Genomic DNA, 139,108 nt, shown 5'->3' with positions numbered 1-139,108 from the left:
ACTCACATTTCGAATCGGGGAGGGTTAACACTGGAGCAGTAGTCAACTTCTCTTTAAAGTCTAGAAAACCCTCAAATATCCAGAATTCACACTTTGAAGGCTTTGCATACAACTTTTTATCCTTTAATATCTGCAATGCAGTCCTCAGATGCTCCGTATGCTCTTCTTCACTTTTAGAATGAAATAAAATATCATCGATGAACACAATTACAAACTAATCCAAATACGATTTAAAAATACGATTCATATAATCCATGAACACTGTCGAGGCATTAGTAAGCCCAAAAGGAATCACTTGATACTCATAGTGTCCGTATCTAGAACGGAATGCCATTTTAGGCACATCCTCCGGCATAATCCGAATCTGATGGTATCCGGACCGGAGATCAATCTTAGAAAACACACAGGCACCCCTCAACTGATCCAACAAATCATCAATACGCGGCAATGGGTACCTGTTCTTAATCGTAACTTTATTCAATTGTCGGTAGTCAGTACACAGTCTCATGCTTCCATCCTTATTTTTCACAAATATTACTGGTGCTCCCCAAGGAGACACACTTGGTCTTATAAAATCCTTTGCAGACAGCTCCTCAATATGTTTCTTCAACTTAGCCAACTCCAGCGGAGACATCCGGTATGGAGCCAAAGAAATGGGCCCCACACCAGGCAACAACTCAATTGAGAACTCAATCTCTCTCTCAGGTGGAAATTCTGGTATCTCATCAGGGAATACATCCACAAACTCATTAACCACCGAAATACTAGAAATCTCAATCTCCTTACCACCCACCAATCCACCCAAGAAAATATAACCCTGATCCCCAGCCCTCAAGGCTTTAACAGCTTGACACATAGACAGAAATGGAGACGGAGTAACCGAGGGCTACTCATGAGATAATATGTAACACCCTCTCTTGTAGGCCTCCAAGAGAGTTGTTTGCTAAGCGGAATTAGAGTTCTTTAATAGTATTTTAGAGACTGAAAAAAAAATATCGCTTTTACATTGCCAATTAAAACTAAAGCGGGGATCTGGTTAATTACAAAAATCAGAGTACACAAAATTCCTTAAACTTATTAAAAATATAAATTTGCTGATAGACCTTGCTGTCTTTAAAAATTCGTATAAAATCCAGTTCAACGATTCAAAAATATATTCTTTGTAATCTGGAAACTAGACATCTGGGACTTCACGGTCATATAAAATAATAGTGATTTGGAGTTCGTTTTCCCCTCGAAACATAACTCGCAAAATAAGAGAGAAAATAGTGGAAATATCACAAATGTCCTGGCTGGTAAAATTCATAATAAATCGATCTTTCAGAATTTCATTGCAAGGTTTGTATATAATGAAACTAGACACCTGGGGCTACGCGTGCATATAAATTATAAGAAAATCGGAGGTCCGTAGCCCCAGTACGACAACTTACAAAGTGCTCGCAAAGACTTTTCAAAACTCAGCATTTAGATAACATGTCAAAATCCTTTTCGCAAACGTTTCAACATCTGTTTCCAAAATACTTGCTGGTCATAAAATCGTAATGCAATAATAAAATCATAGTTCACAATAATAAAAGCTTCTCAATTTCATACAGTCATCCATAAAATATCACATCAATAGCAGCATGCCCAAACAGTAAAAGCCAACAGCAAATATCCAAGTCCTCAAAAGCTTTTACGTCCTCCTGCCATTTTGTAAAAATAGCAGCCCCAAAGGGGTGAGAGAAAATCCCAGTAGTGTGGCAACAAAACCATAATGCAACAATATTAACTAGGCACAAAATCATAAATAGTCACTTCAAACATTTAGTCCTTTTCATCATATATCATAACGCGTATATAACGCCCTTTTTCCTTTACGCTCATAGCACCGTCGTGCGCGTAGCATCACAGTGGGTATTCCTAATGGCTCCCATGAAGGTGAATCCCACTGTGGAACCTATGCGGACTGAAGCCAAGTGTCCCCTCTCCTGGTACCAGGCATGCCTATATGATGCATGCTCAGTCACATGTCCTCAATACAAATATATATATATTCAAGATGTCATGAATCACGTATACATGCCATGTTATGCAATCACACCCAACAGAAAAATGTATTATGATGTAAAATGCATGCATATATCATATCATCCTTTCATATTCTTACCATTGGCTCATCATCATCATAACATACATAGAACAAATGTGAGCAACACATCACAATTCCATACACTAGCCAATAGTCACATTAGGTAATATCGCCTACACATACCTTGGCACTTTAGCTATTTAAATCAAGCATTCCACAATTATCCAAACAATAGTGCATAAGCCCAACGTTTCAAGAATGTTGTGCACCTAATTTAGAGGCATAATAAATCAGCATACGTTTCACTTTATTTCAATAATTAGCAACAAGACCTCAAGCCTACATGTCCTTATACCACTCGGCCATAAGGGTTCTTTTTCTAAAATTATTTTTGAATCTCATTTAACCTTTATAAATTTTTATCAATGAGAAATTCTTTTAATATTTCCAATATGGCAGAATCGATTTTCATGCTTCTCCTATGGAAAATTCCTAACTTTAATTTTTATAAAATACAGCAGCCCCATCCTACATTAATCAGTGAAAATCCTAGCACCCACATCCTATATAGGTTCGGTTTAGGTTGACATTATATATTTGTCATTTAATTAATTACACAGCCATTACCTACAAGGACAAGGATGTGCTCAAGAGGCATAAAACATGCTATTAAATTTATTTAATTCATGTAAGGTTGATACTGAAATATATTCCTAAACCCCCATTAAATTCAGATTTGGTTTCTTAGACTAAAAAGTGCTCATGATCTATTTATATTTTTGTCACATAATCATCCCTATTAAACCATGGGTGTGCTATAGATACCTATAAACAGGTTGTCCATCTAGTTAAAAAAAAAACTTAAAACACAACCAAGCTCACTAAAACAGAATCGGTTTAATCATACTAAAGCTCAAGACATTAATTCAAAATTTCAGCTAAACAAAGCCAAGGGTGCGTGAAGGGAAACCTATTTATCATGCTGTCTAATTAGTTTAAAACCAGACTTAGCATACCCCCAAAATTACCAAACAGAATCGGTCCAAAAATGTTAATGACAATATATTCTAAAGCTCACTAATCCTTAATAGGTGCGTTAAAACAGAGGGTTTTAGGCATGCTGTTTTATTATTTTGATTTACCAAGAATATTTGATGCACTAACCTATAATCAAACAGCCCCCAAAGTTCATCAAGAGATCATTTCAAAGCTTTTTTTTTTATGCTTTCAATTATGGTCCAAGAGCATAGCATGGCAGAATCAAAGAATATAAAATAACTAAGAGGGTTATTTCCTAAGTATGCCTTACAATTTGATCAGAGGAAAGAATAGAATGTTTTGGTGCCTACCTCTTGTGAGTTCACTAGGAAATCGAATGGAACAGCACACTCAGCTCTTCAACGATGGTTGTGCGCACCAAGGGAAAGAAGGATGTTCTAGAGTTCAATCCTCTTTACTAATGGACCTTCGACTGAATTGGGGAGGAGAGGAAGGAATGTAGCTTAAGCTCCAAAACTTCTTGCTTGTTGTTGCACGGTTAAGTAAGATTAGAGGAGAGAAGATATGCTCAAGTGTCTTGCTATTTTTCTTTCCTATGGAGTTCACGTCCTGTGGAGGAGATGTGAGAAGGAACATGCAAGCTTTGGTCCCCTCCTTTAATATGTCACGGTCTTTGTGTGGGAGGTGCGGATGAGATGGAGTTTTATGTTTCTCTCTAATGTTTCTCATGGTCAAGAGAGGTGGGAAAGAAATGGAACGAGTCAAGTTTGTTTCTGATTCAATGAGATAAACATTTTGCTTGCTGCTCACTCATTCAGCGCCCAAGGAGAGGAAGTGTGAAAGTTTGAAGGCTGATGGAGGGTGGATAAGTTATCTAGCCTTAGAGGATGAGTTGTGGGTCACAAAAAGGGGCCTTGGCCTATGCATGAAAAGGGAGCTTCCAAGTGTCCTCCTTGAGCCAAGGTGTCGTGCATGCAAAGGGTGGAAGAGACTTTGTACACACAATAATCATGCATTGGCTGATTTGGTTGTGATAAGGTAGCCAACCAATCAGAATTTTCCTACACATCCTAGGCGTACATTTAGAGGAAATAAGGATGGGTTTTGGCCATGTGGAGATCACTAACCAATTAGGAGTTGCCTTGTGAGATTCTTAAGATGAGGTTAGGATAGATAAAAATATTGGGCTGAACCTAAAATGTTCCTTAAGGCCCTTGGCCATTCGGCAATCACATAAAAAGAAGCCAAAAATTATAAGCCCAATGGTGTTACTAATTTATGTATTAGCTCATAAAATTATAAGTTCCCAAATTTTTTAAGTATTTTTTTTTAATTTTTGCTATATGTTATCATTAATTTATTCCTTCACCTCTTAACTAAAATTTCACAGGGCTAAAATAATTACTCACTTACCATGGTGATTCAAATAATTCCCTAACTTGAATTAATTCCTTTCTTGGAGAAAGTAGCTATATAATCCGCAAACCATCCATGTATCAACACATAAGTCAAATTCCACATGTATCCATATTCCTCATGGCAATATATGTATATACACATATTTTCCTAATTTAGTGGGATGTTACAAAATGTCTCATTTTTAAAATTAAATATTTATTTTCCATTGGAACATGAATTGGTTCCATAATCTAATTCAATTCCATCCTAGCCTATACAAGAGCATCATTTTGAAATAAATGTCCTACACGTTCCTAATCGTACTTTAAATAAGGTTCTAGTTAGACGGGATGTTACATAATATTAATCTCTTGCCGCAGCAATCAATCATTGCGCAGTTTTGCGACAACCAATCCATGCCCAATATCAAATTAACAGAGGCCAGGGGCAAGATAATCAAATCAATAGTGTAGCCCCTGCCTTCGTAGATAAACCCGACTTCTTTACAAATGAAGGAGGAATCACTAACCTCTCCTGTAGCCGTAGTAATACGCATAGGAGGGATCATCTGTGATACTCTTAGCCCCAATCCTTTTGCAACATATTCAGCCACGAACGAATGTGTAGCTCCCGAATCAAATAATACAGACAAATCAATATTCGAGATAAAAATTGTACCTTTAACCAGATTAGGCGCTTTCTCTGTTTGCTGCACATTTGTAGTATAAACACGCCCAACCGTAGGAGCAGATGGCAAGGCCTGCAGATTCGCAACCTGCCCAGTATTACTGTAACAATTGTTTGCATAATGCCCAACCTTACCACATTTAAAACAAGAATTTGGAGCTGCAGTACAAGGGCCCTGATGAAACCTCTTACACTTGTCACATCTAGGATTAGAATTCCTGCCATTGAACCCACTTCTCTGACCACCACCCCTCTTAAACTGACCCGGAGACTGCCTCACCTGCAACCCCCTACCTCTATTATTATTCTGATGGTAGCCACCCTTGTTACTATTACCTGGAGGACCGGATGTCCTCAAAGAACCAGACTTCGGATATCTATTATAAACACTTTTAACCCGTTTGCACTGGGTCACAAGATCTGCAAAATTCCTCACAGCAGTATTAGACATTCTTTTTGCAATCTTCTCATTCAAACCTCTCTGAAACTTAGCAGACAGAAACTCAGGAGTCGGCAGCACACCCTCATAATTAGCAAATTTCACTAGCTCATTGAACTTCGCCACATAGGCATCAACAGCCATGGTACCTTGTACCAATTTCTCAAACTCACCTTGTTTAGCTTCCCGAACATCCCTGGGAAGTACTCTTCATGAAATAATCTTTCAAATAAAGCCCAGGTAATTTCTTTCCCCTGAATAACAAAAGGATGAGTGTAGTATACCACCACTCGTGGGCATCTCCCTCGAGAATATAAACAGAATACAAAAATCTCTGGGGATCCTGACACCCCATAACCTGAAATATCTTCTTCATACCCATCAACCAAGTAGTCACTACCTTCGGGTCCCTTAACCCCTGAAATGCTGGCGGTTTATGCTTTCTGAAAGAAATGAGCCTTTGCTCGTCACTACCAACAAATACTTGCCCAGCAACTCTAGCAGACTGAGCAACCACAGAAGGATCCACAGAAGGCTCTGGGATATAAGTAGGATCAGTAGTGTGACGACTAGCCTCCCCAAAATGACGATTAGCCCCACTCCCCTCCTGCTGAGGTGTAACAGATGACGTACGGGTATGAGTCTCTGTAGCCGTATGTGGAAGAGAATCATCCCTCCTGTTACGAGCCCTCTCTGCCCTTATCTCATTCAGAAAGGCATGCATCATATCCTGATTATTTTTCATCAGGGTCTCGGTCATATTTCTATTCGCAGCAGTCTCTTCCTACAGAGCATTCAAAACTGCAGTAATAGGATCTGGTGCTACTAGACGACCTGTACCTCGGGTTCCACGGCGACCTCGTGCCCTACTCATGATATCTGTACATGTAACACAAAGGAATGAGTCAAAGGAATGAATTGATTAGACCCACACTGAGGAATCACATATGCAGTAATCATAAACAGTTCACAGATAGCTATGCAACACAAAATACAGTTATGCATTATCAGAGTTCCCTAACAAAACTGCTCTGATACCATAAAATGTAACAGCCTGTTGTACACCGATATTGTTAACATTAATTATGATATTAAGCGCAGTTACAATCACAGCAATTCATTGATAAAAATGCGAATAAACTTTTTCCGATTATTATGCGAGCATTTAAAACCATAAAAAGCGTAATAATTAAAATTGTGACTGTAACAGTAAACTCTTTGCGGAATACTTATTTAAACTATTCTTCTAACTTATTTTACTTGTTAAAAGCCACTAAGGGGTTCCCCTAAACCCACTTAGTTAATTTCTCAATTTTACGTTTTCTGCCTATCCGAACATGATTCGGTATATTTATTTATATCGTCACAGTTGTCTTCGAGTTCGTCTCATCTTTAGTATCTTTTACGGGACTTAATTACCTTTCTAATGAACCATCACACGAGATATTTCGATCTCGTTTGCTCCGGATATCGTCGTATGAAGTTGGACGAGCAAAGCTGCCAGCCAACCCCAAAACAGCTCCAAACATCCCTCACTAAATGAATTACAGCAGATAAACCAATCACTCAAATACTCTCAAAGTAACTAAGCATTTTAGGGACAAGAAAATACTCACAAGCTCCTCTTCACACCCTTGGGTTGCTACGGTTTTAGAAGAAGAATTGAGCTACTTAATGTCTCCTTCGGTTGGAAGTGGAAATTGAGCTGCTTAACATCAAACAAAAAAAACCAACCGACTAGAATCACACGGTCATGTGCTATGCTTTGAACCAAGTGAGGACCGATTGATGTCTTAAAACAAATTGAATTTCTCTAGGCCGTGTGAAAGGAAAGGAAAGGAGAAGCTAGGGCGGTCATGTGCTTTGAATGGGAAGAAAAGGACCGACTTGGTGTTTTGAGACAAGCAAGGAACCGACTTGGATTTCTTAACAGTCAGAATTCTCCTTGACACCACTTCTTGCTTAATTTTCCAACTTGTAAGCATGACAAGGCTGCACCTTTGGTTTATTAATTCCACCGCTTGGAGTTGCTTCCTTTCTTTTCTTTTCTTTTTTGATTTAATCCACTTACCTTCCAAGGAAGGAAAGCCAACGGACATCACCCACAAGAAACCGACTTGCATCTCACCTTCTTTGGTTCAATAGACTATTAATTTCCCTTTTTCATTTGCCTTTGTTCCACCGCCAAGCCACTTGATTTCTCTGCTTATTTAATTCCTTTGATTGTTTTATGTTTCCTTGGCCGTAGGAAGAAAGAAGGAAAGCTATAAGTGGTCATATGTTTAAGCATGACAATGATTCCCAAGCACGACAAGGATTAAGCACGACAAGCACCTCACTTCTTTTATTTTTATTTTTTCTTTGATTAACATCTTAATATTTAAACTTAAAAATGTGAGGTGTTATACTTGATGGGGCAGTATTTGTTGATGATTATCCGTTTTGTGCAGTCCTCCCATACCTTGCTTTCTTCTGGGCCAATGAGAACTCTTGATTCTCTGCTCTTCACGTTTCCTGGTGCTTAATGGTTCATCGCCTCTGCTTTTAGAAGACTTCGTTTCCATGTTTCCTGCAAAAGGGAAAGAGACATTAAATGAGTGGAGCGGGTGCATTAAATGCTTCTCAGTCTGTTCCCCTTTTAATATATTTTAAAGGAATACATCACCATACGTTCCCCCACTGTGTTTTTGTCACAAATGTGTAAAACAAGTGATTTTCATGCTGAAGTTGCTCATCAGATGAGGGAACGTAAGGTATTTTGCCATCAAAATGGGCTTAGATGGGAACAAATTTACGTTCCATCAACATGCAAATGCAAGTAATAATCTAATAGCTTCTAATTTAGCAACGGGAGCATAAGTTTCATCATAATCAATACCTTCCTCTTGATTATAACCTTTAGCAACAAGTCTAGCTTTATTTCTAGTAATTATGCCATTTTCGTCAAGCTTATTCCTGAAGACCCATTTGGTTCCAATTATTGGATAATCATTTGGTTTTGGCACAAGTTCCCAAACTTGATTTCTTTCAAATTGATTTAGTTCTTCTTGCATTGCCAAGAACCAATGTTCATCAATAATTGCTTCATTCATGGTCTTAGGCTCAATTTGAGAAACAAATGCTAAGTGATTACAAATATTTCTAATTGAGTTTCTAATAGTTACCCCTTTGGATATATCACCAATTACCACATCAATGGTATGTTCTCTAGCTACTCTCCAATCTTGTGGTAGATTGTTTTCGTCATTGCTTTGTTGACTTGGTGTTTCTTCATTATTTGCTTCATCTTCTTTTTATCTTTCATCCTTTTCTTTGTCATCCAAGTTTATGTTTTCCATGCTTTCTATAAGATCATCATCACAAGGTTCCTTTCTAGGCAAGACATTGTTAGTCTCATTAAATACAACATGAATAGACTCTTCAATGACCATTGTTCTTTTGTTATAGACTCTATAAACTCTACTTGTGAGTGAATAGCCTAGAAATATGCCTTCATCGGCTTTGGAGTCAAATTTGCCAAGGTTTTCTTTTCCATTGTTTAAAACAAAACATTTGTAACCAAAGACATGAAAATATGAAATATTGGGTTTTCTTCCTTTGTAAAGTTCATAGGGAGTTTTCTTCAAAATAGGTCTAATTAAAGCACGGTTCATAACATAACACGCGGTGCCAACGGCTTCCGCCCAAAAATATTTTGGAAGATCATTTTCATTTAACATGGTTCTAGCAAGTTCTTCCAATACACGATTTTTCTTTTCTACAACTCCATTTTGTTGTGGAGTCCTAGGAACGGAAAAATTATGTTCAATGCCATTTTTTTCACAAAAGGTTTCAAAATCTTGATTTTCAAATTCTCCACCATGATCGGTTCTAATTGAAATAATATTTCAAGATTGTTCATTTTGAATAAACTTGGCTAGTCTCTTGAATGATTTAAAAGAATCGCTTTTATATGTAAGAAATAAGATCCAAGTATAGCGAGAATAATCGTCTAGAATGACCAATGCATAGTAATTGCCACCAAAGCTCATGGTTCTAGTTGGTCCAAAAAGATCCATATGCAAAAGTTGTAAAGGCTTTGTGGTAGAAACAATATTTTTTGATTTAAAAGAAGCCTTTACTTGTTTTTCCATTTGACAAGCATCACAAACTTTATCTTTTTCAAATTTGAGCTTTGGTAATCCAATTACTAGGTCTAAGGAAATCAATTTTCTTAATTGACTCATGCCAATGTATGTTATTCTTCTATGCCATAACCAAGAGTCATCTTCCTTACTAATCAAACATTTATCGTCATTTGAAGGCATACCATCTAAGTCTATCATATAAATATTATCCACTCTATGACCAAGAAACTTAACTTGCCCATCAATTAGACTTTCGATTTTACAAGAGGTTGAGTCAAAAATAACTCTATAATTTTTATCACATAATTGACTAATGCTAAGCAAGTTATGTCTAAGACCCTCAACAAGTAAAACATTTTCTATAGAGACGGAGGAGGAATTACCAACCTTTCCAATACCGAGTATCTTTCCTTTGTTGTTATCTCCATAGGAAACATGTCCATGCTCTTTCTTTGTGAAAGATTGGAATTTAGTTACATCTCTCGTTATATGACTTGAGCAACCACTATCCAAGTACCACTTAGAGCTTTTAGCCTTCAAACAAACCTACATCACAAAGTCAAGATTTAATCTTTGGTACCCACACCTTGTTGGGTCCTTGTGTGTTAGTCTTGGGCTTAGTTCCCTTAGGAACCCACACTTTCTTTTGCCCAATAATACCATTCTTTCTAACTTTACATGTGGAAGCACTATGACCTTTTCCACCACAATGAAAACATTTAATGAATGGACTACTTGTCATGTAGGATGGAGAGATGAAAAAGTTTTTATATAATTTTTCTTGTGTGATTGTGTCAAAGCCTAAGCCGGATTTGTTAAACATGCATCTTTGTTTACCAAGCAACACATTTAAGTTATCTCTACCACATGTGAATTTGCTTAGAGTTTCATTTAAATCATCAATTTCTTTGTTTAGATCTTTACATGATGTACATGATGATGAAGATGCATGATCACTTGAAGATAGACATTTGATACAACTTGTGCTAGCATCAAGTAATTTGAGAGTTTCATTTTCATCTTTTAGATCTTTCACTTCCTTTTCTAAAGATGTAATTTTCTTTTCCAAATAAGTAATAGTTTTTCTTGATGCTCTAAGAGTTTTAACATATTCTAGTGTTTCATTATGCATTTCTTGAAACATTTCAGACAACTCATCATATGAAGGCAAAATAGTAGAGCAAGATGAGTTTACCTCGGTATCGGATTCATTTTTGTCTTCATTTTCCATTAGACATATATGTTGAGTTCCTTTACTTGATTTCTCCGGTGGTCTCCCATTTTGCATGAAATATAGGTTTTCTTATTCCTTGGAGCCATCATCGGAGGAACTAGATTCGTCATCCCAAGAAAGATAAGCCTTCTTGAAATTCTTTCTATCCTTGCCTTGCTTCTTTTCATATTTGTCTTTCTTTTGAATGTTTGGACAATCCGATTTGTAGTGACCGGTTTTTCCGCATTCATAGCAAGTGATGGTGAGTTGTGAGGATCCTTCGTCTTTAGATCTTCTTCTAGGAGGAAATGCGGGTCTCCTTGAAAAAATTTTCTTAAAAATTTTCCATACTTCTTCACGAAGAGGCTCATCTCATCTTCATCAAGATCACTTTCGGAATCTCCATTTTCTTTTTCCTTATTCTTCTCTTTGCTTGGTGTTGAGGCTTTTAAGGAAATTCCCTTACTTTTCTTGATGGCATGTTCCTTCAATGTTATCCTACTTAGCTCCATTTCATACTCTTAAAGTTTGCCGAACAAGGTTGCAAGATCCATGGTTTTCAAATCTTTTGATTCTGTTATAGCCGTCAACTTGGGTTGCCATTCCCTATTGTGCACACTTCTCATCACCTTAGCAAACAACTCAAGGTTAGTAAAAGATTTATCTAAAGCATTTAGATGAGTTACAAGGTGTGTGAATCTCTTTTGCATACTTTGAATACTTTCATTTTCATGATTCTCAAACATTTCAAATTCTCTAGTGAGTGCATTTAATTTTGTAAATTTAACATCACTAGTTCCTTCATGGGTTATTTGAAGAATATCTCACATTTCCTTAGCATTCTTAGAATTTGAAACACGAAAGTATTCATCACGACCTAAGGCATTTGTGATCAAGTTTTGAGCTCTAGCATTCCAATTTCCTTTCTTAATTTCATCTTCGGTGTAATTATCTATATCTTTAGGAACATCTTCATCTTTCGCATTTTTTATAGTAGGTGGTGTGTATCCTTTTTCAACTACATTCAGAATTCTTAAATCATTATATTGAAGAAATATTTTCATCCGAGTCTTCCAATAAGAATAATCGACGCCATTGAAAAATGGAGGTCTAGTACTAGACGATCCCTCAAGGGGTATATCATGGTTCAAAGGAGCCATCCCTTCTCTTGAAGCGGTTAAGCTCTTTACACAAGAGTTCAAGCTCAGATACTACTTGTTGGACAAGTGGCTTCAATACTCAAGAGAGGAGTGAATTGAGTTTTACAAAATCTTTTCGCAAAGTACCTCCTTTGATATCTTAAAGATTATTTCTTCAATAAAGTGATTTAATAAGGAAAAATCTAAGTCTAAGAGCAAGTGTAATGATTAACAAAGTAAGCAAGCGAATATATAAAGACAATCTAAAATGCAATTTTAGTACTTAAATAAAGAGATTAAGGCTAGAGAAATTGCAAACTAGATGTATCCTGGTTCGGTCACCACCACCATGACCTATGTCCAGACTGAAGTCGTTCGATCAATTCTTTTTACTAACTATCAAGCTTGAGGGTGCTTGACAAACCACTACAACCTTTCAAGACTTCGGGCTCTTGATGCCTCACAAATTTTCACTCCAAATTTTCTTAGGAATTTGGTGACCTTACAAGTGTATAGGGTTCACTCCCTTAACTACTCAAGAAATCAAAGGAAGGTGTTTAACAATGGCTAAGTACTCTCAAAGTACAAATAACACAAGTTGAAGAACAATGATTGTTGACACTCTCACAAGAATAAAGCTCAAAGTGAATTTATGATCAAGAAGACAAGAATAATGCAAATAGAATGAGAATTAATGAGTAATAATGACCAAGAAGTGTGTCACATCAAGGGGAACAATATTCTCTATTTATAGAGGGCCCCTATGGCCTTTTTCACACTCATTTTTGCAAACTAGCCGTTTTATAGCCATTATTTTGTCTTCTACACAGTAGGTAATCGATTACCATTGAGTGGGTAATCGATTACCATTGTTGGGTAATCGATTACCAACCTGTTGAAAGGTTGGATTTCACCCTAAAATGGTTTTCTCTTGATTCACATCAGTTTCAAATATTGTTTAAACATTTTATGAACATTGAAAACTATATTTTCATGCTAGGAATGTATTTGAATGTCAAACGATGATTTAATGCATGTATTTGAAAAATACTTTGAGCTTCGTTCACGTAAGGAATCAATTACCTTTTCAAATGATCCTAAGTCCTATACTATATTACTTGGAGATTGCTTGGACTTAGAGACTTATCTTGAAGCTTGAGTCTTGATCTTGTTTAGATTTCTTTTTTATGGTTGCACCTTGAAGCTTTCTTTCCATGCTTTGTTTGTTATCATCAAAATCGTTGAACCTTTATATTTTTTACGTAGAGTGCATGGGTTCCACATCATTCATAACCTTGAACATTAATTGACATTAGGATCCTAAGACTTAAGTTCACAACTTAAGACAATTCCAAGAATCACAATCCAATTCTCTAATATTATTCACTTTTAAGCCTTTCTAACTAAATTAATTAAACTCTAAGCCACTAACTCAAAGATCAACCAAATCAAGGTCGTATTACCTTACTTGGCCGTGGCATATACTAAGGTCTCACATAATGGAAAACCAACTCACACTTTAATCCACAAGTGGAATTAATCATTAATTACACAATCAAACCCTAATTCATCATCCTTTACCATTTTGCAACCTAACACCCTAATTTAATGGACATGGCCGAAATGTACATAGGGGTATTCCTTGTGATTTTTCATCATTTAATTATACAATTAAGTGGTTTTCATCTCACCTTAAGCTTAAGTTAGCAATTGACCCCTTAATTAGGTTTAATTAGCAAATCCTAATTAGGTTTAGTTGGAAACCCTAAGTGAACATAAATTTAGGGTTTTTCATTTATTTATATCCCTTATATAATTCCACATCATCACTTATGCATTAGTTCATTTACTTCACTAATTACATGATTAGTGGTTCTAAACCCTAATTAGGTTAAATTTTAGGATTTAACAGTTAATTAATCAATTATGCTTAATCCTCCTCACTTGGTCCCTCCATTAGTGTCCTAATTAAGTCTTAGAATCATTTTTAAAATATCAAACCGAAGGATACATCATATGGTCGAAATGCATAGTGATCGAATTTAGGGTTTTTACATATTTTTCTACACACTTTCTTTATTTAATTAAATCCCTCTAGCCATTTGTCCACAAAGGTATCATCTTTATAATTTTTAACCAAACCCTAATATTAGTGAAGAGGGAAGAATTATAGCACGGTGTTTTTAGGGTTCTAAGTTCATCCACATCAAGAACAACTCACACATCCACCAAAGGTAACACTTTTAGTTATTATCATCAAGACTTCATTTTTAAGAAAATACAGCATCATTATCATCATAAACTCATTATGGCCGAAATTAAAAATGGAGGAAAGGAGGGTTTTTGCTCATTTTTTCATGGATTCAAGTCTTACTTCTCCAAGATGGCTCCTTTAGTTCAAGCTCCAACCTTTACTTACCAAGAATGCTTCTTTTTCACCAAGAACACACCTTCATGAAATATTCAAGAATTTAGAACCAAGAACATAAATTTAAAAGAGTAAATGTAGAGTTTTTTAAGAAGAAAATGCAAGGAACTTACACTAGAAACTCATAGAATGACCAAAGGAAGTGTGTTCTTCAAAAAAAAGCTTCAACCACCATTTTTTGCCATAAGAGGAAAGAATATGCAGCTGCTGTTTAGAGGAAGTGCAGCCACGAAAATGAAGGTCCAAGGGTCAAGAACACAAGTTTTCACAAGTTCAAGAGCTAAGGAACAAGATTGGTGAAGGGTGTTTTGAATTTTAATGAAATTTAAGTGGTGGAATCTTAGAGAGAATGTGGAGAAAATTTGAAAACTCAAACTTAGAGAGAAAGGGTGGCTGTTGGGAGCTGATGGGCTGTAAGAAAGAGAATCTCCTTATATTTTTAGGGTTTTGCTATGTCATTAAGTGGCTTTCTGTCATTTAGTAACACTTGGTGTAATTTCTCTTTGAACTGTTATTAAATTTTTACTCAGAAACCCCCAAGATCCCAACTTTAAGTAATTAATATTAAGTTTGTTTAATTAACATGTATTAACTCAAAAATCTAGTTAGTATATTACATATACGCTTATTGTTGTTTAACTACACTGTAGTCCTTACGAGTATTGTTAATTGTACCCGGACTTCATAACTTTTTTAACTTTACATCATTGGTCTAATTATGACTTGTTTGGCATCTATTGGACTTATATTCCCTATTCTCATCTTTTTCTCATTTCAGAACTATACCGGCTGCTGTCATAGTAGTACAAAATACCCGATAATAGTGATTTTATCAAAATACCTCTATGGGTATCAGGATTTACTGAATCAAATCCTCTTATTATTTATGATAATTATATCCTTAGAATAGTCCTCTAACTTAAATCCACTGATTAGGATTAATCAGATACCTGTGACTGCCTCATCAGTACAAATTATTAGGTAAAAACTCAATTTCTCAGAATTCCCATAATATGGGTGTCAATCTTTACAGAATTGAATTCTAAACTTATCTATGATACTAGTAACATTAGAATAAATCTCTAACTCAGATTCACCTAGTTAGGGTTATTCTACTATCTGTTGCTGCATCAGCAGTTAAAAATAACAGGCAGAAACTCACCTGTTTAGAATACCCTCAATATGAATATCAAAATTCATTTAATTTCTTCCTCATCTCATTAATATGACCATTAGATCCTCATAATAACTCTCTAATTTTGAGTTATCCACATTAGGGTTATTATATTGTGCAACATAAGTTTATTGCCTTAATTTTGACCTTGTGGTCGTTTGTTGTAGTCCTAAAAATAACCTCTTTGTTCCTGTGGGACATCTGATGCTGCTCGGAAGAACCCACAATGGAAGGTTTGTACATTAGAATGCCTTTTTAGTTCTGCTCATTCATTTATAATGACTGAATTCATATTATGCACCATAAAAAGGATATATATTTTATCCAATTTAGTTCACCAAAATTTATCCAACAATGTCAGACACAAACACCTCATTTTTATATTTGTTCATTGATATCATTTGATTATGATTGAGCTCATCTGGTTTTCTGCTTACTCATACTGTAATTCTGTCACGTTTACAAGATGTGGGCTATGTGACAATATGAGTGGTGCAATTAGAATTTTTCTAATTTATCTAATTATGATTTTAGATTGATTTGTCTTGGGGTGTTGCACAAGCCACAATTAAGATCGACTAGCTCACAACATTTTCTAGTCATTCCAACTTTGGTTAATACCAAAGCGTCTTGCACAGTGAAGTAAAGGAGATAATCTCACTCGGAACATCAAACACATATAACAACAATCAGGTTTGGTTGGTCTTACTGTTGAGAAATTCCTATTTACATCTTGTTTAAGTCTTTGATTGTTGCATGAGTTTAAATTCAAATAAATCGTTGTGTTTTATGTGACAAAATTCATGGTATCTCGAAGTCTAATTATTGTATATTACACACGAGTAGTTAATCCTATAACTAAAAAAAAATTCTTTCTCTTTTCCCCTCAATCTTTCTTCTCTTATTTATTTGTTCATGTATTTTTTTAATCTCTATTTTTTTCTTCTATGTATCTTTATTTTTTACTTATAATGTTTATATATATATATATATATATATATATATATATATATATATATATATATAATTTTTATCCTTTTTTATTTCTTTGTATTTTTCTTTGGATTCGTCTCTTACGTTTGAGATAAATATATTCTTGATGTTGATGTTGATTTAATGAAAAGTGGAATCGAATGGGAAAGAATGAAATAAAATTTTATCGTATTATTATTTAAATAGTTAATAAATGAAATGAAGGAAAAAATTTATTTCATTGTTTGGGAAGTGAACGTAATGATAAGAATTTTAATAAACAATATTCCATACTATGGAAAGGATTAAAGAAGAGGTATTGGAATATATTTTATAAGTTCTATGTGTATTTTAAATAATTCGAGCTTTATTTCTTTTCACTTTATTCTTGTCTACTAATCTAAACATAGTTTTAGCAGCATATATGCTTTAAAGTAATTTAAAGAGTCTTGCTTGATAATAAATATTGGATCCCTAAACTAGTTTGAGATAAATAGTTTTACATGATTCTAGGGACATATATAACAATTATTTGACATTAGTTCTAGTTTACAATAAAATTAGCGTTTGACTGAAGGACAAAAAAAAGTATTGACACACATTCTTTACCACCTTGAAAATAGTTTAGAACAAGAAGATATCCTAGAAGAATATAGCCAAACTTTTTTTTTTTTTTTGTATATCAATATAGCCAAACTTCTACTCATCCTAAAAGTATATTATTTATGTTTTATATGGACCACTACAAGAAAACCGCAATATAGAGTCGGTGTCTTGGTGTCCGTTTTAAAAACCGACCTTAAAAATCTCTCTCTCTCTCGACGCTAAGTATTCCTTCCGCGTATCTCATTTTTACTTTTATTTTCCTTTTTCACAACACAATTTCATTTTTTTTTTCTCTCTATTTCTGAACGGCCACTTTTTATTTCTCTTCCTCTCCTTCTCCTCCCTTACCCTAACCCTAATCCTACCTTTTTCCCCTATCAATTCCAAATCTTCAATTTCCATTCCACAATGATTCCCCAATTTCAAACTCAAACTCCTTCACCGGAACCTCCCCGTCGCTCCTCCGAATCTCATTCAACCAAAACCATGGCGGCGGCTTCCGCGTCTACAGCTGCGACCCCTTTCGGGAGCCACTGCTACTTCGCTGGCGGCGGAATCGGTCAGGTCGAGATGCTCTTCCACGACAACATAATGGCGCTCGTCGGTGGCTGATCTTTACCTCAGTTCCCTCCAAACAAGGTCATGGTCTGGGATGACCACCAGGGAAGGTGCTCGGCGAGCTCTCATTCTGAACCGTCCTTCGCGGTGTTCATCTCTGCCGGGACCGGTGCGTTTATTGTTTTAAGGTTTAAAAAGTGAAGTATTAAATTTCCTTTCGTGGTATTAAACTAATATAAAATAAAATAGAATTATAAGTTTAGGATTTCGCCCCAGAAACCCTAGGTTTGGATCTTGCTTCGGAGTTGAAATTCGGAGTTTTTCCCCCCGCATTAGGTTTTCGCAATTATATGTTAAACCCCATGTGGATAGCTTGCATTTGATATTGAGCTGAGAATTTTAGACGATTAAGCTGGTGGGTTGTCTTCAAGTTTGTCTCTTGCATCCGAAGAAGTTTCATTTGGTGCCCTAGTTGGTTTAGAGGGTAATATGAGCTACTAGGTATTTCATTTTGAGTTGGGAGGGAACATGTTACAAATAAAGGGGCTTTTTTATTTTTATCTTTTAACTGTTGTCTATCATTTTTGGATTGTATTTGTGGATCCAAAGTGATTTGATTAAATTTTGCAACTTTCTGTTGTCTCTTGTAATTTGCTAGGTGGGCCATCTGCTAGGTACACTGGAAGATCTGATTCATCTCCTTTGCCATTTGCTTACAATAGGTGTTGTTGCTATTTGAGCAGGAAGTCTCTCGCTTGATTTGTGTAATCAGCTTCTTGTTAATGCAAGGTAAGGATGCGTACTATAGACCCACACAATGAGTTTCACCCTTTACTGGACCCCTTGCATTGCCAGAGTTTTATAGTATCAGGTTGTCTTTTTTTTTAATTGATTTATGACATTGGTGTTGTCGTGTTGGCGGTAGTATAGCAGAGAAGATGCTTTTGAGGTATATATTTAAAATTTTATAACTGTTTGGTTATGTTTGCCTTTTTTAGAAGTTAATGGTTTTATATGGGGGTATGAATTGTCAACTTCGGTTTCTGATTATAACTATCTAGTTGTTTAAATTTTCTTTCCTCCAGCAGCCGGACTGGGTTTTATATTGTGAAAACTGGACTCAGTGTGGACTAGAGTATAGGATTTTGTATTCTTTTATTTTCCTAAATATATCTTATGTCTAGCATTCCAAAAGTAGTCTGTAGACTAAAGTTTGATATCACGATTTATTTGGGGCACTGTATATTTTTAATTGCTATCCATTTGTATCCTTACAAGTCAGAATATAAGAATCAGCCTTGCATGTTTGGGGTCCACCAATGGGTCTAAATTTGGGATATATAGTTTTTGGTGTATTAGGATTTCAGTGCATATCCTTTTGTGGTTGAAGGAAGTCCAATAATGCTTAGCCATATGCGCTAATCCTTTTTTCAATTATACATCCTGTTTCCTTCACTTTTTTTTTAAACGATATGAGTCATGTGATAATACTATTTAATATTTTTTGGTTTTCTTTCTTCAAGTGTTGATGAGTTGAAGAATAAGTAAGGATTGTGGTGAGAGAACTTGTTTTAGTTAATTTTTTATTGGTGGGGTTGAATGGTTTTGATGTCGTCTTGTATCTATTATTTTTGCTAAATTGAGATTTCTTACTTTCAAAGTTTTTGCTGAACCTGATACTTATTGTAACTTCCCCCCTTTTACTCAAATAAGATATGCTTTATATACATGTTTTGGCATCATACTCTGCGAGGAGATATTGAACTTTTAACAACATCTTATTCATCTTGTCTTGATCAGGAAAAAGAAACAATTTATTTATTCAATGCCAACTACCTTGCTATGTTTCTGTCTAACTCTTTCGGGGTTTATTCTAGGCAAGTTTATGGTGGAACCCACAGGTATTTGTTATGGCTTTTTTTTGCTTCTAGTTTCTGGTTGCTACTTACAAGACTTCAATGCTCATCTACATTTTAATATTAGTGTAAGAGAATGTCAGCTGCATGCATTGCGATGGTAACAACTGTATGATTTGCCTCTATTTATGTCTGTTGTCATCAATGTTGTTTGTAGGCAAAAATAAGATCCAAAATACAACTATTTGGGATGATCTGGAATCTCTTGTTTATGTGCTCATGTACTTCTTAAGAGGAAGGTTGGATACTTGATAGACACATTTACTTTACCCCCTACTAAATTTGGATATCTTACAATATATATATATATATATTTGCAGTCTTCCTTGGCAGGGACTGAAGGCTGGCTCCAAAAAGCAAAAATATCACTCACGCCCCTCCGACTCCGACAAAGATCGATCCCTCCGCATCTCCTCCCTCAGGTACTCTCATTGCGTCTCTATTTTCAAGTTTTGTTGAATTGTATTGCTTGGAAAAAAATAAAAAATTGGTTGTTGTGATTTGAAATAATAGGTCAGCTTCGGTTAGGCTTATTGATGCGAATCAGAACATGGTTAGTTACTTCATCGTTTCCTTTGTTAGGAGTACTTAATGTTCCAATTCCATCATGAATCATTTTCGATTTGTAGGTCGGAGTTGTGTCTAAGATTCAGGCACTTCAAATGGCTCAAGATGCTGAACTTGACTTGGTATAATTTTATTTTAATTTTTTTTTTGTTTCCTAAAGGCGTGGTTAGGTTGCACACTGTGTTTGAATAATGCACATGACGGATTCTATATATTTTTGCGGTTATCTGATTCCCTCTTCGGTGGATTTTCTGGGAGGATGGGGGAGCTCTTCTCTACTGGCATTTTTTTCAAACAGTTAAACTTGAATAATAGGCATGAATTTCTGTGGCCTTGTGTGTCCAGTGGTTACTGCCATTGAATTCCCGGAGTCCATTGGTGATATGAAGTTGAGAAATATTTAGGGAAAGAATTTCCTGACAATTTAGTTAGACTAATTGTCTTCATAATCAACCATATCGCTTATGCCTCATGTTCGAACTCTAGACACATCATTATTTGTATCTTCAACATTTTCACTATTTTTTAACATTTTTTGGTAAATCAGAACAGCTGAGAACGCCGCTTGTTTGTTTTGGATTTTGTCTTTGACTGATCATCTTGGAATGCGTAAAAATCCACCAGTACTGGCCGTGTCTTGCAACTGAGAACTGCAAATCAACTTCTGACAAATCTCAGTGATCTCCCCTATTATGCTTCTTCCTTGGTAAAGTTCCCTTTTACCTACTTTCATTTATTGAAGACTTAGAATGATATCTATGCTTCGATTTCCGGTACGTCTTTTTTATTTATTTGGCCTAAAATTTCAATTGTTTTCCATTTTGAAGAGGGTCTGGCCGGTCTGCATTTCAGGGTGTTAATGTTATTCTGTTTTTACTAGCTTACTGTAGTGTCATGTATAACTTAATGATGCTTTCCATTAGAATATTGTGATAATCTTAATAAAACTTTTTTTGTAAATAAAAGTGTAGAGAATTGTGGATGTAAATATTATTAACTTTATGATGGATGTAAATATTATTAACTTTATGATTTTATTTAAGAGTTATAATTTTTAAAAAATAATTATAAAATAATAATAGTAATAATAATTAAGCGTGATTCTTTCAAGTCAACTATTTTTATCACAATTCTATTTTATTATTATTTTCATCTAAACAAATACATGGATTTCAATTTAGGTAGGTGTACTATTTTGTCTTATTGTTATTAGTTATTACCTCACCACTTTAATTTTGATATGAATTGTCACGACTTTCACTGTTGATTGTCCATTTATTAGCTTTTAATGCTTATCACAGGGGCATGCTTTTAACTTATATTATTACAAATATATGGGATTTGGATGGTGCTGCAGCTGAGTGTGGCACAAAACTCTATATATCTAACTTGGATTATGGGGTTTCCAACCAAGATATTAATGTATTATTAATTTTAGTAATGATAATAATAATAATTATAGTTATTTTCAGAGTTTACTTTAAATGTGTTATGATCCATTTCTCTTTGTCGGTGGGCTTATAAGAGCTTTTTTTAGTGAGGAATGTTCAATTGGTTTCATTAACTTTATTAAATTAAATATCATTTCTGATCACAACCCCGTCGATCTGGTTTTTTTAATTTGGGCCACATCTCAGTTTTTTTTCCCCTTGTTTGGGGTACATCAAGGAGACATTAATATAATTTGAAACTAACATGTACCCAAGTCCCATCTCACCCCAACCACTAATGTTACACATCCAAAAAAAATAAAAATATGTAACCTTATTCTTTGTCAGTCCAATAATGTAAAGAGTTGAATCCTCTTGCCTGCCTTTCTCAGCTGCTGTTCTCGGAAGAGGGTGAGTTGAAAAGGTACTCCATTCATTAAGACAAGAGTGGGAGATCAAAGGGAACAATAGAAATTTTTTTGGAAACAGTTTAATCATCAAATCACAACAAAGATGCAAAGGCGCATCTATGGCCATGCAACTGATGTTGAGATTCGCCCTTTGAACGAGGAAAAAGCAGTTCAATCTGCTGTGGACCTTATTGGAGAACTCTTTGTCTTCACGGTAATATGGATTTAGATGTGCAATTTTCTAAAGCTGTCAATGAGACCAGTCCCAATAAAGACATCACATTCTAACTCTGGAAGCTATATCTTGGTGAATGGCAACACCCTCATGGAAATCTAAAGCACCAGTACAAGCCTTCAAAACGAAGGTAAATGTGTACTTGTCTGGTTCAAGTCCCATTTCTAACATTATATGATAAAATTTTATTGCTTTCTGGAATCGGTGAAGTCTAGAATAAGCTCTAATCATAGAATTCCACAGAATCAGAGATGGGTTAGTGATAGAATTGAATGTTGATTGAGCCAAGCTACATTGGTGGAAGAAAGAGTACGAATTGATGAGATGGGCAGTGATGGAATGATGATGTTGTTGGAGTCCTGAGACAATCAAACGGGCATGGATTTGAAGCAGAGGGTTCAAGTGTTTGCATGAACGAAGAAGGTGATGGTAATAGCTGTGGTGGTGGCAATGTTGTGGAATATTATTGGGGGATGAAGATGGAGTTTGAGAAATTGCAGAGGCATGGGCATGGTGAGTGTGGAGGAACCTATGGTTGTGAAGTGAAATTCTCTATGAACACCCAGCAGAAATTTTACTTGTATAGTTCACTAATTGTTTCTTTTTAAGAAAGATTCTGTCTATAGAATCATTGGTAATGATAATAGAGCATTTTTGTCATATGCAGAGGAATAGTGCAAGCAGGAGAACCTTTAATGGCTAGCAAAGTTGAAAACAAAGAAGGAAGTAACACATTCATGCCTGAATTTAGAGGGAGCAGGTCTACCCCACGTGGAAAGTTTTTTGGTTTATCTTGAGGATTTCATGTTAAACAAACAGCAACAGTTTTTTTTTTATTATTAATTATTTATTTTTGTATAGGAACTACCTCTGATGTTGGAGTTCCATCTCACATAGTTTTATACAAATTTTTGAGGTCTTGAGGTTAATTTGTGCGACCATTCTCTTGTATTTAAGCATGCTTTGTAATTTAGAACTTCTTTTATCAATATATATTTCTTCAGTCATTGAGTTTTCTAGTGAACACTTTTTTATTGAGAAGGTATTTACCATATTTTCCAAAGAAGTTGCCAGTTAAAAAGTTATATTAATTGAAATCACCAAAAAATTTAATTAAAAAAAAAATGGGCTATCAAAAACAAATAAATAAACAAAAAAACAGAATTACATGATTTAGCGGCGGTTCTAAACCGTCGCTATTAATAAAAAAAATTTATAATTTTTTGTAATTGGTGGCGGTTTCTATGCATTCAGCGTCGGTTTTATATTTAGCGTCGGTTTTATATTTCGGTGGTTGCATTAAACCGTCGCTAAATTATTCTACGTCGCCAGTTTCTGAGTCGGTTTTTAATTGGCCACCGAATATTTTAGTGGCGGTTTGAACCGCCGCTAAATCCAAAAAAAACCGCCGCTAAACCCCGCTTTTGGTGTAGTGGACAGTGATTATTCCGTAACAAAGTCACATATTAATATGCTTCGACGGTTTCGTTTTTTCTTGAAATACAACCTCTAAAATCCAAAGGCAACACATGACTCACATTCAATAGAAAATCCACGGACATGAGCTGTCTTGTTCTTCTTTCAAGAAAACCAAGACGAGTAAACTCTCACCATCTCTTCAACTACAAGGGTCAAGTTTATGAATGCTTGATCTATTATTGTCTAAGGCAATAAGGTTGGATTCCCCACTCTATCTATGTCTCATAGGCTTACAAACCCATTTGATCAGACCAAATCTTTACAACTGGGTCGATCATGTGATCTTTCTCTACACAAGCCTGGAACCGTCTTGGGTCAGAGCATCTTACAGTTGAGCCGCTTTATCCCATGGGTCTTCGATGGAACGCGATAAGGGGTGTACCTGCAAGACACTCTGACTCTCAATTCAGATATGGTTCAAGCAGGTTTAATTATGTAGGAGAAGATATGTATCTTAGTGTTAATAGGTATGTATTTATAGTGGAGAGATGAGCAGCTTGGGGAGATGTTACTTAGTGATCAGGTTTGCTTTGTCTTGGAGGCAAAGTAATAGAGCTGCCATGTTTAATGTTGAGGAGCTTGCTGTCATGGAGTCTTTAAGGTTGTGCTGCTTCCTGTGATAGCCTTTAATATTGTGTAGCTAGATGGCTGTCATGGAGCTTTTAATATTATGGAGCTTGCAGCCTTCTTGGACTAAGGCTTTGCTTCATTGTAAAGGTTTTAATTCTGGGCCTTGTATTTGTATAATATTTATCCAGATCAGAATCCCCCCAGCTCGGTGCTTATTGCCGAAGGCATGAGGAGCGAGATGTAAAAATGCATTGCGCTTGTTCCTTTATCTAGGACTATGGTCTGTACTTTGTATGAATACTTGAGAGTTTCATAGTTGTATCCTGCAGTTTTATACAGTTCATAATTCATAATGCATATATTTTGCGTACCTTTGTTATTGGCATGTTGTCGAGATGTAATGACGTATGCCAGATGTATCGCGCTTTTAGGAAGGAGTTTGACCCTAGGTGGGGTTCATCCTGCCTTGTATCGCGCTTGATCATGGAGGATCACGATAAGACTTGGAGGATCGCGAAGTGGATAGTTCTGATCCGTTGAAAGGATCCTTGAGAGGAGTCCTGTTGCTTAGAGGATTCGTGAGAGAATCCTTTTATCTGATAGGATCCATGGGAGGATTCATGTTATTTGGAGGATTCGTGAGAGAATCCTTTTAGCTGATAGGATCCATGGGAGGATTCCTGTTATTTGGAGGATTCGTGAGAGAATCCTTTTAGCTGATAGGATCCATGAGAGGTATCCTATTAATTGGAGGATTCGTGAGAGAATCCTGTTACTTGATAGGATCCATGAGAGGTATCCTGTGAATTGGAGGATTCGTGAGAGAATCATGTTACTTGATAGGATCCATAAGAGGTATCCTGGGAATTGGAGGATTCATGAGAGAATCTTGTTTGTTGATAGGATCCATAAGAGGAATCCTGTTACTTGGAGGATTCGTGGGAGAATACTGTTATTTGATAGGATCCGTGAGAGGAATCATGTTACTTGGAGGATCCTTTGGCGGAATCCTGTTATGTTCTTCATTGCGCTTTGGCTTGGAGGACTTTTCTTCTGTTTGGTGAAACCTGTAATTTCCATTGATCTCACAGAATAATAACATTATATCATGGAGATGATAATTGTAATAAAATCATGTTAATGTTGGAAATAATCAAGTGTGAGTGAGTAGTGGTGAAGTAAGTTCCATATAGGTTAGACATAGACCAAGTGATGACCATATAAGTGCAAAAAGACCCATAAACCTATAGCCTTAAGGTTTTGGGTTGAGATGTGGTGTCGGCCCACTTATTATGGTTTGTCATTTGGCTCATTGGTGCATGTACACCCTTTGCAAAGGGTTTTGGGCTCCCTCGTTCCATTCCCAACAGTTAAATCAGTTCAAAATAATAACGTTGTTGATAGGAAATGTAGCATTTGATTTTGAGTTTGTCTGCGTTGCACGCGAGATTTTGTCTTCGCCAGTCATGGAGCCCGTTGTGCACCAAGTATGGCCCCTTGGTCTGGTACTTGATAAAAACTGCGGTTGACTGCAAACGTGGTATTTTCACAGTGGGATTGTAAAAGTAACTTCCAGTGCGCGATGTCTGGCTTCCATGGCGGGATAGATAACTTCTTATTGCGCGATTTATAAGTAATATTAGATACATGTATAAGCCTATCATGAGATAAATACACAACTGTACCCAAGTTAATCCTCGATACTGACGCGATCAGCAGCACTAGAGTTTGTATATCACTTGATAAAAGATAACTTAATGCTGGTGCTGTAATTTTGATAACCATGATCTTTAATATCCTAGTGTGGATAAAACTTACCAAATCTGGGAGATGTATTTTGGGCCTGTTGGAGCTATGTGCACCAGGTCATGAGATAAATATCATGTCCATCATGTTGTAGATAAAGCTATGTTGGAGTTTTCTATGTACACTAGAGTTTGTATTTCTCTCTGGGAGATAACTATGTCCATCATGTTGGAGCTATGTACATCAGCTCCTTTTGGTAAAATTTTCGCGCAATGGTCATCGTAAGCTTACATATATATAAGAGAGCATGTCGCTGTAATTGGAAGGTGTGTCCTTAACTCGGTTGAACTTGAAACCGTAGGCTGTACATAGAGGTTACTGGTACAGGGAACTTTCCTCCTAAATACACGTGTACTGTACCTTCAGTTACCAGCTTCGTTAGAAGGCTTTCACATGCCTAAATGGTTTGAGAACCAGGTGTAGAAAATAATAAACCTCCAATATGACCTGCAACTTTCATGGTACAACATTCTAATTCACAAAAGTCCGATATCTTCTAGCCTTCGCCTTAATCGTGCTTCATAAAATAATAATATGCAAGTGTCCATCGTGATCAGAAGGAAGATCACTGCAAACCGGTTTTGCTAAGTATATTATGTATCATCGTAATCGAAGATAAAGTATATCCCACACACCTTGCTATGTATAATATTCGATTTCTGTTTACTGCATACAGTGCAGCGTTATGTAGCATCATGAATGTGCGCAATGCTAAAGCATGGTGTTATAATACCCTTAACCGTTTTCATATCCTGAGTACAAAACCTCACTGCACGATGTGAACTTAACCTCTCGTGCAGTATAATGGCAAATGATACTCCTATATGTTGGGTATGACAGCAACCAACATGATGTTTTATCAACATGTGAGAGTGTGAGACACATATGTATGGGTGGATTATATCAAGCTGCGCCATGTACGATTGCGCCATGGTAAAACCTCGAAGATCCAATGAAAACTTTAACCAATATATAAATCTGCTCAGTAGTTTGAGTGGTTCACAGTGAAAAAGTTTTATCAAGCCCAGTAACTTTTATATCTGAGGCGGCTCTTCACTTTGCTCCAACACAGTGGATCCATAGTGGTAGTCGATATATACTCATTTGGCAGCTTATCGCGCTAAACAACTATAGTGAAACCTTGATTTTTATCGCGCTCTTCCTATCTATAATCAACTATACGTGTATAAGGCATGCTGATGCCATGCGTACCAAAGCTTTTTATGAAGCTACCAATATGTGGAGTAAAAGCTATTAAAAGCTTTATTCAATATTGTGAATTCCAATACCACATTGCGCCATTCAGTACCCCATCCGTTCTGGTTTGCAGCAGAATTCCAGTATCCCATCCTTTTTTCTGCGCGATACTTTGTAATAGTCTCGTTCCAAAGGGTATTATGTCAAAATGGCCCTTCGGTAGTTGTATAGTCATCTTGCCAGTAAAAAAGTTTGAAAATCATTTTGCGCAATATCTCTATAAAGATGATATTCACTGCCTACACTGATAAGAAATATCAGTGTATAAACGTCTCTATCAGTTTATCGAATATTCTAATCCGCTTGAGATGTCCTTACGTTCTCTATTTCTTTTAATCAAATAGGAACTAGGTCTGAAGAGCTAAAGTTCTTAATGCCCTTAAATGATGGGAGTGGATCCTCTCATGTGGAAAAGTGGTCATGTGGTCATCTTATTTGATCACAACCACTCATTTAAAAATTATATACTTTTCTCTCTCTTATTTCATCATCAATGAACGATTATGATCAAATAACATGATCACTTTTTCACATAAGAGGATCCACTCCCTTAAATGATAGGTAGCGCCTTTAAAGGATACTGGGCGTCATGATTGTGGTTTTGTCTTTAGTGGATGTTGTACCCACCTCGGATAGCATGTAATGAAACACCAATCTACATATATCATAGCGCATACGTTGATGTAATGGATTGAAAGTTGCTTTAGCATCGCGCTGTAGCACCGCGAGGTTTAACTGAAAGATCTCATAGTAAATATAACTATGGATTGAAAATAGGTTTAACTTTTGAAGCATCCAGACCTATTGGTAGCACGGCGCACTTTTGAAGCATCGCGCTATGATATGGGAAAGGAATAGCTATTGTGGTATAATTGTAATATAGGCTTGTGTCTTGGTCCTATATACATCGCGCATGTGCCACTTTCTATTAAGTAATACTACTTTCTAATAGAAGTACTAATGGAGTGTCGTGTATTTATATCTTAACTCCAAGAAAACAAAGAGTCCTACATGTTGAATCGTGTGCATCGGGATACGTGCATCATTTTATTTGTATAGATTTACAGCATAGTAAGATTTATTCTTGGCTGGTTACGACTTTTATCCAACAAACTTTTATTATGTAGACTTGTATAGACTTTTATAACTTATCCAAACAATGGGACAAGCATCGCGCAAGGGTCTTTTCATTCACAAGCCACGTACTAGCATCGCGCTATGATACTCTGGATGAGTTTTATCATTAATTACGGGATGACTAACATATTTACGTGATGAATGAAATTCAATAACTACTGGTAAATAAATAGCTCAAGACTGATAGCATGTACCTTTTTTGGTGTAGGAGTTGAAGTTTACCTATTTCCCACATACGACGTCAATGATCAGACCAAATCTTTACAACTGAGTCGATTATGTGATCTTTCTCTACACAGGCCTGGAACCATCTTGGGTCAGAGCATCTTACAGTTGGGCCGCTTTATCCCATGGGTCTTCAATGGAACGCGATGGGGGGTGTACCTGCAAGACACTCCGACGCTCAAGTCAGATATGGTTCAAGCAGGTTTAATTATGTTGGAGAAGATATGTACCTTAGTGTTAATAGGTATGTATTTACAGTGGAGAGATGAGCAGCTTGGAGAGATATTACTTAGTGATCAGGTTTGCTTTTTCTTGGAGGCAAAGTAATAGAGCTGCCATGTTTAATGTTGAGGAGCTTGATGTCATGAAGTCTTTAAGGTTGTGCTGCTTGCTGTGATAGCCTTTAATATTGTGCAGCTTGGATGAGCTTTTAATATTATGGAGTTTGCAGCCTTCTTGGACTAAAGCTTTGTTTCATTGTGAAGGCTTTAATTCTGGGCCTTGTATTTGTATAGTATTTATCCAGATGACCATTATTTTCTCACAGTAATATTCTCCAAATTCACCTCATCTCCTTGCGTTGAAACGCTCTAAAAATCCACCCTGCAACAGCTTCATAACATATTAGTCATACTTGTAGCAAAACAAGATTATTCAAAGATAAATTCATGTAAATAACTGTATCCATTAAACTAACATGACTTTAACCCTTATTCTAAAACATTGTTGTTCTGAACTCATATAAGGGTCCAACGGGTTTCAGAAGATAAGAGCATAAACCAATCCTAATTCAAAATACAAATTACAAATAAGGGTACTATTTTGTTCATGTTACAGAAAAAATAAATATTGTCTTCTACTAAAACAAAAATAAAAATTGGGACCATTGAATAATAAAAAAAGCCAATGGAAATTTTTATCCGCAACAAGAAAAAAAATATACCCAAAAATAATGAGGATAAAGAGTTTGAGTCCCATCCAATTTCTCCTATCTAACCCTAGTTTTTTGACCCATTTTGAACACACCGTACTCCTTTGGTTTTTAGATTCTTGTTTGTACACAATAATCTATTATCTATCACCTCTTTTGCAGCTATCTATACCGTCAATCATTATATTTCATATTAACTATGATATTCACGATATACTTACATGAAATCCACAACTTAAACACGCAATTATTTATTAGAACGTCACATGGCCGACCATTGTGGGTAAAGTCAGTTTATTTAAAAAAATATTTATGATGTTGGGGTTATATGGAACCGTGTCATGTCTTTCCATTTATAACGCGCCACCTAAAATGATATCATCCATTTGAAAACACAAACACAACTATCACGTAGTGGGCAAACATGCTAGAGCTAGTGTATCTGGCGCTTTATAAGACGCCAGGTGTACTAATGATTTTTGTCAACACTAGCCATCAAAGCCATAGCCATAGCCCACAGGAGTTGAACTTTTATTATTTTAAAATCAACTTATTTTATAACCATATCAATTTATTGGAAAAAATTATATTTATAATTTTTTTTTTATAAATTCATACCAACTATATTATGTATTCTAAAAAGTACATTTTTAAATAAATATATATTTCAAAATACATAATATAATTTATAAATAAAAAATTTATAAATATAACCATATCTCAGTTTATTAGTTTAACTTTTCGATGTGTTAATAAATAATAACTGCTTGTGTCAAACATTCAATTTATTTCTGCTAATGAATTGATTAGTTTGAAACTTTTGAATCGTACCCACTAGGTGAGCAGTAAATTATAGTATCAAAAACTAAAAACTGACAGCTCTATGTACGGTTCTAAACAAAAAGTATAAAACAGATCTCACTACAAGAAAAGCGGCCCTTAACTACATGTGTTTTGTCACATTTACGAAATAATCATAGAATTACAAAAATACCCATAATTTTACCACAATGACATTCAACGTCCCAAATTATCGCAGGAAAAAAAATGCCTTCCCTTGATTTAAAACAAATAAAAAATTGCTTTTAAAATTAGAAAAACAAACTTCATTCACAGCAATTACAACTTCAGCTTTTCTCGTCTTTTTATTGTAGGTTAACATTTCTTCACCTTTATCCTTAAAGCTTTTTCGATGAAGGATTGATAAACCCTAGGACAAATTAGGTGCCTTATGGTTCAATTTGAAGTCAAATCAAATTAGGTATCATATGTCATTGCTCTTCTATTTGAAGTTCTGCCAAATGTTACGTGTAATGGCTGGTGAGATTTTCTTTCCTTTTCTATTTTCTCGAAAAATCGTTTCCGATTGATTTGAAAATGAGGAAGGGCGTGTGTGGTGATTTTGGGCGATATTGGATGCAACCCTCGAATGCAGTATCACGCTCTTTCACTCGCCAAACAGGTTTGCAATTGAGAATTTGAATTGCTATTGAAATTTTGCTCTGCTTCTTAAGATTTGGTTTACATTATAATTTAAACATGATACTATAAGATCGGTGTATAGTTTGTCTTCTCTAGTGATAATATTTTAAGCTTGCAATATTATTTGTAACCACAGAAGAAGTTTGATATAGCCTACTCAAAATCACATATTTTGGTTTTAAGTTTTCTAGTATTAAATTGTTTTGAATGATAGTGAATTTTGGATTCATGACTGTTATGCTAGTACCAAACAGTACAAGTATTTTAAAAACAAGGCTTCTCCTTATTCATTAGAAGGAAAGGGTCCAAGGAACCTGCATATTTATTCGGGGACTTGTGTTTTCTTATGTTTCGGATGCTATAAATGTTAATAATCCATATAAACATAGCAGGTCTTTCCATGTGAAGCAGAATTTTTATGTACGAGATATGTGAGTTGAGCATCTTTTGTTCATCTAGCATTTATCCCACTTTTCCCAACTTCCGACCCGTAATCAGAGGGAAATATCAACAATCTAAATCAAATCGACACTTTGGTTATTTTCCTTTTGCTTTTTGGTTTAATGTTTAAAAATCTCTCTAGGTAGCCAATATAGGCAATGCAAGTAGCTATGTGCTCAGTCCCTACTCATCACATGAGCTAATTCTACATGTAGAAAGAATTTGCTTGATCTCATTATTTAATTAGTTTAATATCTTGAACTTTTAGTTTTCTTTCAACTTTGTAATTATTTATGCAAATTACTAAAAACCTTATTTTTTGTAGTAATTATGGAGAGAATACCACATTGATCAGGTCAATTTTATTAATCATGTAGAGAATGTCTTTGCACTATCTAGATGGTTAGCAGCTAAGCTGTCAGTTGAGATTTTTGAATTCACAGGGCATTTGCAAAATGACCATACCCTATTTTTCTGTGCCATGGAAAGCTGGATGTATGAACCTATTCATGGTAGGCTCTAGCCTTTTTGGGAGCTCTAATTGCTTCACTAAAGCTTTAGCAACAATTACTTTAGTTAACTGATAATAACTTAATCCATACCCTCCTTTTTAATTTTGATATTTTGTTTGATTTTCTCTGTCCTTTTTTTTACCTGCTTTCAGGTCTCGTGAGAGTGGGAAAAATAGTACATCTAGTTGAGGTGGTGGTAGAGCTGGCACAGATCATCATGGTGGACGTGGGGGCACCAACCAATTCAGCAGTAGTGGTATAAAAAGTTAGTCTAATATATTATATCGTTCATACGGAAAAGAAAAGTCAGCTATCATGAAGCTGCTAAATAACCACAAGTGCTTATTTGAAGCTGAAGATGTATGCTTTCTTGATTTATGAAATGGTGAAGCTGATTTGTAATTCTAATTATGTCAATATCTTACAAATAACATTTGACATCATGCATTGATCAGGAAGTTGGAGATGGCAACAATGCTTCAGAAGAACAAGCTCTGATTGGAATTAATAGGTACCAGTTACTATAAGAATGAAAAAAAAAACTGAATTGTATTGATATTGTGATATTTTGGAAATTCCATATTACAATTCATGAGACAGTATAACAGAAAAACAGAAAGATAAAGCTGACACTTAGAGAGGCCAGTCACTATCCCAAAACATCAAGTAATAGAATTGGAGTTCCTAAGAAAACATCAATTTAGGATATATAATCCTAAATTGGTTCCTAATTGATTCTTACCTCATTGAGGAGTGAAGATCTCTTCACCTTCACCTTCCCGGTTAGATCTTTGTCACCTTCTCTTATTATTCCTCTGTTCTCAATTATCTTTCAATACACAAGATATAAATCTCCATAGCTGACAAGTTTTTTGGGGCTCGTAGGGAATGACTCTTTTATATCAACAAAAACATAGTCATGGCTACCTTGACAACAATTGGTAATGTTGCATCTGCAATGGGACAAGTTGTCGAGAAGTTGAGCAAGGTGAGATGATTTTGTTCTACTTTTGTATTTTTTTTTTCCAGTTGGTAGTGTTGCGTTGCCTTTTCAAAGTCGAACTTTCTAGAAATAGTTTGTTGCAGGGTATTCTATCTAATATATTAATAGTTTTTTTGACTAACACATCCCTTTAACAAGATATAGAATAAACCGCCTTCTAATCCTGTAAAGATAAACGTGATATCACTTTAGTTTTTTTTTTTTTAAAATTAATACCAATTTAATTGATTACTTAATCATGAAAAATAACATAAAAATCGTCCTTTTGTACATGGTTACAAGCCTTGTGAAATACTAAATTAATATAACTTATTAAGATTAAGAAACTATATTAATGGTAAATTTCTATAAAGAACTAAAGTCTCGACCCTTTGAATGATCAAACAGGAGCTTACTGTAATGTAAATTATGATTCATTAACTTTTAATTACTATATTTCTTTTATAGTTGATAATTCCTTTTAATTAAATGACACAACCCAAACTTATATATAATATCATGTTGGAAGACTTATTTAAGGTTAATTCGTATAAATTTGTCAAGTTACGTAGATTGACAATGTCTTGATACAATAAAGACGAATAGACGACAATGGTGCAAAACAGAAAAATAATCATAAATAAAGAGTTGGGTATATAGTTATTGTAACTGAACAGTACACAGTAGACTTGTATGCTTGATATTTTGGAACTATGTGAAACGAGAGATTGATGTATGCATATACAAAGATATATTATATACAAAGATATAATATTCACAATGTTTCTTCTATTTCCATGAAACCAATATTCATCTGCTGCCAAAATATAGCAGCTTCCTTTTGGCTTGCTAACTAGAATTTGGAGGATCCAGTTCCAGCTGCTTCAGAATTGGAAGAGAAGAATGCCTTGGTTTTAGCCATCGTTCCCATTGGTAATTTGTTTTTCCTTTTCCTCCATTTTATTTAATTCATTGAATAAAAAGCTTGTGAATCTGCAGATGTGAACCTTAAAAATCAACAATAACAATTGGTTCATAGAAGTGAACTTTGGTGGCAGTTAAGATTAGAATGTTCCATTTAATATTTAGAATGGATGTAGGCAAATCTCTTGGTGTCTAGTCATATGATGTCTTGTTAATGATGGTTTCAGGAGATCAACAAACTTTTGTTGTTTTAAATCAAGCAAGCAAATGAAACTACAGGATGGGAATTGGCACTTGTCTCTGCTCCTAGTTCAAATGAAAGTGCTACAGCAGCTAGCAAACTGGTATGCTTTCTTCTACAGTAGTAAACTCAATTTACCATTCTATTAAGCTCACATAATTTATGAATAAAAAGTCTATCTCTCAACATGTGTGTATGCATCTGCGTAAAGACAAACTAAGCCCTTTGCATGCATGCATGCCTTTTTGTTATTCTGATTTGTTAGGTAACACATTTGCTTGTTGCTTGTCATGTGTGCTGTGTAACAAGTGATGTTTCCTTTTTTATTTGCTATTTTTTTTTGTGAGATGTGATTTCTAAATTGGCTATTAATTGGCAGCTTAGGTCTTCTTTTTGGGAGCATGTCAAGGAAATATTGAATCTTGAAACTTTTGTTACTGCAGAGCCGTGGGTCTACTATTGCATATATGATTTTTTAGTCTTTCTGTTCAATATATTTGATATTGGAAGTTTCTTTTTGCTGCTGTTATATTATTGTACAGTCTACTTGGTAGAAGGAATTTCCAGTATGTATGTTAAGGAGTTTCATTTTGGTATAAGCTATTAGTTTTACAAAAATCTATGAAAAGATAGTAGAAGGATTCAACAGAAGGCTGCAGCAATTTTTTATGTAGTGGTTAGAATTATCGATTAGATACATGATTGATGGAAACACAGTGAATCATGTAAATGTGATTTTTCCCATTGGTCTCTGTTTAGAATCCTGAATTATTGATTATTATTCTTTGTAATTCAATGGCAGAAAATTTAAAAATATAGCTACAATTTATTGTGGCTATATTTAAAATAAAAATAAAAAAACATTTAGCCACATTTGAACCGTGCTAAATATAATTATGGTCGTGGCTAAATAATTGCTACCACACTCCAACAGAATGTGGCAAAATACAACAATAAATGTGGTTAAAAGATTGCAACGCCATGATTAGCCACATTCATAAAAAGTGTGGTTGCTTATATTAGCCACATTTTATGGGCAATTTAGCCACGTTTTTAGATGTGGCTAATCGCCAAGTTTTTTGTAGTGATCTCTATCAAGCTTTGGTGGGGCATCAGGTGTGATCCCATGTTGATGGCACATTTTATACTTTTTTAAAAGGGATTTCTGTTCATATGAACCGCGTGAAAGAAGTCATGTATATGTGGTGAATTTTCCATTTTTTTTTATGTGAAGTGAATCATGACAAACACGATGGATGTCTTTGATTCGATATCAATTCTCCTAATCTCCTCTAAACAATTTTTGGAGTATGAGTCGATAAACCATTTTTATTTATATTTAGTGTTCGGGATTAATTCCATACTTTATATATATATATATATATATATATATATATCCCTTTATTTATTTATTTTTTGGATTGCAAAAATATTCGAAGAACTTAATTAGCTCGTTTCAAAGAAATAATTAAAATTATAGACAAAAAAATAAGATGCAACTGTGCAAGTATTTTAATTACTATTGTAAAATATTTATGGGTAACTTGAATTTTGAACTTTGAACTTTGTAATCATTGCACTAATAATGCAATTATTCTCCATTTATGATTTTGAAACCACCATACTAATGGAGAATTTTTTTTTTTTTGTAAATTACTAATACTAATAGAGAATTAACTCCCTAATTCATGATTATACTCTTATATATTGACATTGCTTGTATTATAAATGATTGCTGAATGGGAATTAAGACTTTATCCTACTTTTTGTCTTCTCCATTCTTCCTTGTTTTCTCAACTCTTCTTTTTCTTTTCTGTTATTTCTCTTACTTTCTCTTGTAATATGATTTTTCCTCAAAAAATAAAATAAAATTCTTGCAATAATTTTTGAAAAACCTCTTTAAAAAAAAAGGAAACAATCATTTGTCACGAATAACACTACCATCTATGGTTAAAATGGTTTTACATAAATAATTCTTGTCTACAAGGTAAGTATTTGGTAGATATTCATTTGTGTGTTATTTTATCAATTTCTAATATTTCTCCTTCTACTAATTTTATTTTTTTTCATTTTTGTTTATGCACCCGAAGTGGTATTTGGTATTTGACAACATGTACCATCATACTCCTGAAGTAACAATGATAAAGTGGTGTTGTGTAGTTCACAACATATATCCTCTTGCTCTGCTCCTACAATAGCAATGAGTGTTTAAAAAAAAAAATTCCTTATTTGGTATTTGATTGCCTATATCCTCCTACTCCTAAAGTAGTGTATTATTAATTTTAGGATTTAAGGATTTTTTGAATATATTATGGAAAATATTGAAAAGTCAAAATTCCACATCGAAGTAAGTGAAAATAATTATAATTTTAGACTCGTTGGTCAAAAGTAAATCAATGAACCGCCACCAAAATATCATTATTGTAGACTTGTTGATTCAAAAGCACTATGACTTTTGAATATGCTCCAAAAGGAGTGACATCGAGAAAAAAAAGCTCTAAAGTTTGGCCAATAAATTAAATTTTATTGCGTGAAGCGAATGTTCCAAACTATAATTTTAGGCATGATAAAAATTATGGTCGTAACTAATGATTACCGATAGCTAACACTAAGAAAAGTGCTACAAAATTGAGTAAAGGCTCTAGAAGAACTAGTTTATGTTATCTTGATAAAAAAAATCAAAGAAGGTAATAAGGCCTCCTAGTAGGAACTGTTGATGCAATAATATTTATTATGATGACCTTAAAGTCACATATTTAAATGATAAAAGATTCTGCAACATTTTAAAAAATATATTTTATGTTATTGTATCTCAAATTTTTTCCTAGCAATATTGAGAGCGTGACTTTAAAAAAAATTTAAGTTAATTTTGTGCCTTTCATTGTTATACAAACTTGTTGATTACAAATCGCTAACCATGATCAATTGGTTCTATATCATTCCTGAAGTGAATGCAATACCATTACATAATTGTAAATGTAATTATGGGCATAACTACTATCGTAAACATTTTCCCAAACATATTTGGCATTTTGACTAGTTATTTATTTAGCAAATCAATTTAATTGATATTATTTTCTCTCATCATTATGGGAAGAAAAAGGTGAAAGGTAAAAAAAAACACAAGAAATTTGTTGAAACTTTGTCTATCTAGTGACATGCCCGGATTATTGTGAACTTGAAGTTCAAACAATAATCTTTTCCCATAATTGTAAATGTAATTATGGGCATAACTACTATCGTAAACATTTTCCCAAACATATTTGGCATTTTGACTAGTTATTTATTTAGCAAATCAATTTAATTGATATTATTTTCTCTCATCATTATGGGAAGAAAAAGGTGAAAGGTAAAAAAAAACACAAGAAATTTGTTGAAACTTTGTCTATCTAGTGACATGCCCGGATTATTGTGAACTTGAAGTTCAAACAATAATCTTTTGCAGAATATTGCAAACCATTACAAATATTCTTATGTGATTAATTGTCTCAGAAGGACATCATGTAGATATAATGCCTAATGGATCTGAAGTAAACAAATGATAATGTTCCTTGACGAAAGTGAAAGATAGAAATGGCCTTGAAGGCCGATGCATGCTGGAGGGAAAAACAAAACTTTTTCATTGCGGAACACACATGCATTCAAGATCATGCTTTAGGAAAGCATGATGTTACCTTGTTCGTGAAAACTCGTGATGAGTGTTATCAAAAAAAAAAAAAAAAACTCGTGATGATCAAGGTAGGTCTGAAGGGTTCAGACCCTCTAACGTTGATCCACACCACCCACTGCGTCTAGGTGCAAGAACTCCTTCTTGTGAAACCGTCAAGTGATCACTACAATGAGGCTTTCTAAGCGCACACTGTGTGAAGAGAAAGGCTAGGTAAAAGTGTTTGAAAGAGTGAAGCCTTCAATGTGAAAACTTCACAAAAGCGGCGCAGGAGAGGAGAAGAGAATGGCTTGGTTGGTTTTTTAAAAACCCTAGAAGAAACATATATATAGAGGCGCACAAGAGGAGCCTATTTGTTAAAAACAAATCAGATTTTTAATCAATAAAATCCCTTCCAAAAGGGCGCTCCATCAAAGAGAGAGAGAGAATAGGATTTGTTGCAAATCAAATCTCATCAAATCTTGCCAACAACATCCTATCATATCTTTATGATATATTAGGTTCAAAACCTAATCAAATATCTGATCATAAATCATCATATAATCAGTTATATGGTGCGCCCCATATAGCCTAAATAATGACCAGATACATTTGAGTTGTTGCATTCAAACTTGAATCAAATCACTCAAATATTCTCCCAACAGATCGTATCTTCTGGAGCTGATTCTGATGACTAACCAACAGTCAAATCAGCACCCCAAATCTTCTTAGATTATGTCCAAAAGATTTCCTCTTGATATGTTCCAACAAGATCTCATCTTATCCTTTTGTTATGAAACAACTTTTCATAGTCAATTCAAATTCGAATTTCAAACATTTGAATTCAAACTTTCAAACACTTAAATTTTAAATTCAAATTCAAATTTAAATTTCAAAATTCAAAATTCAAATTTCAAATTTCAAATTCAAAATTCAAAATTCAAAATTCGAATTTCAAATTCAAAATTCAAAATTCAAAATTCAAATTCAAAATTCAAAATTTAAACATTTGATAATTAAATTAACTAATTAAATTAATTAGTAATGTCTTGGACTATCCAAGCTCATTACTTAGATCCATGCGCCCTCCACCCTATCTGTGGAGTTCCAAACTACTTCTTGGGCTAATAACAATTGTTAGGCCCAATACCATTAATGCTAGAGCATCTAGACAATTAGGTGTTAGTGTGTGACCCATTAGGTCCAACATAGCCACTGACATAAATGGGCTTGGGCCCAATAAGCCCACAACCCATCTAATGACAACACAGAGCACTAGCAATGCTTTGTTGCCCCAGAACTAGTTAGATTAGTGACTTGATCATCCTATTGCACATATTTGGTTGCCGTATATATTTCATTTCGTCTCGGTTACCTTCCCATAAAACCTAGGGTAAGGAAGCGTATCAACCCCTGCGGTTTAGGATAAGCTTTATTCGAAATAGGGAATCTTCAATTTACAGACTCTAAAGGCAGATCATCTCATGATCTCTTTTACTATGCATAGATTCCCGAGTCCCTGTAAATGTCATCCCGATTTCTCCGATTTACAGATAACCTAATCTCTCACAGAGATTTGACGAATTCCTTCAGCTTATCACCCTAGCCCTGTGTTCTTTCAGGACAAGCCCAACAGTATACCTATGAGTCTCCATGTTTCAGGCAGACGAGGTGCACAATCAAAGCATGCCTTCTAGAACACAGTCTAGGTAATAACTTCTGGTCTTAGGAAAGACATACCCAAATATAAAGAGACTACTCTAATGATAATCTCTGTGAGAGTTCCTCATAGAGTCTCTTTGTGGGTCTGTTCAGTGCGAGCTATACCCTTATAGGTCCACCCACGACTTTAGCTAAGACATCTCCATATCTGTAGCACATGAGGTCTATACCTTGTATCCATATACAAGTAGATAAGTCGTGTTAGTCTTACCCGAGATTACTGACCCCATTCTCAGTATCTCTAGACTAGGAACATAAAATTAGGAATAAACATCTGGTACTCTTGAATCCTCATGATTGTGATCTCATCACAGATACTCAAGAGATACCTATTTTATTCCACGGGATTTATCAAGTTATTCATAATATATTAACATTAATATCGAGACAGAATTATGAAACAAGATAAAGAGTGCTTTTATTTATTTCCGACAATATTAAAAATGTCTACATCTATGTCCTTATTTAATCATAAGATTGTCTCTAGGACACCCAAATACTAACAAGCTCCCACTTGGCCTAGAGCCAATCAGACCTAAGTCGTATACCCAAAGCCTCATAATGACAATCATGTTTTCTCTGAGAAACAACCTTTGTCAGAGAATCGGCCTTGTTATCATCTGTGGGAACATAATCCATCTTTACATCCATTCTATCAATGATTTCTCTAATCAGGTGATATCTGCGGAGCACGTGCTTAGATCTTTGATGAGACCTAGGTTCCTTTGACTGCGCAATGGCTCCAGTGTTGTCGCATAGCAACTGTATGGGCTCATCCACGCTTGGAACCACCCTAAGTTTAGATATGAACTTCTTGATCCACACGGCCTCCTTAGCCGCTTCTGAAGCAGCTATATATTCAGCTTCTTTCGTTGAATCTGTTGTTGTCTCCTGCTTGGAACTCTTCCAAGATATTGCCCCACCATTTAAGGTGAATACGAACCCTGACTGTGACTTGCAGTCATCTTTGTCACTCTGAAAGCTGGCATCAGTGAACCCTTTCATTGTAAGCTCATTAACCCCACCATAGACCAAAAACGCATCCTTAGTTCTTCTCAAGTATTTAAGGATGGTCTTGACTACCGTCCAGTGACCCTCTCCAGTGTCAGACTGGTATCTGCTCGTAATGCTTAAAGCATATGAGACATCTGGTCTCGTACATATCATGGTATACATGATGGACCCAATAGTCGAAGCGTATGGAATTCCACTCATGCGATCCTTCTCAGGTTGTGACTTAGGACACATAGCGTTTGAAAGATGTATCCCATGACTGACAGGTAGAAAACCCCTTTTCGACCCTTCCATGCTAAACCTTTTTAGCATCTTGTCAATATACGTGGATTGAGATAAACCCAGCAGCCTGTTTGATCTATCTCTATAGATCTTTATACCAAGTATAAAGGCCGCCTCTCCCAAATCCTTCATGGTGAAGCTTTTTGAAAGCCACTCTTTCGTCGTTTGTAATGTGGGGATCTCATTTCCTAGTAACAATATGTCATCTACATAAAGTACTAGGAAGACGACATTACTCCCACTAACCTTCTTGTAAACACAAGGTTCATCCTCGTTCTTGATAAAACCGTTACTCTTTACGACTTCATCAAAACGAATATTCCAACTCCTTGATGCTTGCTTTAGCCCATATATCGACCTTTGAAGTTTGCAAACCATATGCTCCTGATCTTTGATTTCAAAGCCTTCAGGTTATGTCATGTACACATCCTCCTTCAAGAACCCATTCAAGAAGGCGGTCTTGACATCCATTTGCCAAATTTCATAGTCGTGATATGCTGCTATCGCAAGCATGATCCTTATAGATTTGATCATGGCAACTGGTGAGAAAGTTTCATCATAGTCAACTCCTTGTCTTTAACGATATCCTTTCGCCACCAACCTAGCTTTGTAGGTTTGAACGTTGCCATTTGCATCAGTCTTTCTTTTAAAGACCCATTTGTTACCGATAGGAACTATTCCTTGCGGTTTAGGAACCAAGGTCCATACCTTGTTCTGATACATCGAATCCATTTCAGATTCCATGGCTTCAAGCCAACTGGAAGAGTCAACATCCTTGACTGCCTCCTCGTAGTTACTCGGTTCATTATCCTCAACGGTTTGTTGATTCTCAATCACAAATACATACCTCTCAGGTGGATGGATGACCCTCGTAGACCTACGGAGTTGTATGTTTACTTCTCCATCGGAGAACGTCGCCTGCTGAGCAGACTTGGGTTCCTCAATCTGTTCATGTGGTTCTTGAACTTCTTCAAGATCAATCTTACTCCCACTGGCTCCTTGAGAGATCAAATCCTTCTCAAGGAACTCAGCATTCTTGGATACAAACACTTTGTGTTCATCCATAGAGTAAAAGTAGTATCCTTTAGTACCTTTAGGATACCCCACAAAAAGACATTTAGTACTTTTAGCACTAAGCTTGTCTGATGCCAATGTCTTGACATAAGCTGGCGATCCCCAAACCCTGAGATAACTCAGGTTGGGTCTCTTACCATTCCATATCTCATATGGTGTGGTCTGAACAGATTTAGACGGTACCCTATTTAGAAGGTATGCCGCTGTGTCTAAGGCATATCCCCAAAACGATTTTGGAAGTTGAGTCTCACTCATCATAGACCTAACCATGTCTAACAAGGTCTTGTTTCTCCTTTCGGAGACACCATTTTGGTGTGGTGTGTAAGGAGCAGTAAACTGCGAGAGAATTCCATTCTCTCTTTGATAATCCTGAAACTCATGGCTCAAATATACACCACCACGATCTGATCGTAATGTCTTAATTATCTTGCCACGCTGTTTCTCTACCTCATTCCTAAACTCTTTGAACTTTTCAAAAGCTTCGGATTTATATCTTATCAGGTACACATACCCAAATCTTGATTTGTTATCCGTAAAGGTAATGAAATAGGAGTATCCTCCTCTAGCCTCAATAGACATTGGCCTACAAACATCAGTGTGAATGAGTTCTAATAACTCACTAGCCCTATAACTCTCAAGCCCCTTGGGCTTGTGACAAGTCATTTTCCCAGCTAGACAAGACTCACATTGTCCATAGGATTCCAAATCCATGGAATCTAGGTATCCATCTGCATGCATCCTAGACAATCTTGTTTCGTTTATGTGCCCTAGTCTACAATGCCAAAGATAAGATTGATTATCTATCCTAGGTCGTTTCACAGCTACATTGAGCACTTCAGTTTCCATTTCCAGAACATACAATCCATTTATTAATGAAGCAGTACCATAAACAATATCATTCAAAATGATAGAAAATGTACCATTCTTAATACTAAAAGTAAAACCATCTTGTTCTAAACAAGAAATACAAATAATGTTTCTAGAAATGTTCGAAACATAAAGACAATTATTCAAATGCAATAAAAGGCTCGTAGGCAAAATAAGGTCGGCATCTCCAACAGAATGAGCAGCAACCCTTGCTCCATTGCCAACGCGAAGATCCACCTCGTTTCTCTCCAATCTCCTTGGGCTCCTAAGCACCTGCAACATATTGCAGATATGAGAACCACAACCGGTATCCAATACCCATGAAGTCGGATTAGCACAAGAATAATTTATCTCAATCATGAAATTACCTGAGGCAGAAGCATCACCATGCTTCTTGTCCTTCACACTCTTCAGGTAGTCTGGACAATTCCTCTTCCAATGGTCTTTCTTGCCACAATGGAAGCACTCAGCATTGCCTTTGTCCTTGGATGCTTTCTTACCCTTCTTGTTGCCCTTCTTCTTCTTGGATTTTCCTTTGGGCTTAAGGGAGTCAACTTTAGCAGGCCCCTTACCCTTACCCTTACCCTTGGCCTTGCTAGGCCCACCAATCAGAAGAGCTTGTGTCCTATCCTTCTTGATAGACACTTCAGCAGTTGTTAACATACTTAACAACTCAGGCAAGCTCACCTGCATCCCATGCATGTGGTAATTCATGATGAATTGACTAAAGGAAGGTGGAAGTGAGGTGAGCACTAAGTCATTACTTAGTTCGGCATCCATGATAAAGCCTAGATTTCCTAGCTTCTCAATCAGACCGATCATCTTAAGAACATGACTGCCAACAGACATGCTCTCAGACATCCTGCAAGAGAACATATCTCTTGAGGCCTCATACCTCTCATGCCTGCCTTTAATGTCATACAACTCCTTGAGATGTATGACAATAGAGGGAGCATCCATATGCTCATGCAGATTTTGCAGTTCAGGCGACATGGATGCCAACATGATGCAGACAGCCAACACATTGTCATCCATGTGCTGTTTGTGGGCCTCGAAATCAAATTCCGCGAATCCATCTTCCCTTTCCTTAGGAGCTACGGGTAATTCAGCATCTAGGACGTAAGCAATCTTTTCAGCCCTTAGAACAATTCTTAGGTTCCGATACCAGTCCATAAAATTTGGACCGGTCAGTTTGTTCGTATCAAATATGGAGCGCAGTGACAGTGTATTAATCATACTAATTAACTGAAAATGTAAAGATAAAAATTAATTAATATTTGGACATGTAGTAAAAACAAAATATTAAAGACTTTTATAAATTTGCCCCTCCCACTATTTTATCTAAGTCAATGACCCTTCCTTTTGACTTAGGGTTATTCTACTTTTAGAATTTACCTTAGTGGGATTAAGAATGCGATTATTTATTTTAACCCCCGTCTGAGACCGCAAGATTAATTTAAATAATGGATTGATCTTTATCAATGGTATCTTATACCCTTTCTTAACATTAGGTTGACAACTCTTTGTTACTTAGTGGTGCATCTCATGCAACCAACCTAGCACTATTACCCTAAGCACATAAGTCCGGCTGGGCCTGCAGCTTATGTCTCAGTTAAGCACTAACCAGCACTCCAAGTGTCTTACACTTCTAATACTACTCTTACTCAACGAAACAGTGGGTCCCAACTGGGTTGTAGAGCACCACTATTTAGAGGAGGTTTGAGTAATATTGGTGGTGGGAGGTAATCATGCGCTTAATAATTTTATTCCTTTTAAGGGTTCATTTTATTAAGGGTTTATTAAGTCTCATCAAACGCATTAATATATTATCATGCTAGTCGTAACCTATGTCATTCTTTTTTTTTTATTTAAGGCTCCAGGACCAGATAGGAAAGCATTGAGCTAGGATGACTTCACTACCTTAGTCTATTCACCCTCGGATCAATTCACTGGCTGGCTTGCTTACTTGCTTGGTGCACACTGACTTGACTGCCCATGATATAGTAAGACCGGAATGGACCAATGCGAGATTGACTAAACTAAAGAAGGGCGCCAAGGAAAAGGCAAAGACGAGAAAAAGCCAAGCTGACTGAATGAAATGCCGCAGCTTACTCTGACTCCGGTTTGGTACCTATTCCATATCTGAAGATTGACCACAGCCTAATAAATGCCTTACCGCTTTCAACTTTGCTTGGAGTTCGATCCGCCTATGAACTCTTCTTCATACGCTTACTCTCTTACCGGAAAGGCAACCCAACGAAAAGAGTCTTAGTCCACCACAGCTTCGTCCCAAAGCTTCGATGGAGATGCCAGGGGCTGAGAAAGTGGGAGTTACAGTATGTTCTTCTCAAGCCAAACCTTCCGAATGGAGGCGCTGGGTTTCTCTGGACTACTATTCTGCCATTACCCTTGACATGAGAGGTATATCGTTACCTTTGATCTCATTTCCATTTTCTTTTTGCAGAGTCTCAGCTTTCTAGCCGATGTAGACTATATCCATAGCCTTTCATATTAGGGTTGTGTCCTTAACGAATTTGTGTTTGAAACTCGTTTAGGCGAATCGATCAATAAAGATAAGGGCTTATAAACCTACCTTTGAAAGAAGTGTTGATTGTATGCCTGGAAAAGAGAAACAGAAAGAGTGACTTCCGGCGGTCTGACGATTGATTGCATTTGGTTCAATTTCTCTTGCTTGAGAGGGCAAAGGCAGGAAATAGAGTATGGAGTTAGGGGCTTGCTTAATGGCTGCTTTCCTTCCGGCTTCAATGCTCAAGGCATTGATTTTTGATTGGATTATGCTCTAGTGTTTGAATCATTTTTCTATCTATTCGTCTTTCTATTGATCTATTTGTTTTGCTATCATTCAGTATCAGTAAGATTGATTAGTATGTGGATTACGTGGCTCGCTCTCGCTCTTTGAGTTCTTGGTCTGAAGGTGAACGAGCTCTTGGTGTCGTAATTCCTACTCGCTTTCCTTGTATTAGCTACAGCCACCGAAGCATTCTTTCGTCAACACGAGTTAGCTATTCTCTGATCTTTCAAAGCCTTATTCTTCCTTTTCGTATGTATTTTCAACCGCACAACTGGAACCAAAAATTTCATTGCCTTGAAGAGCCTTCCATTCTTAAGCCAGCCAATCCAGTCAATAAAGGGGCGAAGCGGTGTGAACATGGCCTCATTCTATGACGAGTTGGAGGAGATAGCAGGCTACGGCGAGGAGCCGCCCTACGAGGAAGACCAAAGGGACACTGAGGTCCGAGGACCGGAGGCCCACGTATATGCACTCATGAATACTTATCAATTCAAAAAATTCTTTGATCGTAGAGCAGGCACGTTTCGCCGCTAAAAGGCTATTATATTATGGATCACACGTCCAATTCTCTGGCTCAGAAAGGCGGCTTTCGATGTTTTGATCCTTCTTCTCGTTTTCGCCGTCCCGGCATGTTACCTTCCATGAGCACGAGTTATTAAACTCCCCCTTTTTTTAGTAGGCGCCTACTAAATGGATCAGCATCTTTTGGATCTTCTTCACCAGTGGTTTTTCCTGCGTCTCCCGTGCATCAGGGAGAGTCAGAGTCTCAAGGGAATCAGGGTCGCAGCCCTCTATTGAGCAGCCAGCCCAGCACTTGCACCTCGCTCTTCTAATAAGAAAGAGCAGCCTGCAGCTTTATCATCTTCTAGTAACGACCAGTTGCCTACGGATTCTTCTTCATCCTCTATCGCAGCAGAGCCATCTCCATCTCTGCGCTTGAATGGTTCTCCCGGGCCCGATTTAGGGAAAGAACTTTCAGTGGCTGGATGGTTGGTTGACAGGTGTCTGGCTAGCAAAGAACCCGACAAAAACTAGTAAAGTAGCGCCCTAGGCTATTTGATATAGTATAGCCGCGGAGACGACTTGCGTCAGGCTAAAGCCCACTTGCTTGCTGACCCGAAATTGACCAATACGAACTCGGGCTAGGCTGTGTTGCTTGATGAAAGAAGCTTATCTGGGTGGTTCAGCTGAACTCGTTGTATCAGTTTATTCCTTATATTGTACCTCTTTCTTCGGATAAAGGTGAGTGGCAAAGTCTGGTTCCACTAAGGAGTAGGTTGTCCTATCTGATTGAGCGGGTCCAGACTTTTTCCGGCAAAGCTAGGAACGTGCGTCAAACCTTTCGGCCCCGTGTTAACCACATAAAAGAGACGATTCATTCTATTCCGTCGGTTCTATTGGACTAAGACCCAGAGGATATCCTCCAGTGGGCATTCGGGCTCCTCCCTCCCTTCACGGTCGCAGTAGTCTTCTTAGCCATAGGGTTTCCTTGCTCGCCCGTAACTCCTCTGTTGTTGGCATTGGTTCCTTTTCGGTATGGCTACTGAGAATGAACCCGACACATCGGTCGAACATTTGATTTTACCAGAGGATGCTGGATTAGATGACGCTTTCGACAGCAGGATTGGATATGATTGATTGGGGATACCGAAAACTTACCTATGGTTTTAGATGCCTTAAGAGATCTTTATTTCAATGGACCCAAAAGTGAATGCTACATCCAGGCCGTAGCAGTCTACGTCAATCTTTTGGGAGGGACATAGTCACCCGGGGGCTAGATCCTAATCTATATTCTTTCTTAATCAGGGAACAATTTGAGATCCAAGGGTGCCGTTTCTCTACGCAGAAACTCTACAAGAGCCCTTTTAGGTACGGGTTGAGCGGCCTACCACGGCCAAGCCATAATTCAAACATTGACCGCTTCTGAAACATCGCAAGTAGCCTACCAATGCGAGGCGCCACCTACTTCGAAAGCGATGAGGGAGGCTGGAAATGGTTCTATACCCAAAACCACCTATCCTACATACAAAGTCTTGAGAAACGTTTGATAGGATATATGTCATTGCCATCAATCCATAAGGATGGTAAGGGTTAAGCAAACATCTCATTGACACTTGAGATAAATCCACAGTTAATGAGCGTGCATAGAACCGTTTCGCAAATTCCGCACACCCATTACATTATCTGAGATGAGTTATTTTTGATAAGATATTGATACACCCATCTGAGAGAATGCATGTTCGTAATATAATACTTCCTTCTCCTTTCTCCTGGCCAGTTCGTTTGAAAGAAGTTCACTTGATGTTCCTTAAGGCAAGCCAGGTACAGATTAAAGACAGACAGTTATCAAACTTTTAAGCTAGTTTTCGAGCCAACAGATCAAACAAGAGAAAGCAAGACAGTTGTCGTTCCGTTTGCTGTGGGGCGAGTTGCTTTCCATTCTATATGCCTTTTCCCGAGCAAGTTTTAATTGGATCCTTATAGAGAGTTATAAAAAGCAGGAGAAAGCGGGTTTTGTGGTCATTGAGCTGCCGCGTGCTCTGAGTGCGCATGAAGATCAATCTCTCTGGCTTCAGGCGTATCCCCCCCCGAATCATAAGTGAGAGAATAGGCATCCACCTCCTTTCTCCTTTTGAGAAGTGACTGTTTACTCATCTTTTCCGAAGTGAGCATATACTGAATCTCCCCTAGTGTAAGAAAGTGGATTTCTATTTCTAAAACTTGCCTCTTGTAAGTGAGTGTATAAAATAGCATATCTAAGTGAGTTTGAAAGCCGGGTTATTTAAATCCCAATGCCCTCTCTCTTTGGACATTGTTCGAGTTCTCTAGCGCCTGAGTCTGTTACGGTGAGTGAGGAAGCCTTTAAAGCAGGCCTTTCTTTTATTAAAGTAGGAATTATAGGCAAGCTAGCAATTCTTCAAGTGAGAGTGTCCTTACATCCAGTGCTACATTTAGAGTTCCAGTTGCAGGAAAGGGAAAGAGACTTAGGAGAGCCAGCAGGCGCCAGCAAGCTAGGTTTTAAGTGAGCAATCTTGTGATTTCCTTGCCATCCAATTACAATGACAGTTGCTATCTAGTTTCAGTGCCAGTGAGTAAACCAGTTCAAGCAAGGGAAAAAGCATATTACGATTCCGACTAGCTGATTATAGAGTCATATGCTAGGCCAGTTTCCAATCATCCTGTTTTAGTTTGTCGTGCCAGGCGAGCAAATGGGTTCCCTAGGCAGTAATAGATTGGTTGCAGGGCATTTTCCTTGGATGTCTTTTCTGTCCAATAGATATAGAACAACAGGTAAAGCCTTAATTAAATAAACGGGTGATAAAAGAAGAGAATCAAGGCTACTCGCCCCCTATTACTAATGGATTAGGGCCCGTGCTATCACTGAGTGGCAGGCCCCGCCCGGTAATAAGTAGGATACCCGTGGTTCCTTGTCATACAAGTCGTAAGCGCATCTAGTATCATTTTGAAGCTAAACCATTTCATCAACAGATACCACTTTTTTTTTTACGCTTTTTTTTAGAATATCACCTCTCTACAAGGGAAAGGGTTGGTTGGTCTCTCTTGAACACAGACCACCTCCTTTTTATCCGTGTACATTTTTTAACGTTTGCCACCTCTTTTAAAGAGAAAAGGGTAGTCATTCGTCAACACCGCCTCTCTCTCACATCTCTTTGGAAAGTTTGCATGTCCTCTCTGGCCACCTCTCAGCTGGGCCTTGTAATGAAGGAAGAATTGTGGATGTGGAAGGTAGAATTGAGCCAATGTGTGGAACAGCATTCCCAGTATGACTTGCCTAGCTAGTGCTTCCTAGCTGACTGTACTAGATGCATTGATGTTGTCCAAGCAGCACTGCATTCAATCTTGCATAGGTAGGGGTAGGGTTTCCATCTCTATATGCTGAACGAGGAGCTTTACCCATCCTCCACCCGAAAGGAGGCTTTTTTGCATGTTAGCGCCTCTCTATAGTGCCCATTTATCAAAGTCCTAAGCTTGGGAAATCACCCTACTTCGTTGTCTTTCTCTTTCTTTGAAGCTAGAAAGATGCAGTGCTTCACCGAGGGTTTGTCTCACAAGATCTGTTGGGAATGCAGATTGATCGGCAATTTGAGCGAAAGATTGAGCATTGGATCAAGAGAGTGCATTAGCCTATCAAGGCTAAGTCGAAGCGTATCAATCCCAAGGTCGGCCTACAGATATCACTATTTTTGAGGTCTCCTTCTTTCCAGCTGAGGGAGCAAGGCCATTCTGAGGCTCAACCCCTTAAAGAAAGTACTGCTACACGGAATAAGCCAATCTATCTACATGATTCTCACATCTTGATCTTTCTACATTCGTATCATTGGGTAAAGCTTTTTTTCTGCATTATTGCCAGTTGGCTCAGCGTCTCTCTTTCTAGGTGCTAATTCCTTTGATCTGACAGCGAAAGGGTTCTTCACTAGTGACTGATCCGCACATGGTACTACAATTGAACTGCTTTTGATTCTTCCTTCCTTACATATCATATGTGGATATTGACATTGAAAAGCCTGTCTGTCTCCGCTCTATCTTATCTGGAAAGTGGGAAAAACACTCCCCTGTTGGTGAAAACTCCTATGCCTATTATGTATGATGCGGGGGGATCACCCACCTCTTTCTGTTCAAGATTCCTTTCTTTACACGGCCCTCGAGTTTAAACTTACCCAATTCACTGGAAGAAAGATCATCTTCTGGAAGAGGACTTCCGAGAAAAACAGAGTCTGTATCAGTGTAGTAGCAATCAGTTCTAGATATGTATTTGTACATATGAATACGAGCACAAGCTGTAATAGCTGCAGACAAATGAACTGCTGACATCTTAGGGGGTAGATCTCTGTTACTAAACTTTCCGGATTTAGTCCAACGGTTTAAACTAGTCGCAATTGGACTTGCATAATAATCATACAAACGTGATTTAGTCCAACTCATGCATACTAGACGTCATAAGCCATAAAGCATACATATCGCGATACTCTATCTCATGCATACTAGTCGTATAATAACATACATGCAAATAAAACAGTTTTATTTTGAGATAGTCATGGTGCTCGCTCTTTTGTCCATCTTGCTTCTCAAGCCTCGGCTTCTTGTCGTCTATACGCCACTAGCCTAATTTCTCTAATTACAATTAAAGAAACTCCAAAACATCTTGGAGGGACAAAATTTAAATTACAAAAATTTGAAATTTAAATTACATCTCTTGTAAAAGAGCCCAAAATTACAAATTAATTTAAAATTTAAAAATTTCAAATTCCGGGCACCATGACCATCCCCTTCCTCTTTTGCACCTGAAATGTTAGATAACTCACAAGTACAAAAATATTATCATGTAATATATTTTTCACGTATGTCTTGATATTTAACCATTAAATATTAAAACATAATTAAAATTCTAAATTTTCCTTAATTCTTCAATTGGTCGAATTAAACAACAATTTATTTAATTCAAATTTTATTGATTCTTTCTCAAAGAACATAAAATTAAACCATGCATGTAGGCATAAATCTCAATATGGCCGAACCATATACAAGAGTATATGATTCAAATTTTCAAAAAATTTCATGCCATGTTTCTGAAACAATTCATGAAGAAAAATAAGAAAACAATCAAGGTGTTCAAAACATCTTTCATGGTTGAACTACACCTTTCAAAAAGGTGTTTCCTTTTTAAAACTTTCACAAAGTAAAAACAACCATGTATACATATGGATTCATGAACATAGCATTCGAAATAGCATGTTCATAAAAACAAAAAGTTTAACCGTTTAAAGTATTGTAAATTAAAATCCATACGTAAAAATTGAATCTTTAACTTTTAAAGAAATTTTAACCGTGAAAAATATGATCACAAACAAGGTACCATCACCAGTCTATGGTAAAGCAACCGGGCTCTGATACCACTTGAAAGTTGAAAATGGCCTTGAAGGCCGATGCATGCTGGAGGGAAAAACAAAACTTTTTCATTGCGGAACACACATGCATTCAAGATCATGCTTTAGGAAAGCATGATGTTACCTTGTTTATTGAAAACTCGTGATGATCAAGGTAGGTCTGAAGGGTTCAGACCCTCTAACGTTGATCCACACCACCCACTGCGTCTAGGTGCAAGAACTCCTTCTTGTGAAACCGTCAAGTGATCACTACAATGAGGCTTTCTAAGCACATACTGTGTGAAGAGAAAGGCTAGGTAAAAGTGTTTGAAAGAGTGAAGCTTTCAATGTGAAAACTTCACAAAAGTGGCGCAAGAGAGGAGAAGAGAATGACTTGGTTGGTTTTTTAAAAACCCTAGAAGGAACATATATATAGAGGCGCACAAGAGGAGCCTATTTGTTAAAAACAAATCAGATTTTTATTCAATAAAATCCCTTCCAAAAGGGCGCTCCATCAAAGAGAGAGAGAATAGGATTTGTTGCAAATCAAATCTCATCAAATCTTGCCAACAACATCCTATCATATCTTTATGATATATTAGGTTCAAAACCTAATCAAATATCTGATCATAAATCATCATATAATCAGTTATATGGTGCGCCCCATATAGCCTAAATAATGACCAGATACATTTGAGTTGTTGCATTCAAACTTGAATCAAATCACTCAAATATTCTCCCAACAGATCGTATCTTCTGGAGCTGATTCTGATGACTAACCAACAGTCAAATCAGCACCCCAAATCTTCTTAGATTATGTCCAAAAGATTTCCTCTTGATATGTTCCAACAAGATCTCATCTTATCCTTTTGTTATGAAACAACTTTTCATAGCCAATTCAAATTCGAATTTCAAACATTTGAATTTAAACTTGCAAACACTTAAATTTTAAATTTAAATTCAAATTCAAATTTCAAAATTCAAAATTCAAAATTCAAAATTCAAAATTCAAAATTCAAAATTCAAAATTCAAAATTCAAATTTCAAATTCAAAATTCAAAATTCGAATTTCAAAATTCAAATTCAAATTTCAAATTTCAAATTTCAAATTCAAAATTCAAAATTTAAACATTTGATAATTAAATTAACTAATTAAATTAATTAGTAATGTCTTGGACTATCCAAGCTCATTACTTAGATCCATGCGCCCTTCACCCTATCTGTGGAGTTCCAAACTACTTCTTGGGCTAATAACAATTGTTAGGCCCAATACCATTAATGCTAGAGCATCTAGACAATTATGTGTTAGTGTGTGACCCATTAGGTCCAACATAGCCACTGACATAAATGGGCTTGGGCCCAATAAGCCCACAACCCATCTAATGACAACACAGAGCACTAGCAATGCTTTGTTGCCCCAGAACTAGTTAGATTAGTGACTTGATCATCCTATTGCACATATTTGGTTGCCGTATATATTTCATTTCGTCTCGGTTACCTTCCCATAAAACCTAGGGTAAGGAAGCGTATCAACCCCTGCGGTTTAGAGTAAGCTTTATTCGAAATAAGGAATCTTCAATTTACAGACTCTAAAGGCAGATCATCTCATGATCTCTTTTACTATGCATAGATTCCCGAGTCCTTGTAAATGTCATCCCGATTTCTCCGATTTACAGATAACCTAATCTCTCACAGAGATTTGACGAATTCCTTCAGCTTATCACCCTAGCCCTATGTTCTTTCAGGACAAGCCCAACAGTATACCTATGAGTCTCCATGTTTCAGGCAGACGAGGTGCACAATCAAAGCATGCCTTCTAGAACACAATCTAGGCAATAACTTCTGGTCTTAGGAAAGACATACCCAAATATAAAGAGACTACTCTAATGATACTCTCTGTGAGAGTTCCTCATAGAGTCTCTTTGTGGGTCTGTTCAGTGCGAGCTATACCCTTATAGGTCTACCCACGACTTTAGCTAAGACATCTCCATATCTGTAGCACATGAGGTCTATACCTTGTATCCATATACAAGTAGATAAGTCGTGCTAGTCTTACTCGAGATTACTGACCCCATTCTCAGTATCTCTAGACTAGGAACATAAAATTAGGAATAAACATCCGGTATTCTTGAATCCTCATGAGTGTGATCTCATCACAGATACTCAAGAGATACCTATTTTATTCCACGGGGTTTATCAAGTTATTCATAATATATTAACATTAATATCAAGACAGAATTATGAAACAAGATAAAGAGTGCTTTTATTTATTTCCGACAATATTAAAAAGGTCTACATCTATGTCCTTATTTAATCATAAGATTGTCTCTAGGACACCCAAATACTAACAGAAAGAAATAAAACTTCAAGGTAGCATTCCTGAAGTGGTCAATGATGGACTACAAACTTCACATTTTTATAAAAGTGACCCTAGAAGTGGTCACAGTATTGGAAATTTATGATACCTTATTAAACTTTAGAAATATAAGGGGAAGATATAAAGTAATGATATAGTATATGTCATTGCTTCTAAAAATTACCATGAACCAGAAGTTCACTAGCCCAGATACTTTTAAGCATACTCCCCTCTTCAACTTGTACGTGAATGTGGACATGGTGTTTCTTATCTGCGTATTTTTATTGTACTATATGTCCTTATACCACCTCCACAACATCTTAAAATGGGGCCTCAAAGATGGCTAGGCATTTACATGAGCTTTTGAGATTCCAATACATAATCAAGTACTTGGAGCCCTTTGATGGGTAACTTGTTTAATACACGATTCGTTGATTAAATATTTAGTGAGAGACATTTTTCAGCATTAAGGGGAGAAAGCTAGAAGCTTAATGGCTCACAGGAAATTTTTCTGAAAGATATAAATTCATGGAAAAAGAAAGATAAGTCACTCATCGCGCCTTATGAAAAGATTAATCCTAAAGAAGCGAACCTGATGAAATAAGTGCAGCTGCTAATTACAACAATCCCGGGAATAAGGAACGACCAAATGTGGATGTGACGGGAAATGACAAAGGTTTGATTGATGTTGACATATGCAATAAACTATATTAATACTAGAGAAAAATATGATAAAATTATAACTGTTGTCAATAACGCATTTGCCGTATCAGTAGCTCTTGTTGTCTCAAAAAATAATCTGGATCCAGAAACCAAAACTATTCAAGAATGCCAAAAGCATGCTACTGAGAATAAATGAAAGGAGACAATTAAGAAAGAACAAGGGTTTTACGCAGAGACTTGACATTAATTATGATGTTTCTTACTCTCTTGTAATGGACTATATTACGTTTTGTTTCTTGATCAGTGTGTCAACTAGAAATCATCTTGAGATGCATTTAATGGATGTCGTGACTGTTATGTCACTTGATGGTGATATTTATATGAAAATCCTTGAAGGATTCCCCATATCCCATATATGGGAAAATGAAAATTGAAACATATTTAATATTAAGCCATAAAGGTCATCGTATGTTCTCAAATATATTGTTGTCTTGGCCTGCAGATTGAGCATCTTCCAAAAGGTTATTTTATTGCCCCAATGTAACTATATAAGTGTCCTAATGATGGTCTGTCTAGTAAAAGTGAATATGTATCCATTTAGACCCAAAGAAGCTAACAAGAGAGAATTAGGACCAAAAGTTCCTTATCTTAAGTGCCATAGGAGCACTATTATACATTGCAAATTGCAACATGCCTGAGATTGTATTTGCAGTACAATTTCATTATTTTCAAGGATCTATCCACGAGATAGAAAATTTATATCATGTAATATTTGGATATTGATTATATGTCTAAAAATCACACACTAGCTATGCATCTTTTTTATGAAGACACTGCAATGTCATGGAAGGATGCAAAAACAAAGCCTAGTCGAGAATGTGTTTAAATAACACCTTAATGTTTTATCTGGTTTACTCACAATTGATAATATTCCTAGCATCCTCTTTGGGGATAATGCAGCTTGTAATGCTTAGATGAATAACGGATATGTTAAGAGTGACATAATTGCATTTTTCACCAAAATTCTTTTACACATATGATCTCCAAGAGAAATGTTAAATAGGTATCCATTAATTCTAGTGACAATCTTACATGTTTATTCACTAAATCCCTCACCTACTTTCAAATTTGAGAAATTGGAATATGAAATGAGTATGCATAAACTTAATAGATTGCTTTCATCAGGAAGAGTGAATTAATTATGACCATCCTTGAAGGATGGAGCCTTGAAGGTTTATTATTGTACTGTTTTTTCCTTTGTCAGTTTTTTCCCAAAGGATTTTCTTGGCCAGAGATTTTTAATAAGGCAGTTTGTGCAATGCTTTGGTAGCGCATGCCATTTACTCTTTTTTCCTTCGCTAGTTTTATTTCCCCATTGAATCTTAATGGGGCCGTTTGTGCAATGCTTTCGTAGCGCATGCAATTTACTCTTTTTCTTTTGCTAGTTTTATTTCTCCATTGAATTTTCTGGCAAGATTTTAATGAGACATGAACTTAGTACAATGATGTACTAGTGTAAATGCACATTACCAATATAATAGAATGTACATTACTACATTTTATTGTGGGAGAAGATTATTAGATAATTATTATGAAAAATTATAAATGTTGTTCCACTTCCTTAACTCCAACAATAGCTACAAGACTCAATTGAGGGAGAGTTATATACATTGCATTCTTTTTCTCTTTACCAAATTTTTATCCCATTGAATTTTTTTTTTTGGAAATTTTTTTAAAAAGATAGTTTATATTACGTATGAAATGTGGTATGTTAACTATGAATATTATACTATTTTTCATTCGCTGAAGTTTTTTTTTATCCTATTGAGTTTTTCTTACCAAGAACATTTTAAAGAGGTATATCCATAATGTATAGTCATCCAAGAGCAGTGTTGTAAATATTTATGGATGGATTGAATTTTGAATTTTGAACTTTATAAACGTTGCATCCTTTTATAATTTCATAATCAGCACACTAGTAGAGTGTTAACTCCTCCATTCATGATTATAATTCTCCATTCTTCTATGTCTTCTCTACTCTTCTTTGTAGTTTTTTTATTTCTCATACTTTCTTGTAACATGATTTTCTCTCATCTCTCTTCCTTCATTTCATAACAAATACCAAGATTATATGTAAGTTTGAAATCTAATAGAGAATCATTGCCATATTTAGCCTTCGAATCGTGTTGACACGTGTTCCACTAAAAGTTAGTAGAACAAATTCCTTTTCAAATTGTTATAGTAGCGTCTTGACACGTGTTTGCAGAAGGCATCTTGTATAAATAATTTTTTCTTCCCCAACCGTCGGTCAATTAAATTTTATTACTTCTATTAGGTAAGCTGAGGAACAAGTGTACCAATGAATTTTGTTTAATCATTTTAGATTACGTTACTGTCGCCGTTTCAATTATTTATATTGGAAAATTATTTCTCTATGTATCTTTAAAATGACCGTTTTGGGTTGAGAAAAAAAAAATGATATTTTCATAATTTTTTTCTTTCTTACAATAATTTTTATAAAAATGTCATATATATATTTTTTAATTTTAAAATAACATTATTTTAGAATTATTGAATAAGTTTAATTATAATAAAAATATTTAAACATTTAAACATTTGTAATTATTTATTATCATATAATTTAATGATATTTTAAAGAAAAAAAATTAAAAATGACACAAAATTATATCATTTAAAATAACAAATATTTTTTCTACTTTAATACTGATGCAATAAAAAGTTATTAAAATTAAACTTTTACCATTTGTATACTTGTTATAAAAATTGATAAAAAAAACAATTAATAATTGTACTTGAAGTGATACCAAGTCTCTAAAAAGAATAATTGATCTCTACACTCAGACTATATTTTATTTGAGGTGAAGGATATTGTAATAATCAAGTTGTGTTATTATCAAATTACTATCATTTAATCTCATTGTTAGATTGATTATGTTGATCCAACGGTTATATTTATTTCCATTTATGTATAGTTATGATTTCCCAAATTTAAAGTGAAAGAATTAAATACGGGAATCATAACCATACAAAAGTGGAAATAAATATAAAGTATTAAATTTAGAAAATTATGACCATACAAAGATGGAAATAAATATAACCGTTGGATCAACATAATCGATCTAATAGTAAGATTGGTTGGTAGTAACTTAGTAGTAATACAACTTGATTGTTACAATATCCTCCTCGAATAATTTATTATAAGAGAAAAAAAAATGGTTAACTGAGAGATTAACACGTGTCTAACAATTATAATAGATTAAGACTTTTGCTCTTTCTCCCGCAATGTGTATATCAAGAAAAGAAACAGAAGAGTATCACTGAAGAAGATGTGAACTGAGTGAGCGATCTCACAATGGTAAAGAAGGACGAATTCTTGAGAGAAAACGGAGAGATAGAAAATGGTTCTGTTAAAGGACAAGTCTCGCGCAGCGATTTCCCTCCCAACTTCGTCTTCGGAGTTGCCACTTCAGCATATCAGGTTCATGATCCGATACGTTTATGATGCATTGCGTTGAATTCACTTGCATTGAAACTTGTTTGTTGAATCTGATCATTATTTGTTGTGAAAATGTAGATGCGGGCCATGATTCTTGATTTTTATTTATTTACTTTTTTATTTTTTACTGTGTGATAGTTTTTCGATTTTCCTGGAAAATTTGTGATCTGGGAATAGTTGCTGTTTTTACTTTTTTTTTTTCTATTAAATTATTCTGTTGATCCTATACTTTATTTTTTCCCTAAAAAAAAATAGAGATCAAAGTTTATAATTTATAAATGAGTTCTTCTAGTTTCTGTTTTTACTTTTTTTTTCTATTAAATTATTCTGTTGATCCTATACTTTATTTTTTCCCTAAAAAAAAATAGAGATCAAAGTTTATAATTTATAAATGAGTTCTTCTAGTTTCAAGATTTTTTTATTTTAAAATTGGGTTCCTACGGTGCATCTAATGATAGATGGATTCAGGGACCCAATTTATTTATTTTTGAAACTATAGTGATCCGTTTGCAAATTCTAAACTATAAGAAACTATTTGAATTTCCCCCAAAATAATATAGGCTAATAGATTAATTCAACCTTTTTTCTTAAAAAAATAAAAATTCTTCCCAAAATAATATATGCCTAATAGAGTAACTTAATTTTTTTTTTTTTTAATTTCTGCCTAAGAGGTCTTTGTGTTGTGGTTTCCCTGGATTAAAATTGGTGCATGAGATTCTTTTAAATGTTAATGTTACAATTTATTTTATGTCTGTCGCAGAATTTCTGGTGACAGATTTCTGATTTTGTGTCAGAATCTGTGATACATTTTGAGCAAGCAACCAGAATTTGTGTACAGATTTTTAGGCCTAGTTTAGTGTACAGTTTCTTTCCTAAACCCCTAAAGCACATGAAAGTAATAATATACAAATTCTGTAATTTGTGACAATTTTTTTTTATTTTTGTTTAGCTAGTTCTGAGGTTTCGTCCCTAGCTCACAATTTTTGGTAGAGCATACTTGAATTTTAATATTGTCAAATTTATCATAGAGTTTAACTTTGATTCGTTTTATAAATTTTCACATTATCATCCTATAACTTGTTGGCTTTGACTTCACCTTAGCTAACTCTTCTCGTTGTCTGAGCTTGCTTCTCTTAGATATTTGAAATTTCATGGTCTTCTCTAAACTCTGTAGTTCTCCCTTAGCACAGACTCTGTTGTGTTTATGTTCTTCAATCTATATTTTGTACCTGATTTTCTTCTTTCCTTAAACATAGACTTCCTTGAATTTCTACAATACATAGGCTAAATCTAGCTTTGATCGAGGTAATTTCATAATAGCTATCAAGCCAAACTGGCAAACCATTTATTCAAAGTAGTTTGTAAATTGTAATCATCACGTAAGACAAGTTAATTATGAAACCTTGGGCTGACAGTTGATTCATTTTGAAAGAATACTATCATTTTTTTACCATATTCTATGAGAGGGACAGCCTAGGTCAATGTCTTTTGACAAATTGTTTGGAGAATGACGTATAATCATAAGTAATGGTGTATTTATAACTAATGGGAAAATTGTTCAATTTGACATTTAACAGCTTGTTGCTTATTTCTAGATAGAAGGTGCTTGCAAGGAGGGTGGTAGAGGTCCTAGTATATGGGATGCCTTTTCACAGACTGAAGGTATGAGAACTTTTTCCTTGTTAGATAAATTGTAGACCCTTCACTATCAATGTGCTTAAATGGTGCTACTCAATGCTTCATTATTTGGTTTGTATTTGTTGTTTTGTTAGGAAAAATAATTGACAAATGCAATGGCAATGTAGCAGTTGATCATTACCATCGATACATGGTCAGTAATATTGTTTTCTTTTAGTGTTTTGACATTCATTTTTCTTCTCTTTATATATTGCCTTGTGGATAGATTTTGGGATTGAAATAACTGCATAACTTATGCGATGTTTCTTCCAGGGGGACTGGCTTCTGTCCTTATGAATTTGTCTGTTTTGTTGTTTTTCCCACACTAATAATTTTGCATAAGTTTACTCTTTGAAGACAAATACTTTCTATGGCAATGTCATTTTGAGTCTATTATGAAATAACATTGCAACATAAGAGTACGAAGATATCTGGAATTTTATGGCATCTGATAATTAGGTCTTTTAACTGTCGGCTCCTGCCCTACCCACAATTCTTCAAATCTTAACTTTCTGAATGTAATTATGATAACAGGAAGATGTTGATCTTATAGCCAAGTTGGGATTTGATGCTTATAGATTTTCAATTTCTTGGTCTCGTATTTTCCCTGGTATGATTTATTACTGATGAATTTTATGTATATATGTTTTCTATGTTGTTAGTAATCAAATAAATGATTTTCAATGTCCACTAGAGCATGAGTGTTCATCTGTTTCTCTGTTTCATGATTACTCAGTCAATAGTTAATATTTACCCTTCTCTGTTTCATCATTACTCAATCAATAGTTAATATTTACAGTGATGGGTCCTAACTCCTAACTATGGGTCAGCAAGAGATGATTAAAGGCTTTCTTAGGGCTTGACATGGAGGGACTGGTTAGGAAGGAGAAGTCTTGGTACAGCAATAAAAAAGGGTTTTCTGGAAGCGAGTTGCTGACATTAGTATTATTGTTCTTTATTGATTTCTACAAATGAAATTGTTCTTTCTGTGTTCCTTTTCCTATAATAAACTTCTACATTTGACATTGTGATAGGATAAACACCTCTTTCTATCGAATGGAGAAGATTGATATATCTATGTATAAAAGAAACGTATACAAATGGAAATCAACAAAGTGTAAGCTCCTAGCTATGGTGATGTCTCCAAGACCTCTACAAACGTGGATGAAAGTAATACAGGCCTAAACTTCCAATTACAAACCACAAAACTATAAACGTTACCCTTCTCACAACCAATTCCAAGTTTACCCACTACCTCGTAACTAAATTGCCACATCAGCAACATTCCCTCTTTTTCCGGTAAGAGCTTTACGCTGATAAACTATAACTGGGCTGGACCATTTAGACTTTGGTTTGGGCCTTGGTGAGACAATTGTATCAATACCCTCCTCATCAGAATTAGACTTGTCTTCAAGGCTAAACGTAGGAAACTTGCCTTGAATGTCGGCAGCCTTCTCCCAAGTGGCCTCTTCCACGGGTTTGTATTTCCAGAGTATCAACCATTTAGTATGGGACTGATTACCATTCGTTGAAATTCGTTCAGCTAGTACACCCTCTAGCTCAGGAGGTTCATCTGTAGTTAAGGCCAAATCAAGAGGGAAATTTCCTTCTTGAATTGAATTGCCAATAGCCTTTTGAAGCTGTGAGACATGGAAGACAGGATGAATCCTGGCAGAGGCAGGGAGAAGGAGCTTGTAAGCCACGACCCCAATTTTAGTAATCACCTAAAAAGGGTCATAAAAGTGTGCAGATAACTTTGGATTAATTCTGCGAGCTACTGAAACTTGCTGATGAGGCCTTAATTTCACATACACCCAATCTCCCACTGCAAAAGAGACATCACGACGGTGAGCATCAGCCTGTTGCTTCATAGACTGCTGAGCTCTCATGAGATGGTGTTTCAACTGACAAAAGCTTCATCCTTGTCATGCAGAACTCTAGCAACTGCATCCACCTGAGTTTCACCCTGTAAATAATGCGGAATAGTAGGAGGGGGTCTCCCATACACATCTTAAATGGTGTCGTGCCGGTAGAACTATAGAAGGACATATTATACCATAATTCAGCCCAGGAAATCCACAAAAACCAGCTCTTTGGTTGCTTCGAAGCAAAACACCTAAGATAAGTTTTAAGACAATGATTCAGGATCTCTGTCTGTCCATTAGTTTGAGGATGGTACGAGGTGCTCATTATCAAAACCGTTCCCTGCAAACGGAACAACTCATTCCAAAAATTAGTCAAGAACAACGGATCACGGTCACTCACAATTGACCTCGGAAGGCCATGTAAATGCAGAATTTCCTTGGAAAACAAAGCTGCCACAGTTCAAGCTGAAAAAGGACGCTTGAGAAGCAGGAAGTGAGCATGTTTGGATAATCTATCAACCACTACCTCCAGAATCACTTCGTACCCCTGGGATTTTGGTAACTCGGTTATGAAGATCCTCCTATATCATCTGTGGAACTAGAAGAGGTTGCAAAAGTTTAGCTAGTGAAAGGGTCTGATATTTGTGTCTTTGACATACGTCACAAGACTTCACATAATCCATTACTCGTTTGTGCATTCCAAACCAAAACAGACCCCTAGCAACCCTCTTGAATGTTCAAGTGAAACTAGAGTGACCTCCTGTTGGTGATGAATGGAACTCTTGGAGGTAGGTGAGAATGAGAGAGGAAGTGGAAGACAAAACCATGCGGTTCTTAAAAAACAGCAGATCCCCTTGCATTGTGAAACCCGATGGTATATCAGAATTAGCAAAAATAGCAGCAATTATTTTCTGCAGTGTAGAATCGTTTACATACTCCTCTTTCATCTTGCCTATATCAACCCAGTAAGGAGTAGAGATTATGTGAGTTAGAGCAATATTACCCTCCCTGCGAGATAGAGAGTCAGCAACCTTATTTTCTGGTCCAGGCTTGTAAACCACCTCAAACCTGTACCCATTAATTTTGCTAACCAGCAATGTTGATCAGTTGTGGTGATTCTCTGGCTTAGAAGATGTTTGAGACTGCTATAATCAGTGAGGACAGTAAAGGTACGTCCTAACAGATAATGTCTCCAATGTTGGATTGCAAAAGTGATGGCCATGATTTCTTTCTCGTATACTGACTTTGATAGATTCTGGTTAGACAAGGTGTAAAGAACCAATTTAACCCAAAAGCTTAAGCTGTTGGATGAGGCTACATTAATGGTTTTATGCTTCTTTAACACGTCCTCTCATATGAGAACCCACTGGACTTGAAGGGTGGATAATGCACAAGCCTAATTACCTGTGCTAAAAAACTCCACAAGGCATAATTAATTATTAATTAAATGGGGGGCGGTGAGGATCGAACCCGTGACATCGAGGCTCTGATACCATGTAAAGAACCAATTCAACCTAAAAGTTTAAGATGTTGGGTGAGGCTACATTAATAGTTTTATACTTCTCTAACACAAGGCCTTATTAAAGTAAGCGATAGGTTGTTTTTCTTGCATTAGAACAGCCCCTAGACCCAAACCCGATGCGTCACATTCAATAACAAAGTCTTTGTTAATATCTTTTCATGCAAGAACTAGAGCAAAAGTGAGTAGTTGTTTCAACCTCTCAAATGCAACTCGGGCCTCCTCATTCCATAAGAACCCTTCCTTCTTGGTCAGACCAGTTAAAGGATGCGCCACCTTCCCATAATCCTTTATGAAACATCTATAATATCCCCTAAGACCAAGGAAACCGCGAACTCCTTTAGCATTCATTGGGGTAGGCTAACTTAGGACAGCCTGTAACTTGGATGAATCCGTAGCAACACTTGCAAGAGAAATCACATGACCAAGATATTCAATGGACAATTGTCCAAAAGAGCATTTCTTCCTATTGGCGTATAACCAATTCTGCTATGGCATCCGCAGGACTTCTCCTAGATGCATCAAATGCAGTTCCCATGAGGGACTATAAACCAATATATCGTCAAAAAACACCATGACATGCTGCCTCAAACGTGAACGGAAAATTGAGTTCATAGTGGATTGGAAAGTAGAGGGCGCATTAACAAAACCAAAAGGCATAATGAGGTACTTATAATGTCCATCGTGGGTATGAAAAGCAGTTTTTGGAATATCATATTCTTTCACCCGTGTTTGATGGAAACACGATTTAAGATCTATCTTAGAGAAATATTTGGCGCCATGTAATTCATCAAGCAACTCATTAATAGTGGGAATATGAAATTTGTCCAGAATTGTCACCTTATTTAACGCTCTAGTCCATGCACATGCGCCAAGAATCATCATTCTTCTTTACTAGAATAACCGCGTTTTAGAATGGACTTGTACTATGGCAGATGGATCCTTCTTATAACTAAGTATTCACCTATATGGCCTCACACAGACCGGAGCAGTGCCTAGTAACAGATTGATAGCATGGTCCAAGTCACGATGAGGTGGTAGGCCTTGTGGCTCGTGAAAAACTGATTGGAATTCGTCCATTATCATGTGCAGCGACTCTTGCTGCTGTGTAGTGAGTTCAGTATTAAGAGTATCTCCTGGTAAATTGATTTTTTCATTGTCATCGTGCCCCTCTTCCTGAAGTAACCCTTGTAGTGCTAGTTGGTGATCCTTATCATCAACTTGATATCCCTTTAATTTAACCAATTCTCCCTTATGTAAGAATTGTATAGTTTTCCTCCTCCAATCTTGGCGAACCTCGCCCAAAGTCTCCAACCATTCCATTCCAAAAATCAAATCAATTCTACCAAAATCCAGGATATAAGCACCAACATTCAACAAAAAATGACCAATTTGAATATTAAGAGCATGACATCTGCCACTGGAGAAACGTTTGCTGTCATCTCCCATACTAACACTAAACTCCTTTGTGTTAATCATTTGCAGGCTCAAAGACGAAACCAACTCTGGGGGTAATAAAATTATGGCTAGCACCACTATCAATCAACAAGAGTATAGGAAATTCCTCCAAACTCCCTTCCACCTTCATAGTTTTGGATGGAAATCTGTTAGAAATATCCGCTACTTAGAAATTCACTCTATTACAAACTAACTCCTAATCTCCAGCGTCTTTTGCATCCTCAACAGTAACCAGTGCCTCCGTTTTCCCAATTGTCTCCTCTTCCTCCCAGATGAGAAGTCTCAGTTGCTTGTCCGGGCATTGATGAGTAGGGCTGTAACGTTGACCACATTTAAAACATAACCCATTAGCCCTTTGCTCCATGAGCTCAGGGTAAGACAAATTCCTGACACCTCTGTTGTTCGATCCACCTCGCTTTTCTTCACTATGGACCAAACAATTCTGCCCTGTTGGGGAAGTGTTTGCTTTACCCCCTTGAACACCCATACCAGAAGAGGAAATGGACACTACGCTGCGACGAAAACCATCGTTGTCTTGCCCTATAGTAACCTTTGTCCTCCGCGGAGCTTTCGCTCCACCGCCTTGGATAGGGAAATCATCTTGAAACAATTCTGAGGGTCCAGAATAAAACTTCCATGCGCACATCTTCCTTCAGACCACAGATAAAAAGGCCCATATATTGTTCCTCTGGAAGCATTGGGACTTGGGCAACCAGCATTTCGAACTCTTCCACGTATTAGTCTACGGTGCCTTCCTGTAATAACCCCTTAAGCTGAGCAAAAGGATTCCCAAAATAATTATCTTCATGGCAATCAAACAAAGCATGTTTGAAACGCTCCCAATCGAGTTGCGGATCCGATTCCTTCAATACTTTGAACAAGTGCCACGTAGTACCCTCCATACAAATTTGTGCGTATTGAATGCACATTGTCTTCGGTGTACCCTGCATGGTGAAATAGGCCTTCGCTCTAGCTACCCAGCCAACTGGGTCTGTTCAGCTAAAGACCAGAAGCTCAATTCTCTTCGCTGACAGCTGATAATCTTTCGCATTTGTTCCTTTTGTCACCTCCTTCTCCGTATCAACGACCACTTCCTTTCCTTTCGAAACTTCGCTTCCTTGTCCTTTGGTGAGTACTGGATTTTGTAGCGATAGGTCAGGACGCTGAAGTCCCTCTCAGATTTTGGCACACATTTCTGCCAGAGTTTGGATGATGTCTCCTACACTGGTAACTAAGGAGCTCAACTTCGTCAAATGTTCTGCTAACTGATGCGAATGTCCCTTCAAAGTGGTATCATGCGATCGCAAAAGAGAATTCCTGCGACTTAAGCACCGATTCAACCGCTACCATCCTTGCGTCTAAAGCTTCAATTCGTTGCGATGTCATTCTGGTGAGCATGCACAGACTTTCTCTTCCCCTAAACATCTCTCAACGAGAGCACCAATTTGATAGGATAAACACCTCTTCCTTTCAAAATGTAGAGAGGATTGATATATTTCTGTATAAAAGAAACGTATACAAATGGAAATCAACATAGCGTAAGCTCCTAGCTATGGAGATGTCTCCAAGCCCTCTACAAACGTAGACGAAAGTAATACAAGTCTGAACTTCCAATTACAAACCACAACACTATAAACACTTCCCTTCTCCCAGCCAATTCCAAGCATACCCACTACCCCATAACTAACTTTCCATATCAGCAACATTCCCTCTCTTTCCAGCAGCAGCTCTACGCTGATAAACTTTAATTGGGCTGGACCATTTAGACTTTGGTTTGGGCCTTGGTGAGACAATTGTATCACATTGAAACGACAAACTAAATTAAAGCCCAGATCTTCCCGTTGAAGCATGGTGATATTTTAAACGAATAACTTGCATATGTTTTTGAACGAAAAACAATAAATTATCACACTCCAAATTGTTAATGAATACCCTAGTATAGAGAATACTAAAAAATATATTAGCAGGCAAATATTTAACTTGTATTCTTTGCTTTTACTGCCCATGGAGTAGTTTCTTTCCCTATTTTCTGCTTGCATCTTTTGTTCACGTTTGCATGTCCACCTGTTTTTCTTAGGATTAAATACCATTTTTAGTCTACTATAGATACAGGTGACATCAATTTGGTCCTCAAAATAAAGATGAAATCAATTTTATGATATCTCAAACAAAGGCTCCATTATCAATGGTGTTCTCACAGTCCGTACACAAAAGTTCGTTTTTTTGTGTCACTTTCCTTGTTTGAGGGACTAAATTGATATCATCCTTCTTCATAGGACCAAATTGATGTCTCGCGTATCTTTTTGGGGAGTAAAATGGTGTTCACTCTTTTTGTAGCTAATGTGGTTACTTTGTATTAATCTCCACTTAAATGACAATAAAGAAAATATCTTGACTTGGCTACAGCTGTTGTGTAAAATGTGAATGTTCGATTATATAATAAAACCATACATTTTTCAATACTGAATATTTGGGATATCACAGTGAGCTATGTGCAGAAATGGAAATTTACTTTTTCCCTCTTTTATTACAAAACTTTAGCTTCATGTTCTTTCTGGGTGTCAACTGGCTTTCTTCCATATTAGGAGTCGAATGAAAAATGTGACAAACTGTTGGTGGAAAATTATAACACCTTAAACAAGTTGGCTGTCTAATTTTGGAGATGGTGCTGGAATTGTTGAGAACATGACAATGAGATGTTTAGCTGATTTATGTTATAGCATTGTATATTTTTAATGTTCTTTTTACTGATTTTATGCCCCACTATCATTTTCCGAGCCGTGGTTTTGAGCCTAATAGCATTTCTTGCCTTGTCCACAAAACAGTTATACTTGTATTTAAATTGGAAAAGTTATACTTACATGACTATGACATGTTGTTTTGTAGTTATACTAATATATTCATCTTGTTTTGTAGTGTTACATTGTCTGATATAAATGATGGAGACTGTTTGGATTTTATTTTTATTGTATTGTAATGTTATTTTGGGTGTAGATGGCTTAGGAACCAAAGTCAACGAAAATGGAATAACTTTCTATAACAACATTATCAATGCTCTTCTTGAAAGAGGTATGGTCTATGTGGAACCACTTCACCTTAATTTTCTAGCTCCTTCATGAATATTATATATTAAGTTACTCTTTTCCAGCAGGTATTCAACCTTACGTAACTTTGTATCATTGGGATCTTCCGCTGCATCTTCATGAGTCGATGGGAGGATGGTTAAATAAAAAAATCATGTAGGTATCATGTAACTGATTTATTTTTTCATTTTACAATTTGTTTCTTTCCAAATAATCAGAAAACTTGATTTGTATGTAATGTCCTGTGCCAACTTCGGTTTTTTACACATATATAGTATTAGCGCACATACAAAAGGGGTCATAAAATAGACCAAGCTGCTAGAATGCAATTTAAAGAAAACGTGATAAAACTGAGTCAAAATTTTAGTAAACCGTTATTAATCAAATGCGTTCAGTTTTTCCCATCACTTAAACTTTTTCATATTACATGGTTTCAAAGTGTTGAGATATATAGTCCCACGTTGGTTGTATGTGCAACTAATGTGGTCTTTATAAGGCCTTGGGCACTCCCACCCTTTGAGCTAGCTTTTGGAGTGGTGTATCCCAAGGTTCTTTACATGGTATCAGAGCCTCGCCGCCCCCCACTTTCTCTTTTGGCGTTTCTTAGCACAGGTAGACTCGGCCTGTTGCATTGTCCACTCTTCAAGCCCAATGGGCTCTCGTGTGAGGGGGCGTGTTGAGATATATAGTCCCATATTGGTTGTATGTGCAACTAATGTGGCCTTTATAAGGCCTTGGGCACTCCCACCCTTTGAGCTAGCTTTTGGGGTGGTGTATCCCAAGGTTCTTTACACAAAGCATTCATTATGGACTAGGACAGCCCCTAAGCTATTTAACAAACTGTAGAATATCTAGAATATTCTAGATAGTATTTATTGATGTAGTTGGTAGTTGTATATTTAGTTGGTAGTTGTATATTTATTGATGTAGTTGGAGGTTGCATATTTATTAAAGTAGTTGAGGTAGTTGGATGTACTCAATATAAAAAGGACCCATTGGGTCTCTCAATGAATCAAGAAAATATTATTCAGATAAAACACTTCTTCCACTTCTTTTCTTCATGGTATCAGAGCCTCGCCGCCCCTCAATTTCTCTTGTGGCATTTCTTAGCACAGGTAGGCTGGGCCTGTTGCATTGTCCACTCTTCAAGCCCAATGGGCTCTTGTGTGAGGGGGCGTGTTGAGATATATAGTCCCACATTGGTTGTATGTGCAACTAATGTGGAGTTTATAAGGCCTTGGGCACTCCCACCCTTTGAGCTAGCTTTTGGGGTGGTTATTTTTAAGTCATTTTCCTATTCCTTTTTTTTTCGTTTTAGCCACTACCCAAGCCAGAATCCTTACCTAGACACCTCCAACCACGAAACCAAGGCCACCATTAGGTTCAGAACAAAATTCCGAGCCAGCCCACAGAAGACCCGTGGCAGTATTGTTCATCACTGTAGCAATTACTGTTTCACCGTGGCCAACCCTCTTCTTGTTTTGAGGGTCAAAATCGTATTTGGAGGAACTTTTTTCTGGGTACCTGTTAGAAAGCCATGGATGCTGGAAATTCTGAAATTTTGTCTGGAACCTCACCCCTTCCCAACTCTTCGTCTTCTGGAGACAACCCAGCAATGCAGATCACCAGTCACCGTTTAAACGGTAGGAACTATGTGCAATAGTATCAATCTGTTAAGTTGTTTATCCAGGCTAAAGGGAAGATGGGGTATCTCGATGGAAAAAAGGTAAAACTAGCAGAACGTGAACCTGGTTATGATGCTTGGGTGACTGAAAATGCTTTAGTCATGACATGGCTGACTAATTCTATGGAACCAGATATCAGTCAAACTTATTTATTTCTTGATACAGCTCACGAGATTTGGGAAGCTGTTAAAGAATATTACTCTGACCTGGGCAATGCATCTCAGGCTTTTGATCTCAACACCAAGGTGAAAGAATTACGCCAAGGAGGGATGACTGTTACTGAATACTTCCTTGCTCTAAAAATACTATTGCAAGAGTTAGATCTTTATGATAAAGTAGACCTTCAAGGTTTAGAAGCTAATGCAAGGTTCAAAAATTATATAGAGAAAAGGCGTCTCTATGATTTTCTTGCTGGCCTTAATTATGATCTTGATGATGTTCGTGGAAGAATTTTGGGACAAAACCCATTACCTTCCCTTGCTACTGCTTTTTCCGAAGTACGAAGGGAGGAGCTTCGCCGAAAGGTAATGTTGGGTGATAAGGACTCTAAGTCCTCTGATGGGTCTGCCCTTATAGCAAAGAATACTGTTCGTCTTTCTGGAGACTCAAAACGTTCTGACCGTTGGTGTTCTCATTGCAATAAGGGTGGTCACACCCGTGAAAAATGTTGGGAAATTCATGGAAAACCACCAAACTGGAAACCAAAAGGACAGAACAAGAATCGTGCTAATCAAGTATCTTCCGAAGATAAAGGGGAGGTGTCTCATGTCCCTTCAAACCTTGATGGTGTTTTCCTCTTCAAGGCCCAGTATGAGCAATTTCAGAAACTGATATCTCAACCTCCCGAGGCAACTAGTCATGTTGCTCAAAAAGGTATGGCATTCCATGTTGAACGTAGTAATCGTTGGATCCTTGATTCAGGGGCCTCTGATCACATGACAGGTAATGCAACCTTATTTTGCTCAATAGGAGTATTAGAGGGTTTACACCCGAGCTTTCCTGCTTCTTTGAGAAGATCAAGAACATATTTCCTCTGGCTGATAAAAATTTCTTTGCTTGAATGAGCTACTTCTATCCCTAGGAAATATCTCAGTTTCCCAACGTCTTTGATTTCAAACTCAGAGGCAAGCCGTGTTTGCAGAATCTGTCTCTCCACAAAATCATCACCTGTGATAATAATATCATCAACATATACAAGGAGCACAGTAAGCTTCCCATTTTGGAAGTGCTTGAAGAAAAGAGTGTGATCTCCTTGATTCTGTCTGTATCCTAAGGTCATCATAACCTTAGTAAATCTTCCAAACCAAGCACGAGGTGACTGCTTCAATCCATACAAGGCCTTTTTTAATCTACAAACTTTATTTTCATGTAGACTTCTTCTTCTAACTCACCATTGAGGAAAGCATTTTTCACATCAAATTGATTTATATCCCAATTGTAATGGGCAGCAAGGGATAACAAGATTCTCACTGTATTCATCTTTGCAACTGGAGCAAAGACTTCTTCATAATCAATGCCATAGGTTTGAGTGTAACCTTTGGCCACTAATCGAGCCTTATATCTCTCAAGAGTGCCATCAGAATTATATTTCAGGGCATAAACCCATCTGCACCCTACTGCTTTCTTTCCGTTGGGTCTATCAATAACCTCCCATGTTTTATTTTTCTCCAAAGCATTCATCTCCTCTTGCATGGCTTGAGCCCAATTCCTATCTTTCAAGGTTTCATGTACTGATTTTGGGATTGCAATAGAATCTAGTGCTGAAACAAAGCTTTTGTGCTGCACAGAAAGATTAGCAGAGGAAACAAAGTGGGAGATAGGGTATTGAGTACAAGAGGGACAGGAGGAACAAGTTTTTTTGTGACAAGATCTTTTTCCTTTTCTAAGAGCAATAGGTAAGTCATCAGAAGTAGAAGCAATAGGTAAGTCATTAGAGATATCAGAAGAAATAGACAAATCATGAGAGGAAATAATATTAGAATCAGAAACAGGAGATTCAGGAGACTCAGAAGAAATAGGAGATTCAGGAGACTCAGAAGAAATAGGAGATTCAGGAGACTCAGAAGAAATAGGAGATTCAGGACTTACCAGTGGTTCAGACGATTGAGGTTGCTGGTGAGACAGTATGGGTTGTATCTCAGGTGTATTTGAAGGTTCTGACACACCAGGAGCAGACACACTAGGAAGAGAGAAGATTGATCCAGACTCAAAGAAAGAAGGGGACGAGTCTTCTGAAGAACTGTTCTCCCCCTGACGATGAGGACCCAGGAAATAAGATTCAGATTCTTGAAAGGTGACATCCATAGAAACAAAAAATTTCCGACTTGGTGGATGATAACACTTGTACCCTTTTTTATAAGGGTTATAACCAAGGAAGACACACTTAAGAGCCCTAGGATCCAACTTACTCCGATGTTGTTTATGAACATGGACAAAGGCAACACATCCAAACACTCTTGGTGGAAGGCTCTGCAATATGAGAACAGAAGGAAAGAAGGAAGTCATGGAATGAATAGGACTGATATTGTTAAGGACCCGTGAAGGTAAACGGTTGATCAAAAAAGTTGCAGCTAATACTGCTTCTCCCCAATAAGAACTAGGAACAGATGTCTGGAAAAGTAGTGCTCTAGCAACTTTAAGAAGGTGACGATTTTTCCTTTCAGCAACCCCATTTTGTTGAGGGGGTATCAACACATGTGAGCTCATGAATCATACCTCTGTCTAAAATGAATTGTGACAGGCGTTGATTGACGTACTCAGTACCATTATCAGATCTGAGTCTTTTAATACCTTTACCAAACTGAGTCTCAACCATGTGATGAAACCGAATAAATATCTCTGGTACTTCAGACTTGTCTTTCATCAAGTATATCCATGTTATCCGAGTACAATCGTCAATAAAAGAAACAAACCACCTTGCACCTGAAACACTGTGCACTTTAGAAGGGCCCCAAACATCAGAATGGATAAGAGAAAAAGGTTCCCTGCTTTTAATAGTGCTAGAAGGAAATGACACTCGATGGTGTTTTGCAAATTCACAAACATCACAATGAAAGGTCTCAACCGACTTATTGAGAAACAGAGAGGGGAACATAGACTTCAAAAGACTAAATGGTGGATGCCCCACACGCTTGTGATGGAGCCAAATCATAGACTCTGCAGTAGAAGGATGACGTGTCATTAATAACTGATTTTTGCTAGCATGGTCTGGAAGGAGATGATACAACCCATCCTGTTCATTAGCAACTCCAATAAGATCCTGAATAAGACAATGAAAAGGAAAAAATGTGATAGAACAATTCAAATCAGTTGTAAGTTTTTGAGTGGAGATAAGATTAGTAGAAAGCTGAGGAACATAAAGAACATTTTTAAGAAACAAGGAAGGTTGAATTTGAATGTTATCAGAACCAATAACTGATTTATGGGATCCATCAGCTACGGATATAGTATGACTACCAACAGTAGGATGATAAGAACAAAACAACTCAGTACGACAAGCCATATGATCAGTTGCACCAGAATCCAAAATCCATAAGGTTTTAAAATCAGTGCAAGAAGCAAGAAGAGATATAGAACGTGTGCTCTTACCAGATAAGATCGAAGAACTATCATGCTCGGCCATTCTTTAACAAAAAAGTTAACAACCAGCGATAAAATCAACCAAACAGAATATCAAATGACCTCTGATCAGAAAAATAATCACAGATCCAGACAGAAGACAAGAAGACGAGAAGAATGGTGGTGGTCCGGTCCAAAAACACGGCCGCACGCGCCTCCACGCGCCGGAGAAAGGAGCTGCGCATGGGATTCACTCGCCGGGAAAGGGGCAGTGCGTGAGAGCGCGTGGAGGGGCTTCTCCGGCTGAGATTTTTTTGGTGTGGTCGTCCGGTGAGCGCGCACCTGTCTGTGGGTGGTCGCGGTTGAAAAGTCGTCGGAAAGTGGTCCAAACAGTGAAGACAGATCTGATTGGAGGCGGTCGGAGGTGTTTCGGTCGTTTGTGGCGGAGGAACAATGTGTAGAATGATAGAACAGAGGAAAAATAAGGTCAACAATGGTCCCTTTGGTCCAAAAGGTCTCCGCAAAAATTTACCGGTGGCGGCTGATGGCGGCAAGAGGCAAAGAAATTAGGGTTTTGTTAAAAAAGAAGAAGATAATATGTGCGGAAGCAAAGCCCTCAGATCGAGAGCTCTGATACCAACTTGAAAAAGGTATTTTAATATATTATTGAATTGTAAATAATCTGTACAAAGGGTTCTCTATTTATAGAGAATACTTGACCTAATTTTGACCTAATGGGCTTGGCCCAATACAACAAATAAATGACTAATAATAACTAAATAATTATTATTTACAACACAAAGCATTCTCGTGCCAGTTATTCTTCTAAAAAATATCATGAATCTTCTCCCTTTACATTGATTCATAGTGATATTTGGGAACCTGCTCGTGAAAAAAATGTCTCGGGTGCTCGTTGGTTTATTACTTTCATTGATGATCATTCTAGGGTATGTTGGGTATACCTCTTGAAAGATAAGTCTGATGCGGCATCCACCTTTAAAAATTTTCATGCTATGACTCAAACTCAATTCCAGACCTCTATCAAAATTCTGCGAACAGACAACGGTACTGAATATTTTAATTCTGTTCTTGGAGATTACCTAAACCAGCATCGAATTATTCATCAAAGTTCTTGTCCTAACACCCCTCAACAAAATGGGGTGGCTGAAAGAAAAAATAAACATCTAATTGAAGTTGCTCGAGCTCTTTTATTCACGATGCATGTCCCTAAATATCTGTGGGGGGAAGCCGTCTTGACAGCCTCTTATCTCATTAACCGGATTCCTTCTCAGGTACTAAATTTTCATTCTCCTTTATCTTGTCTTACTAAATTTTTTCCCTCTTTCAGTGCTGTTTCTTCTCTTCCTCTCATAATATTTGGCTGTGTGGTTTTTGTGCATATTCCTCCACATCACAGGTCCAAACTTGACCCTAAATCTGTTAGATGTGTCTTCATAGGATATTCCCCTAATCAAAAAGGTTATAAGTGTTACTCACCTTCTCTCCGTAAGGTTTTTGTTTCTATGGATGTTACCTTTTAGGAGACACAATCCTTTTTTTCCCCGACTTCTCTTCAGGGGGAGTCTATTGGTATTGGTATTGGTATGTATGAAGATAAGCCTGGAAAACCAAATGATGTTGTTGTCTTACCTTGGCCTTTGGAAACAGGGGGAGTTATTAGAAAGGAAACAAGGGGAGCAACTATACCTGAATCTAATGATCCTCCTTGTGATCCTCCTGGTAAATGGGGAAAATTTTACAGCAGGCGCAAAACACATGAAGATACTCTAGACTGCCAGGATCCTGATTCGAGTCCTTGTTCCAGCAACCCACTTGAATGTACTTGTACAACCAACATTGATATGCCTATTACTCTTCGGAAAGGTACTAGATCTTGCACTGCTCATCCTATTTCCCATTATATCTCATATGAAAAGTTGTTTCCAGGTTTTCGTGCTTTCAACACTATGTTAGATAGTACCAGGATACCCAAAAATATCCAAGAAGCACTTGATGACCCAAAATGGAGGAGTGCTGTATTAGAAGAAATGGATGCACTTACAAAAAATGGAACATGGGAGTTTGTGACATTACCTAAAGGAAAGAAAACTGTTGGTTGCAAGTGGGTGTTCACAATAAAATTCAATGCAGACAATAACATCAATAGGTATAAGGCCAGATTAGTTGCTAAGGGATTTACTCAGACTCATGGGATAGATTATCAGGAGACATTTGCTCCTGTTGCCAAACTTAACACTATCCGCGTTCTGCTATCTCTTGCCTCCAACCTTGATTGGCCATTGCAACAGTTAGATGTTAAGAATGCCTTCTTGAATGGTGATCTACATGAGGAAGTTTACATGGATCCACCTCCTGGTTTTGAAAAAGGGGATGGTTCTGTGTGCAAGTTGCAGAAGTCTCTCTATGGACTTAAACAATCTCCCAGAGAATGGTTTGGGAAATTTACTCAAGCTGTTAAGGGAAGAGGGTTCACCCAAGCTCAGACTGATCACACCTTATTTTTTAAACACTCCGACAAAGGAAGAATTGCTATTCTGATCGTTTATGTTGATGACATAATTATCACTAGTAATGATAGCGAGGAGATAACCTCTTTAAAAAAATGTTTAGCTGACCAGTTTGAACTTAAAGATCTTGGATCTCTCAAATATTTCCTTGGCATAGAAATTGCTCGGAGTAAGGAAGGAATTTCTTTAACTCAGAAAAAATACATTCTAGACCTGTTGCAAGAAACAGGTATGCTTGGGTGCAAGCCGGCAGAGACTCCAATTGAAGCTAATATCAAGATGGGTGTTGAGGACGGGGAAGATGTTGATAGGGAGCAGTACCAGAGACTAGTGGGGAAATTAATCTATTTGTCTCACACTCATCCTGATATTGCATTTGTTGTGAGCATGGTTAGCCAATTCATGCATTATCCTAAGGAAAAACACCTTAGTGCTATTTATATAATTCTCAAATACCTCAAAAATACCCCTGGTCGAGGAATTTTCTTTAAGAAGGGGCACAAAAGGATGATTGAAATCTATACAGATGCAGACTGGGCTGGCTCTGCAATGGACCGAAGATCTACTTCAGGATATTGTACTTATGTCTGGGGAAACTTTGTGACCTGGAGAAGTAAGAAACAAACTGTTTTTGCAAGAAGCAGTGCAGAAGCAGAATTTCGGGCTCTAGCCCATGGTATTTGTGAAGGAATTTGGTTACGAAGGCTTCTGGAGGAGTTGAAGATCTCCTATTCCCTACCTATCAGATTATATTGTGATAATAAGGCTGCTGTCAGCATTGCTCAAATTCCTGTTCATCATGACAGAACAAAACATGTGGAAGTTGATCGTCACTTTATCAAAGAGAAGTTAGAAGACGGTAGTGTATGCTTGACATATATACCTACCAAGGAACAGACGGCAGATATCCTCACCAAAGGATTACTTAAGCCGACCTTTGAGAATTTGATCAGCAAGTTGGGAATGATCAATATATATCTCCTAACTTGAGGGGGAGTGTAGAATATGTAGAATATTCTAGATAGTATTTATTGATGTAGTTGGTAGTTGTATATTTATTGATGTAGTTGGAGGTTGCATATTTATTAAAGTAGTTGAGGTAGTTGGATGTACTCAATATAAAAAGGACCCATTGGGTCTCTCAATGAATCAAGAAAATATTATTCAGATAAAACACTTCTTCCACTTCTTCTTTTCTTCACAAACTTACACTAAAAGCTTTCTTGTTATTTAAGTCATTAACTCTAAGTGATATTATAGTTCAGAGGTTCGAAGTGAGTTGTCATAAATAGCTAACCCTTATTGGAATTACATTGCTCGAGAGTTGATCTCATTGAGTGATGAAGAAAATTTTAAGGTGCCACTGACAGAACTTACTCAAGTAAGTGGCTGTGTTTTAGCCAAAAAATGAGGTTTCTGAACCTCAAATTTCCTGGCATCAGAGGCTTTGTTCCAACATGTAATTCTGTACAAGTTATACCTAATCCTAGGCACTTACACATGGTTCAAGACTTCGGTGCAAAGGGAGAGGGTCATTGTCCTTACAATGAGTGTACTGAAGAATACATTGTATTTATGAAAACACATCTGTGATCTATTCATACTTCAACTAGTCTCTGGAACTTTTTAAATAGGGAAGAATAATAGCTTGAAGTGCGAAACAACTTCAGAATCAGAGTTATCTTATTTCATATATAGGATTGAGGCATAGTTAAATCAATGTTGCAGAAATGTGGACCCTTGTTTGGGCTACCTGTAGTATTCCAGAATGTTCTTATAGAGAATGTTTGTGACAGAAACCCACTCTAATACTGCTAAAAACTGGGAACTAACCTGAGATTACAGAAACTGAAATAAGAAATTGATACAGACCAACCACTAATTAACAGAACTAAAGGAATTAATGCAGTACTTTGGATCTGAATATTATACCTTCATATATTGAAGCACAAACGATTACAAACAGAGACACGTTAACAACAATTCTTGCAGGAAATATGAAATTACAATGACACTAAGAAAAACACAATGCAGGAAAAAGTAAGATAGTGTGGAACACATATGAGAGGTTCCACTCTCTCCCAATCCCAAAAAGGGCCGAAGCAATTCCCAAAGATTCGAGATACCCTCACTCTTCTCCCTCCTTGATATTTAACCATCTCAACCTCCCTTCCCATGCCATTCTGTTGAAACTGCTTTGCTGAGTCAGCAAAGGTTGGGCCCACATTATTTTATTCCTTCCTATACATACATGATCTTGGGCCAGATCGTATCAATACTCCCCCCTTTTAAGCACCTTGTCCTCAAGGTGCAGATAGGCTCTTGAGAACTGTTAGAATATTAGATATGATATGATTATATTTGATTAGATATGATTGGATTCTGTCTTATCTGTAAATAGTCTGACTGTATTCTGACTGTATTAGGATTAGGTTTGGATTAGGTTTGCACCTTACACTTAAGCCCATTAGGGTCTCTATATATTGTAACTCCCTGACACAGATCAATACACAACGTATTCTTTTACATTCAACTTGGTATCAGAGCTATTTCGTTCTGGGAACCCTCGCTTCCGCTTAGAAATCTTGTTCTTCGCTTTAAAACCTAAGCCCACTACTTATGAGTCATCTTTTCTTTGCCGTGCGTCCTTCCGGTAAGATATCAAAGGCTGTAAGTCCTCTCCAGGCATCTTCTGCACGTGTCCACAGTCACCGGAGCACCATCAGCCACCGTCAGCCACTGTTCAGGCTGCCAGAGTACTTTTCCGGCGAGTTTTCAGTCTGGAACGAACGCGAACAGAACCCTCTCCTCCCGGCGACCTTCTCTGTGGAAGTCCGGCCACCATCGGAGTTGTCACGCGCTCTCACGCGCCTCCAGTCTTCTCTGCGCGTGGGCTTCACGCGCCACCTTCTGCCGGCGCGTGAGCACTATTCCGACGGCTTTTTCCGGCCGGTCTTGGACAGAGAAGCTCGTCTTCTCCTCCTCTTTCTGGACCTGTGGTTGGTTCTTTGTGGGTCTGACTTTTTGTGCGCACCTCTTCTTGATTGGTGATCAGGTTCGTTTCTCTTTATTCGGTTTGTATCTTTGTGATTTGATACTATGGCAGCAAACCCTCCAATTCATTCGGAGGTCAAGTCTCCATCTCCTCCTTTGAGAAATTCTCCCAATATCATCTCTACCAATATTGGGTCCATTACCTCTTCAAAATTGAAGGGATCTGTTAATTACAAGAACTGGGCCACCTCTGTTCGAGTTTGGTTCTTTGGACAAGGATATGGGAACCATCTCACAACTAAGTCTACTGATGTCCCTAAGGAGGACAAGTCTGATTGGGAAAAGATTGACAACCAACTTCTGAGTATCCTCTGGCAATCCATTGATCCGATTGTCTTGGATATCTTTTATTCATTTCAAACTTGCACTGAAGTGTGGGAGGAAGCAAAAAACCTCTACACTAATGATGTTCAGCAGCTCTATTTCATCATCTCTCAGTTTATGGAATTGAGCAAATCATCCGACATTCAGATGGAGACATATATTGGCAAGAGTCGCTCTTTGATGCAGGCATATTTGGATATGCTGCCTTACCCTACTGATGCTACTGCATATCGGAAACAGGTGGAACGTCTCTTTATGGTTGCCACACTTTCTGGCCTTCCCGAAGAATATGATAATGTTCGTGATACTATCTTGACTAGTGGGGAGCCTGATCTATCCATGACGTATCAGCGTCTTCTGAATTTGAATAAGAAATCTGCTCCTGCATCGTCTTCTGCTGTTGATTCTACTGCTCTAGTTTCCCGTGCTGATTTTCGCGGGCATATTGGAGGTGGACGTGGTCGTGGTAGAGGCCCAGGAGGCCGGGGCCCAGGAGGACGTAGCCCAGGAGGTCGTGGCCCAGGAGGTCCAGTCGGACGTGGTCAGCGACCTCGTTGTCATTACTGTCAGCAACTTGGTCATTATGAGGAACGCTGCTACACCAAGTATCCTCACATGCGACCTTCTTTTGCTGCTAATGTAGCTCAATCGGATACTGCTTCAAATGGTTCAGTCTCTCTCTCCTCTGAAGAATATGCAGCATTCCAGGCCCTTCTCAGGAAGTCCTCTCCTCAATCTCAGGCCTCTGCTTCAGAAACTGGTAATCCTGTTGCTTGTGTTTCTCATTCTGCATCACTTGGTCCTTGGATATTTGACTCAGGTGCTACTGATCACCTCTGTGGTAATAAGGAACTCTTTTCTTCCCTTACATATTCTAATAATTTACCCTCTTTTACTCTTGCTGATGGAACTAAGGCCCCCGTTCATGGGATTGGACAAATCTGTCCAACCTCCTCATTGACCTTGACATCTGTCTATTACATTCCTCACATCTCTTATAATTTAATATCGGTTAGTAAATTGATCAATTCTCTTAATTGTATTGTCACATTCTCAAACCATTCTGTTTCTGTGCAGGACCCGGGTACGGGGAAGATGATTGGAGTGGGCCGTGAGTCACGGGGTCTGTTCTACCTTGATGTGCCGAGTCGATCAGTTGCTTGTTCTCTCACAGAATCTCCACAGCTCATCCACAGTCGTCTCGGGCATCCTATTCTTGCGAAATTGCAAAAGATGGTTCCTCTTTTATCCGGTCTTCAAACTTTAGATTGTCAGTCATGTCAGCAAGGAAAGCACATACGCTCCTCCTTTGCTAATCGAGTCAATACACGAGCTGATGCTCCTTTTTCAATTATTCATTCAGATGTTTGGGGTCCTAGTCGTAGTGTGTCTATTTTAAGTTTTCGGTATTTTGTCACCTTTATTGATGATTTCTCCCGTTGTACTTGGATTTATTTAATGAAAAACCGTTCTGATGTGTTTTCTATTTATCAAAAGTTTTCTGCTGAAATTCATATTCAATTTGGTGCTTCTATTCGTATTTTACGTAGTGATAATGCTAAGGAGTATGTTTCTGTTGACTTTTCTCACTTCTTAGCCACACAGGGTACTTTACACCAAACCACTTGTCCTCACACTCCACAACAAAATGGAGTAGCTGAACGTAAGAATAGACATCTCATTGAGATTGCCAGGACTCTTCTTATTCACATGCATGTTCCTCTTCACTTCTGGGCTGATGCAGTCCTTGCTTCTTGCTTTCTCATCAACCGCATGCCTTCATCTGTGCTTAATAATGATATTCCTCATAACTTATTGTTTCCAGATGTTCCTCTCTTTCCTCTATCCCCACATGTTTTTGGTTGTACCTGTTTTGTTCATGATCTCACTCCTGGTAAGGATAAGTTAACATCCAAAGCCTTTAAATGCATTTTTCTTGGTTATTCTCTTCTTCAAAAGGGTTATCGCTGTTACTCTCCTGACCTCAAGCGTTACTTAGTTTCCGCGGATGTCACCTTTTTTGATCAACAACCCTTTAATTCTATCCCATCTCCATTGTCACAGGTTGATCATGTTCTTCCTGTTCTTTTCCTTGACTTGTCTTTGCCAGATGCAGGTGCTTCTACTCCAGATAAGCCATCACATATTGCTCCAGTACCTAAGGACCGTCCACTTCTCACTTATCAGCGTCGTAAGACAGTACCTCCAGTCGACTCGACCCCTGCTGACTCATTGCCCTCTGCAGTTGATTCTTCCCCTCCGGATCCTTCACCAGAGGCTCTTCCCATTGCTCAAAGAAAAGGTACACGTACTACTCGTAATCCTTATCCTCTTTATACCTTCTTGAGCTATGATCGCCTTTCTCCTCCTCATTTCACCTTTGTTTCTAGTCTTTCTTCTGTTTCTATTCCTAAGACCACAGGTGAAGCACTTTCCCATCCAGGATGGCGCCAAGCGATGCTTGATGAGATGATCGCACTTCATACCAATGGCACTTGGGACCTTGTTTCTGCTCCTCCAGAGAAGTCTATAGTTGGTTGTCGCTGGGTGTTTACTGTGAAAGTTGGACCTGATGGCCATGTTGATCGTCTCAAGGCACGCCTAGTTGCCAAGGGTTTTACTCAAATCTTTGGCCTTGATTATAGCGATACATTCTCTCCAGTCGCTAAGATGGCGTCCGTCCGCCTATTTCTTGCCCTTGCTGCTGTTCGTCACTGGCCACTCCTTCAACTTGACATCAAAAATGCATTTCTTCATGGTGATTTACAAGAAGAAGTTTACATGGAGCAACCACCTGGTTTTGTTGCTCAGGGGGAGTCTGGGAAGGTATGTCGTCTTCGAAAATCCTTATATGGTCTCAAGCAGTCTCCTCGAGCATGGTTCAGTCGCTTCAGTTCTGTTGTACAGGCGTTTGGCCTAATTCGCAGTAAAGTTGACCATTCTGTATTCTATAGGATTACATCTCCTAACAAGTGCATCTATTTGTTAGTCTATGTTGATGACATCATCCTCACCGGAAGTGATCAAGACGGAATCCATCAGTTAAAACAACATTTATTCAGTGCATTTCAAACAAAGGACCTTGGGAAGCTGCGTTACTTCTTGGGAATTGAGGTGGCGCAATCTAGACAGGGCATTTCTATCTGTCAAAGGAAGTATGCCTTGGATATCCTAGAGGAGACTGGTATGTTGGGGTGTAAACCAGTTGATACACCAATGGATCCTAATGTTAAGTTATTGCCCAGACAGGGGGAGCCGTTATCTGATCCTGGACGTTATCGAAGGCTGATTGGGAAGCTCAATTATCTTACTGTGACTAGGCCAGATATTTCTTCCGCTGTCAGTACGGCCAGTCAGTTCCTTGATTCCCCTTGTGATTCACATTGGGATGCTGCTGTGAGGATCCTCCGATACATCAAAGGAGCACCAGGAAAAGGTTTGTTGTATTCGGATCAGGGAAATACAGAAATTTGTGGTTACTCAGATGCCGATTGGGCAGGATCACCCTCGGACAGACGCTCTACTTCTGGTTATTGTGTCTTCTTCGGAGGAAACTTAATCTCATGGAAAAGCAAGAAACAACCTGTTGTTTCCCGATCTAGTGCAGAAGCTGAGTATCGTGCAATGGCAAATACTACCTGTGAGTTGATCTGGTTAAAGCAGTTGATTCAGGAGCTTCATCTTTGTGAACAGAAACAACCCATGACACTCATCTGTGATAATCAAGCTGCGCTACATATATCCTCTAATCCTGTTTTTCATGAGAGGTCCAAACATATAGAGATTGATTGTCACTTCATTCGGGAAAAGATTCAGTCAGGAGAAATCAAGACAGCTTTTGTCAACTCATCTAATCAACTAGCAGATGTTTTCACTAAAGCTCTTAGAGGTCCTCGGGTTGAATACATTTGTAACAAGCTTGGTGCTCATAATATATACGCACCAGCTTGAGGGGGAGTGTTAGAATATTAGATATGATATGATTAGATTTGATTAGATATGATTGGATTCTGTCTTATCCGTAAATAGTCTGACTGTATTCTGACTGTATTAGGATTAGGTTTGGATTAAGTTTGGGCCTTACACTTAAGCCCATTAGGGTCTCTATATATTGTAACTCCCTGACACAGATCAATACACAACGTATTCTTTTACATTCAACTAGAACTTTATTCCGGGATCCCACTGCTTGAATTGAAGGGGTGCCTTTATGCAAGACGTATAGTTACTTCCTCCAGGATCCCAGAGCACTTTTGTTGTCATTCCATTATCAATAATCTTCTCCATAAAGCAATTACCATATATTTGGGGTTTAACAACATAAGCTAACAAATCAAATTCAATAGAATCACCCATGGAGTCCAGAAGCAGAAAACTTAATAAATCTTCTTCATTTTGCTCACCCACTAGGTCCACATAACACACTTGAATAAACATGATGTGATATATTTTCTCATCATCCTTATCCCCTCTCTCGACAAGATCAAAGTAATAAACTTTTTGAAATTTTCCAATCTTTGTCTCTTCTCTGTCATCTATGTAAGCAACAACACGGAGGGATGAATGCATTAACATCAGATTGGGAATATTATTATTGTAGCAGCTTCTATTTATTTTATTTTTGTACTTTTTCGAAAAACCATATTGTTGGGCAGAAACAATATAGGTGAACTTTAAATCAACCATAGCTTTTGCTGGTTCGAAAAACTTATCTTTGTCAGAGAAATCCATCATCCGGTGACCATATGAGCTAGCATTTTCTCCTGCAAATTCTATGAAGTGCTGAAGATTCGAATCTTGCCAATGGTAAATCAGTCCTCTCACTAGCAATTGCCCTTTGTAAGATGCCCACTGACGAGTAAGCTCCTCCTTATTTTCTTCAAAACAATCACTTTTTATACATTCATGGAAACTACCCCATCCATCATGATATATCTTTATCTGGCAGAATAAAATTGATACTCCATCTTCATGTTTCTTATCGCATTCTGCAATAAAATAGAGACCCACCATCGCTTGATCGCTCGTCCTCCATTTCGTGCTCCACACAGAGCGTTCCATTGTATGAGTGAAAGATCCTCCATTGCGAAATGCTTTCTAACTGAACCTCAGGCCACAAAATAGAGATGGCGACAACCTCACCTTTGAAACCCACGCTTCTTCTCACCTTGTTATGTTTCCTCTGACAGTCCCCGTAACCAACCAAGAAAGCTAGGTTTTTCTGTTGATAGAAAAAGTGGGCCAGTGGGTCCATGATTAACCAGGCTGGTTGGCTTTTAATTGTAAGCCCACAATCCGGAACGGTCCAATTCACCCCAATTTGATGACACCCATAATTTTTGGGCCCACTTGCCTCAACCAAATTTATGGGCTCAGATGTCCACTCCTTACATAAATCTAACATGAAGAAATAATTCTCTTCAAATTGGGCTAATACTATCATTTCTGAATTGAAAATTTGGGCCGGGTTTAAAATTTGACCCAAGTTTTTGTTTGCCCTAGTTTGATCCTTCTTCCACCTCTTGCACATTCTTAATCGCCTCCTTTTTCCAGAATTACGCAGCAATGAACATTCTAATTTCACAAAAAAATTCAAGTCTGGAGGTTTGGGTAATGGTGGTGGTTGTTCCACCACCTCTCCTTCTTCACGCGTTTGCAACCACCTTCTTCCCTCATGGTTGGGCCGTTCAAAGCCCTCCATCTCCTTAAGAAAAAATAGATCTGGTGGGTTCACAACCATGGCTGTTAGTTGCCTTTTCAAAGCTACTTCTCCATTTTCTTCTTCATTTTCTATAGTCTCTTCATGCTCAACATCTTCTCCCTTAATCACCACTCTCTTTGAATCTCCTTTTGTCTCGTGTTTCCTCAAAGCAATTTCTGGATCTGTTTGTTCATCCTTCATCTCATGAATGTGGCTAACAGACTTGCACCTCCTTAGATCGTGACCTTTGTTGACTGGTTCGCTAGAATTGAAGCCCAGATCATGATCATCTACCTTGGCGTGATCTTTTCTGTCTTGATAGCTACAATTGTAGCTCACATCTTGTTCATCTTCTTTTGCTTTCTTTTCTTTCAACAGTTTGGTCTCCTCTACAAAGTTTTGATTTATCTTTGTTTCTGAACTGGGACGTTCCGTTTCTTCTTCTTCGTCGCAAAGATATAAATGTGGATCGTATTCCAGTTGATATTCCTTTAGCATCTCCTTGGAGAGATCCCACCAACTTGCCTTCAAATTCGATCCCCTCCAGAAAAGGTACCAGATGCGTGCATGTCTTTTAAGTCCCTTTGCCGCTTCTGATACTTTCTTAGTTTCCGGCGTTCCTTTAGCTTTGAAGTATCGCTCCATTTGAATATGCCATCCATAAGCTTCGACTCCATCAAACACTGGAATCATTTTGAAATAACCCTGATACCAATTGATACAGACCAACCACTAATTAACAGTACTAAAGGAATTAATGCAGTACTTTGGATCTGAATATTATACCTACATATATTGAAGCACAAACGATTACAAACAGAGACACGTTAACAACAATTCTTGCAGGAAATATGAAATTACAATGACACTAAGAAAAACACAATGCAGGAAAAAGTAAGATAGTGTGGAACACATATGAGAGGTTCCACTCTCTCCCAATCCCAAAAAGGGCCCAAGCAATTCCCAAAGATTCGAGATACCCTCACTCTTCTCCTTCCTTGATATTTAACCATCTCAACCTCCCTTCCCATGCCATTCTTAATATTGATGGGCTAGGATTAGTGGGCCCAAGTTTAGCAATGCAAAATTAGTTACTGAATTAGCTAGTTTGTTATAGAAACTATTCTAGAAGATTCCTAAATAATAGAATATAAGGAGGGGTTGTAGGAGTGTGAGGTATTCATGTATTTAGAATATTTGGAGTGGGGTTTTGGGAAAGATCTCTTTGGCCTAGGTATTTGGCTTTAGAGTGAGTGAGGTCTTTTGGTGTTTATTTTCTGTATTTCCTTTATATTTTCTGCAATTTATCCTTGTAAGGAGCTTGTCTCCATTTATATTTCTGCAATTTCTTATGAATAATATTAGGTTCCATCAATTTGGTATCAGAGCACTTCCGATCTAGGGGTGCTTTCTGGTCCAGATTCAAAATAAAAATAAAAATCGAGCAACAGATCCAGGATACAATGGTTCCAACATTTTATGGAGAAGGAGACGGCGCTTGGGGATGGCAAATTGCTATGGAGCAATATTTTCAAGAAAAACAAATAAAGGAAGAGGCTCAACAATTGGCAGAAACTCTGAAGGGGCTTGAAGGATGTGCGTTCTACTGGTCTAGGCTTTGGAATCTTAACAATCCTAATGCAAAATTGTGAGATTTTACCAAAGCATTTATAAATAAATATCTACCTGAGATTTATTTGGTAGAGAAAGAAGAAAAAAAAAGCCACAGTAGAGGAAGAAACGCAAAAAGAAGGAGAACGAGCAGATCCATGCTCAGAAAAAGGAACCGAAGATACCAAATAAAAAAAATAGAAGAAATAGAAGATGAAGAAAAAGAAGCAACCAAAGGAACAGAAGACAACATCAACCAAAAAGAAGTAGATACAGCGATTGCAGAAAAAGAAGATGAAACAGAGGTTGAAAAAGAAGAAGGAGAAGGAGACGCTAAGGCATATCAAATCTCAGAAAAAGAAGCAGAAGAAATTACAGAAAAAGAAGAAGAAGAAGAAGAAGTGCAGGAGGATGAAGAAGATCATGAGGAAGAAGAAGATGTTGAGGCAGAAATGCACTTGCAGGCAGTGGCAGATTTGGGAAGAATGAAGGTGTGGGCACAAGGGGTGGAAGAAGGCGAAGTGATGATGGGAAGATGGGGAGGTGGAACGGGCTGGAGCGGAAATGGGTCTTTGTCGTTCAGCCATGGGAAGAACCAGTCACGAGGAGAGCACGTAGGGGAACAAGGAATGATCCGGAGACGAAGCGGATCTGTTACAGGTCGAAACGGAGGTGGATTTGGAGGTGCTCATGGGTTTGTGGGTCGAGATGCTTTAGAAAACAAGGATGGGCATAATGGGTTACAGAGGGGTCCAACTAATAGACAAAATGGGCCTAATCTTTTGGCCCAACATGGGGGATTCAATTCTGAAAGCCTATGACAGGCTTTAGTCACTAATGTTGCAAACCCTATGCTAACAAAAGGAGGGCCTCACGAAGGTGGTGCAGCTACATACACAAGGGTTTCACATTATTTAGGAGCTGAGATTCCACATGCTGCCCGAGTTGCTGTTTTAGCTGGAATGCCTCTTGTAGTCATGGAGACATGTATAATAAGTGCAACTCCCTTTGCTTGCCGCCATGTTTATGGTTATATTTTCGGTTACGAGAAGCTAGTTGCTGAATACGTCACTGCAATGGCTCCTCTGGTTAGTAAATCTATTGTACTGGACAACATGTCTGTCAATTCCCTTTGTCAACTCCTTCTTTGGCATGTGTTGATTATGGGTAAGGGTGGAAATAAGCCTTACGAAGAAGAGAGGGGATTACATGGTTGGGTTTTCATACCAATGCACTCTGTTTTCTGGACAGAAACTCCACAAAATACAGAGCGTGGGGACTGTGGTTTTATACTCTGTTTCAGGGCCAACAATTCCACAGAAAACAGAGCATTAGAGGGCAAGAAAGGAACAACAATTTGTAAGGTTGTAGCAGTGCCCAACGACAATTCTTTGACTTCTAGCATAACTGGGTATACATGCTTCAAGCAATGGGACCCTGGTGGATGATCAATTACATCCCCTATCATCTTCCTCACCTTGAGGACAAGATGAATTTTGAATGGGGAGTATTGATGGGCTAGGATTAGTGGGCCCAAGTTTAGCAATGCAAAATTAGTTACTGAAATAGCTAGTTTATTATAGAAACTATTCTAGAAGATTCCTAAATAATAGAATATAACGAGGGGTTGTGGGAGTGTGAGGTATTGATGTATTCAGAATATTTGGAGTGGGGTTTTGGGAAAGGATCTCTTGGGATCTCTTTGGCCTAGGTATTTGGCTTTAGAGTGAGTGAGATCTTTTGAGTGTTTATTTTCTGTATTTCCTTTATATTTTCTGCAATTTATCCTTGTAAGGAGCTTGTCTCCATTTATATTTCTGCAATTTCTTATGAATAATATTAGGTTCCATCAATTTGGTATCAGAGCACTTCCGATCTAGGGGTGTTCTTGATCCAGATCTGAAAAAAGAAAAAAAGAAAAAAAAATGAAGTTCAGATTTACTGCTGTTCCAAAATTCTTTGGAGAAGGAGATGATGCTTGGGGATGGCTGATCGATTTGGAACAATATTTTCAGATCGAAGGAATCAATGAAGATAAAAAATATAAGGAAGCAGTGAGAGGGCTAAGAGGGCGTGCGTTCTACTGGTATCAAGGTTGGAAGTGGTTGAATCTTACCGCAAACTTGAAGAAGTTTGAGAAGGCGTTCATAGAGAAATATTTACCTGAGATTTTATTGGTAGATGATGGAGAATCAGATCCAGCAATTTATGGTGATAAAGTAGCAAAGGAACAAATCAAAGAAGGCAAAGAGAAAGAGGCAGTAACGGTTGCTAAAAAAATAGAGATCGAAGCCAAAGTCGAACGTGAAGGAGCAGATCTAAGCTCAGAAAAAGAAGCCAAAGAGGCCAGATCAGAAAAAATTGAAGAAGAAGATGAAATCAACAAAGAAGAAGAAGAAATCAGCATCGAAGTAGAAGATGCAACAAGTGCAGAAAAAGAAGAGGAAAAAGAAGATAACGAAGAAGAATCAGAAGAAAAAGGAAAAGAAAATGAAGAAGCAAAAGAGCCAGAAGAGGCTGACGAAGAAGAAAACGAAGGAAAAAAAGAAAAAGAAATAGGAGTAGAAGAAGGGAATGAAGAGAGAGAAATTGAAGATGTAGATGAAGATGAAGTTGTTGAAGAAAGAAAAAAGGAAAGAGACGATGCAGAAAGGGAAGACGAAGAAGAAAGAAAAAAAGGAGATTAGGACAGCAGTTAGGCTTCACAGACGCTTGCAAAGTGGCTGGGAGGTACTTTTCGCTCTATCACATGACCTCTACGGCGGAGACGTTATTGGAAAGGGTGGCTGCTTTGGGAAACAACAACATCAAGGAGACTACTAGGTTAGTGATGATGAAATTATTAAAATTGGGTCATTATATTGACCCAATAAAACAGGCCCAAATTGACTTTAATCACCTCCAAGGCCAACCTAGCAATCTGGGTCTTTTTAATTTTGTGGGGTGTGAAAGTTGGGCTTGCAAGCCCATGATTTTGTTTAAAACTAGTGGATTCAAATTAACAGGTTCATTCATCTATCTATTAGACGGTCAGGTGGTAATAGGGGAATTGTTTAAATTGAACAAGTCTGAAACCAAGGATGTGAAGTGGGCATTCAACTCAACCAATCATAAGATCAAATTTTTGGTTCTGCCCCAATTGAATTTCGGAGGAGTGATGAGCTGGGTATTGCATCACTATGCTGAGTTTGAGTTATGGGCTGACAAATTGTTGATACTTGATGCTGTGATAAAATCTGCCGAATCGATGACATCTTCGATGAATTTCTTTTCCACAAGACAAAGACACTGGGGGTGAGAGGCTTCAAAATATGGGATCCGGGTGGAAGCTTCTTTCACGTTACCCATCCTTCTTTCACCTTGAGGACAAGGTGAATTTTGAAGGGGGAGTATTGATGGGCTATGACTAGTGGGCCCAAATTCAGCAATGCAAAGGAGGCCATAGTTAGTTAGGGAAACTATTCTAGAATATTCTGGTAAGTGGGATAAAAGGTGAGTGAGTGTGTGTAGTGAGATATTCATGTATTCAGAATATTTGGAGTGGGGTTTTGGGAAAGGATCTCTTGGGATCTCTTTGGCCTAGGTATTTGGCTTTAGAGTGAGTGAGGTCTTTTGGTGTTTATTTTCTGTATTTCCTTTATATTTTCTGCAATTTATCCTTGTAAGGAGCTTGTCTCCATTTATATTTCTGCAATTTCTTATGAATAATATTAGGTTCCATCAACTGCTTTGCTGAGTCAGCAAAGGTTGGGCCTACATTATTTTAATCCTTCCTATACATACATGATCTTGGGCCAGATCGTATCAGAAAGAAACAAAAACGGAGCATTACATTGACTAGGCTAGCTCTTCAAGGGGATAGCTTCCTCCCCAAAAATGAAAAATGATACCTTCCAGTTTGCAGTGCAAAGGGCTGTTGAAGTTCACTCTATGTTTTCTTTTACCCAGCAAATCCAAAAATTCTGTGAACAATAACTATTTTTTTGGGGTGATAAGATAATAGTCCAACTAGATGGAGGATAAGATGACCTCCCCAACAAAATAAATCTATGCACAAGAAGGACTAATCGAAGATTCAAGAATGTAGCAAAGCTGCTCAATCTCTCTGCAAATTAAAAAGAGAAACAGGCATGAACTGAAAAGCAAAGTGAAGTGGTAAACATAACACTATCTCATAACAAGCTAAGGGGCAAAGAAACATCCTTAATACATTGTGATTTATACATATTTGCTGTCTTTGTTTTATTACTTCACATTTGTGGATTCTCTTGACTGTATTAACAAATTTGTTTCCAAACTAGGAGTAAGGACTTATTAAATCTATAGAATGAGGGTGTTCTTCTCTCTATCTCTCTAATTGAATCTTAGCTACAAAATATTGTGCCTGTGCTTACTTTATTGCAAAAATAATACACCAAAGGAAAAACAAAACTCGTCATAGTTTTAAGTTTTAACAAATTTTATTTGTTTTTCACAGTAAAATTTCATACATTATGATTGTTTCCAAAATATTTGCTTCATTTATGTCTAATGTTTTTAGTATCTTTATTGCGATGGCCTTGTAGTCTAGTGACATCCAGCTTCCGTAGGAAGCAACTGATGCCAAGTGTGAACCATTATGCTCACATCAAGCCCATCTTTCCCCTTCTCCTTACTTGGTCTTAGGATCTCCTTTGCAATTTTTTTTCTTGGTACCTTTATTGAGAAAAGTGTTTAAAATCATCTTGAGGATTGATTTTCAATATTGTATTAATGATTGGCGTTGTTCCTACGTGGCATATGGCAGAGAATATTTTGCAGTCTATGCAGATACTTGCTTTGCAAGTTTTGGTGATAGAGTGAAGAACTGGATTACTATTAATGAGCCCCTTCAAACTGCAGTGAATGGGTATGATACAGCTATTTTTGCTCCTGGAAGACGTGAAAATACATTAGTAGAGCCATTTTTGGTAGCACATCATCAGATCTTGTCCCATGCAGCGGCTGTTTCCATATACCGAAGCAAGTACAAGGTGCAGGACAGTATTTATTTCTATGATAAACTTTTTGTTAGATCACTTTCACTTTGTATTTACTGTCTGTATATTTTGTTGCTTCTCCCCACTCCCACCTTTCTATATTTTCTTGATTTTCAAATTATGTTAATATTTGTGCTATTTTGCCAAGCTTATTGCCTATTCCAAACTTTACTTAAGGTCAGACCTGATAAAACATTAGAAGAAACAATTGAAAAAAGACCCTGCTCTAAATGGTTTTTACTGAAATTTTGGTTTTGGTTAGAGACCAATGGAGTTGATTGATCCATATAGCCAGACCCCACTTAGTTGGGGATATGGCTTTGTTGTTGTTGTTCTTCTTGATTCTCAAATTATCTGTTAATTTTGTTTAATGATTACTTATTGGTAACTCTTGAAATTATAAGGATTTAGGCGGAGAATGAGGAAAGAGAGATAAGGAAGACTGAGAATAATATTCTATTATGTATATTGGTGGTATGATGTGTTGTAAAAGACAAAGCACTATTAGACTTCCAAACTTAATCAAGTAAGGAAATAAAATGAATGTAGAAATTATTCCTAAGAGATCATCCAAGATACTTTGAAGATATTCCAAAATACAAAAATGATATTATGAGATATTTTCTTGATATTCAAGCAGTGACCATATTAGAAAAAATGTTACAAATTTATTTATTTTGTTTATTTATTTAATATGTTGCCCTGATTTTCCAGGATAAGCAAGGGGGACAAGTGGGCCTGGTGGTAGACTGTGAATGGGCAGAGGCTAACTCTGACAAGACTGAAGATAAATCTGCTGCCGCAAGGCGCCTGGATTTTCAGCTTGGCTGGTAGTACCCCTCACATTTTGCTCCATATTATTTTGATAAGAGCTTGATAGTCTTTATTGCTTGAAATAAGTGCGATAAGACGTGTGTATACACTAACAGACTCAGAGACATAAAAGACAGAAAGCTTTGGCTCTTATATTTATATTCTCCAAGTAACAGTCTTTTTACTGACAATCTTAATTCGATGGAGATACTCCATTAGAATTCTATATCGTGTTGATATTATACTGTTGAACTCTGTTGATAATACTATTTGTTGGAAATAGTTATTCTAATTAATGCAGCGCATGAAATGATTCAGGTCCTAGAAAATGTTAGTGCAGCATAAGAAATAATTCAGGTACTAGGAAATGTTAGTGCAGCATAAGAAATAATTCAGGTACTAGGAAATGAATTATTCATTGTTCTTCGTAAATTCAAGTTGTAATTAAATTCCTCCATGTATAAAAAATGCAGCATGCTTACTGTATTTTCACTCAAGCGAAATCATAGAAATCTCTCAAATTTCACTCTTTTCAAGTAACTCAATTCAGCAGAAGGTCATTGATAGGTATCAGAGTTAAATGGAACTAGAAAATTAAGAAGTAAAATTTATTAATAAGATTGAACCCAAACTCAGATCTAACCTGGATGATTACACTTTGTATTCTCAATGAAAAATTACAAGTATCAATGAAAAATTACTGAATGGAAAAGATGACCACAAGGTGGTGTTTACAAAATTGAAACAACACTATTACAGACTAACTACTTCTGAGAACACTTGAGGTTCTGGTTTTCTCCCAAAAAGCCCAAAGGTCCCAATTGTCCCAGATGATTCTCTCCAATCCTCCCCCTCCTATTTGTAAATGACTCCTTGCCAACCATGCAACCAATTCTAACCAACTTTGCCTCCCAATGTTGAGTCATCATGTCGTGCTCCTCTTCCTCTTCTACACTTTCCTGAATATGCCCTTTTGACTAATCATATCAGTCTGGGTTTGAGAATTTTCCTATGTATTGTTCTGTATAACACCACAAAGTAATGAAAACAAACTGATATCCAATTTATTCTTTGAATCTGATGAACTCTAGAAATTGAAGATAAATCATAGATGAAGAAAATAATGCAAATTAGAATGGGAAGCTTGTATTGGTTTGCAGGTTGAAGTCGTGTCTAACCTTGGTGTAAGATGCATACTTAGGCTAGCTTGTATTTTTATCCCAGGTTCTTGCATCCACTATATTATGGAGACTATCCTGAAGTTATGCGTGAACGACTTGGAGACCAGCTTCCCAAATTCTCAGAGGAGGACAAGAAATATCTTTTGCATTCATTGGACTTTATTGGCCTAAATCAATATACGTCAAGGTTTATTTCTCATGTAACGGAAAGCACAGAAGAAAGTTATTACTACAAGTCGCAGGCGATGGAGAGAATTGGTAATAATCAGAGTGTTGTATCATTTTCTACGATATCTATCCTCGATGAATTTTCCTTGATTGAGCTCTCTGTTTGTCAACAGTGGAATGGGAAGATGGTCAGGCCATAGGCGAGAAGGTATTATATCATCTCTCTCTCTCTTTGTGCGTATGTGTACCTATTATATATATATATATATATATATATTTGGAAGAGGATCCGTTTACAAATTTTTTTTATAAATTTTTGTAAATTACACTATGTATCCCGGAAATACATAGTGTAGTTTGTAAACAAAAAATTTATAAATATAACCCTTTCATATATATATATGTATATATATATATATATATTTGGAGAGGATCCGTTTACAAATTTTTTTTATAAATTTTTGTAAATTACACTGTATCTCCGGAAATACATAGTGTAGTTTGTAAATAAAAAGTTTATAAATATAACTCTTTCCTATATATATATATATTTATAATATATATATATATATATATATATATATATATATATATATATTTATAATATATATATATATATATATATAGAGAGAGAGGGAGAGAGAGGAGGATTATATTTACAAATTTTTTGTTTACAAACTCGGGAAATACAAACACTTAAGTGTGTATTCCCCGAAATACATAATGTAGTTTATAAACAAAAAGGTTTGTAAATATAACCCTTTGCATATATATATATATATATATATAGAATAAGATCAACTTACACTGGTATAAAAATATAAGTCTTACACCAAATCTTAACCGTTGATTTTTGTATATTTAGCGATTATGATTTATTAGAAATAATAAACGTTTCCCCCCCCCCCCCCCCCCCCCACACACACACACACACACAGGATTATATTTATCACATTTTGCATGAGAAAAACAAATTTCCTACACACACAAAAAAGGAGTGGGTCCCATCTCTTTTTTTCTCTCTCCTCTTACCTATGGGTCCCACTTATAATTTTGTTTCTATAACATAAGATAACTATTTTTCTACAACATAAAAAAATTATTTCCCATATATATATCTATATATATATATATATATATATATATACACATGGAAGTTTTATATATTCTCTTTGCATATAACAGGCAGCATCAGAGTGGCTTTATGTTGTTCCTTGGGGTCTTCAAAAGTGTCTCAATTACATATCACAAAAATATGCTACCCCCATATATGTCACAGAGAATGGTATGTAACTATACTTTTCCTTCTTTAGAAACTTGGCAAGAAAACAAATAGAAAACGAACCAGGCAAGCAAATAGAAAACGAACCATTAGAGAGATTAAGTAAAAGGGGTCAATAATCCTGGATTCCTCTCTCTCTGTATTAAAATTTTGACTGTATAATGGCACTTGGGAGATAGGATTCCAAAAATGTAACATTTTTTCTAATTCTTCAACATTTCCCTTCCTAGTTCCTTACCACTTCCTTGATTCCTCAACATTTCCCTTCCTTAGCCCTTCACCATCATGAGCTTTGTAAAAAAGAAATAGAAAGATTAAATAATTTTTGTTTTCTTCCCTTGTTTTTTGACATACTAAACGATGCTAAGTCAATAATTAGTCAAACAAAAGATTGGGTTGGAGTATGATACACGGTCAATTATTGGGTATGCTACTATTTTGACAAACCTCATGGTAGTAAAATGTAATTTACACTCTCTGTCTCTCTCTCTGTAATACAAACCTTGGGTACCACATACTTCCAATTCATGCCTTGCAATTGGATCCTAACATTCCACCACACCTTGCAGCCCCAGAACCAACACGGGCTTGCTGTGCACTAATCCCTGAACTACACCCGGGCAAACACTGCAATGTCAGACAAACGTTACATGTTGGAAGGCTTTGATACCAATTGATAAGAATTTTGTGAGAACCACACGACAAATGCCATCCATTGTGATAGAGAGCTCGAGTCCATATAAACCCTACCTTAGAATTCTATACTTATGATGGGAAACTCAAGTTTCATGCTTTGCAATTGGATCCTACCACACACTGTGAGTGTGTGTGTGTCTCAACAAAGTAGTTCTGTTCTATTGGAATAATATTGGAATTTGGTGATACAGATCACTTATCAGTAGAATAAAGAAGCATATTTGATATACTTGATATTTTTGCTAGTGCATCAATTTGTGTTCTTTCTTGGATAAGCAAACTTCAATACAATCAAACTTCAATATTGGCAACTGGAAGATCTCTCATCGTTGGAGTGGCTACTCTGCTTAAGATGGATAACTAATATTATTATTTTTTTCTTTACAATTGTACTAATTTATGAGTGGAATTCGTGAAAAAACAGAATTTTTTCAACTCAACAATAAATTAATAAATAAATAAAGGAAGAAAGAGTTCTAATAGAAGCCACAAAAACGATTCTATCTTGTGTAACATGATAAAATGGTTCTTATCTCTGAGGCTGGATTTCTATTTTGTCAGGTATGGATGATGAAGATAATGATACCGTGCCACTGGATGTGATGCTAGATGACAAACTGAGAGTTAGGTATTTCAAGGAATACCTTGCGTCAGTTGCTCAGGCTATGAAGTAAGTTTGCTCACTTTCTACATACACGCCATCTGTATGAGTTAAACTTGTTTATTTCACCAATTAATGAGTAATCTAATGTTTAGATGCATCTCTCCTTTTTTAAATATATGATGGTTAATGCCCTATGATCTCATTTCCTTTTTTCTTGCATTTCTTATTTTCATTCTTGTCTTGTCTTGTATATAGGTATATGATGAAATTTGTTATTTGACCTTAGTTGTGCATATGTCTGCAGCTATATCAGTATTAGCTTTGGGTACTTTGAAGTTTGAACTAATTTTTTTTTTTTTGTGAACAGTGGAACTAAATTTTAATAGAAGCAAGCATCACATGCACTATATGGGTATTTTTAAATTAAAATAAAACATAAAAATATAAATTAGAAGAGAAAAAATATTCTAAATTATAAAGGAGATATGAATAATTAGTTCAACTAGAATATATATATATATATATAGAGAGAGAGAGAGAGATAGGATCCTTTGACACTAGTGTCAAATTTGAAATTTGACACCTCATCTGATAGTCGTTAGATCAAAAAAATCAATAGTCTTACATGCTTACAAATCAGAGTCGTTGATCTTTTTTTATCTAACGGCTATCAGATGAGGTGTCAAAGGATCCTACCTATATATATATATATATATATATATATATATATTATGAAGAAAATATGCATAATTAATAAAAAATAATTTGAATTTAAAAATTAAAAAAAGGTCCTCTCAAACTGTTAAGAATGACATATGTCATTCTTTGTGGGAGATTAAGTTACTCTCAAACTGTACTCATTTAGTATATAGGGATGGATAATGATTGACAAAAAGGTCCTCTTTCGTATTTCATTATTTGAGTTCAAACATTGAAAGTATGTACAAATAGGGTCTGAAAATTGGGAATGGATCCTCTCATGCGTTAGCTAACATGACAATATCATGTAGGAGGATTCTAATCATACAATGGTGAATTAGAGTTGATGATTTTGTAACTACCTATCCAAATATTTTTTTTTTCTCTTCCTGCATCACTATTGATTCACTTTTATATGATTATAATTCCCTCACATGACATGATCGTGTTAAATAACACATGAGAGGATCTACTCCTTGAAACTTATTTCTTAGGGTATCTCTAAAGTATTTCTTTTCTAGGCTAACTGAACAATATCACTTTTGAAAATCATAGAAGGGTCTTTCCCCATACAAGATTTTGATAAGAGACCGAAAAAAGTGAGGGAAAAAAAATCATATTATTGCCAATAGAATAATTTTCACCAACATAACAACTGAGTAAAATCGTTTGACCTTGAGACAGAATAAGAATTTAAATCAAACAGACCTGAAGTTTTGTATATCATTTGAATGCACAGAGATGGAGCAGATGTGAGGGGATACTTTGCATGGTCATTACTGGACAACTTTGAATGGGCTCAAGGCTATACCAAACGCTTTGGATTGGTCTTTGTGGATTATAAAAATGGGCTCACTAGGCACCCAAAGTCTTCTGCATATTGGTTTTCACGGTTTCTAAAAGCTGGTGAAAACAAGAAGGGTAAAGAAGAGTAGTTGACTTTCATCATTGTATGTCTTACAAAATAAAAGGAATAAAACAATATAAAGAACAAAACTTCTACATGTATATGCTATAGTGGCATTTCTCTACTTATTTCTGAGTGTATCAAATCTTATGCCCCACATGCTTTAAAACTATTTTATGTTCATATATGTCCTGGCTTCTAATCTGCTGCTGCTGCTGCTTAATTGTTTTAGTATTTTCCTATTACTGTGAAAATTCCCAATTTGTGTTTTAGTATTTCTCTACAAAAGATGTCGTTTAGTTTTTAAGGTTTGATTTTTATTTGATATTTTCCCAACAATTTATCAATTTGATCTTAGGCAAATCTAAGCATCAATTGATTTCATCCTAGGAATCTAAAATAAACTCTAGACTATTATTCCACCCAAATAACACTACAAACTTAAACTTGAAATAGGTATCATTATATTTATTTAAATAATAAGTTTTTCAATTAAGATAAAAAATATCAGAAGATTCAGTAAAAGTCTTATACTGAAGTACTTTTAATTTGTTGTATAGATCTAATTACAATATTTCAATATTGAGTTACCAATAGTTTCATTTAGTTTTCTACAATGCTCATGCTTAGTAATAGAACTGTCAAAACGAGTCAGCTCGACCCATTTAGTCCTAGCCCGTGTGGGTTAGGGCCAAAAAATCCACAATGACATAGACCCACATGGGCCAAAAGCCCTATGGTTTAGGGCCAGCTCGTGGGCATTTCAAAAATTTAATATGTATTTTTTTTTCATAAAAAAGAGGACTCTTAGCAGAGCTAGGCATGGTTGAGGGTGAGATAGCGAGACTTGAATGTCAAATAAGCCAACTTTAATCTCGTTTGAAGCATGAACAAGAAGTCACCAAGGAATTATTGTAAATATTCTTTGTAAATATTTACAACCACTGTATACCCTCATCATCAGAATCATCCATAACTTGAATGAGCAAGCGATCTTTTGGCCAATCAAGTTGGCACACTGCGGAAATAGATTGTTCATATACCTACAGTTAATGCCAAAGTCGTCATCATCATTAATAGGAAGAGTAATAATCTCTAAAATCAAAACACTAGTCCCTGCGGCATCGTGCAGTCAACTACTACTCTAATTACTTCCTTTGACATTATTATTCAATTTTATGATGAAACTAACAGAAGAAAATTTTAAGGGGGGAGGGGAATCATCATCACTTGACGATTGATTGGTTTTGAGTTAACCGCACCGACAATTTTTTCTTCTTCTTTTCCAAAAAAATAGAAAGCAGTAAGTACTACTGAGTACATAGGATAGGAATAAGAGAAGACTGTGACCTCTTTCTCATTGCACATAGGGATTTGAACGAGTACCATAGGATATCCATCGTTGGCTCCTTCCATATCATCTGAATTGGGAGGAACCCCTTTAATCACGGGCTTAATCTTGTTGAATTTGATCCACAAGCAACCAAGACACAGAAGCATTCGATCCACAGACTGAATTATGAAGAGAAGTATACAAAAGGTTGAGAGAGATTGAATTGTGGGTGCATTATTCCCGGAACTCCAACCACCTAACATAGGCCGTGTGAAACCATCATGTGATCTCCCAAGTTTGTGGAATGTGCAAATTATGGTTGTGAAAGTAGTGCCACCCTTTGAAGTGAGCAACCAGTTCAAATGAAAGAAATGCCAAAGCAATCACCAAGAACGTGAGAATTACTCGAAACAGAAACTTTGCCTTGCCAGATTTTTCAGTCTCCACATGCCCAAAAAACAATCTTTTCTTAACGGCACGAAGCAATGAGCAAAGAGAATTTGCAAGCCAAGCAAGGCAACCGACATCTCTATGAGCTTTGAGAAGCAAAACCCATGTGAACTGCTTAGCATTTTTACCTCTTTCCTTGTCAACTGGCTGAAATGCAGAGTCAGGGGCATCTATTTCAAGCACAGAATAATTGGGGTTCTCCAATCTCCTCATCAATCTCACATCCAAATCCAAAGTATCTCTCACAGGAACCATTGTAAATATTCTTCTTAGCTTCCTCTTCACTGAAAATCCAGGAAGAAAAATACAACTCAGACAAAAACTAACAACCACCCACACTATCACAAGTTGTTTCCATGCTCACGTATATCACCCATAAAAAATCACCCAATAAGCTAAAATTAATTCAAGCATCCAAGAATTTTTTTTTCCATTTTCAAAAAAGAACCTCAATCTTCTATGCTTAAAAAAAAATAGTCAATGCTTGTATCATGCATGTATAGTAGAACATTCCCTTTTTTTTCAAGGTTCTTTCTTTATGTTATTTTGGTGTCTATTTTTTTCTCTATATATTTTATTTTTCGAGATATTATAAGAAAAAGAAACTGACTATTACTCAATCAGGTAATAACAAAAACATATAAGAAAATTTTGTTTTTGTTTCCTCCATTTTCTCAGCAATCAAACAAAGAGAAAAGGAACCACTAAGTCGTGCAGAAATTTGAAATTGAAAGCTCATTGTAAAATTAAAAAGAAACAAAAAAGAAGAAGCAATGATTCAATAATTAAGCAAAGGAATGAATATCAGAGAAACTGAATTAATACATGAAACAGCAACGTGAGAAGATGGAATTTGTAAGAAAGGAAGAGAAGAAAAATCACTGACCCACACGTAAATTTTCTCATCAGCCCTTTCCTTATAGAGTGCCTTCTAATCTGCAAACCCCAAATGAAAAAGAAGAAACAAATATAATCAATTAAGAAACAAAACCAAATAAAGTATGATTAAGCCAATGGGAATAGAAACTTACCATTACTTTACTGATAGTTGATATGTAATCTATGAGCAATTGAATCTGCCAAATCCAAACGACGCTAGGGTTTTGAACTTTTATATTATCGATCGATATTGGTGAATCATCTACAGGATGAAAGGCTTTGATAACATATTCCCAAATTTTGAAGAATAACAATGAAAGTGGCTGTTGAGAAGGGAATCGAAAATTTTCTCGAGATAATTGTGGCTAATAGTGGAAAACAATATAGAGTAAATATCCTTTTTGAACCCGTTTTAGTCTCTAGCAAATAAAAAGGCCCGTTGTGGTCCTTAAGAAATTCAAAATGAATCCATTTTAGTCCTTTTAGGGACTAATATGGGTCTTTTTTGAATTTGTGAGGGACCACGATTTCAACTAAATGGGATCATTTTAAATTTTTTAGTGATCACGATGAGCCTTTTTATTTGCTAGGGACTAAAACGGGCATCGTAAAATTTGCTGAGGATCAAAAAAAGTATTTACTCAACAATATAAGGTATGAAAGAGAAAAAATGTTAATAGATGAACCGCGGGCTGCTCCCAACCTAATCCTGTAAATTAGAGGGCTTTCAAGGCTTGGAGTTAAAATGACCCCATTGTACAAAGGGTTAAAAATGAATAGGGCTTGGTATGGGGCCATATGGGCTGGCCTAAGGCTTTAGCCCTTATTGACAGCTCTACCTAGTAACTAGTTAGTGATAGTGAGAGTTTTTTTTTTTGTAAATATTCCAATCGGTTCATTGCTTCGCAACTAATCCGATTCAGAACGGGAACATGATTAATGCTTTAAATCACTCCCAAAAGTGGTATTGGGGAAGTGATAGTGAGAGTTTTGATACCAAAAACTACTCTTTGCAACTCTCTCAAACGATTTTTAATTAAAGGATGACCCTGCAATTGCTCTTATTTATTTTTGCTGTGAGATCCAAAAATTATTCGAACATTAATTATAAACAAATTGTACGATTGAGAAGTTTCAATTACCGATCAACATGGTACAATTTGCACAAGGACAAAATGACATTATTACTTGTTATCGAAGCTAATAGGATAATTTCAAGAGTAAATTTTGAAATTGATATCTATACATTAGTTCTTCACAAAATTGTTATTAAATTAACCCCTTAAATATCTGAAATGTCACAACATTTCTTTTTATAAAGGATTAAACTAGTAGCACAAAAAGATAAATTTAGTAGCTATTTTATATATTTAATAGGCTAATTTTTATGGTAAAAATCTTTGAAAGACTAATACATAAAAAATGTTAATCTTTTAAAAAAGAAATAAAGAAAAATAATTTAGGAGTTGATTCTTATTTCGATAAGGTCGAACTTAACGAAAAGGGGACATTAATCACATTCTACAAGAGTAGAAGAATAAGAAAAGCTCATTAAGATGCTTAATCTTTATTTCAGTGCTTATATTAACGAAAACATTGCATTCCATTAATTAAAATGTGAACATGAGTAAGTTGGAAAAATGCGAGTTTGTTGCTATGTTTGGGTACTATTAGAGGTGGTAATATGGGTTGAGTCCGGCGGGTCAACCCGCCAACCCATCAAAACGGAGCGGGTTGGGTTGAGATTTTTAACCCACCAATCCACTTCAACCCGCCCCGCCTATAAGTGGGTCAAAACGGTTCAACCCGCCGGCTTATAGGTTTTTTTTTTACAATTGGTAGTATTTCATTTGTTATTAAATTTTTGTGATATCCAATTTTTTTTTTGTCTTAGTACTTTCTAGAAAAAAAAAAACAATTTATTTATGACAAGTGTTATCTATATATGGAGACAAATGAATTTCTAAAGAATGTTTGACAAATATTAGTATACATTTAAGATTGAGACTGAAAAAATTAAGAGAAGTGTGAAATAAAATAAAATAATATTAGAAAATTCATAAAATATGATTTATTTTTGAATTTTAATTAATTTTTTTTTAATTGGCGGGTTGGTGGGTTGACTCGCCAACCCACCATAAAACAGAGTGGGTTTATTTTTTCAACTCATATTTAATGGCAGGTCAACCCGTCCCGTCCCATTTTTGGCGGGTTGGTGGCGGGTCGGGGTGGACCAACCCATATTGTCACCCCTAGGTACTACGGTAATACCTACATCCATTCTAAAAGAAGAAAATTATTGGGACTTAAAGGAAAATATAAATAAAAGCAGGGGTGCAAACAGAAGACAATTCCTATTTAAAAAAAAGGAGTACCCAGTTATGTACTTCTACTGCATTGAAAAAAAATCCGTAAACATGGACAATCTCTATGTTCATGTCAGTCAAAAAGCAATCCAAGAATCATAAATAAATAAATAAAATAAAATAAATAATAATAATAATAATAATAATATTGATACCTAGAGTAGGTCCCCTTATATTAAAAATTCACATGACTTGATAATTTGAAAATTTTGCGTAGATCTCTCCCTTCACATGCATTAACTAAGTGAGGTTTAATAATCATTAATAAAGAAAAAGATAGATATTGTTATGGACCTGAAATAAATGTCTATATTCTAGAAGGCCCAAGAAGAGAAAATAACTAAGAAGGATATAAGGAAAGATTTCTTAATTATACTAATCCTAGTGCGACAGCAATGATTCCAGCATTGGCCCAAAAATTCACCAAGAGGTCCAAAATTTCACTACCCAGAGGTAAACTCTATAAATAAAAGGTAAAACTTACAGGTATGACACACTCTCTCTCACTAGTTTTCATTGTGCATACATCTTACATATTGGCTATGCTGCTTTCTTATTGTGCACAGTAACCCACTAGTCTCTAACATATCTCTCTATAGATACCTGAGATAGGGCACACAGATCCAATAGAAACATACCAATCATCAAATTGGACATCACTGATCCTCCAAGTTGAAAGAAGAGACAAGGCGAGAAAAGTTGAGCTCAAGTAAAGGGGCAAAAATTGGCTCCCAAAAAGACTATGGCAGAAGAAGCCAAGTCGAAAGAAGATTCGAGGCGAGAAAAGTCGGGCTCAAGTAAATGGGTGAAAATCGTCTCCCCAAAAGACTATGGCAAAAGAAGGCAAGTCGAAAGAAAAGCCGAGGCAAGAAAAGTCGGGCTCTAGTAAAGGGGCGAAAATTGCCTCCCCAAAAGACAATGGTAGAAGAAGCCAAGTCGAAAGAAGAGCAGAGGCAAGAAAAGTCGGTATAATAACCCTCATTAAGAAATCTTAAAATTATAAAAGAAGTATAAGTGTGATTAATAGTTTACACTAGCTTTGGAATAAGTAAGTATTTGATCGAATTTTTTGAGTAAATGAATGAATTGATATGCTAAAATTTGTGATGATACAATTCATGTCAAGTAAGGTAAATTAGACCCAAATAGGAATATTAATAAAGTCTAGGGGTCAAAATATAAATATTTGAAAGTATAGGGACTATAACACCTTATATAATTGAAATATATATTTATATTTAAAATGAGGATTAAGGGGTAAGATTAGTGAAAATCCTAAATTCTGGATCAAAATACGTAAGGAGGGTAGTGGTAAATCAACAAATATGTAACCCTAAACTGTAAAATGATAGAATAAGGTCTCAAATGAGAAAAGTAACCCTAGAAATTGATTCATAACGAAAAATTGAGTGGTTAGGCAAGTTTCTGAAAAATTGATGAATAGTATTTTTATCGCATGAAATATTTCGGTATAATTGCACCGAAAAATGTGCCGAGTAAGATTAATGCTCTAGGATTGAAAATATGTTGGAAAAGGTACTTAGGACCAAGAAATATGATTGTTGATGAAATTTGATAGATTTTAGGGTTTAAAAAACGTGCCAACGGTGCACAAATCAGGCTAAAATAGTGATTTTACTGAATCACCAAAAAACTCCAAATTCATCTATTCAAGGGTAATTAAAGAACTTTGGTGAATGTTAAATTTTGGATTTAAGGGATAGTTAGTAAATTAATTGGAGATTAGAGGGATAAGGAGATCATTTGAAATAATTTGAAATGTGTGAGGTGGCAAGTGAGACCCACCCCACTTAAAATATCAAATGGGCACACGTTCCTCACTATTCACTCTCTTCTTCCTCCCTCTTCCCCTCATGAAACCCACGACCATCACCATTTATTGGGCAAGTTTGCATTTCAATTTCCTTCCACCAAATCCCTTAGAGTTTCACATGAAATTTTAAGGAAAACACCCAATGATTCAACCCACACCTCCATTCCTTTTGAAAGTCCCTAGAGTTTGAGATATTCCCCTACAAAGCTTGTTTCAGTTGTTGCTTGGGGAACATTCATAGGAGCTTTGGGCATTGATTTGTGGTAAGTTTCCCTACCTATTGTTGAATTTTATTGGAGATCATAAAATGGAAAACCTAACCTCTACGTGAGGTTCAACAACGAACTTCAAATCCTTCTTAACCTCTATGTCATCATGTTGTACTATCTGTGAATCATCAGATATATATCTATGGAGCTGATTCACTTGGAAGACGTCATGTAGATTCACCAAGTTTGGAGGTAGAGCAAGCTGATACGCCACAGGTCCGACCCTCTTTATTATCTAGTAGGGCACAATGAACCGTGGACTCAACTTCCTCACTCCCAAGGCACGTCCAACAGCTGTAGTAGGTGATAGTCAGATGAATACATGATCCCCTTCAGAAAACTCAAGGGGTCTGTGCTTGGCACCATAGTAACTCTTCTGACGGCTCTGGGCTTTCTTCAGCCTATCTCTGATCATCTCAATCTTCTCTGTAGTCTCTTGGACCAAGTCTGGCCCCAATAATTGTCTTTCTCCAATCTCTGTCCAACAAGTAGGTGCTCTACACCTACGGCCATACAAGGCCTCATAAGGAGCCATGCCCAAACTGGCATGATAGCTGTTGTTGTAGGAGAACTCAACCAGTGGCAGGTACTTGTCCCAAGCATTACATGCTCTAACACACACGCTCTCAGCATGTCCTCCAGTGTCTGAATGGTCCTCTCTGTCTGACCATCGGTTTGCGGGTGGTAGGCAGTACTCAATCTCAATCGAGTACCAAAGGCCTCATGTAACGCTTCCCAGAAGCGTGAAGTAAACTTCGGATCCCGATCACTGACTATGCTTTCGGGAATGCCATGAAGCTTCACAATTCTCTGACATATAGTCTGGCTAGCTGCTTTGTGGAGAAAGTCGTCTTGACTGGAATGAAATGTTTAGATTTAGTCAAACTATCAACCACAACCCATATGGAATCAAATCTAGCATGGCTTCTCGGTAATCCAACAACAAAGTCCATGGATATACTCATCTACTTCCAATCTGGAATATCTAATGGCTGTAACAAGCCAGAAGGCTTCTGATGCTCAATTTTTACCTTCTGACAAATAAAGCACTTGTTCACAAACTGGGCAATGTCTTTCTTCATCCCAGACCACCAAAAATTCCGCTTCAAATCTTGATACATCTTGGTTGCACCTGGGTGGATGGTGTACTTACCCATATGGCCCTCTATCAACACTTCTTCTACCATTGGCCCCTTCGGAACAATTAACCGATCTTTGTAGTATTTAACATTAGAAGCATCGGTAAACACAAAATCTTGCTCTTTCATCATTTGGATCCTTTCATCAAGCACTTGGGCCACTTTAACTTTCTCTATCAATGAATTTCAGACTTCAACCGTAGTCATGAAGTATGAAGTCTCAAGTGGTGTAACTGAAATTCTCAAATCTGTGAACTCCTCAATTAAGTCATACTCTGCAATCATCATGCTAGCCACACTCGTGGTTTTTCTGCTCAAAGCATCAGCCACAACATTCGCCTTTCCTGGGTGATACTGAAGGTCAAACTCATAATCCTTCAGGAATTTCATCCATCTCCTTTGCCTCATGTTAAGCTCTTTTTGATCGAATAGGTACTTCAAGCTTTTGTGATCGCTAAACACTATGAAAGTAGCACCATACAAGAAGTGTCTCTATATCTTCAAGGCAAAAACTACAGCCGCTAACTCAAGATCATGAGTAGGGTATTTCTCCTCATGTGGTCTAAACTGTCTAGAAGCATAGGCCACTACCTTTCGCTCCTGCATAAACACGCACCCTAATCCATACTTGGATGCATCACAATAGATCTCAAATCTCTTCTTCGGGTCAGGGAGAATCAAAATCGGTGCGGTAGTCAACTTATCTTTCAGTTCTTGGAAACTTACATCACACCCAAGGGTCCATGCAAACGGAACCCCCTTTCGGGTCAATCTAGTCAATGGCAAGGCGATTCTGGAGAATCCATTAATAAATCGCTTGTAGTATCCTGCTAAACCCAGAAAACTCTGAATTTCAGTCACACTCTTAGGTCTCTCCCAATACAGCACAACTTCAATTTTACTCGGATCCACAGCCACTCCAGCAGATGAAATGACGTGACCAAGAAACTGGATCTCATATAACCAAAACTCACACTTTGATGGCTTGGCATATAACTGATGCTCCCTCAAAATTTGTAAGACTATCTTCAAATGCTCTGCGTCTCTTCTTTACTTTTGGAGTAGATCAGAATATCATCAATGAATACCACAACAAATTGATCTAAATGTGGTTTGAAAATTCGGTTCATATAACTCATGAACACGGCCAGGCCATTAGTAAGCCCGAATGGGATCACTAGATACTCATAGTGCCCATATCTGGATCAGAAAGTCGTCTTCGGAATATCCTCGGCCTTTACCCGGATCTGGTGATATCTGAAACGAAGATCAATCTTCGAAAACACAGAAGCACCTATGAGTTGATCCAACAAATCCTCAATGCGTGGTAGAGGATACTTGTTCTTTACTGTAACCTTGTTCAACTGTCGGTAATCAATGCAAAATCTCAGTCTCATCCTTCTTCTTCACAAAGATAACTGGTGCACCCCAAGGAGATACACTCGGTCTGATAAAATTCTTGCGGGACAATTCTTCTAACTGCTTCTTCAGCCAACAAGCTCTACAGGTGACATCCGGTATGGAGCCAATGAGATAGGCCCCACACCAGGTACTAAGTCAATTGAGAATTCAAACTCCCTCTATGAAAACGCCAACCTCTACAAGGAGCAGATGAAAAAGTGGCACGATAAAAAGCTTATCAAGGGAAAGTTAGAAGTTGGAGACAAAGTGTTGCTGTATCGATCCAGATTGAAACTGTTTCCTGGGAAGTTGAAATCAAGATGGGAGGGACCTTATGCAATCATTGAAGCACTTCCCAATGGAGCATTTGCCATTGCTCATGAAACATCTGGAGCAACGCTCAGGGTAAATGGACACAGACTCAAGAAGTATAATAGAGGGATCAAGGAGCATGAGAAACTAACTTCTCATCTCGATGACCCAGCTGAAGTCTGACTCAAGGAGCAACAAGTCGAGCTAAGACTATAAACGAAGCGCTACTGGAAGACAACCTAGATTTATTTCCACGTCGTTCTTTTTATTATTATTGTCTTTGTTTGAGAAAATTAATGTGTTAACCATTGCAGGAAGCTAGTTTTGGGGTTGCTCTTGAGCAACCTGATCCCAAAAGCAAGGAGCAACCAACACTTAGAATTTGATCCCTCAATGAGAAACCAAGTTCTAATTGAGCTGATCCACTTGCCCCTTTTAACCCAAGGGCCTGTAATGGGCTGCATGCGAAAAAAAGAAGAGAGAAAACCGAATGGCGGAAGCAACGGAAGGATAATATCTCCACGCCGTGCTGTCACATCTCTCCAATCAAGCGAGAGTAGCAGTTTCAAAAAGAAGAAACCGTCAGAGCAGAGGACAGTTGCTTTCCCCCAGGCATTTATGTGCAGCAGACGTTCTTCCACCCCATATCCGCCACTCAGCAAAGCCACGATCACCGCCATACAGAGCGTTTTAACCTTCCCATCCTCCCCTTCGTTCCTTTATAAACACAGAACTAATATTTCATTCTCATAATCTTTTCTCCTTCAACCCACAAAAATCCAACCTTTACTCCCCACTCCATCCCTTCTACTCAGAACATTACACCATGACACGTCCAAAGGCCACTATACCTGTTGCTTCTATCTCCAAGAAGAGGACCCAAACAGGGAAAAAGCTCAAACCTGAGCAGACCACAGTCGACCGTACAGTCATACCAGAACGGGGCATAGTCCTCAGTAGCTCCAAACACGGAGATCTCGACCGATGGCTGACCGAGGATATAGCAAAACTGGATTGGGAACTCTTCATTGAACCTCCCTCAAGAGCTCGCACTGAGTTCGTGACCGCATTCTTGGAGGGAATGAAGAAAGAAGATCTTCCAAAACTCCTCATCAGAGGCGTGAAAGTAGACTTCTCCCCTGAAGAAATCAACGAAGCATACAACACTGCTTTAGTTCCTGCCGAACAAGATGAGTTCGATAGATACTGTGCTGGCCGAGGGGATGAGGCCGTAACTGAAGAAGTGCTCCAAGAAATAGGCTCAGAGGGAGCAACCTGGGGAACTAAGGAATCCATCCCTAGGAAGCAACTCAAATTCGAAGCAAAGGTATGGATGCATTTTATTAACTCCCGTCTGATTCCCGTGAGCAACGACTCTAGAGTGAACTGGGAAAGAGCAGTGCTGGTCTTCTGCATCTTAACTAAGAAGAAGTTTGATGTTGGGAGGATTGTTTACAAACAACTGGTGGCAAATGCACCAAGAAACTCCCCCTTTTTTTTTCCCTTGTCTGGTCACTGAAATGTGTAAGAGGGCTGGTTTAAAGGCCAACATCCCGATTTCGGAAGAAATCATTCCAGAAGGGTCGGACATTGATCAGTCCACGATAAAAAGAATCAGAGACAATGAAGGATTGGAAAGTGAGGAGGAAGAAGAAAAAGAAGAGAAAGAAGAAAAGGAAGGAAATGAGGAAGAAGAGGAAGCTGAAGTTTCGGGGAATGTGAAGGAAGAACCTCAGAAAACTCCAAGAAGGGAAAAACTTCCCTTTAAGAGAGCTCCTACAAGGGGTGGACTAAGGCAGTTCCTAGTCGAGACAACTGACATGACTCAATGTCAAACTATGTTTGGTCTCGGAGCAGACCTTCTAGCCACTCAAGTGCAAGCCTTAGAAGACACAGTAGGAAGGGAGCTGCAATCTCTTAAAGAAGCCAGCTTGCTCATCAACAAAGAAAAGGTGGCCCTGCAGAATGAACTTGACCAGATAAAAAATGTTGGACCACTGCCGCAGAGAAAAAGGATTGAGGAAGGAGAGGGATCCTCAACCTTGCAAAACACGGTAAAAGACCTGGTGAAAGCAATAGAGATGATGAACAAGAGAATGGAAGAGAGGGAGCAAGCCCACGAAAAAAGCAGGAAGGACTGGAAGGAGGAGTTCGGGCTCTTGAAAGATGAATTGATGAAAAGCAAAGAGGAGGAAATTCAACTTCGATTGTACTACCGAGCTCGGGATCAAATCTTTGCCAGTAACTGGGGAGAAAAATTCAAGGGACAAACTCCATATCCACCGTTTCCAAATGTCTTCCCTCCAGAAGCAATAACAAATGCTTCGTTTAGCGGAGCAATACAAGAAACTGGAGAGCATTAAGGGTCGCTACGGCGACCCCAGGTTCATTCATTCCCTATCCTTTTTAACTTGTTTAAATCTGTTGGAATGAATGCCTGAAAGTTTTGTGGTGGAATGTTACTGACTTTGCTCTTAGATAAATGACTTTTGTGGTGTACCAGGGATTCGCCACCCTGTTTTATTTTTTTAAAAATACTGTTTTTAATTTTTGCTAAGTTTACAGTCCTAAGTGTCCTGATCTACTCAATGATTCTTTTTGCCCAGGATTCTGCTCCTTGAGATGTCCTAAAGAGTTTTCAGTTTCTAACAAAGCAACATAGGGCATCACTCTGATTTGGAGCAACACCATGCACAAAAAGCAGCACTCCAAAAATCGGACACTCTGTTATTCAGTGGACTTATTGAGTTACCAAGGAAAGAACTTCAGGCTGTTTAAGTAAAATTACTCTGCCCCTCTTTGGTTTAAAAAAAAAAAATACTCCAGGTATTAGATCAATGGAGAATTTAATTTCTCTGTTTGGGGGTAAACCTGGAATTTCATCCGGAAAAACCTCTGAGTATTTAGAGACAATAGGAATACTGGTTGCATCAGGTTTAGCCTATGCTTCTGAAATATTAAAGAGAACATATCCTTGTGCTCCATCTAACAAATTTTTCCTAAGTTGAGAAGTTGACAAGAATAAAGATTCATTTGGGAGTTCTGATTCTTTTGTGAAAATTATCTTTTTATTATGACAATCAATGACCACACAGTTTGCAGACAACCAATTCATACCAAGGATTACATCAATGTCAGTCATAGGTAAACAAACTAAATCTATTCTAAACTCTTTCCCTTCGACTTGAAGAGGATAATTTTTACAGACTTGAAATGTGGTAATTTTCTCTCCAGTGGGAAGAAAAATTTCAAGATAAGAAGATAGAATGGATATTTGTAATTTTAACTTTTGAGTAGAAGATAAGGATATGAAAGAATGAGTAGCCCCAGAATCAAACAGTACGGTTACAAAAGAATATTGTATTAGACCAGTACCTTGAACCAAATTTGAAGTTTGAGCCGCTTCCTGACCACTAAGAGTGAAAACTCTTCCTCTTGTTGCAGGTTGAGTTGATGAATTCTGACCTTGATTCTGAGGACACTGCCTCAACATATGTCCAGGCTTTCCACATTTAAAGCATACACCTCTTCCTGCTAGGAATTCTCCAGCATGATTCTTTTTACATTTCGGACATACCTGAATCTGAGAATTCATCTGTCCTGTATTCTTTCTTCCTTTGTTGTTAGCAAAGTTATTCCCTGAGTTTTGTGCTTGTGAGAACCTCCCTTTTTTGTTGTCATCATTCTTTCTTCGACTTGAAACTCTGTTTTTCTCTTTTCCTTCCTCAGCTTCCTTCATGCTTGCTTCAATGTCTCTGCACCTGTTTATTAATGATGAGAAATTCCTGATTTGGTGTCCTATTATCATACTTTTTAGTTCAGGTTTTAGTCCAGATTCAAATTTAGTCGTTAACCATTCTTCATTAGGTTGATTCTGTACATAATTAGAATATCTGGATAATTCTTCAAATTTTGCCACATATTCTCCAACAGTCATGTTTCCTTGTTTCAGTTCAAGGAATTCTATTTCTTTTCTGTTTCTTACACTCTGAGGAAAGTATTTTTCTAAAAAGGCATCTTTAAAGATTGTCCATGTAATCTCTATTCCTTAGCTTTGGTAATATCTTTTGGTATTTGTCCACCAATGCTCTGCTTCTCCAATCAACAAGTATGTGGCAAAGTTTACACGATGAGTATTAGGACAGTCCATTACTAAGAATATTTTCTCAAGTTCTTTCACCCATTCCATGGCTGCCTCAGGGTTATAATCTCCACGAAAAGTGGAAGGTTTATGCTTACGGAATTCGGTGAGTCCTTTATAATCAGAATTAAGTCCTCCTTGAGTATTTGTAGTTCTAGGTCCATTTTCACTTTTAGAATTATGGTTGTAGTTTCTGGTTGCACGATCCTCCCTCAGCTCCTGAATAATTTGCTGATTAGTTATAGTTTGTTCTCTAAGAGCTTCTGCCACTCGGGTAACCGCATCCGTTACTGGGTTAATTGCTGGTTTAGAAGTTGAAGAAGATATATGCCTTGTATCTGCCATAGATCTACATATATTGTTTTATGATAGTGAGTTGATCAGGCTCATTACAATAACTCAAAATATGCATGATCTTATGACGAAATACCAAGCAACTATAATAGTTTGGGTCTTTTATTTACCTGAACCGTTGCTCTGATACCATAAAATGTAACATCCTCTTAATAAATAAATATATTTAGAAATAATAATAAATAACTAAAATAGATGAGAAAATAAATCTAGAAAGATTAACTAGAAACACTAACACCCTTCATTTATTACACATGGATGTAAGTTAGTACAAATATCTTACATTCTAAATATTTTACATCAGTTCCACACATATATTACACTCCTACTACATCAGGTTACACTGTTTATTCATTACATACTTCTCAATCTAGTCTAGCCTTTAGGTATAGGACTCCACACTGTCTGCATGGAATATAGCTGCTGCTCCTTGGTTTCCAACTATTATGTAAAATTCCCAACGATCGTCATAAAAATAAACATTCACAGTCCATCCTTCTCCAGAAAAAGATAAGTTAGGCATGATGACTTTCTGGAAAAGGTTAGCACAAAATAAAACAATGTGAGATAATTCTCAGCAATATTGAGATATTTGAACTATAACCATTTCTAGCCATAATAATGGAAAATATCAATCTCCCAAGTTAGTTTATAACTGAAATAATAATAATAATAAATAATGTAATATTTAACTGAAGCCAATTTAATTCCCAATTTTGTGGGTCTCCTACTTGTGAAAAGTTATGATATGGCGGAGCTCAAGCCATGATAAGGCGTCCCTTATCCTAACTATCTGATCCCAAACTTTTGAGGGTCAGTTCACAGTAGTAACATACAGTTAAAATTTACACAACCTTTTATTATTTATTTGATACCAAATAATTTGTTGTATCTTACTACTAAGGAAAATTTAAAATTTAATGAATATCCTAATAACATTAGAGGTAAAACAGAATTAAAAGAAAGATTAAGGTAAGAATATAGATGCAAATAATATTTAATAAGAGAAGAAATAAAAAATATTTTGGTAGAATAACAGCATTACAATTTTCTAAAAATAAAAAAAAAGAATATAACTAAAAGGAAGAAAATAGAGAGAAAGTTTTACTCTCTCAATACTACCTTTCCTCTATTATACCTCTGTCGTCTTCTTCTTCTTCTTTTTTCCGTATCCTCTCCTCCTCTCTGTAATTTTTCTTCTCTCCGTAACTTTTCTTCTCTACTTTTCTTTACTAACCAAGTGAAATGAGATTGAATTGGTACCTATATATATACACTGGACGCTGAGTCATTTCATTCTTTCTTTTTATTTTTTTATTTTTTTTATTTTCTTACATCACTATCCTTGCATCAGTGAAATTACATCATCCTTATTGTAAAAGTTTTGCAATTGTGGCTTGGAGGGGGGTGTTCCACGTGGCCCCCTCGTTGCCATATACTATTATATTTTTTTTTCTTTTATTATTATTCTTTATTTTAAATATACATCATTATTTAGATACAATTATTTTAATTAGTCTTAAACACTTTTTTTTTTAAAAAAAATAATACATAAGATATAGTATACATATAAATATTATAAATTAAGAATAATATACACCCTAAAGTTATTTTTAATTTAGTTTTAAATTGTTTGTGATCTAATAAAAATATTTGTTCTTAGTAGGTCATAGATTGTCCCAAAAACAATTAATTTATTATTATTATTTTTTATTTTTCTTTATTATTATTTTATTTTATTTTTTTATTTTTCTTTATTCGATTATTACACAAGTTTTGTAATGCTATTATGATTGTTATTTGTATTTAATTTGATGTGTAAAATGGAAAGTTATTAGTGATTATTTGAAAGAGATATGATAACTTAATATGAAAAGAGTGGATAATGCTATGATGCTTGGAGATATTACTCCGGGAGTATCAGGTTAGCGGAAGACGTGTGAGAGCTTCCGTATGAACTATAGCATTTAAATTGTGTAATGACTACCATAAGGACTGTGGTGATCGGAAGTGGATAATATTGAAAAAATGGTGAAACTATGAATAGTTTATAAAGTTAAAGCAAAGTTATTTGAAGTAGTTTATGTGTTGTATGATTAATATTTGTAATTGTGTTAATTGATTTAATACAATTAGTTGTCTGAAGAATTGTGATGGTTATATGCAATTAACCTTACGATATAAATCAACTAGATTAATCAGTAACGAAATATGTATGTTGTATGTAGTATCTGAAAATTTGTATGCTTAAACTATATGTTTCTGCAATCCTATATGTGCTAGCCAATTATACAGGAAGAAACTCAAGGGTGGAGACTACTGTATAAACCTTGAGTTTACTGGGATTTTATACCTCACGTTTCGGGGCACATTTCAGGTTCTGCTTAAGGTGGTGAGTCTTCAAAGATTATGCAATGTAAAAAGGATGGTTAGCAGACACAATAGGCTCAATTTGGTTTACTAACGTTTGGGATTAAGCATGTATGTTTAAATTTCGGATATTATCTGTATGTTGAGACGTAGATGTAGTTGATACATCTATATATATTTGAGTTTGTTACGCATAGTAAAGTATATCTGTATGTTTCAAGTTTATTGAAAGTGAGTAAGAATCTATGGATAGGTTTTGAAGCTGTTGATATAGAATATTTATGTTTTGGTTACGTCTGGATTATATAACAACCCTCACTGTCAAACAGATGACAGTGAATTAACAAAGTGTTTATGTGGGAATTTAAACACGTAGTCAAGGAAATGGTATACGGTAAATCATGTAATTGACATGATAAATAAGTTAAGAATACAGTTCATGCCAAACAAGTCTAATAGGACCCTAAAATAAGTATAAGGTAAATGTGGGGATATAGATGTCATTATGTGAAAAGTCATGATTACTTTGTTAATTGACCAAGGTTAAGTCAAAGGTTGAATTTAATGATGTAATTAAATTCTATGATTAATTTCATAGGTGCAAAGTGATCTTATTATGATTACTTTGTGAACTCTTTGCATGATTTTTTATGTATGATTGATTCTTTGAGACCTTGTATGTTTTATATTCTTAAAGGTCAAAGTTAAGGGTTGACTAACAAATAAAAATCAAGGTTAACTAGTCTTGAATAAATGGACCAATGGTTGGAAAGTTTGAAAGTCTTAAAGTATAGAAATTACCAAGTAAGCAATCCTAGTCATCCTTGCACTTGTTGGGCGGTTTATGCAAGTGGAAGAGGATCTAGAATATTGTATATAAAGATGACAATGCAAGTGTGAATTTAAAGGACCAACATGAAGCAAGCAAGTGTGTAGTTGTAAAAGTGTAAAGTTATGTAACTTTGGTGATCTTTTACACAACATAACCGGTCACCATCTCTTTCCCTAAGTGTCCAACAAAATTTTCTCCTCCTTCTATATTTCACGGTCGTGGCATATGCTAGAGAGAGAGAGAGCTTGTGAGTTCTTTAATTTTACGCACTTTTTGGAGAAAACTCATTACACAAAATGATAGCTTTTGATCTTGTGATCCTAAATCTCTCTTCTTCTTTTTTCTTGAAGAGCTTTGTAGTGAGAGAAACCTTCATCCAAAGAGTGTTGGTACTATTTGCCTAGAGAGAGAAAGTTAGGGTTTTGAGAAATTGATTGGCGGAAAAGAAAGCTTGGTGTTCAACGAAGCTATTTAAGGTATTACTTCTTAATTTTGATGGTTGGAAGTTGATATTTCATGGTATTAAAGTTTGATTAGGGTTTGTGAAGATTATGAATATTTGATGCTGTTTGATGTGGTTTGAAGTTGTTTTGAGGTTATATGTTAAAATTATGCTTGGAAATGTATAAAACAAGCTAAGGAACTTTGTATTTTAACATCGGCCAAATGGTGTAAATTGTGCAAACTATGTGTTTGAAGAAATGTTAAAATGAAATTAAGGTTGTAGGATAATTTAATGATGTTTGGTTCAAGAGAAATCAATTGGAAAATATGTGTTAAAACCATGGAATTTTAATTAAGTCCATTCAGCCATGTGTATTTTAAATAGCTAGGATTAATAATCAATTGCATTTAATTATTTAAAGTATGCCTAGTGTATGACCAAATGGTGGTAGCTCAGTTGGCGTATGGGAGCTGAGCAGGTGGGGGTGAGGGCATGTGTTCGAACCTCTCCAGTACCACCTTTGGGAGGGGTTTAAAGCATTAATCCTGGACCCGCCCCGAATCGGACTAATCGCGAAGCGATGAACCGATGGAATATTTCCAAAAAAAGATTTAAAGTGGTTTACATTGAAAAGAAATCAAATTAATGACATAGAAATTGTGTAAGTGTCATTGTACAATATAAAGTGTAACTGTCAAAGATTGTGTAATTGAACTAGAGTGTTTAAAGAATTGTGTAGTGTAAATAGATGTGAATTATAAAGTGATTAAGTTGGTTAATCATGTAGATTAATTACATGAACAATTCGGCCAACATAGATTAATTACTTAAAATTATGTACTTTGATAATTGAATGTTGTGTAATGTTCACTTGGTAAAAAGAATGAAGATTTAACATAGTTTAATAGGATTGAATGTGAGAAAAAGTAATTGAATATACATAGGTGTTAATATGGCTATGTAAAGAAAATAATAAAAGAATGGAAGTTGAATTGATATCATGTAAGTTTGTAGACACGATAATTTGTAAAGGAAGTTACAGTAGTAAAGTGTATGTAAATTGTGTGTGAAAGAATGTAAGTTAAAGTGTTGTGTAAGGTTTGTGTGTGATGTAAAATTAACGTAATATCAAGTGCTTATGGATTAGGTTGAATGATATATCCATTGGACAAATTAATTGTAAGAAAAGAAGGCATGAAATGCATGAATCATTAGGGGAATGATTCGGCCATGATAGGTTAATTATTATGGTATGTTAATGAAAATTAATTAAAGGTTGTATGATGTTTGAGAAGTGGAATCAAGTAAGTTTCAAGTGGTGTTAAGGTATACTTAGCCTTAATAAAGTATTAAATACTTACTTGGGTTAATGGTTTAACTAATTAGAAATATGGGTCTAATGTTAACGTGTGAAACTATGTTAACACTTGTGTGGTATGACATGAACTGTTAATGTAAAGATCACAAGAACGCGAAAAAAACGTGAAAGTCTAGAAGGCCAACACCCCGATTAGCCCAAATAGGGCAGCACAGAAGCATGAACAAGGCGGTCTACAGAAAGACTAGCTACTCTAGAACCAGACCTTGGCCAAGAAAGCCGGAATAGGAGAAGCAGTAGTGAAACTGCAAGTAACTAAGCACCAAGGTCTGACGCGGAATTCAGATCCTGCCGCACTGATAAGAAGTCACTCGCAAAACAAAGACATCCAAGGCATCCCAAGAACACCCAGCAAACGCCAGCTAAGGATGAACCCAGACTTGGCTGAGGTATAAGAAAAATTATCGTAGTTCAGCCACATAGAGATATATAATATATGGGATCCTTTGACTGAATGGACTGAAACATGATTGAGACATGTTAAAGACACTATAGCCCGACAGCCTGAACGCTCAGACTATTAGACTCGGGGGCACGTGTAGTAACGCAACCGTCAAAATGGAACGAGGAATAGCAACAACCTTCGTAGGACGAGACCCCGACAAACCAATTTCTGAGCTTGCATTAAGGGAAAATGCCAGAAAGTCATAAGGAAAGACAAAATATTTCAGCCTAACACAACCCAAATGGAGTACAAAACGCGAAGGCAGCAAGTGACTCCCAAGGTACGTCCCACCAGTCAGAAAGGGACACACTTAAAGGAATAACTGTGGAATGTAATAAGGAAGGAAAAAAGATTTCAGCCCAACACGACCCAAGCAACCCAGTCCAGGGAAGTCGGCCAAGACACAAATACTAGAAAGCATGAAGAACAAAAGCAACGGAACCCAGGAAAGACGGTCTAAAGAAAGATCGACCAGTCTTAAGCGGGACCTTAGCCAAAAAGGTTGAGTGAGGAATACCAGAGCGACATCTGCAGTATCTGGCACATAAAACCTGGCATAAAAATTCAAAGGCTGAGTTAAAATTCGAATTATAAAGCATAAAAAGAAAGTAGCTCATTGTGAACCAGGAAGTACACAAAGAGCGAAATCTGGAGCGCAGATCAACAAGATTGCATGGATTCTAGAAAAAGCATCGGAACTCAGAAAGGCATGGAAAAGACCCAGGCAAGGAGGTTAAAAGGAAAAGCTCGTCCACTTCTAATGAGAACCTCGGTCATAAAAGTTCGAGGGGGAATGACCGACATGAGAATCCAACATAATAGACTTGAAAAGACGAATCTAGACTAATTTTGCAAGTCCCAAACCAAAGCACCCAACACGGACCAGGACATGACTGGATCCCAACAGCGAAGCTCGGCAAGTTTAATCTTTAACACAGTCACAGACAATAACAGCAATCGCCGACTCAATTAAGTCTGCTAAAAAGGGTTTCAACTCAGAGAAAAATTGTCGGAAAAAGAAAACAAGTTCATCATTACAATAATGACAACTATTACAGCTCGGTAGTCCGGACACCCAGACTATTAAGGTAGGGGGCAACTGTTATGATCCTGACATAAAGGCCCACATTCTAGAAGGTCCAAGAAGGGAAAATAGCTAAGAAGGATATTAAGGAAATATTCCTTAACTATACTAATTCTAGTGCGACAACAATGGATCAAGCATTGGATCCTCCAAAATCCATCTAAGGTCCAAAATTTCACTACCTAAAGGAAAACTCTATAAATAAGAGGTAAAGCCTATAGGTATGACACTCTTTTCTCTTATAAGTTATCACTATGCACACACCCCACGTCTTGGCTACGCTGCTTTCTTATTGTGCATAATGATCTTTAGTCTCTAAGGTATCTCTCCCATAAATACATGAGACATAACACACAAATCCAATAGAAACATACCAATCATCAGATTGGACATTATTGATTCTCCAAGATCAAACAGCTACAAAACTTTACATGATTATCTTATGTGAAATTTTAACATGAGAGGATCGGTATTCCCCGGTTAAACAGAATTTTTGTAATTACTGTTTCCAACATACAAAGCTAAACGAAGTATTGGATTTTGCAGTTCCATTTGGCACTATTAACATCAAAGGTACTATGCTTTGAACTAGGGTTGGCAAAACGGGCCAACCCAACCCACATATAACCCGAAAAAAAGAGCCGGGTTAGGGTTGGCTTGAAAAAAAATGAGCCAGAAAACCAAATCCAACCTGACCTGACCCGAGTCGGGTTAGGGTTGACTTGCGGGTTGGCTAAAAAATATGGTTCGTGGGTTGGCTTGAAAAAATAGCTCGCGAGTTGGCTTGCGGGTTGGCTCAAAAATTACTCGCGGATTGACTCGAAAATTACTCGCGGATTTTCAGCATATTTAAATGAACCTGTAGTATTAATGCACCAGCTATGTGGCTTCTATCAGCTTAAACAAAAGGCTACAAAATGAGAAATAAAAGCAAAATATTCTACTTTCGAATTTTCTTCACAACAAATTTGCACCAACATCAAGAAACAATAAGAACCGCTTGCTACAAAGTGGGTAAGTTATTTGAATCAAACAGAGTCAGCATAGTCTAACAATATAAAAATGGCAGAGATATGAGAAAATTAGGGACTTAGGTTTAGAGAAGGAAGAAAGACAATGACTACATCTGTGAGTTTTGTCCATGTTTTTATATTATATTTTGTATTTAAAAAAAAAAAAACTCAACCCGCGAACTGGCTCGTTAAACCCGCGGGTTGACCCTTTTTTTCCGAGCTGACTCAAGTTGAATTGGCTCGGATTGAGAGCTCATTTTTGCCAACACTACCTGACTCATTTTGAATGAGTTACGAGCTAACCAACCGGATTAGCTTATATTTACCAACCCTACTTTAAACTCAGACAGCAGATTGCATCTTGTTACACTTCTCCCTCAGCACAGGGAACAACCTTCCTCGATAAGACCTTGGGTGGGAATTCGAAAAAGTACAGACTGAGATTCCAATGGAATTCCTTAAAATAGTGGGGGGCTTCTAATACTTTCTACTTCACTTCCTTTTTTTGTCAATTAAGTTAAAGGAATTATGTATTGTCCCATTTTAAGGTCAGGAACATGCATAATAACTATAGATCTTACCAAGAAAATATTTCTGCCTAATCCAACCTAAATGATATAAATGAAGTGCTTCAATCCTCAACTATTTCATTTTCAATCTTACCTCTTCAATTTAATAATAATGTTTAATGTTACATACATATATGAGAATTGCCAAAATTTTGAACCCTTAAATTTTCCCAAATTTACAGACGACCGAGTTGGATATTATCTATCTTTGTCAGCTATATAACATTGTTTAAAGAAGGTTATGATGTCATTAAAAAAAAAAATTCAATCTTGAAGTGGTGGGGTTTACACATACGCGCTATTGACCGTTGACTCTGCAAGCTGCTGAAGCTGAATTGCATGCTACCCACCAATCTCTCGCTCTCTTTCTAGCAATCTCTTGTTCTCTTTCAAATATAGTTGTAGCCTCAGAGTTGCAGACAAAGAAGACATGGCTGAAGCTTTAGTGGCAGGAGCTTTTCTATCTGCTTCTGTGCAATCTTTAATGGAAACAATAACTTCAGTGCAGTTCCGAGACTTCTTCAGGAAGATCAGTAAGCTAAATATCTCACTCCTGGATGAGTTGCAAACAACACTGCTAACTCTTCAAGCAGTTCTCAATGATGCGGAACAGAAGCAGATTACCAACCCTGCAGTAAAAGAATGGCTGGAACGGCTAAAAGATGCAGTGCATGATGCAGAAGACCTGCTAGATGGAGTCAACACTGAGGCTCTGAGACACAAGGTGGAAGCTCAACATCCACATCAAACTACTACTGTGAACTCCAAGTTAGAGGCCTTGTGCCAAAGACTCCAACGTTTTGCTGCACAAAAAAGTGGCCTTGGTTTGCAACCTGTTAGCATGAGGGTATCAGTTAGAGCACCAACAAGCTCTGTGGCAAATGAGTCAGGTGTGGTGGGTAGAGATGATCATAAGGAGAAACTAATGAGTTTGCTGTTATCAAATGATGAAAACTGCAATAATAACATAGGGGTGATTACAGTTTTTGGTATGGGTGGTATTGGTAAGACAACCCTTGCTCAGCTTCTCTACAATGACCATAGAGTAGAAGAACATTTTGATCTGAAAGCATGGGCTTCCGTTTCAGAAGTTTTTGATGTCACTGTGGTAACAAAATCCCTTCTTGAGTCTGCAGCTTCAAAACATTTTGAAAATGAAAATCTGAATTTTCTCCAAATTGAATTGAGGCGAATCTTGAAAGGCAAAAAATTCTTGCTTGTGTTGGATGACATTTGGAATAACAAATATGTTGAGTGGGATGGCCTACGAACTCCCTTTAGTGAGGGAAAACAAGGAAGTAGAATCATCATTACAACACGTCAAGGAGACGTTGCTCAAATGACACATACATTCCCTATATACCATTTGGAACCATTGTCAGATGAAGATTGTTGGTCACTACTTTCCAAGCATGCATTTGAAAATGGAGACCCTAGCAGACACCCCAACTTGGAAGTAGTTGGTAGAAAGATTACTGAAAAGTGTGGTGGCTTACCTATAGCTGCAAAGACATTAGGAGGTATGTTGAGGTCCAAAGTGGATGAGAATGAGTGGGCTTATATTTTGAATAGTAACATATGGGAACTACTAAATGATGATGTTCTACCTGCTCTATGGCTAAGCTATCTCTATCTCCCTCCTCATTTGAAACGATGTTTTGCCTATTGCTCAATTTTCCCAAAAGCAGTTCCTTTAAATAGGAAACACATAGTACTACTTTGGATGGCAGAGGGTTTGCTTCGACAAGGCCAGAAGAAATCAATGGAAGAAATAGGTGATGAATATTTTGATGAACTATTGTCAAGATCATTAATTCAACAAGATGGAGATGATTATGTAATGCATGACCTCATCAATGATTTGGCCACAGTTGTATCAGGGAGAAGTTGTAATAGGTTTGAGAGTTGTGAAATATCAGAAAGTGTCCGTCATTTTTCTTACTCTAGAGGTAAGTATGACTCTTCCTCCAAGTTTGAGAGTTGTTATGCAGCAGCAAAATCTTTGCGGGTGTTCCTCCCTCTGCCATTGACTGATGATCCAAATTTATGGTGGTACTGGAAACATTACTTGACTAAAAGGGTTACACAGGATTTTCTGTTTAGACAAAGATACCTACGAGTCCTGTCATTGGCAAACTATAGTAACATTAGTGAATTGCCTAATTCACTAGGCAATCTGATACACTTGCGATTTTTGGACCTCTCCTTTACTCCAATCAAAAGGTTGCCCAGTACAATATTTAAGCTCTACAATCTTCAAACATTAAGATTGTTATACTGTCAGAACCTCACTGAATTGCCGGCAGAAATAGAAAACTTAGTTAACTTGCGTCATCTTGACATGAGTGGCACTAAACTGAAGATGCCAAGACAGATCACCACCCTACAAAATCTCCAAACTTTAAGTACTTTGGTTGTAGGCAAACAGTATGATGGACTAAGGCTTAAAGATTTGGGATGTTTCCCAAAACTGCAGGGAAAACTTTCAATTTTGGAGTTGTGCAATGTGGTTGATACCATAGATGCTATTGAGGCAAACTTGAAGAACAAAGAGCTCATTGAGGAGTTAGTGTTGGATTGGAGCAGCCTTGCCAGTCAAGGTTCACAACTTGAAACAGAAGTGCTTGACCTGTTGCAACCATCAACCAATCTTAGGAAACTTACCATTGAATCATATAATGGCACCAGATTTCCTAACTGGTTGGCAGATTTTTCATTTTCCAACATTGTGTTTTTGTGTGTAAGTGGTTGTAATTTTTGCTTCTTTCTCCCACCACTTGGACAACTTCCTTCTCTCAAGGAGCTTTATGTTACAAGGATGAAAATGATAAAGACTGTTGGTCCTGAGTTCTATGGTAGTTGTACCCCTTCTTATCAACCATTTCCATCCCTTGAGGTTTTATCATTTGAGGAAATGTTAGACTGGGAGGAGTGGCAACTGTTCAATGGTGAAGGCATAGAGTTCCCTTTTCCATGTCTTAAACGTCTACGTTTGTACAATTGTCCTAAGCTAAAGGGATATTTACCATGTCAGCTTCCTTCCAGCTTGACAGATGTTAACATATCTTACTGTGATCAGCTGGAAGCATCTACTTTACATTGGATTACATCAACTAAAAGTTTGACTATTATTGATGGAGGTCAACACTTATTGCCAATCCTTGAGAATGATTCACAGTGCTTGCTATCCTACATAAAGATTGAAAGGAGTGATATGCTGACATCTTTTCCCAGAATGGTTCTTAGCAGCAATTGTCTCCGTGACTTGTACCTCACTAAAATTCCATCTCTCACATCCTTCCCAACTGAGGGTATGCAGACTTTACGGACACTGTTGGTATCCGAATGTAAGAATTTAGAATTCCTACCTGATGAAGCCTGGGAAAATTACAGTTCACTTGAAAATTTGATGATATGGGACAGTTGTCACTCACTCAGATGCTTTCCATTAGGCTGTTTCCCTGTGCTCAAATATCTTTATATCTGGAGTTGTCCAAATCTCGAATCACTTTCAATCTCAGATAATGCTGCTTCTGCCCAGAGTTTGTCATGTCTTGAAATCTTGAAAATAAGTAGCTGTTCTAATCTGGAGTCTTTTCCTCAAAGTGGATTGTCCACTCCCAACTTAATGGAATTTAAAGTCTTCAATTGTGGAAAACTTAGATCACTTCCAGAACAGATGTACACCCTCAATTCTCTTCAAGATTTAGAAATTTCTAATATTCCACAGCTTGTGTCATTCCCGCAGGGTGGTTTGCCACTAAAGTTAAGATCAGTATACATAGGCTTTTGCAAAAGTCTATCACCTATGGCTATAGCTAAGTATGGTTTTCAATGGCTTACATCTCTTTTGAAGATTGGAATAGGAGGCGATGATCTTGTCCAGGCATTCTTGGAAGGGAATGCGCTTCAACATCTCACCTCTCTTGAAGAGTTTCACATCCTGCGTTGTCAAAGGCTTGAGTCCTTGCCAGAAGATAGGTTACCTTCCTCTCTTTCTTTGTTGAAGATCCAAGACTGTCCTCTACTGGAAGGAAGATACAAGAATAGGTCAGGGAAACATATGTCAAAGATTTCTCACATCCCTACCATAAGAATAAATGAAGAGGTGATAATATAGCTCGTCAAGTGAAATAAAGCATGGAAAACTAGAAGGTAAGGCCTTTAATTTTGTCCAACAATGCAGCTTAAGTGTTTATTAGAAGTTAAAAGTTTGTTTATCCTATAAGAGAGGGATGTGAACATTTCTCCAGGCTAAATCACATTTGAGATTTTGTATCTATGACTGAATATTTGTGGTTTAAATACATATCTACTAAAAAATGAAGTCATGTTTCATTTGACTGACACATGACGTGAAGCTTATGTAGTATGAAAGGTTTTGCATTTATCATTGTTCTTTATGCACTGAGAATGCTGGGTGCGTACTAATAAATACACTGATGCCTTTATCATCCTTCGTTTGTGTTCTATCCTAGGGGCTGGACAGGCTGAGGCTTCTATGCCGGTAGTGTGGTTGCTGACTGTAACTCCTATGTGTGTTCCGGTGGACAAAATGTAGTGTGTATCTGGCATCTGCAAGCACCCTGATGCTCAAACCAATAGATAAATGAGGAGAAATATGCAATAAGAGGAAGGATAATGCGCAAATGGTGCGTATGAGCCGGCCCTGACCCGATGGACAAGATGGGGCATAGGCAGTTCTAGGAAGGTTGTTGAGGAAGCTTTGCCATAGCATAAGGTCGTACACTATCAGAGCAAACAGTCAAGTTGTCAGGTACGTTGCCACACTGCATGCTGCTGCTTATGTCAGTCTATAGAACAGGCATTGAGAAGCTTATGTCAGTTTGGTTTCTGCAGATTTCATCATTTTGAGTTTACTACATAACCAATCATTCAAAGGAACTAATGCGGAGTTTTGATACTGAACGTCAGCAAATGATATTTGAGATCTAATTTCTGTAGTAACGCTTGATGATGGAGTGACTTTTTGGGGCTTTAGAGACTGTTTGACGTTCTGTTTTGAAAATGGTCGTTGGACTAAAAATCTGTGTGATGAAGTTAATATTTCCATTCCAAGATGTAAACGGCCCTCTGATCTCTTTCTAAGAGGTGTGGTCACTCTGAATCCTGAAGAGTAACATGAGTATAGTTATATAACCTGGCTACTTTCTTCTTCTATTATTGTGACCTATGCAAATATTTTGGCCTTTAGTGAACATCATAACACCTCACTAGGTATCGTATTAAACATAAATTACCTCAAACTTGGAAAAATACAAATAATGGCCTAACTCTTGTTTATCTATGCAAATGTTGATTGGGATTCCTCACTTAAGAGGGGAAAAAAAATCCTCCAGGTTGCCAATTCTTTACGTCAAATCCCTTAACGGGTCAATACTTAACTAGTCTCTTACCTATAATAACTTGATTTGTTGAGTCAATTAATCAATGACATTTTTTTTATAATATACATTAGTCCATGTAATTATCTTTTGGAGCTGTATACGTATATAAATATGGCTGAGGTAAATTCCTTTAAGCAAATGCATCAAAATGCTACAGAGTACAATAGAACATTGCTGTCATAATCAGTTCATCACATATTCAAGAAGATATGGATATTTTATTCTTTTGCAAGAACAATGACATTTTTAATTTAGCAGTCTAATACTGGTATACTATGATGCACGGACACTGACACAGGACACGACACGACACGTCGACACGTTAATTCTAAGAAATAACATATTTCGACACGTTGGGACACGTTTTGATATTAAATAATATTTTTAATATATATAATATATTTTTATTTAATATATATAACAGTTCATAATTAGTCATATAACCAATCAAATATTCAAATTTCATAACATAAATATAAAAATAATAATTTTTCGTACCTTGTTAATTTTTCATGTCAAATTTCATAACAGAAAAAAATTGATTTATAAATATTTTTTTTTATTTTTAGTTAACAAAATAAAATTAAGACAAAAAAAAAACGTGTCCGAGCATGTCCGAACGTTGACCACGTGTCCGAAAAAGTTGACTGCGTGTCCAAAAAACGTGTCGGACGCGTGTCCGAAGCGTGTCCGGGTTTCTTAGCTGGTATATGATACTATCTTTTTCTTGAGCGCTCTGATATCCTTTACAAGTCAGTCATTCTTCATTTGAGAAACTTGTAAAGAGAATCTTACCAGCAGCCTACAGATTCGTGTTGTAATTTGTCAGTGCTTGGCTAATCTGGACCAAAAGATCAAAATTTTGGGCTAGTTCGTGCAGTCCCAATTTTAATTAGAAACCAAATACAATCTATAAATCAATCTTGACCATTGCTCACAACAACCATGAATATTAACATTTATACATAACCATCTTTAGAGTTATTTGCACGATTCATTTCTTCACATCATAAACCTCCTATAAGAAATGACTTTTAGCAAAGGAACAATGCTACACATAGGCATTTTACTCCTCACTTTTCACATCATTACAAAAAACAAAACAAGGAAATCTGGACGAATTCGGAGTTTGGACAGATGAATATTAACCTGAACAGACGAACAGCATGCTCTGCCTCTAAGAAAACAAAGAATGCTTAAGGATCAAACGTTAAAAAATTCAATCTTGAGCTGAAAATGGAACGAACAAGGAATGCTTGTCAAATTCAAAGCACTAACTCACACAAGAAAATACAATTCAATTCAAAAAAGTGAGAACACTCCCGCAGGAAATTGCAGAACCATAAGAAAATTATTCAGTTATTAGACTCAATACTTTCCCCATCACATATGCATTTCATCGAGCAGGTAGAATGCAAATTTGTTTCCCCAGGTTTTTTTGACTATATGATGATGGCTACATGCGGCTTTTCTTGTAATGTATAATATAGGGTTTAATGATCTCCTAGTCCTAGACACACATAAAAAAATATGTGGCCATATATTTTCTTTTTTGTTCCCTCCTTATATGGAATAAATCTTTAAGGCTACTGTTGCACCTAGATTCAGTGCATCCCACCAATAGAAGCATTACATGTCATAGGAGAGAGAAACAATTTGTTAGAGGTGAGAGAACTTTGGCTGACATGTAGAGCTCTCATTGGTAGAATGCACTGAATCTAGGGTATATCAGTAGCACCAAAAATTTATCCGCTTATATGTGCTCACGTGGAGCTCCTTTACTTTGATGAGTGTAATTGATAAATTTATCTTATGTGATATGATAAACAATAAACACTTTATTTAAATATGGGGAAATATTTTATTTTTGCTGCAAAAAAATTTTTTGTCACACTCGTATAAAAATGAATGAATCTTATTAATTTTTTTTCTCTTTTCTATTTGCAATGAGACTCATTCACTTGTATGTGAATGTGACGAAAAAAAATTTCTTCCATAAAAGCTGAAATATTAAACCTTTTAAATATATATTAATTCTTCTGTTTTTTTTTTGTCAGAGGTCTCAAACTTAAATTTCATTGATTATTAGCTAAAACTTAACCAGAGTACTCAGTGTGACATTTATTATTCTGTGTGTAGTAAGTGAATTGCCTATTGTCATGTTTCCAATTCTAACTCGAGGAGTTACTAAAAAGTAAATTTACGATGAAACTTTTTCGGGGAACTACCACAGTTAATTGGGATAATTTTATTTTCATCTGGTTATATGATTTATCACTTGATCCTTGATGATTTCAAATTTATTATTTAGACACAATGTAATTATAAAAATGTATTATTTAACCATCGTGATTTCAAAACATAACATATACTGATTGTGGTCATAAAAATGTATTTTTTTTTTGTAGACATAAAAATATATTACTTAAATTCCTTGTGATTTTATATATATACGATATTTTTTATTTTTCCTAATTTTTATCTTATATTATTATCCGATCATAAATTAAAATTATAATAAAATTAAGTATTAAAGATTAATATAGAAATCATATATTTATAAGTTACTTTAAACATTATCTAAAAAACAAATATGTATCCAAAAATATAAATTGTTTACTAATAATATATTAGAAATTACAAATATTATTTAAGATATAAAAAGCATTATCTTTAAATTTATTTAAGTTAAATTAAAAAATTAAAAAATATATTAATCTATGGGTTTGTTTTTTCTGATGTTACTTTAGATAACTTTATCTAATGTTCATCAAAACAATGTCGTTTTGGGACGAAAATCATGGTATTTTTGTAATTTTAATTTATTTCAGGGTTACAATAGTCTTTATCACTTTAATTTTTTAATTTTTCAACCCAAAACGACGTTGTTTCGATGAACATTAGATAAAGTTATCTAAAGTAACATCGGAAACTTTTTTCCCTTAATCTATATGAATAATTACTTAAATTTAAATAAATTATTTATTTTTTAAATTTATTTTTAATTAATAATAATATCAGTTAGATCTTAATTAATAATAATATTAGTTAGATCATATAATCTAACAAAAATAAATTTTTCATTTTTCCTTTTTCATTAAATATTAGTAGCAAGTAAAATTATAATAAAATTAATTATAAAAAAAAGATTAAAATTATTATTTTGAAAATTATGGTGAAGGTAATAATTTATTTTAAAATAAAAATATTATTTAAGAAAATCAAACGTCTATTATATAATGTATTTATTTTAAAAATTAAAATATATTTTAAGAAATTATTTGTTTTTCTCATAAAATAAATTAAAATAAAATACTATTTTACTTTATTTATTTTTTATTTGGTATCATTATAATTTTATCAAAAAAAAACTTTATTAAATAATATATTTAGATAATACAAATTTAATTTATCTTAAATTTATTTTTAATTTTAAATATATTTTTATATTAATAAAAAAATGTAAAAATAATTTCAAAATAAATAAATTAAAATATTTTTAATGTAATATTTAATAATTACATTTATTAAAAGTTTATTCAATGATATCTAATTACACAAAAAAATTAGGAAAATAAATAATTTTATATTTTTAAGACCACAAGAGTTTAAGTAATTTATTTTTGTAACCACGATGAGTGTAAATGAAAGTTTAAGAACACAGGATTAAATGATAAATTTATTGACCACAATGGATATGAGTGATAAATTTAAAAGTACAAGGGGTTAAGTAAAACACCATGAAACCACAAGAGTTAAAAATGAAGTTTTTCCTAATTAATTTTTGTTATATCATATTCTTTGTTAGGTCACAGGCGAGCCCATATGTGTAAGTCCTAGATAAGTGTGAGTCCTAGGTCTACATGTGTTCTCTCGGAGGACTATCATCATGGGTTTGGAAGGTTGACAAATACGAACACTAACCACCATCATATATATAAGCCCACCAACTATTTGATACAAAGTTGGGTGAGAGGGGGGGAGCCTATGGTAGAGGGATATCTACCATTATATAGGCTAAGTTATAGACAGTCTTTCATAAGTGTGTTCCGATACCATATCTTAACCCAAAAACTTAAAACATTGAGTCTATGAGTCCTTCCAATTATATATGATCTTCACTTAACACATTTCTAATCAATTTGGAATTTCATTACTCACGTTTGGATTCTCATCCCAACATTTTTTTTTTTTGAGCTTATGAATTGCAAAGAGTCAAAAAAAATAGCAAAATGAGAGAATTGTTCGCTACTAAATGATCGTAAAATTTTCTTACTTTGTATGATAGTTTTTGTATACATAAGGTAGTGGGAAGGGGAAGTATAATTGTATATGCCAGTGGTTCTTCGGATCGATCACTGATACCTTACGTAAGATGTTTACATAAGGATGGATTACATAAGGTACTATGCTGAAAGTGATTTCATTTGGGACAAAGCCGATTTATGAGCAAATCTTGGCATGCCCTGCTGGGTTCATTCCTTCTCTAGATAGGGGCTTCAGCCATCTCAGTGGGAGAGTTTTCAGCTTGTAATTTCCTTACTCTTGGCTTGCGAACCATTAAGTTATCCATGCTTATCCTATTTATGTCCTTGGAACAAAGGAGTGGTGATTTGGACCTATACCAAACGATATAAAGAACCGGTCCAGTAATAACCTAACAAAAGGCCCAAGGTAAAACTTAATTTATAGGGAAACAAGTCAGTAACGTAAATACATAATCCCACAAGAAAATAACAGAGTTCCTAAACAGCACAGAACTAATGAATTCCCTTAATAGCTAATAAGGGAATGCAAGGCATTAGAATCCAGACAAATCTAGACATCATAGCTCATCAAAAAACATCCCTCTAAAGAGATAGGCTAACAAAGCTAGCTAAATTAGCCAATCAGGGATATGTTAATTGTGCCGCCGTACTAAGCCGGCATAGTAAGCCAACAAGCAGCTCATGCTACTACTTTAAAAGAGAGGCTTAAAGCCTATGTATGATCATCTTCTTCCAAAATACTTAAGCTCATTACTTAAACACTGACTTGAGTATTGGAGTGCCTTGTAGCTACCCAGTCACTCCTATTCTAGATAAATCATATTATGATGGCATCAGAGATCCAATCCTAAAGACTTCATCTTGCATTACAAAGCAAGTGATTTCGTCAACATCACTTGACGAATTGAACCAAGCTCAACCATGTGTGATCAGACTCAAATCCTTCTGATCAGATTAGGTGTCAATTCATCTTGGTAGATTGTGTTCATGTCAAGACAAGGTAAAACACAAATATGAATACACTCAACCCAAATATAACACAAATAAATATTTTTGACAATTCTCCATATCCTCCCATATGAAGTCACGTTGCATTCTCTTAATTTCCAAGCAGATTCCTTTTGGTATTTTGCAACTTTGCATTTGGAAAAAAGAAACAGCAGCCGCAACCGATTGGGCCAACGTGATACAGCTAGCTGAGAGAGGCATTTCTGCTGCCATGCATTCAGCTTCACCCTAACTTTCTCCACAACACTCTCATAAAAGGTCCATAGTAGCTCTCACATGCTGCATCATGGATCCCAAGTAGTGCCCCATGTTTTTTACACGTTTGAAACCACTTCGATCAATAATAGAACTCATCACATCTTCTTTGGCATTTTTGGAGAAGAAGATTGTCATTTTTTCAACACTTAGTTTTTGCCGTGAAAGCTCTTCAAACAAGTTGAGACATTTCATTAACACATCCAAGTGCTCCACACTCGCCTCCATGAAAAGCATTAAGTCATCTGCGAAAGCAATGTGTGATATTTGTGGCCCATCTTTCCCAGCACGAATCGATTTCCAGAGCCCACCCCTTGAAGCAGTTGCAATAATATGAGATAACTTCTCCATCGTAATGACAAATAAGTACGGAGACAAAGGATCACCTTATCTTATCCCTCTTGAAGGAAAGAACTCGTCAGTCTTGCCTCCGTTCTATAGAATGTTGATCTTTGAGGATTGAATGCGGCTCATAATTAGCTTCACTAGGTGGTCTGGTATGGTTATTTCCTCAAGAGTGCGCTCCAAAAAAACTCCAACTCAGCCTATCGTAGGCCTTGATCAAGTCTATCTTGATCACCATGAAAGACCTTCTCCCCCACATCTTCTGCATGAAGTGAATAGGTTTTTTGCACAATAATTATGTTGTCTTGGATTCTCCTATTGGGCACAAAACTTACTTGAAATGGAGAAATAATTTTCTTCAATACAATTTTCAGTCTTTGAACGATCACCTTGATGAGGACCTTGTAGACCATCAGGAAAAGGGAGATAGGTCTAAATTGGGGAATGTTTTTAGGACTTTTAGTTTTAGGAATCAAAACTAAAAGGGTAGAATTAATACCTGAAGTAAGATCAGGATTCGACCTAATATTTCTAACTAAATCACACACCTATTGTTTCATTTTGCACCATTATCTCTGGAAGAATACTAGAGGGAAACTGTCTACACTTGAGGCTTTATAAACCCCCATAGTAAGCAATAACTTTGATATTTCCTGCGAACTTGGACTATTTACTAACTCTGTCTGTTCCTCCTTAGTAATATCAGCCCAACAGTTAGCAAAGAATAATCATCTCTCCTATTGGGAAACTCCTCACTAAACAATTTTTATAGAAACTACACACAAGAGATTTGAGTTCACTAGGATCTTCAATCCACATGTTGGATTCATTCCTAAGCCTTGTCACCTTGTTATGGCTTCTGCATATCATTGTTTTCAAGTGATAAAATCTTGTATTTTATCACCATCCACAATCCATCTATGTTTGGATTTCTGAAATCAAAGCAATTCCTCATGTTCTAGAGTTAAACCCATGTTCCTTTGGATTCTTCTCTCCAAATCTTGCAATTCTGGTGTGTCTGTGTGACACCCTCCCCTGTATGCATCCAAGGGAGACGTCTGCTAAGCGGATTAGAGTCATAATTCTTATAATTAAATACTGAAACTGCGTTAACAAATTTCTATTTAACTCTTGTGATTTAAATCAGGTTGTTTTCGAAAGCAGTGTGAGATTTTACAAAAACATAGCTTGCTGAAAAAATAATTTTCCTGAAAAACTTGTCTGTCTTGCAAAAATCATACTAAATCGAACTTTCAGAATTTTGGCATACAGATTATATAATATGAAACTAGACATCTGGGGCTTCGCGTGCATATAAATTAATAGTGAATCGGAGGTCTGTAGCCCCAGAAACTGAACTCGCAAAGTGCTCGCTAAAACAGTTTATAAAACAGCATTTAAAACGTTCTGAATTGATTTTCGCAAAACGAAATCAGAATCTCCCAAAGTACAGGTTGACTGTAAAAATCTTCAAAACAACAAATCAAATCACTCTTCTACAGTAATCCAACTTCCCAAAATATTACATCAAGATAAAATATCCAGCCAACATTCATCAGACATAACAGACAACAGCAGATATTCCAAACAGCAGCAGTCAACAGCAAATATCCAAAATAATAACGTCATTATATGCTTTTTCGCCCTCCTGCAATTTTATAAAAATTGAGCCCCAAAAGTGGTGAGAAAAATCCCAGTAGTGTGATAGCAAAACCAGTAATGCAACAATATTAACTAGATACAGAATTCAAAAACAGTCGCATCAACATATAATTTTCGACAGATGCTAAATATAATCAGAGTGCGTATATAACGCCAGAGTACTAGTCAAGATGCGTATATAACGCCAAAGTATTATACGTTCATAGCACTGCAGTGCACGTACTACTAGCAAGCACAGTGGATATTCTAATTTTTGGCTCCATCAAGAAGGATTCCAACTGCGACCTATGCGGACTGAAGCCAAGTGTCTCATACCCTGGTACCGGAGGGATGCCTATATGATGCGTGCTTAGACAAATATTTTTATTTATAATTTTTCTTTGTTCCAAGAGCAGCATGAAATTCGTGCATGTATGCCATGATATGCTTCGCACACACAAGTAAAGAAACAGATGAATGATGATGTATATGACTAGATCATAGCATATAATTCATGTACTTTTAATAGCAAGCTGCCGAATAATAAATATTTTCCAAAACAAAATTTCCATCAACTCAAGTCCAAGGGCAGAATGCAAATAACGTATAACTGAATACGAATCCAAGGCACATGCGAGCAACACTTCACAATTCCATATACTAGCTAATAGTCACAAAAGGTAATACCACTTAACACTTACCTCGCGTGCCACAATTTTTACCAAACAGCAGCAAAACAGCCCACACTCAAGAGTTATGTGCACCTAAGCAAAAATATACAAGTCAGAATCGTGCGTCACATTATTTCCAACACGCAGCCTACATTTTTCACTCCTTTTTACCCTTAGCTCCCAATCGGTTTTCAAGGTTCTTTTCCTACTAATTTTCTGACTTCAAATAACTATTATTAACTTGTTAATAGTGAACAATCCAACATACAAAATCAGTTACTATCCACTACTAGGTGCCTAAATTGTTCATTTAAATAACATTTCTACATGACAAAGGGGACAATAAAAGGGGCTTCAACATGCTGTCTATCAAATTCTGAGCACATACAAATTTTAATAATTTTCCTAGTCCAAGGGAACCATCCAACGAAGGGTAAGGAACTATTTTTCCTAGGCTCAAACTCGATTATGGGTTGCATGTATCAAGTAACCATGAGGTTCTCAACAAGACAAAATGGAACTAAAAGAGATAATAACTAAGTCCTCCTAAAATACCTCTAAGGCCGAATAGAGAGATTCAAGAGGAAGAGTTGATTTCAGATTTCCACCTAATTGCATGCACCCTAAGGCTTCAATAATCGACCAAAGGACAGTCACCAAAGGTTGAGCCAGCAACCTCACACTCCTTCGAATTTTCAGCTGTAACAAAAGGGAAGAAAACCCTTGTAAAACCGAGGTGGAACACGGATGAACAGAGATATAGAGGAAATGCTTTACCTCCTTGAATGCTAGTGCACAGCCGAACAAGGTAGGAGGAGAAGAGTGTGTTTAGAACTTTGGTTGTCCTTCAAAGAGGTCCACGGTTTGTAGCAAAGAGAGGAGAAGATAGTATAAAAATTTTCTTGAGGTCTTTTACTCTAATGGGCTCACAGTTTTAATGGGGAAGGGAGAAGATGGAATGGCTAAGTCTTGTTCTGTTTCACTAGGATAAATCTTCAACCTATTTCCCTACACAATCAGCGCTTAGGGAGGGAAATAGTGGGGTTTGGATGCTGATTTAAAAAGACTCCAAAGACCAGAAAATACTTGACTATCTCTTCCTTTCATGCGCAAAAGGGAGTGTAAATGTATAATGACCCTCACATTTATTATGGATTTAATATTGAAGGATAATTACAAAGAAAAAGAAATAAAGTCATTTTTGGTGAAAAATGAGTTAAAATGACAGTTAAGAGGTAAAAAATGCGGATAAATAAAGTTATCTAAAAGTGAAAGTAAAAATAGAAACGTGACTAGAAAAATATTCTAGTCTATTGGTTAAAGTTTGGTAATGAATGGAGGTGTGTAGATAGATGAGCTTATACCCGCTAGTATAATGAATTTATATAAGTGACTCAAGGGAGTCACTGTTCCCTTCTCTTTACGGACGCGAGACAGAGAGAACGAAGGAAAGAAAATGAAAATGGAGATTTTGATTAAAATTCTTCCAAAATTCATAACTTGAGCTAGAGACCTCCAAATCACTCCGTTCCAAAGCCAAACCTGTGAAAAATTTCGAGAGGAATCTATTGGTACCAGTATTTCTGAGTGGGGTTCACTGTAGAGAGAGATCTTCTCCCCCAAAGAATTCGAATTTCATGGAAAATATGGGTTTTGATGGAGCTTGAAGCCATGGGAGCTTGAAGCAAGCTTCTCCCTTCATTCTAGGTAAGTTCATGTTAAGAAATCTTTGTTTTCTTGGAGTTTTGAGAAAGATTGAATATAGGTTTTCATTTTAAAAATTTGGATTGATTGAGCATGTTAGAGCTTAATTCAGGTTTAGCTCATGTTGAGAAAAGTGTTTAGATGAGAATTTTAACGGTGAAAATGTATTTTGGAAAATTAAAAATACCGTATTTTTGAATAGTGTCGTATACGTGAATAGTAACGCATACATGAATAGTATTGTAGAGATGAACAGTGTCGTATATATCAATTAACGAATCTTGGATTAGAGGTGTGTGATAAGCTTGAATTTGATGGAGTAAAGCATTGAAATCATGAAGTTGGCATGATTTCCTTTATGTGCCTCTTAGCCATTTTCAAAGGAAGTATGTGCTATGAGTTACTGTTTTACAAAGCGAGCATACTTTTATGCGTGGAATGATATTCTAAGGTGTATGGACCTTCGCTTTGGTGAAATAAAAAAGAAAATAAGGTAGCTCCTTTGTATGGCCTTAAAATGAGTTTTGGCCATTTTCAAATGAGGTATATGTTCGGAGATATTGTTTCGCAAAGTGAGGATACTTATATGCGTAAAATAATTTATATAGGTGGCTAAGCTTGGGTTTAGGCACTAGACAAAGAGAAATCTTATAGCTCCTTTGTAATGGGCATTCGGCCTTAAATTGGGAAAAATAGGCTTTTAGGTGCTAAGAGGAGTAATGAGTGTTCTAAAGGCCTTTTGGGACTATCCTAAGACTAAGTCAATATATGGAATTTTGTGGGGATTTGTTGAACAAAGAACCACCCACTCATGACTTAATATGATTAAGTAAAAAGAAAATAAACAATAAAGTGTGTGTCTTGTATATTTACATGGCATTATATCATTTTATTGAGTTTTATGTTGAATTCCTTCTCTAGGTGTACCTAGGGACTGTGAACGTTTGGATTCTCGTGGAGTATGATAAGTAGCTTGTTCTTCAAGTAAGCAGATTGTAAAGCTCAAAGAGGTAAGCTCTATGTTTATGGGGTTCGCTCCTACTTTGTGTTCCGCCATAGTGTACGGACTGTGGTCAGGTTGTATGATATGTATGAGATATATGATATAGATGCATTCATATAGAGCTATATGATAATATGATATGTTTTGTTTTGATGTATTTACTTTGATATGTGTTAATATGATATGTTTTGTTATGATATGACTTCTGTAATATGATTTCTGTAACAATATCTGGCCATTGATTGTATAGTACCCGGATGTTCGCTTTGGGGTCCTCCCTCGGGACTGATGGTGTACGCCTCTGATATGTTCTGGTTCCGCTTTGGGGTCCTCCCTCGGGAACACGTGCGTTGATTTCCGCTTGGGGTCCTCCCTTGGGAATGACTGCGTACGCCTCTGATATGTTCTGGTTCCGCTTTGGGGTCCTCCCTCGGGAACACGTGCGTTGATTTCCGCTTGGGGTCCTCCCTTGGGAATGACTGCGTACGCCTCTGATATGTTCTGGTTCCGCTTTGGGGTCCTCCCTCGGGAACACGTGCGTTGATTTCCGCTTGGGGTCCTCCCTTGGGAATGACTGCGTACGCCTCTGATATGTTCTGGTTCCGCTTGGGGTCCTCCCTTGGGAACACGTGCGTTGATTTCCGCTTGGGGTCCTTCCTTGGGAATATCTGCGTACGATTCTGATAAGATATGTGTATATGTTTTGTTTAGTTATGATATTTGATTTTATGACATGTTTTATGGGATATGTATGATGATTTTGTAAATGATATTTGTTACGTACGTTGATTTTCGCTTGGGGTCATCCCTTGGGAACGATTGCGTACATCTTTGATATAACACGTTTTGTTCTGATGTGAGTATTGTGATGATTTTTGTAAAAGATATTTGTTACGTGTGTTGATTTTCGCTTGGGGTCATCCATTGGGAATGACTGCGTTTGTCTTTGATAAGATATGTATATATGCTTTGTTCAGTTATGATAATTGCTTATATGATGCTTTGTATATTATGTATCTGACTGTCATGCAGGAAGTGAGCCCAGGGTATGGAGGGTTTTCCATAAACCTGGAGTTTACTAGAGATTCGTCTCTAACCCCGTTTGGGGATATGATTTCAGGAACACAGTTAATTGAAGAGCCTCATGGGACAAGGACACTAACCGTGGCTAGAGGTACTAGTATGAGGATGTGGAGTTCTGGGTGGTCGGATGCTACTATTTGTTTTAGACGTATTTTTGGAAAAGATGTATTGTTGCATAGTGTTCATATTCGATACATGTACATTTATGTATTCAGGCATGATGATATGACTATGTAGTATTCAGTTATGTTATGTATTGGATTGCATGCTATTAGATTTGTGGCACGGAGCCAAGTTCAGCATGCGCCCATAGATGGGTATCTGAGTATATTTGCATGACTGGTACTTCTAGAAATATATATTGTTTAAACTGTCTATCAGGAACTCTTGAGTGTGGGATTGGAAATCCCCAGTTGTCCGATTTACAGAGGTTACTCTGTCCGATTTTCGTCTCCGTAAAATAAGAATTAAATTAGAAGAAGTATGCAATGTGATATGTCATGTGAAAAAAGATTAAAGGAAAAGAAAAAGTTAGTTCGTATTTTCGTAAGTTAAGTCTTCCGCTGTTTCTGTTTGTATCATATGTATGTTAATTGAACCGGCTCGAGACGGGGATGTTACATTTATGGTATCAGAGCAGTTGCTCTAGGGAGTTACATGATATATAGCTTAAGATATTTGAAGTTGGAAGTTCTTGAGTGTTTTCTTGGAGTGCTGTATAATGCATGTGTGATCACTGAGTGTGAGCGTAGCTAACTCATTCCTTAGTGTAATATATGCAGAGATATGGTTCCTCCAAGGAGAACTCGTAGAACATTTAATAATCATTATCCACCACCGGATCATGTTGTAGCGATTTTGGTTGCACTACAGCAGACTTGGACTGCAACTAGGCAGAAAGAGCTTGAATTAATAATGAAGCATTCAATTTGACTGTGATAAAGATGAAATTTCGAATTTTCGTCAGAGAAGGAAATTGAATTTACAATCGACTTGTTACCTGCGTGGGGCCTATCTCTCTTGCCCCATACCGGATGTCACCTCTGGAATTATCTGAATTGAAGAAGCAGATAGAAGACTTGTCTAGTAAGAATTTTATCAGACGGAGTGTATCTCCGTGGAGAGTCCCGGTGATCTTTGTTAAGAAGAAGGACGAGTCTATAAGATTGCGTACAGATTACCGGCAGTTGAACAAGGTTACTGTCAAGAATAAGTATCCTTTGCCGCGTATAGACGATTTGTTGGATCAATTGTGTGGTGCGACTATATTTTCTAAGATTGATCTTCGGTCTGGGTAACATCAGATCCGGGTAAAGCCAGATGACGTTCCGAAGACAGCTTTTAGGTCCCGTTATGGGCACTATGAGTATCTGGTTATTCCTTTTGGGTTTACAAATGCACCAGCCGTTTTCATGGGTTATATAAATCGGATCTTTAAAGCCTATTTGGATCAGTTTGTGGTGGTCTTTATAGATGACATACT

General features: G+C 36.7%; 5 protein-coding genes and 2 long non-coding RNA genes across 7 annotated transcripts; 4 read left to right on the top strand and 3 right to left on the bottom strand.

Annotated features, from left to right (window-relative positions):
* Positions 1-5,243: 5,243 nt before the first annotated feature.
* LOC133315830 (uncharacterized) lies at positions 5,244-6,318 on the bottom strand (the record flags this gene model as incomplete). Its single annotated transcript, XM_061517530.1, has 3 exons — positions 6,228-6,318; positions 5,945-6,131; positions 5,244-5,790 (listed from the first exon to the last, which is right to left on the bottom strand). Coding segments are annotated over exons 1-3 (825 nt in total), but the record flags the coding sequence as incomplete, so codon positions are not given.
* An 11,182-nt stretch (positions 6,319-17,500) lies between these two features.
* LOC133315511 (uncharacterized) lies at positions 17,501-23,354 on the top strand. Its single transcript, XM_061517181.1, has 11 exons — positions 17,501-17,980; positions 18,470-18,600; positions 19,689-19,712; positions 19,885-19,966; positions 20,048-20,149; positions 20,241-20,280; positions 20,357-20,416; positions 20,847-21,000; positions 22,117-22,499; positions 22,613-22,882; positions 23,037-23,354. The coding sequence occupies exons 2-8, from the start codon at positions 18,594-18,596 to the stop codon at positions 20,883-20,885; spliced, it is 354 nt and encodes a 117-aa protein (XP_061373165.1). The 5' UTR covers positions 17,501-17,980; positions 18,470-18,593; the 3' UTR covers positions 20,886-21,000; positions 22,117-22,499; positions 22,613-22,882; positions 23,037-23,354.
* Positions 23,355-58,004: 34,650 nt separating this feature from the next.
* On the top strand, positions 58,005-98,034 carry LOC133315976 (beta-glucosidase 42). Its single transcript, XM_061517688.1, has 13 exons — positions 58,005-58,176; positions 59,790-59,856; positions 59,967-60,025; positions 60,406-60,481; positions 67,708-67,782; positions 67,865-67,952; positions 91,044-91,269; positions 91,990-92,105; positions 93,313-93,527; positions 93,611-93,645; positions 94,623-94,722; positions 95,977-96,085; positions 97,458-98,034. The coding sequence occupies exons 1-13, from the start codon at positions 58,051-58,053 to the stop codon at positions 97,651-97,653; spliced, it is 1,488 nt and encodes a 495-aa protein (XP_061373672.1). The 5' UTR covers positions 58,005-58,050; the 3' UTR covers positions 97,654-98,034.
* A 235-nt stretch (positions 98,035-98,269) lies between these two features.
* Positions 98,270-100,593, bottom strand: LOC133315914 (uncharacterized). Its single transcript, XR_009752157.1, has 4 exons — positions 100,440-100,593; positions 100,295-100,344; positions 98,976-99,692; positions 98,270-98,668 (listed from the first exon to the last, which is right to left on the bottom strand). It is a non-coding gene; the product is annotated as an uncharacterized LOC133315914 (long non-coding RNA).
* Positions 100,594-110,549: 9,956 nt separating this feature from the next.
* Positions 110,550-111,545, bottom strand: LOC133315671 (uncharacterized). The gene has a single exon (XM_061517370.1). The coding sequence runs from the start codon at positions 111,543-111,545 to the stop codon at positions 110,550-110,552; it is 996 nt and encodes a 331-aa protein (XP_061373354.1).
* Positions 111,546-120,669: 9,124 nt separating this feature from the next.
* Positions 120,670-124,359, top strand: LOC133315592 (putative disease resistance RPP13-like protein 1). The gene has a single exon (XM_061517273.1). The coding sequence runs from the start codon at positions 120,670-120,672 to the stop codon at positions 124,357-124,359; it is 3,690 nt and encodes a 1,229-aa protein (XP_061373257.1).
* A 10,910-nt stretch (positions 124,360-135,269) lies between these two features.
* LOC133316057 (uncharacterized) lies at positions 135,270-137,944 on the top strand. The gene is made up of 3 exons (XR_009752166.1): positions 135,270-135,542; positions 136,461-136,549; positions 137,663-137,944. It is a non-coding gene; the product is annotated as an uncharacterized LOC133316057 (long non-coding RNA).
* Positions 137,945-139,108: the final 1,164 nt, after the last annotated feature.

This window comes from Gastrolobium bilobum, unplaced genomic scaffold (assembly GCF_033153095.1).
Source record: "Gastrolobium bilobum isolate Gb01-03AN ecotype WA unplaced genomic scaffold, APGP_CSIRO_Gbil_v1 utg33830, whole genome shotgun sequence".
NCBI lineage: Eukaryota > Viridiplantae > Streptophyta > Magnoliopsida > Fabales > Fabaceae > Gastrolobium > Gastrolobium bilobum.
This window is presented reverse-complemented; position numbering and strand designations above follow the sequence as displayed.

Coding starts and splice junctions, on each gene's coding strand:
- LOC133315976 (XM_061517688.1), top strand. CDS start 58,051: ATGGTAAAGAAGGACGAATTCTTGAGAGAAAACGGAGAGATAGAAAAT. Junction 59,857..59,966: donor TGCCTTTTCACAGACTGAAG/GTATGAGAACTT, acceptor TTGTTTTGTTAG/GAAAAATAATTGACAAATGC. Junction 93,528..93,610: donor GCAGGCGATGGAGAGAATTG/GTAATAATCAGA, acceptor GTTTGTCAACAG/TGGAATGGGAAGATGGTCAG.
- LOC133315511 (XM_061517181.1), top strand. Junction 20,150..20,240: donor CTCCGCATCTCCTCCCTCAG/GTACTCTCATTG, acceptor TTGAAATAATAG/GTCAGCTTCGGTTAGGCTTA. Junction 20,417..20,846: donor AAGATGCTGAACTTGACTTG/GTATAATTTTAT, acceptor AAATCAGAACAG/CTGAGAACGCCGCTTGTTTG.
- LOC133315671 (XM_061517370.1), bottom strand. CDS start 111,545: ATGACTGTTGGAGAATATGTGGCAAAATTTGAAGAATTATCCAGATAT.
- LOC133315592 (XM_061517273.1), top strand. CDS start 120,670: ATGGCTGAAGCTTTAGTGGCAGGAGCTTTTCTATCTGCTTCTGTGCAA.